The sequence below is a fragment of the Mauremys mutica genome, chromosome 9, assembly GCF_020497125.1.
Source record: "Mauremys mutica isolate MM-2020 ecotype Southern chromosome 9, ASM2049712v1, whole genome shotgun sequence".
NCBI lineage: Eukaryota > Metazoa > Chordata > Testudines > Geoemydidae > Mauremys > Mauremys mutica.
Window position 1 is genome coordinate 459,862 of NC_059080.1, and position 122,879 is coordinate 582,740.

The window sequence follows — 122,879 nt, forward strand, 5'->3', positions numbered from 1 at the left end:
TGAGGGGGGAAAATGCCAAAGAAGCCCACCATGGTAGCATTTAACTTCAGAGAGGGGAGCTACACAAAAATGAGGAAGTTAATTAAATGGAAATTGAAAGGAACAGTCACAAGAGTGAAATGTCTGCAAGCTGCATGGAAACTTTTTAAAAACACCATCACATCGGTGTACTTCCAAATAATAAAAAAGTAAGAGGACTAAAAAAAATACAACCATGACTAAACAGAGTAAAGATGCATTAGAGGCAAAAAGGCATCCTTTAAAAATTGGAAGTCAAATCCTACTAAAGAAAATAGAAAGGAGCATAAACTCCAGCAAGTCAAGTATAATTAGGCAGGCCAAAAAAGAATTTGAAGAGCAACTAGCAAAAGACTCAAAAACTAATAGCAAAAAAAAATGTTTAAGTACATCAGAAGCAGGAAGCCTGCCAAACAATTAATGGGACCACTAGATGACCAAGGTGCTAAAGGAGCACTCAAGGAAGACAAGATGATTGCAAAGAAGCTAAATTAATTCTTTGCATCAGTCTTTACAGGTGAGGATGTGAGGGAGATTCCCACACCTGAGCCATTCTTTTTAGGTGACAAATCTGAGGAACTGTCCCAGATTGAGGTGTCACTAGAGGAGGTTTTGGAACAAATTCATAAATTAAACAGTAATAAGACACCATGTCCAGATGGTATGCATATAAGAGTTCTGAAGGAACTCAAATATGAAATTGCAGAACTGTGGTATGTAACTTATCACTAAAATTAGCTTCTGCACGAGATGACTGGAGGATAGCTAACATGATGCCAATGTTTTAAAAAAGCTGCAGAGGTGATCCTGGCAAATACAGCCCAGTAAGCTTAACTTCAATACTAGGCAAATGGGTTGAAACTATAGAAAAGAGCAGAAATATTAGACACATAGCTGAACACAATATGTTGGGGAAGAGTCAACTCGGCTTTTGTAAAGGGAAATCATGCCTCACCCATCTATTAGAATTCGTTGAGGGGGTCAACAAGCATGTGCACAAGGTTGATCCAGTGGATATAGTCTACTTCGATTTTCAGAAAGGCTGGAACAAGGTCCCTCACCAAAGGCTCTTAAACAAAGTAAGCAGTCATGGGATAAGAAGGAAGGTCCTCTCATAGATCATAACTCGTTAAAAGACAAGAAACAAAAGGTAGGAATGAATGGTCAGTTTTATAATGGAGGAAGGTAAATAGCAGTGTCCCCGAGGGGTCTGTACTGGGCCCAGTGCTATTCAACATATTCATAAGTGATCTGGAATAGGGGGTAAACAGTGAGGTGGCAAAGTTTGCAGACAATACAAAATTACTCAAGAAAGTTAAGTCCAAAGCAGATTGCGAAGAGTTACAAAGGGCTCTCACAGCACTGGGTGACTGGGAAACAAAACGGCAGATCAAATTCAATGTTGATAAATATAATCCCAACTATAGAAGGACTTGGACATGTGTATGAGTATCAAGAATATTCAGCATTAGAATAGTTAAACAGTAGAACCTCAGAGTTACTCGGGAATGCATGTTGTTCGTAACTCTGAACAAAACATTATGGTAGTTCTTTGTCAATGTTCAGTTGTAAACTTTTGAAAGTTTCAAAACTGTATTACTATGCAGAAGAAAAATGCTGCTTTCCTTTTTTTTTTTTTTTAAAGTAGTTTATGGTTAACACAGTACTGTACTGTATTTGTTTTTTCCCCCTTAGTCTCTACTGCTGCCTGATTGCTTACTTCTGGTTCCAAATGAGGTGTGTAGTTGACTGGTCAGTTCATAACTCTGGTGTTCATAACTCCAAGGTTCTACTGTACTAACAAATTTAGGAAGGGATACTAAACCTCATGCTTCAGGGCTTAAGCCAATCTCTAACAAGGGGGAACAAACAAGTCAGAATAAGCAACAAACACATTAAAGAATATTTAGATAAGTTAGATGTACTATTTAGGATTATCTCTGAGAATTCATGGAGAAAGGGTGAGGTCCCAGAGGACTGGAGAAGGGCAAACATAGAACCTATCTTTAAAAATGGGGACAAAGAGAACCCAGGGAATTATAGTTCAGTCAATCTAACTTCAGTACCTGGAAGGATACTGGAACAAATTATTAAACAATCAATTTGTCAGAGGATAACAGTGCTAAGGAATAGCCAACATGGATTTGTTGAGAACAAATTATGCCAAACCAACCTAATTTCCTTTTTTGACAGAGTTACTGGCTTAGTGGATAGAGGGGAAGCAGTACACATGATATATCTTGATTTTAACAAGGCTATTGTTACAGTCCCAAATGACATTCTCATAAGAAAACTAAGGAAATATAGATGAAATTACAATAAAGTAGGAGCATAGTTAATTAAAAAAACATATTCAAAGAGTAGTTATCAATGGTTCACTGTCAAATTGAGATGATGTATATAATAGGGCCCCAGTACTATTCAGTATTTTCATGAATAACTTGGATAATGGAATGGAGAGTATACTGTGATGGAGCAAGGCCGGATGGCTACAGGAAAGTACTGAGGAACAGGTATGTTAGCCCCAGGCTAAGCAAATCCCTAGTACCATGGGAACCAAAATGGCAGTTGCTCCAGGATAATCAAGGCACCTGGGGCCAATTAAGAACTTTCTAGAAGGCACAGGAGAGAGCTACAGTGATTGGAGCACCTGCAGCCAATCAGGGCAGGCTAATCAAGGCACCTGGGAACAATTAAGAACTTTCTAGAAGGCACCGGAGAGAGCTACATTGATTGGAGCACCTGCAGCCAATCAGGGCAGGCTAATCAGGGCACCTGGTATAAAAAGAGGAGCTCACTCCAGTCAAGGGGGAGGAGCCAGAGGAAGGAAGTGTGAATGAGGAGCTGGGAGTCAGAGACACAAGGAACTAAGAACTGAGAGGGTGTACTACTGGAGGATTGAGGAAACACCATACAATCAAGCCGTATCAGACACCAGGAGGATCCTATGGTGAGGATAAAGAAGGTATTTGAAGGAGGTTATGGGGAAGTAGCCCAGGGAGCTGTAGCAGTCAATCAGCGGTTACAAGTAGCACTTTAGAGACTGCTACAATTCACAGAGCCCTGGGCTGGAACCCGGAGTAGAGGGCGGGCCCGGGTTCCCCCCAAGCCTCGCTACTCCTAATCAGACATAGGAGGAGTTGATCCAGACTGTGGGTTTCATCCAAGGGGAAGACCACTGAGGGGAGGAAATCCGCCAATAAGCGCAGGACCTACTAGAGGAGAGGAGGAACTTTGCCACAATACTTATAAAATATGTGGATGACATCAAGCTGAGAAGGATTGCAAGCACTTTGGAGAACAGATTTAGAATTCAAAATGACCGTGACAAATTAGAGAATTGGTTTGAAATCAACAAGATGAAATTCAGTAAAGACAAATGCAAACTACTGAGCTTTAGGAAGGAAAAAAAATAAAATGCACAAATACAAAATGGGGAATAACGGGGTAGGAAGTAGTACTGCTGAAAGGATCTGGGGGTTACAGCAGATCACAAACTGAATGGACCAAAACTGTGATTGTGACAGGTATGGCAATTTCCTGCAGTATCTTTGGGAGATCTTACTATATTAAGATTATGTATTATTGTGGGCCAGGAACCGTACGTAATTCCATTAGAGAAGATGGCCACAGCTCCTCCAGGAACTACCACCACTAGGGGTGGTTTAGGGCAAATTCACTTAGTTCGTAACACATCCAGAGAAGTATCACCACCTGGAGAGGCTTGCATATCCTGGTTCAAATTGGATTCTCCAGAGACCAGACAAAGAAAGGACTTTTAGATAAAAAGCCTGAGTTTAAACTGACTCAAGCAAATGGACAGGATCATCTGTTCAAGGGGGATCCTAATCCTTCCTGGGAAGGGTTGGAAGGACTTTGGCCTAGTGAGGTGAGGCCCCATAAGACTGATGGGTGACCTCTGGTAAGGTTTTAGCATGCATACAGGAACTTTAATTGTTTTATGTTTTAGTCATGAGAAAAGAAGACTGAGGGTATGTCTACACTACGGAATTATTCTGATTGTACAGAAACCGGTATTTGGAAACAGATTGTATAAAGTTGAGTGCACGTGGCCACACTAAGCACATTATTTCAGCGTTGTGCGTCCATGTACCAAGGCTAGCGTCGATTTCCAGAGCGTTGCACTGTGGGTAGCTAGCCCATAGTTCCCACAGTCTCCCCTGCCCATTGGAATTCTGGGTTGAGATCCCAATGCATGATGGGGCAAAAACATTGTTGCGGGTGATTCTGGGTAAATGTCGTCAGTCAATTCTCCCTCCGTGAAAGCAACGGCAGACAATCATTTCGCGCCCTTTTCCCTGGATTGCCCTGGCAGACGCCATAGCATGGCAACCATAGAGCCCATTTAGCCTTTTTTCATTGTCACCGTATGCCTACTGGATGCTGCTGACAGACGCGGTACTGCAATGCTACACAGCAGCATTCACTTGCCTTTACAAGTTAGCAGAGACGGTTACCAGCCCTATTGTACCATCTGCTGCTTTGGAAACTGGCAATGACGGTTACCAGTCCTATTGTACTGTCTGCTGCTGTCATGGGTGCTCCTGGCTGGCCTCGGTGAGATCGGCTGGGGGCGCATGGACAAAAATGGGAATGACTCCCCAGGTCATTCCCTTCTTTACGTTTTGTCTAAAGGTAGAGTCAGTCCTGCCTGGAATATCAGGCAAGCCTACTAAAGAACCAGAGAGGACAGCCGTTCCGGGTCAGAGCTCCACACATCCCGCAGAAATGATGAGCTGCATGCCATTCTAGGGGGTGCCCCTGCAACAACCCCACCCATTGCTTCCCTCCTCCCACACCTCTCCTGGCTACCGTGGCAGTTATCCCCCCCAGTTGTGTGATGAATTAATAAAGAATGCATGAATAAGAAACACTGACTTTATTGAGATAAAACGGGGGGGAGGCAGCCTCCAGCTGCTATGATATTCCAGGCAGGACTGAATCTCCATTAGACATTAAAGGGGGGGCAGGGAGAGGAGCGCAGCCTCCAGCTGCTATGATATTCCAGGCAGGACTGAATCTCCAGGAGACAAAGCTTAAAGAAGGGAATGACTGAGTCATTTCCATTTTTGCCCAGGCACCCCTGGCCGACCTCACCGAGGCCGGCCAGGAGCACTCATGGGATGATGAAGAGGGCTACCAGTTCTATTGCACCGTCTGCCATCAGGAAGAGAAGGGGAGGGGATGCTGCTGTTTAGCACTGCAGCACCGCATCTACCAGCAGCATCCAGTAGACATACGGTGACACTGAAAAAAGGCGAGAAACGATTTTTTTCCCTTTTCTTTCATGTGGGGGGGGGGGGGGGGAGAGATTGACGACATATACCCTGAACCACCTGGAACAATGTTTTTGACCCTTCAGGCACTGGGAGCTCAGCCAAGAATGCAAATGGTTTTCGGAGGCTGCGGGAACCGTGGGATAGCTCGAGTCCTCAGTCCCCACTCCCTCCATGAGCGTCCATTTGATTCTTTGGCTTTCTGTTACGCTTGTCACGCAGCACTGTGTTAAGTCCCTGCTGTGGCCTCTGTCTATCATAGCCTTGGAGTTTTTTTCAAATGCTTTGGCATTTAGTCTTTTGGAACGGAGTTCTAATAGAACAGATTCATCTCCACATACAGAGATCAGATTCAGTATCTCCCGTACGGTCCATGCTGGAGCTCTTTTTGGATTCTGGGACTGCATGGTCACCTATGCTGATCAGCGCTCCACGCTGGGCAAACAGGAAATTAAATTCAAAAGTTCGTGGGGCTTTTCCTGTCTACCTGGCCAGTGCATCTGAGTTCAGATTGCTGTCCAGAGCAGTCACAATGGTGCACTGTGGGATAGGCCAATACCATCAAATTGCGGCCACACTAACCTTAATCTGAAATGGCAATACCGATTTCAGCGCTACTCCCCTCGTCGGGGAGGATTACAGATACCAGTATTAAAAGCCCTTTATATTGATATAAAGGGCTTCGTTGTGTGGATGGGTGCAGGATTAATGTGGTTTAACGCTGCTAAATTCGATATAAACTCGTAGTGTCGACCAGGCCTGAGGGAGAACCTGGTAAGAGTCTTCAAATATGTTAAGGGCTGTTAGAAAGAGGACGCAGATCCATTGTTCTCCACGTCCTCTGAAGGTACGACAAGAAGTAATCAGCATATCACAGCCAGGCATATTTAGTTTAGATATTAGGAAAATCTTTCTAACTATAAGGGTAATTAATCTCTGGACCAGGCTTCTATGGGAGGCCGTGGCATCCACACACCACTGGAGGTTTTGAGAACAGGTTGGACAAACGCCTGCCAGGAATGGTCTCAGTATCCTTGGTCCTGCCTCAGTGCAGAGGGAGGGACTTGAAGATCTCTCAAGGTCCTTGCCAGCCTGCATTTATAGTGTTAGAGACCAGGAAAAAACCTGATGTGTGTGTCCTACATCTCACTACTGAGGGATTTTTCCACCTTCCCCTCAAGCATCTGCCATTGGCCAATGTTGAAGAGAGGATACTGGACCAGCTCAGTTCTCCAACTGTGGGTCAGGACCCCAAAGTGGGTCATAACCCCATTTGAATGGGGTTGCCAGGGCTAGTGTTAGACTTGCTAGAGGCTGGGGCCAAAGCCCAAGGACTTCAGCTCTGGGTGGTGGGGCTCAGGCTTCAGCCCTGGGCAGTGGGGCTCGGACTACAGGGCCTCCGCCTCAGGCGGCAGGGCTTGGGTAGGTTCAGGCTTTGTTCCCCCCTCCTGGGGTTGTGTAGTGATTTTTGTTGTCAGAAGGGGGTCAGGGTGCAATGAAGTTTGAAAACTCTGGGACTAGCTGGACCTTTGGTCTGATTTAATATGGCAAGTCACATGGTAAAAGGCAGACAGCAGAGGGAGAGGCCTCAAGTTTGCAGCTGTAGCTTCTGACAGTTCGTTATGGCATTGCTGGCACTAATAAGATCCTCACACTGCATCAGAGCTTTGAGGAGCTAATGCTGCTTGGAATGGGGAAGGCTAGCAGCCATCTCCTGTACCACACTGGGAAACAAGGTTAAGCTTTAGGACTCACAGTCATCGTAGTCAGCATTCTATACCAAGAACAAGAGTGGGCTTACGCTCCTGCTGCACAATAAGACCTCCTTCAAGACTAATTTCCTGCCTGTTTTTCTCCCCACACTGGAAAAGGCACTAAGGGATTGAGGCACCTAACTCCCATTGAAATAATTAGAGAATTGGGCATCTATCTTTGAGGATCTGGGCCTAAGTCTGACACACTCTCTAGTACCTTCTTAGCAGAGGGCTACTCTTGGCTTCAAGCCAGCTACTCCTGCTGACTATCTGGCTGACAGAGAGGTAGAGGTTGCACCCAGCTAGGCCCAAGTCCAAATCCATCCCCTACTGCCAGTAGCCATAATTTCTCCTTGGCAGAGTGGCGCCAGGAAAATTCAAGATAAGTTTTAATATAAGTGGCCCACCTCCTCCAGCCAGAAAGCAGGGGGCTTTCAAAATAAAACAGGAGATCATGCTGCATGGGAAAAGTATGATTACCTGTGACCAACACCTGTGGCAGAGCCTGCTGTGAACCTGACTGCTTGGGAATTACAGCAGAAACAGTGTCATTAGCCCCATTTGCCTCAATTATAATCAGATTCTCTTGTGAACAAAGACACCAAAAACAGAGCAGTTTGTCTGGGTGGGAATTGTATGGGTGGGAAACAAGGGCAATGGTGTTTATTGCTTAACAGGCAGGAATTAATGCAGACGGTGAGTGCAGATGTTTTACTGAGAAACAGGTTACTGCATAATTAAGTTTAGTATCAGAAGAGAGGGTAACACACCTCACAAGGTACTGAAAGTTAACAGCCCAATGCCCCAAGCCTGCACACTAAGTGCAGCAGTGTTGAAAATACTAACACTTATAAAAGGGGTGGCAGTGATGGCAGCAATATTTGCAGATGACAAAGTTATTTAGGTTAGTCAAGTCCAGAGATGGAGGAACGTCACAGGTTCTAACCTAGGTTAGTGGGCAACGCAAGGACAGATGAAGTTCAACATTGATAAATATGAATTAGTGCACATTGTGTGTGTGTAAGTAAAATGAACTACTCATAACTCAAACTAACAACTCTAGTATCAACTCAGGAAAAGGACCTGGGCATCCCTGGGGCCAGCTCAATGAAGACAACTGCCTTTCTGAATCAGACCCATAGTCCACCCCATCCAATATCTTGTCCCTGGCTGGGGCCAGCACCAGGTGCTTCCAAGGAAGCTGCAAGAAACACCACATTAGGCAGATCTGAAATGATCAGCCCCCCTCCTTAAATCTTCTAATCTCTTTTCTCAGAGATATGTTTCAGGCCTTAAGCCAAAGGTTTAATATCTTTCAAGATTGTTAACTATTGTAATGATAGGAGTACTTGTGGCACCTTAGAGACTAACACATTTATTTGAGCATAAGCTTTCGTGGACTACAGCCCACTTCTTCGGATGCATAGAATGGAACATATATTGAGGAGATATATATACACATACAGAGAGAATGAAAAGGTGAGAGTTGTCTTACCAACTCTGAGAGGCCAATTAAGTAAGAAAAAAACTTTTGAAGTAATAATCAAGATAGCCCACTACAGACAGTTTGATAAGAAGTGTGAGAATACTTACAAGGGGAGATAGATTCAATGTTTGTAATGGCTCAGCCATTCCCAGTCCCTATTCAAACCTAAGTTGTATCTAGTTTGCATATCAATTCCAGCTCAGCAGTTTCTCATTGGAGCCTGTTTTTGAAGCTTTTCTGTTGCAAAATTGCCACCTGCAGGTCTGTCAGGTCTGTCATTGCCTCCTAAATTTAGGGGAAGCAAGGCTGCACATGTGCCTACAAGTACCCCCATAAACCAGAGAATGTACTGTAGCAGAGAAAATAAGCGAACTTACTGTAGAAGCCAACAGGGAAATGCTTATTCCAAAACAACTTTTCATGAGAAATCAGACTTTTTTTTTAATAGCTGAACAATTTTCTGAATCAAGGGGCACAATCACCAAGAACATCTAGTACTGAACCCAAGATTCTGAAGAAGATAAAATGTAAAATAGCTGTACTAGTAAGAGATGCAATATCGTTAAACAGTAGCTGTCTTAGGAGACCGGAAAGATGACGAGACACGGTTTGTACATAGTACAGAGACAAGGGAAAATTGGCATCAGCTGGGCAAATCTCAGCTCAGTTCTAACAGCTGAATGAAGGCTACAAGAGCACAATGTGTGGATAACATGAGTGGGTCAAACCAGCACACTTGTAGGAGTTCTTTGAAAAATTAATCAATGAGCAGATAAAGGTAACATGGGACAGGTTAACTTACATGACTTTAAAAAAGCTGGTAAGTCTTTTATGAGATGCACTTTAAGGGGAAAATAACCACAACATAATGGGAAATATAGTATCAGATTTAAGTCATAGGAAATGCTGTCACTGTGAATGGCTGCCCCTCAGTTTCTTCCCAGAAGAGAGGGGGTGGGTCCTGGAGTTCAGTACTAGGTTTCCTGCCTACCTACTCAAGCAGGGGAACAGGGTGCCTGGATTCTTGGCTCACCTTTCCTCCCTACCCACTCTTAAAAGTCAAGTCTGCTGCAGTACTGATCAGGGCTCATCTCTGTGCAGGAAAGAGCTGATCACCAGGGGACCATGCCCATGACATCCTCCTGTAAGCATAAAATAGCTCAACTTGGTCTTGATACTGGACCCAGATGGAACCATTTCCTTATCCCTTTCCACGCTGGAGGACATAAAAGAAACTGATTTTCAGTCAGATCTGTAAGCACAACACGGGTCTAACTGGAGTGATGTTGATGGACAATGAGAAGCATTTTGAGGAGCTGGTGAACTCTGACCACTTGCTCAAATGATGGCAAATACCAGTGCTTCACAAATTTTACTGGCAATCTTACCAGACTTCATCATTGTTCTTAGAGTCCCAGGTAGCAGCAGAGTAAAGAAATATATCTTTACCTTGTTAGTGGCCAAAAGACACTATTTTCCCTCTCAATTCAGTCATCTTTGTCACCTCTCTAGGCTACACTGCTGCAATATGGTCTTGGTAGGGGCTAATGCTGATGGACACACAGAAATGAAGATTACTTACCAGTTGCTGAAGTTCTTCACACAGCCTTTGCAAATCACACTTGTGGGATTAAGGTGCCTGAATTGTGAGCTTCTGGAGAGCAGTGTCCAACCCAGAGCCACTCTCTCCTCCCTCCCAGTGTGGCTCTGAGGGTGTAAGGAGGAGTGGCCAGTTTTATCTAGTAATTAAGGAATTCTTGCCCTCAGAACATGGTGAAAGTGAGCAGGTAGTGCTAATGTGCAGAGTTCATTTAAAGGAACTGCCTGAATGAAAAATCAGCTCTGGATGCCAGGTCTAAAACGACCTTCCTCTTCCCCAGACCAAGCCTCTATGAGGGGGAAAAAAAAGCTACATCACTTCCTAAACTTTCTGGCTGCCTCACCCAGAAGGTGAATGTGCACTGCCCAGGTGGTTTATGTAACACTTGACAATTGCATTGCCCTTAGAATCTGAAAGCTTCCTTCCGCAGAGGCAGGAATTCCTTGCAGGCTAGACCCACTCTAGATAATTATGTGATGACTGGTCTCCTCCTGCTGAGGTCCAGAGATTATGAACTAATGCAGGTGAGGCCTCCATACTAGATGATCAGCAAAGAACAAAAAGAATCCTGACAATGGTGTTGGTCCATTACTAGATAGAAATGGCAGAATTACCAACAGTAATGCAGAAAAGGCAGAGGTGTTCAATAAATATTTGTTCTGTATTTGGGAAAATCTGATGACTGTAGTCATACCATATAACACTAATTCTGTTCACTAGTATCTCTGGAGATTGTAAACAGAAAGTACTAAGGTTAGACATTTTTAAATCAGCAGGTCCAGATAACTTGCATCCAAGAGTTTTTAAAAGAGCCGAGAGGCTTGCTGGACTGTTAAAGTTCCAGAAGACTGGAAGAAAGCAAGTGTTATACCAATATACCTCTACCTCAATATAACGCTGTCTTCGGGAGCAAAAAAAACTTACCATATTATATCGAACTTGCTTTGATCCACCGGAGCGCGCGCACCCGAGCACTGCTTTACCACATTATATCTGAATTTGTGTTATATCAGGTCATGTTATATCGAGGTAGAGGTGTATTTAAAAAGGATAAACTGAATGACCTAGGTAATTACAGATCTGTCAGCCTGACATCAAGATAATGGAACAGCTGATGCAGTACTCAATTAATAAAGAAAGGAGGGTAAAATAATTAATGCAAATCAACATGGGTGTATGGAAAATAGATTCTGCCAAGCTAACTGGATTTTTTTTTAATGAGATTATAAATTTGGTTGATAAGTAGTAGTGTTGACATCATACATTTAAGACTTCTGTAGGGTGTTTAACTAGGTAACATTTTGACCAAAAAAGTAGAATGATATAAAATTAACACAGCACACACTAAATGGATTTAAAACTGGCTAACTGATAGGTCTCAAAATATAATTGGAAATGGGGAATCCTCATGAAGTGGGTGCTTCTAGGGGGGATCTTGCCAGAATTGGTTCTTGGCCCAACACTATTTAACATTTTTTATTAATGACCTAGAAAAAAACAAAACCATCACCCATTTTGTAGATGACAAAAAACTGGGGGGGAAATGATAATTAATGAAGAGGACAAGTCACTGATTCACAGCAATTTGGATCACTTGGTAAACTGGGCACAAGCAAACAATATGCTTTTTAATATGGCTAAATGCAACTGCATAGACCTAGGAACAAAGAATGTAACCCATACTTATAAAATGGGGAACTCTATCCTGGGAAGTAGTGATTGAAAACATTTTTGGGGTCATGGTGGATAACCAGCTGGACATGAGCTCACAGTGCAACCCTGTGGCCAAAAGAGCTAATGCCATCCTGGGATGCATACACAGAGTAATCTAGAGTAGAAGTTATTTTACTTCTGTATTTGAAACTGGTACAACTGCACATGCCTATCAAACATGTGGTAAATCTGATCCAGTGAACTGTCCCAACTATGTGGGTGAAACCAGACAGCCACCACGCTCTGGAATGAACTCTCACAGGAAATTGAAAAAAAAGACAAAAACCATCACCACCTGCAGGTGAACACTTTTCACAAAGGTATCATTCTATATCTGACGTATCAGTCCTCATCCTGAAAGGAAACCTACATAGCACTTTCAAAAGACAAGCCTGGGAGCTTAAATTTATTATTTAGCTAGACACTAAAAATCATGGATTGAACAGAGACACTGGATTTATGGCTTCTTACAACTTTCTGTAACTCATTAACCCACCCTCCTGCCCCTTTTGGTCCTATGACTGTAGAGGTGTTAATGGTCCAGTCTACCTTCAATGTTCCCTTACAATATGTGCTAACTACTTACGCTAAACAATCTCTTCCACCTTGCATTTCGTTGCTATGCTGGAAATACCTTTCTAAGACCTGAAGAACAGCTCTGTGTGGCTCAAAAGATTGTCTCTCACACAGAAGGTAGTCCAATAAAAGATATTGCTTCACCCAATTTGTCTAATCTCTCTCTACAACTGCATTGCATACTGGAATACTGTGTACAGTTCTGGTGTTCACAATTCAAGAAAGATATTGATAAACTGGAGAGGGTTTAGAGAATAGCCATGAGAATGATTAAAAAGGATTAGAAAACATGCATTATAGTAATAGACTCAGGGAGCTCAGTCTACTTAGCTAAACAAAGAGAAGGTTAAGGAGTGACTTGATTACAGTCTGTAAGTATCTGCATGGGGAACAAATATTTGATAATGGGCTTGTCAGTCTAGAAAGGAAAGATCTAACACAACCCAATAGCTGGAAGTTGAAGCCAGGCAAATTCAGACTGGAAATAAGGTGTACATTTTTTACAATGTCAGTAATTAATCAGCAAAGAATCCTGTGGCTATTAAGTAATTAATCACTGGAACAATTTACCAAGGGTGACAGTGGCTTCTCTATCATTAACAATTTTTAAATCAAGGTTGGATGTTTTTCTATAAGCTCTGGTCTTTGAATTATTTTGGGGAAGTTCTATGGCCTGTCTTATACAGGAAGTCAGACTAGATCATATTGGTCTCTTCTGGCCTTGGAATCTATGAATCTGCAAAGTCTGCAATTATGTATCTGCTAGTAATCTTGAAAAGTATGCTGTGTTCTTATGCACACAGGTTGAGTTTGGCTTGTCAGAAGCAAAAAAATCCTTCTCTAAAGTCCTGCTCCTTGGATGGCCTCTTAATAAAAGCCATTTCTTTCAGCATAAGTTAACAATGTAAGCCCAGCTGCAGCATCTCCAGCCACCATTCTTATTTTGAGCTGTCAGGAGCAGAGAGACCCCTAATGAAACAAAACTTCATCAGCATCCAGCATGAGCTCTGAAGTCATCCTGTCCTTAACATTCCACCTAATGCACAGCACCCTTGGAAATTATCCCACAACTGGTCTCTGCTGCTGTTTCTTCTCAGTGAAGTGCATAACAATCCCCCGTTACTGATTTTCCTGACAGTTCCCATGTCTGCTCCCCACCTTGCTTTAAAAGGAATTCAAATGAGAATAAAGCTATCTCAGAAAGAAACATACCACAGAGGAATTTTGGCCTCTAGTTGAGTAGCTGCCACTGGATGTATCCTTCTAATCTCCACGACAGGGCTGGCTTGTGAGTAAGATGAACTTTGAGCAGTGCTACGTCCCCCTTTCCCTGCCATCCTCTCACACCCTGTTTTTGTTCCTGTACTCTTAGAAAAAGGTTAGCCAGTCTAGCCCTTATCTTACATTATTACTGTGGTGAAGGGAAAGGTCACAACAGCTGACTCCACTGCTTGAGCAGTCCATTTTCCTAAGACATCTTTCTCCTGCTTCTGCAGTTCAGTAACAGGCAAACAAGCAGAGAAGCAGCATGGCACAAGTTATCAGATTACCTAGGCATTTGATCTTGCCTTTGCCACACACACTGTGAAGTTAGAAACTCTAGGTATTGATCACACCACACGGTACCTGTTTCAGCCCTATGCAGAGAGGTGGGACAGATCAGCTGTAACTAAGACACACGACCCTATTGTCCCATCAATAGGGTGCAGAGGAAAGATTAGGCAGCTTTCCAGTCAATTCAACTACACAGCATTGCAGGACCTCAAATACCTACCAAGCCCAGGTAACCCAAGAGAAATCAGTGACAAAACTACTGCATCAGTTCAAATAAAAACATCTTAGCAGCACATGATGTAGCTGCAGAACCCACTCTCTCTACTATGGTTAGAAACTGGAATTGTCATATTACATCTAGTCCAGTACCAGGTGTTTTGGAGAAAGGTGCAAGAAGCACTGCAATAATGGTTATGGAATAGCCTGAACCAGGAAAGGCTTCTTGATAGCCACCCCATTAATGGAAGTTGGTTTATACCCTGAAACAATATACCCTGGGAATTCTGTGATTAGTTAAGTAGGTTTATCATAATTTCAAGCTTCTACTTACTGAAGCAAAATCATTGCAAACAGTGTACTAGCACTCGAGACAATAACAGTTTCAATCTCCTACCCACATTAGGGCTAGGCATTTGGAACTGTCCTGATTCAATCTCCTTTCTTATTTAACAACTCTGGCAAGTTACACATGGTCTCATGTTGCCCACTCACCTTCTCCCCCGCAAAAAGTATCCCTTGCTGAAGCAACCTGTTTGCTTCCCAGACAGCAAAACGGAGCAAAGAGTTTGAGACTTCAGGATACAGCATCTCAGAATACTCATATTTCTAGTTTCCACCACATCTTAACAAGAGAAAAAGCTTCTACTAGCTCTGTGTTGGAAGCAGGAATAGCAGTTCTGCTCTTCCTATTTCCACCTTACCAGAAGAGTCTGAAGAGATCAGAAAGGCACAAACTTCAGTGAATTCCCCGAGCATAGCCCCTGAAGTTGAGATTGGAAGGCTCCAACCAACTCAAAGTTCTACAAATAAAATGCCAACTATGCCAAGGATAATGCTGTTGGAGAACTCTCAAGGGTTAGACATTTTCTGCACGTTGTGGATGAAGACAGCAATGCAATTTTGCTCCAGTAACTGCTCATGTGCCTCAGTCTGAATGTACCCAGAAGCTTTATTCAGGAACAGAAGAGACTGCACACAAGATAAAAAAAGGCTTAAAATCCACTTTAATAATGCATTCCTGTAACATTCCTCAGACAAACTCAAACTTGTTAGTGGGACGATTACAGCTCGTGTTCAAACAGTTTACACTAAACGAAAATCTTGTAGTTCTACACAATAGACAAGCAAGATTAAGGTTATACAAACAATAGTTTCAGTTAAGTCTTCAGCATGAGATACAGTATCTTTGTCCAATAGATTGTACTTTACTACCAGTAAAAATAAACAGCGGTACAACACATATCAAAGATCCATTCAATCAATAGCCTTCCAGCCATTCAGGCTGCATATGACGGTCCACTACTTTAAAGAAATAAATGGTCCAGGGAAAAAGTAAAAACTACAAGTTAAAAAAAACATAAAACCCTCCTGGTTTCACTACATGATGGGTCATTTGGAGCTATATAAATTTACAGAGCCGCTGAGGGCTGCAAAAGATCCAAGTGCTGCCTCAGTTCTCCAGAGACTTGCCTGTGATCTCAAAGGACGAATGCTAATACTCCGATTGTATCTAAGTTAGTCTCAGGACTGCAGCTGCATGTAGGAAACATGGAATAGTAAAGGCATCAGGGTTCTATCAGGTCTTACTTTTACTGCACAGCTACTGAAGCCTCCCAGAATCCACTTTTCACATTGAAATTATAGGAATGCACCATATTAAATTTACTAAAACCTTTACCAGTCAGTCAGACTGCACTCCCCTTTTCCTAGAGTGGCTTTGCCAAAGCAGGCCCTAATTAAAACTACCATGAAGAGTCAGCCCCAAGTAGAACCCTATGCGGCCTGCCAAGATTCCTTTCCTCTTTGGGGGGTTGGTAGGGGGTAGCTTAATCCTGTTAGTATCGACGACGTTTGTTAGGGCCAAAGTCCCCCCCAGGATTTCCTCTGTTGAAGCCAGGCGGGTTTCCTCCCATAGCTCCAAGTCCTTCCATTGCGCTGCCCTGGCCAAAGCGATCAGTTGGCGGTGGTGGTGTCTTGTACAGGGCGAGAGCGCAGAAGAGGCAGAAAGGAGAAAAGACTTAAGTTAGAAGCAATTCCAGTCCACCTGGGTCTGATCAGGACTCCGCAGAACCAAGTGACTACCAACTCAAGTCATTAAGTAACTGGAAAGCAGCGAGTTCAGAATCTTCCCTACTCCATGAATATAGAGCAAACTCTTAATTCCAGATTTACTGAGGGGAGTGCCCCAAGCCAAGACTGGACTGACAGGGAGGTGATCTCAGATAACTAAGTACCACAGGAACAAAGTCAGTTTCCCCACAGAATTCAGGGCCAAGCATACTGGAAAATAGTCGCACAAACCTGTACACTAATGCCCTGCAGTGGACTGCCTGAGTAATGCAGTCTGGGATCCTGAGAATTTCACAATTCCACCATACTCCCCCAAACTGAACACCATTCCTGGACACCCAGCCCCAATCATCTAACTACAAATGAGGGTGATCAAGGGTTTGGAACCCTGACACATGCTGCCAGTGTTGCTGAGGATTTTACACAACTAGGGGTAGTAAAATGGCAGCCCCTTGTACTCTCCACGCAGAAGAGAAAGGGTCGAACAGCCTTGGTCTTGTCTTGCAGGCCATGTTCTCACAGGCCCTACTTGAGGGAAGGATTGGAACCACTGTCAGTGCCAGGAATGGGTGAATGCAGGACCTGCTCCTTATCAGACCAAGGAGCTGCTATGGGACACAGGGCTCCATTAAGTCCCAGCACCAACATGGAGCCATAATAAGCAGGGTTGGCTTCCAAAGCAGCTTATAAAAGCCTCCTGGCCCCTAGAAGTCACTCCCTCCCCCCCCGCCCACCAGAGACAATATTTGTCCTCCTTTTCAACAGTGTGCCTAGACTCCCCTCCTTTCACTCTCTTGCCTATCCCTTTCACATTTCCCCCCTCATTGAATCCATTGTCTCCCCATCCTCCAATCCACCAATCTCCCTGCCTCTTTACCCACACAAACTTGAAACACTAATGTTATCACAAGAGAACTGAAGAAGTCTCAGATAATATATGCTACATTGGCAACTAGAGCAACTGCATGACCTTATTTTGGTAACCTTTGTCCTCTCTCTCCCATCCCCTGGCCTGCCTCTCCCAATGGTCACTAGTCTATAGCTTAGAATGTAAACTTTCTGAAGCAGTCTCTCTTATTTGGTATGCAAAATCCCTAGAACACTTTAGACACCAAATATTTACTCAGCTGCTATGCTCATGCTGCAGATGTGATACTGTGCCTCAGGCAAGAGCAGAGCTCTGTGGAGCAGATGGGAGAGAAATATGGAGGGAAGGGTCTCATCAAAACCAGATTCTTTACAAACTAATCTAGTTCAGCCCTCTTAAGAGTCATCACCATTCCCACTCCATTACCTTCCTAAGACTAAAAGCAGCAAAGAGTCCTGTGGCACCTCATAGACTAACAGTCGTATTGGAGCATGAGCTTTTGTGGGTGAATACCCACTTTGTTGGATGCATGTAGTGGCACTGATACTTCCTAAGCCTAAATTACTCACACAAACTTTGTTAAAGAAACCCCAAACATTTGAAAGCTTAGAATTGAAGTGAAGACATGCAACAACCTTAACTTTGCTTCTACAGCAATCTAGCTTTCATTTCTTTGTTCCTTGCATTATTTTTATAAGGGCTTTAAGTAGTCCACATACATTGGCGGTGACTATCTTATTAGGCAAATATATTGCCTTGATACAACTTGCAGACATAGTATCAAAAATATGCACCAACAAGCACTGGTTTTATATATGCTTTCAAACATGCATGTTTGATAGTAAATAGGATGCTTTTTCACTACACTAAATCACATTCTTTTCACAAAAGTACTGTAATTTCATAATCTGGCCTAGGTGGTATATGCATATGTAGATATATTAGCTCCAATCTTATACTCGCCTACTTGGTGGTCCAGTGAATCTTAAAGAGTGGAGGAATAGCTATATTTAGTACGCTATTTGTTCAGTTAGCATTCAAAAAGTGAATATATGGACTGGTTTCATTATGTGTGGACATAACGGCAAAAGTTGGTATAGCCACTGCATGATTCAGAGTAAAGCATTCAAGTTTGTGGTGACTGCTGAGGTAAAGCGTGTGGATGGATGACTGCCTTATTTGCTTTTCTTGTGGCCTTGTTGCTGGAGCACAGTTCAGCTACGGGTTTCTTTTAAGCAGAGCCTTAATTCTGGATTTCTAATTGATGAATTTGTTAACTTTCTGGTACTGATAGATATTCAACGTTAAGAGTTTTTATCTGACATTTCCTTTGGGTTTTTGCATTTTTAAACTGTTTAAAATGATACTGATGGAAAGCAAGGAGCAGGATACCCGAAGAGCTCCTAAACTTTATAGAGCATTTAGGGAGAGGCGGGGAGGAGAAAAGGCAAAAGAATTATGAGGGGCTATGAAGCCCCAATGATCCCTCCATTTATTCCCACTTACAGGGAAGTGCAGGGAAGAGAATGAAAATTCCCCAGCATCCACTGCAGAGGAAAAAGACACCAGTGGAAAGGACAAAAGGAGATACTGCCATAGGCAAGATAGTACATTCACAAAATTGACTGCTGGTGATGGGGAGTTCTCGTTTTTCTCCCAATTCTTCCTCCCCATCTCAAAATAGTCACAATGAAAAGCCTCCATGAACCATGGTTTCTCATTTGGAAGGCTCTTTGCAAGGAAACGCTACCATTTAGGCAGGGAAAAATAAGCAAGCCTAGGTCTCCTCCAGTCATTCTGGTCATTTAATGGCCAGACTTTCAGAAGAGCTCAGCAATGCACACTGTTCTCACTTTAGGGGGATTCTCCATTGTTCTCAATGGGAACTGCTAGGTAGAAAGTTCTTGAAAATTTGAATTGTATAGTCTGCTAGAACCCAGATTCCCAGTTCAATGAAATTTCCCAAATATACCCTTCCCCATGTAAAAGATCTGTCATGTGCAAAAACTGTTACTGAGATCTTTCAAATACATTTTAGGGTAAGTTATTTTTGAGGTACAATATGACAGAAAAGTGTTAGGAATTCTGACTGAGTCACTTCAGATTGGGGCAACAAGTTCCATGCTGGCCACATATCATATGTTAACACTGACCCCTGAGGATTGGAGAGGGGGCCAAATAGCAGGTCTTTGATGTAAAGCAAGTCTCAGCCTTAACAACAGAAACTACTAACTGAGTCTCCACAGCTGGCCCCACACTGCTCTTTAAAAGGGTTCAAAAGAGAGTAGCTAGAAAAATAATGCTGCAGATACATTACCATTCCCATGGCTCCATCAGGCATCATAGCTCCAGGACCAGCTGCTGGAGGTGCACCGGCTGGGACAGTGGTGGCACCCATAGCCCCTCTATTGTTCATACCTATGGCACCTGAAAGAGAGATCTGAAGAATATTCCTGGCAGAGACATAAGGGAATTGGGGGACATGTCTTACAGCAGCGAGACAAGACCTACGCAAGTTTCCTGCTGTGTTCTATCCCAGAGAGGGAGTCCTAACAAGTCAGGCTGCCATGCATTTATCAGATACAATGGTGAACCAAGCCTAACTTCCTTTGCACTCAAAACTCAAATCAACCCAAAAAGCACAGATAACTGACGGCCATAAAGATCACATTTCAGCATCTATTAACCATCCAATACACGTTTTGTCACCGATTTCTGCCCAAGTAGCCTAAAACTGAAGATTGTGAACTAGAAATATGGAAATGCAATCAATGGGTCATACTTATTACCCATCTGACCTTTTTGTTTGCTGAGCTCAGTATCTCTCTGCATGTTTTACCTATTTCTAAAGTAGACACAAGTCTCCTTGGGAAATCTTAATTCCATTTGGGCTCTACCTACAATTTCACCTGAAATTTCTGCTTACTGATCTAAGCCCTCTGCAAACATACCTTTCCACCTAAAGTAATTTTATTACTGTATCCCAACAAATATTTCTCACTTTGATTGCTGTAACTGTCACGTGCTTTAAAGACTACTCTATATAAATTTAAGAGAACAGACATCATTGGAAAGTTATTTACAATAAGTTTTAAGTGTACTAAATATGGAATTAGCAAAATGAAACCCTCCAAGAGCAGGTCCAGTGTCTGCAGACAGGGGAACTGAACACGCATAGAAACAGCAGACAGATAACCACAGGCAGCTCTTACCTCCCATGCCCATCTGTCCCATGCGCATATCCGGTGGCTCCCTCTGAAAGAGAGGGACTTATTTCACACCACATAGTTTAAGACATTGTCTAATATAACTTAAACCCAGAGAGTTTCAATAGACTTTATCATTGAAGACTGGATAGAAAAGTCACTCTCTAGGAAAAGCTGCAAAGGAAAATGAACCATCCACCCCACTATTCACTGCTGAACAAATAAGATCTCAATTTAAAGGTATAATTCTGCAGGATAGTTAGCCACCTGCACTGTGAAACATCCAACAGAAGCAAACCACTGTGCAATTTTAACGCCCAAGTGTTGGTATACAGAGATGTCTGATGCCTAGGTAGAGAGATCTGACATTGTTGGCTGCTCAGACTACTGCTAACACTAGGTGAAATTCGCTCTACCACCTCACCAAGGTCAGGAAACAGCATACTTTTAAAAAGGAATGCAGATGCTTTTGCTATCAGCATAGGCTAGTGAGCCAAAAAACTTCAAAAGCTTCTGCTTCAAAGCCAACAGTGCCCCCTTACCCCGAGAGCAGTCCCGCTTCTTCACAAGAACAAGCAGAGCCAGTTTCATTTTCCTCCATTTGTATGCCCAGGACCACTATTTATTATTTGAATTGCAGTAGCACTTATAGGCCCTGATCAGGGCTCTGTTATACTGGGTACTAGGCACATAGTTTAGGCCTGATCTACACAGTTTCTGTACAGGATTTAACTATTTCAGTTAGGAGATGATTTTGTACAGATAAACCAGGATACCCTCTAGTGTTGATACAGTTATGCCACCTTTATAAGTGAATCCATATTAGAGGGCTGTCTTTTTTTTTTTTTTTTTTAAGAAACTGAGTTAAAGGAGCTCAAAAACGGAGCAGATCATCCCACAGAGACCATCTCTACTCCAAGGAGTTTACATCTAATGATATAAAACAACAGGGGGAGATAAATGTGGGAGAACATAGGAGTGTAATCATTGGGCTTCAGAGTCAACATTAACAAGATCAACGTGGATCAAGGAAATTCACAGTCACTGTTTCCAACTGTCTGAAGCCTCAGGATGATAGCACTGCATCAGCCATACTGTTTACATTTGAAAAGTTTTCTTCACAACCATGAAGAATAGAAACATCAAAAAAAACCTGGATGCCATGTAGGCCACATAAATTCTTCAACCTGTATGCATACAGTCCACTTGCCATATATGACACCACTGCTTTCCACCCTGTGAAAGCAGATTCCAAGCTATTAGTATAAGACACTGTTTACAATTTCTAGGTCCCATGGTTCGAGGTGGCAGCTATTACAGCATCAGAAATAAAATAGATTAAAAGCAAGGTGGTTTCTGAAATGAGATTTTAAGAGCCGATCTTGCAAACTGCCAGAGCTATAAATCAGTGAGTTCCCAATAGTGTTGTTTTTAGCCCTATTGATCTGTGAAATATGTGGCCTTAAAACTAGTGCTACTGGTATCAAGGAATCAGTTATTAGAGACGTTTGCCATTCTAACGGTTGGGGAACTGCAGTACCCAATATCATTGTGAGGTAACTTGACAAGTACTGATTTTTAATGGCAACCACACTGTCATGCCAACAATGGTCCCTAAACTCAGCAATGTTTAGACAAACTGCCAAGACGGGATGCAGCAGTTTTCAGGCCAATGTTATTGTGGCCAGGCACGTGACTCCTTGTGGGGCTCTGCAGAGATCTTCATGAAGGAAATTTTCAATCACTGCTCCAAGAATAGGACCTGTTAGCATGTGCTCTGCTGAAAAGCAAGACTGACACACTCTGGGTGCTACATGGACAGCAGCAGGAAAGTGAGTTCCCACGAACAGTTGGATTTCCATACGTAGAGTCCCAGACCAGGGGCTGGCAACCTTTCAGAAGTGGTGTGATGAGTCTTCATGTATTCACTCTAATTTAAGGTTTTGCGTGCCAGTAATACATTTTAATGTTTTTAGAAGGTCTCTCTCTATAAGTCTATAACAAATAACTAAGCTATTGTTGTACGTAAAGTAAATAAGGTTTTTAAAACGTTTAAGAAGCTTAATTTAAAATTAAATTAAAATGCAGAGCCCCCCAGACCGGTGGCCAGGACCCGGGCAGTGAGATTGCCACTGAAAATCAGCTCGTGTGCCACCTTCGGCACTCGTGCCATAGGTTGCCTACCCCCGTCCCAGACAAAACTGCATTTGGGTGAAGTTATGACAGTGTATATACCAGAAATGTAGGGTAAATTACATTAGAGATGTTGTAATTATCCCAAAGCCAATCATTAAAAACACCCCCAAACCCTCCTGAAATTAAAGATTGAACAAAAAAATGGAAACACAGTTAAGGCACTCAAAATCTTATTCTGCCTTTAGTGAGACCATGCAATAACCATGGAGTATGGTTAATTTTAGTGTTTGTGATCCTCAACAAGATCAAACTGATTTGTAAAAAAACAATCCCATCCCCATTTTTTTGTGTTACTTGTACTCTTCTATAGAAAATATATGCCCAGTCATATTCTTATCAACAGAAATCCTGCCCTATGTCTGGACAACTATCCTTCTGACAGAAGCCATGTGTGAATCAAAAGGTAGGAGAACTCATACCGCATCAGCAAAATTCCCTTTAAAGCCCTCTTGCTGGCGTCTCATCATCTCCTCCTGCTGCCGCCTCATCTCCTCCTCACGGCGCCTGCGTTCTTCCTCCTGCCTGCAAGGAAAGGATTCTAGAGTCACTCAGCACAACATAAGCAGATTCTGTATCACAGGGGCGAAGTGCTACACGGTAGGCATTTGTCAGCAGTAAAGATGACACTGTTCCTTCCAGACAAGTACAGCATTAAGCCTTTCAATACGATAAATTTCTAGAACTCATGAAAACCACAATTATTTCTCATCCCTTTCAATTAAAGTGAGTTTATCAGAAAAAAATCCCAGTCAGAGCCTACGCTATGCTTCTAAACAAATGCTATCCATACATAATCAGGAAACATTAGCCAAGTGGTTCTCAAGCTGTGCTCCACAAAGAACGGTCTGAAGATCTTCCTGGTGGCCTACAGAATTACCTTGAGAATCAAGCATAAGACCATAAAGGAGTTGAGAGAGGAGAGAGATTCTCCTAGATCCTTAGGGGACAGGAAGAATGAAAAAGTTGAGGCTAGGGCAAGAGTTTCCCCACCTACAGTGCTAGAGCAATCAGGGTTGCTGCAAAGACACCTGGCTTTTGTATATACATCTGAAAGCCAAGCAGTAAGAATCCAAACCTGAGTCTATCAGTGAAAGAACAAGTACTAGTCAGTGTCCTTCAAGGTCACTGGCATACACCCTAAACAATCCTGCACCCTAAACCTACTTAAACTTTGCTTATGGATGAAGATGACCCAACAATGTTTGGAATTGATATTGGTAAATTGTGTGTCCAACTGCTCTGGATAATGCTCTAGCCCCAGTCTAAGGGGATGCATTTAATTCACAGCAATATGAGTGTCCAGCACCTCCCTTTACCTGAGCTCCAGCTGTTTACGTTTCTGCACTTCTTGGTTATGCAGTTCCTCCATTCTCCTTAGTTCTTCCTGGCGTCTCATTAAGTCTGGAAGAGGTGACAGTAGAAGCCAATCACTGGGCCAATTGTCATTCCCTCTGCAGGCTGCTAGGTGACCAGACTAACATTACCTCCCCCAACTTCCGTGAATCTCTACCTGAACCTAACTTACCAGTTAGTTTCCATACCAGGGGTAACACATTAGTAGATTTCTAGCCTAAGCTGATTCTGCACAACAGGGGCTCCTCGCATTCCTCCACTCTCCCCCACAAGGTCCCTGGGTGCTACCGTTACATTCCCCTTTATTTTAGTGACTCCATGCAACTCCCTGAACTCCTTCCTTCATGACTGGGGTTCTGTGTGGGCCCCCCCATTCCTTCCTTCCCCCATACCAGGGTCCCATATTCCTTTCCTGCATTCCTGAAGTTCTGTATGCTCCCCGTTTCCTCTCTTTACACTGCAGGGGCACCCAATTCTCCTCCTATGCCAGCAGCTGTGTGTGCATGCCATTTCCACTTCCCTCCATGTCCTCGGTTTTCCCCAGGACAGGGGTTCTGTGTGCCCCCATACTATGGTCCCCAAATCTCTCTACGGTGGGGATCCTGTGTGCCCCTAGTTTCCCTATGCCAGGGGCTGTCTGCCTCATTCTTTTCCCCCCATGCCGGGTCTGTGTTCCCACCTGCCCCGTAGCAGGATCCTACAATTTTCCCTGCACTGCCAGGGTTCTGTACACCCCTCATTCCATGGGCTGTGTGCATGCTCCAATTCTCTCTCTCCCCCCTTCTCCCCCCCTCCCCCTTTATTATCTGTCTGGGAGATAAGTCATTCAGGCTGTCAACATGTTAAACTCTACTGGGAGGGCACACAGAGATGAGACAAATATTTGGTTATACTGGAAAGTGTGAACGAGTGCCATTCAATCTAATCTATGAACAATTGCAGAAGTGCTTGAAGCTGTGGCTGTGCTAAACACACAGTAGGGGCTCTGTGTGTCCCTCATTTCACTTTTCAGATTTCCAATTTCCCCAAAAAACAGGAGGGTTCTCACCACTGATATACAGGACATTCCCTGGGATTTTGAAATTGATCAGATACAACATTCATAACTTACTGCATTACAGACATACACAAAGAAATGCCATCAAGTTAAGTCAGGGGTTCTCAAACTGGAGGTCGGGACCCCTCAGGGGGTCATGAGGTTATTACGTGGGGGGTCGCGAGCTGTCAGCCTCCACCCTAAACACAGATTCACCTCCTGCATTTATAATAATGTTAAATATATATATATATATAAAAAAAGTGTTTTTAATTTATAAGGGGGGGGTGTCGTACTCAGAGCCTTGCTGTGTGAAAGGGGGCACCAGTACAAAAGTTTGAGAACCACTGAGTTAAGAGTATGGCCTCACAAGCGTAGCCAACTAGGACTCTATAGCTGCCATCCTACAGAAGATAGCAGAACAGAAGTCTGTTATGCTGTATAGCAGATCCATTTAGCCTGCCAGACAGTCACTGTCTATCAGTCCGACATCCATTCCCAGGCCATCTTCAGCCAACACTGGTTACTGTGCTAGACACTTCTGGCTTTAAGAAGAAATCCTAAGAAGAAGAAATCTTGGGCCAATGTTTTATTCGTCTTTGATGATCTTGGCTCTCACCTTGCCTCATGAGCATAACTTGGTGCTCATGGCGAGCTGCTTCCATCTCCATTTCCAGCTTCTCACGTGCTTCCTTGATGTTGCGGTCCACCTGTTCTTGCTGCTGCTTTTCCATTTCTATTAGAGCCTTCCAGCGCATGGCATACTCATACTCAAAAGAACCAGGCTGTGCAAACCTAGGAGGCTGTTCACGCTCCCTGCAGGAGAACGGGAGAAGGGGAAGGAAACTTGAGCAAAGCCAATGAGGAAAATAAAGATTCATACACATGAAATATGAGACATTCTAATTAACAGCTACAAAAGGGAGCGATCAGTAACACACTTAGAATATCTTATCCAAGGAGCTGCCATCTTGTCAGCCTGACACAGAAATAGAATTCTCACTGCAATGAATGGGAAGCTACTCTTTCTGCATCTTGCTATTTTCCAGCAGAGGATCCTATCTGAAGCATTGGCATGTCATCTCCCCATCACTGAAGGAAGAAACTAAAAGGTAGTCCTAATTACTCTCTGCCCTTCACCCACCGCCCTAGTGTAGGGGCAACTACTCATGAAAACTTTGGCTGCCTGAACAGAGATGGTGCTTTCTAGAGGCATGCATAAGTTAGTAAAGAAACACATATTTAGGATTAGGAGAAGAGAGAAATGTACTAAGGCAATAAAAAGAGCCTTTTACTAGCTTGTGAGGATGCATTCTCGCAAAGATTAAGACACCAATTGCTTGAATGGTCCACCACTAACCCCTCTTCTTTCCTTAGTGGACACATACTTGTGAAACTGCTGGTTTTTGATGACCAATTTCTCCGGCAGTCCCTCCTCATCATCATACTGATCCATTGGCTCCACAGTGACAGGCCGAGGAAATCTGGAAAGAAAAGAGACCACATGATTTCAGTGTTATCTAGACAATGGCTGCACTGCAGGCCAGCCTCTGTGTGTTTTTTAATCCTAGCTGGAGCTATAAAATACTGTTCTCTCTCTACCAATGAAATTTCAGAACAACAGGGCCTAAGAAAACCATCTAAGACAACGACAGCCAGAATACAAGTGAAAGCCATCTTCACACCCAAGTTATACATTGGTACTGTCTGGGTTTTGAGTGTGACTTGTTTGAAATTGCTTCCACGATCCCTTAAGAACATAAGAACGGCCATACTGGATCACACCAAAGTCCCATCTAGCCTAGTATCCTGTCTTCCAACAGTGGCCACTGCCAGGTGCCCCAGAGGGAATGAACAGAACAAGTGATCCATCCCCTGTCGTTCATTCCCAGCTTCTGGCAAACAGAGACTAGGGACACCATCCCTGCCCATCCTGGCTAACAGCCATTCCCCAAAATAGCGACCCAGCCTAACCAAAAGCACTGGGGTGATGGGCCTTGTACCATACATAAAAGGTCCAACTCATTGGCTGTTGGGACCAATGGGGCGAAGCACATTCCAGATTTAGTTCCACTTCTAAGAATGCACCACCACTCCCAGAAGGACATTAAAATCTGCAGACCTGCTGGGTGCCCCTGGAACACTCAAGCATGGAGGCTAGTGTGCTGCAGCCAGAACAAATGCATGCATGCAACTTAGCTATTTAAACAGCTGAAACTGAATCTATGCCTGCTGACAGGATTGGGTGCAACATTCTATCACAGAAGTACCCACTGAGAAACAAAAGCCCATTTCCATAATCAATTCTGGTATGATCCAGACTACACAGTTAACATACACAAGCTTTATTCACTTGTCAGCCATACTTTAAGAGGGGAGTAATAGCTTCTGCTTCTTCAGGACTACTTGAACTGCCCAAAGAAGGCTTTGTCTATGAGGAACCTTAACAGCAGCAGCTCCCAGATTAGCATACTCAATCCCATGGGCAGCCTCCAGGAAGCAAGGTGGTTTTGAACATAAGCCTGTGCACAGATTTATTCTAACATGGTCCAGATATGAGACAGGAAGTTTGTCCTTATAGAACTTAAGTTTTAAGTACATACTGCCTTCTGCCTGCCCCATACCACACATAGCCCCACTCTAGTGTTAATGCATCAGTGTTTCACAAGCCAGCACACGCCTGGCCAAGCTGTGCACTTTCCAGAACAGCACTTCTCACCCGCCTCACTTACGTGGTTAGCAGGAAAGACCCTTCACTACATCGGTCCAGAGCTTTCCTAGCAGCAGGTTTCCCTGAAAACTCCACAATGCCTTTCCCAGACGATCTTCCTCTATCATCCACAATAACCACAGCCCTTTCCACCTGGCCGAACACAGAGAAGGCCTCCTCCAGGAGCTCATTTGACACAAATTGAGGCAGGTTTCTGACAGTCAGTGATGCGCTGTGGCATGCGAAGCGCACTCTTAGCTGCTTCCCACGAAGAGGCATGTTGTCTAGTTCTACCTTTGCAATCTCGGCTAGAGTGCGAGTTTCCTGAAGACAAGAAAGTTATCATTAAAACTTGCAGTTCAGTAATGAAACATGTTTCCTGCCACAGAAGCAGAGGACAGGGTCATTAGCCTGTCTTTCCCTGGACAAGCACTACAGTGAGAAGAACAAAACTCTTTATACCACAAAGCATGCCTTAGTAATGTTTGTAATAAAATAAAGTCTTTTGACCATTATCCAAGGTGCCCGTTAAACTAGTTCAGGGAGCACGTGTGAAGTTTGGGAAGAGAAAATAAAAAGAAAGCATATAACATCAGGTACAAAACTTAAAAGGAATGTTGCAAGGATTACAGACAGTAGCTAGGAGTTAATATTAGTTAAGCACACATCTATGAATAGTGCTAGAATCACAGTGAGAACTGCTACTTTCCTGATTCTTCCCAGTAGTCTAGTCTGATGATTGACAAAGGAACTGCTCAGTATATGAAAGTACAAGAAAGGCAGGAGTCTTTCAAAATCTTAAGATCTGTTACCTGACTAATGACTTATTGGAAAATATGCAAACTTGCATTATATACTCATCTCCATAGTACTTTAAAAAGCTTCCAGCTTCTCACCATGCTGCCCATCTTGTGTTTCAAGACAAGTAAGTGTCAAGATGGTTCCTTCCTGTTCTTTATGTTCAATATAAGCAAAACACTTGTACGGGACTCAAAATATAGGTTTTGTCACAAGCTCAGCTGTTACCCCAGTTTTACATCTTCCTTTCCTAAATGGGATGCTAAGACACTAGTTTGGAGGATGGGCAAGACCTTATTCCCATGTCTGGAGCAGCTGTCTTGAAATAAATTAAGTATTCTTGTTTAATCCATATAACTGCAAAGCAGCTAACCTGCTGTATAATTCAAAATATTAAAAATCTAAGAACCAACCACAGACAGGTACAAGACAAAACAGAGATCAATTTTCAACTAATAAGTGAATGGGGGGGTGAGAACAGGACAGGGGTTGTCTCAGCTGCTATTTCAGTTAGTACCAAGCAATTTTGCTCTAAGCTACTTCCCTCAATCTGATCAACTAGAGACCCACCAGGCTCAAGAATGTCCATCACTAGCAGTAATTACAGATGCTGGTCTTTGTACACAAACAGCTTCCTCACATCCATCAAGAAAGAGGATGAAGTCAATGACTTCCACCTAAAGGTACCCTGCTTTTTGCCAGATTCACCTGTAACAGCAAACTTGTATCTTCTTTCTCTCCAGCCACAATGAGACCTTAGAGGCACTTGCATATTATGAATGGCTGGAATTGCAGAGAAGCTGATTGGCACCCATACTCTCCCTCTGAACAGGCTCCCATCCACACTAGCTGCTTAAATTGGTTCCAATGTATCCCATACTTCAGATCATCAGAATTAATTTTAAACATCTATGTGAAGATACCAGCTTGATTAGCAAAATATGTGAACATGGTTACTATTTCCAATGAGCACCACTCTCCTAATGTCACAGGACACCCCAAAGATAGCAATAACGACTCACCAGCCTGATAAATCCAAAGCCTTTATCCTTGTGTATGAAGACTTCACCTGCCTTCCCATACTTTTCAAACAACTTTCTCATCTCCTCCTCAGTAATATCTGGGGGCAGGTTCCCCACAAAGAGGCGGCTTCTCTGGGTGAATGTCTTTTCACCAGGTTTCCGGAAATTCTTCAGGTCAATAGTGAGGCCTTCATCTGAGGGGAATAAGGTACACAGTCGCTCTACAATTGGGGGGATAAATTCCACTATGTTACATCACAGCCAGCATAAAGACATACAACAATAGCTAACTCCACCCACTCACCCAGGTCTCAAAACATCGCCAACCAACTCCATAGCAACAAGGAGACAGTATTTCAGCATGGGCCAACATTCTGATGAAAGACGAAGTTTGCAGGAACTGCACTGCTTCGTAACAAGGCATCGGCCACTATGTGAGGCAGAGCCCAAAGCAGGAATTAGGGACCTTGGAAGAATGTAGCAGCCTTCCTAACTTGACTACTGCATCAAAAGATGCTTAGTCCACAGTAAGAGTTGCTATGTTCAGCACGTGGACTTCAAGACCACATCTTAAGCTATCTACAGAAAAACTGCAGTTTCATAGGCTGCTAGAGGATTATCATCCTGGAATGAATTCAGAACTCACCAGTGATTCAGAAAAACAAACATTCAAAAGATACTTACATTAATAAGTACAACAGATGCAAAAGGGGGAAAAAGCAGATAACATTTCAGCCACCTACAGCCTGGGAATGCACTAGAAAGAGTCTGGAACCCAGACCCTATCTCCAAGCTGGAGAGAAAGCAGCTGGAAGCTATAAAAGCAGCAGTATGGATGGGACCTCAGAAAAGTCAGCAAAGTTAGTCAAAGTCTATATTCAAGTAACACTCAGTGGCTAAAACAGAACCAAAAAGCCAGCAAATTAATGATAAATCATAAAATATAGTGAGGCAGGGAATATGAAAGTGCACAGATACTACAATGGTGGGAAAAAATATGGGAAATGCTCTGGCTTATGATCTCAGGCAATAATTACAAAAATGGTATTTTGAAATAACCTGAAAGACACATGAATAGGGACTTGACCTCCCATTGTCACTCTATTCAGCTTTTAAAGGGTGAGATTAGAATGCAAGGGTAAAACTATCCCACTCTAGTAGGGAGAAGACTGGCCAACCACTTTATCTCACACTCAATTTAAGAAGCTCTATTTTTTAACAAACACTTATGTTGTGCTTTGAATGTGGAATCTACTACATAACTATCAAATTAACTGATTCATCACTGTAATCAGACACCCTCCCAGTCATCCATAAATGGCAGCTTCAGACCCTCACCACTACATATTTCTGAACCATTAAGTTAGATCTGTTAAGGCCCCAAAGGTCATTAAACCCCCCCAAGATCACCATCACCAAACCCCAACAATCCCATAGAGCTCCAGCCCATATTGAACAAGGGTAAACTTCAGTGGATTGGATTTACTGGCACAACAACCCTGACTGGTACTATTGGCGCTTTGATGCTGGAGTCTCAAGCAGCCAAGTCAGGAGACCACCTCGCACAGAAGTTTCGATTTGATGTGTGATTGGGGAACACTTCAACAACCTTCCTACTAGGACTGCATCTATACTGACAGCAACTCTATCCCACCAGTACCTAGGGAAGGACTGTGCTAGGTGGTCCTCTGGTACAGCGTTGGGAAGAAGGGTGAGGGCGAGAGAAAAGGAGGAAAGAGTGCCAGTCACAGACAAGCCACCTCTTTCTTCTAAAATCCACAGTGATGACACTGAAGGATTGGAGAGATCTGCAGTCCTCCGGGTAATTTGATTTACTGGAAGATCCTATAAGCAGCAAGGAAGGAATCTTTGAACATGCACATTAATGGTCTGATTCAGAAGCACTAAGTGCCAAAAATCTCAGTGAAGCCCTTGGGAACTGCCAGCATTCAACACATCTGAAAGTCAGGCCATAAGACAGCAGTGGCCAACCTGTGGCTCCTGAGCCGCATGCAACTCTTCAGAGGTTAATATGCGGCTCCTTGCATTAGCACTGACTCCAGCACTGGAGCTACAGATGCTAACTTTCCAGTGTGCCAGGGGGTGCTCTCTGCTCAACCCCCTGCTCTGCCCCAGGCCCTGCCCCCACTCCACCCCTTCCTCCAAGGCCCTTGCCCCTTCCCCTGAGCCTGCCATTCCCTCACTCCTTTCCCACAGAGCCTCCTTTGCATGCGAAACAGCAGCCAGGTGGGAGGTGCTGACTGGGGGGAGGCGCTGGGGGTTGGGAGCTGATGGGGGGCTGACAACGGATTACTGCGGCTCTTTGGCAATGTACATTGATAAATTCTGGCTCCTTCTCAGGCTCAGGTTGTCCACCTCTACCATAAGAGCAGAACTGAACTGACTGAAAGTGTAATCCTGAATGCAATCTCCTCTGTTTTAGTAAAAAGCTCTGCTAGCATACCAAAAAGAACAAATACAAGTGGGTTTATTCACAGGGCAAGGATTGGCAATAAAAAGTCCAGAGGAACTTGACAGCAGAAGAGGATCCAAACTAATCCTTTCTCATGGGATATCAGAGCATCTCAAATAGGGAAAGAACCTGTGACAGTTTAAAGTGAAATTTAAGTCAGGGCCTATGCTGATGGCACTTCAGCAGCCCAGCGGGCTACAACAACCAAGACTGACTTGTGTAATCTACTCACTCTGGCTGTTGGCCTGCTGTCCATTAGCAGGAATAGGTGGTTGTTGATGCTGTTGCTGATGCTGTTTTCTTGGAGCATGGTTTTGCTTCTCCATGTTAAAGCCTTTATTTCCTTGCATTTTTCCAACCTGAGAGCAAATACATCATTGGTTATATATCCTCAAAGTACAAACCAGAAACCTCCAATGCACACAACACTACAGCTACTTTCCTGGGCACAACCACAGACATAATTATCAGAACAGAAGCATTTCCAGTCTCTGCAACCCCAGACACCTGGGGAAACAGACAATATGAGGGAAAATACATACAATTTGAACATAGTACATCTGATTTAAATTAACCTGTGTAGCCAATGATATTACCAACTAAAGTGCTCTTTCTGACCTACTAGCCACATAAATACCGCAAAACCAAGAAGAGATCTGCCTTTAAGGGAAAAGTTGACTTAAAATCTAATTGGTTTTCAGTCCCGCATCCGAGTCCTAATGCCAACCTCTGCAGTTATATTTTCCTATTTTTTAAGATCATTTCTCTCATGTTGCTATGTGAAAGAACCACATACACTGGGGAAAATGAAATACATGTGAAGCACTCAAATGCAAAAAGAAAACTGAACAAACTCTGTAAGCATTCAATTCTAAGAAGATATATCCCTTGTAACAGTAGCAAGTAAAAATTCAGGCAAGGGTGATTTTATGTTACCCATGTCCCTTTTTAAAGTACATCAGACGCAGGAAGCATGCTAAACAACCAGTGGAGCCACTGGACAATAGAGATGCTAAAGGAGCACACAAGGATGATAAGGCCATTGTGGAGAAACTAAGGGCACATCTTCACTGGTAGCGTTTTAACGTGGCTTGTGTGGTTGCGGCAGAGCACTAGGAGAGAGCTCTCCCAGCACTCTTAAAAACAAAACAAACAAACAAAAAAAACCCACCTCCACGAGGGGAATAGCAACCAGCATTGGTGCACTGTCTACACTGGCACTTTACAGTGCTGCAATGTACTCACTCAGGGGTGTGAAAAACAAACCCCTGAGCGCTGCAAGTTTCAGCGCTGTAAAGTGCCAGTACCCTAAATGAATTCTTTGCATCAGTCTTCACGGCTGAGGATGTGAGGGAGATTCCTAACCTGAGCCATTCTTTTTAGGTGACAAATCTGAGGAACTGTCCCAGACTGAGGTGTCATTAGAGGTGGTTTTGGAACAAATTGATAAAGTAACTGTAATAAGTCACCACGATCAGATGGTATTCATCCAAGAGTTCTGAATGTACTCAAATGTGAAATTGCAGAACTGCTAATTGTGGTATGTAACCTATCATTTAAATCAGCTTCTGTACCAGATGACTGGAGATTAGATAACATGACATCAATTTTTAAAAAGGGCTCCAGAGGCGATCCTGGCAATTACTTCAGTACTGGGCAAACTGGCTGAAACTATAGTAAAGAACAGGATTGTCAGACACGTAGATGAACATCATTTGTTGGGGAAGAGTCAACATGATTTTTGAAAAAGGAAGTCACGTCTCACCAATCCACTACAATTCTTTGAGGGGGTCAACAAGCATGTGCACAAGGGGGATCCAGTGGACAGAGTGTACTTAGAGTTTCAGAAAGACTTTGACAAGGTCCTTCACCAAAGGCTCTTAAGCAAAGTAAGCTGTCATGGAATAAGAGAGAAGGTCCTTTCATGGATCAGTAGCTGGTTAACAAATAGGAAACAAAGGGTAGGAATAAATAGTTTTCAGAATGGAGGGAAGTAAATAGTAATGTCCCCCAGGGGTCTGTACTGGGATCAGTCCTATTCAATACATTCATAAATTATCTAGAAAAAATGGTAAACAGTGGTAAACAGTGAGGTGGCAAAATATGCAGATAAAACAAAACTAGTTAAGTCCAAAGCAGACTGCAAAGAGTTACAAAGGGATCTCACAAAACCGGGTGACTGGGCCACAAAATGGCAGATGAAATTAAATGTTGATAAATACAACCTAATGCACATTGGAAAACAATCCCAACCAAACACATAAAATGATGGGGTCTAAATTAGCTATTACCACTCAAGAAGGAGATCTTGAGAGTCATTGTGGATAGGTCTCTGAAAACATCCACTCAATGTGCATTGGCAGTCAAAAAAGCTAACAAATGTTGGGAATCATTAAAAAAGGGATAGATAAGACGACAAAAAATATCATATTGCCTCTATATAAATCCATGGTACGCCCACATCTTGAATACTGCATAAAGGTGTGGTCAGGCCATCTCAAACAAGATATATTGGAATTAGAAAGATTTGAAAAAGGGCAACAAAAATGATTAGGGATAATGGAAGCTGTTCCATAGGAGGAGAGATTAAAAAGACTGGGACTTTTCAGCTTGGAAAAGAGACAACTAAGGGAGGATATGATAGAGGTCTATAAATGATGGGTGTGGAGAAAGTAAATAAGGAAGTGTTATTTACTCCTTCTCATACCACACAAACTGCGAGTGATCAAATTAAATTAGGTTAATTAGGCAAAACAAAAGGAAGTATTTTTTCACACAATGTAGAGTCAACCTGTGGAACTCCTTGCCAGAGGATACTGTGAATGCCAAGACTATAACAGGTTTAAAAAAAGAACTAGATAAATTTATGGAGGATAGGTCCATCAACGGCTATTAACCAAAATGGTCAGATATGGTGTCCCTAGTCTGTCTGTCAGAAGCTGGGAATGGGCCACAGAGGAGGGATCACTAGATGAATACCTGTTCTGATTACTCCCTCTGAAGCACCTGGCATTGGCCACTGTTGGAAGACAGGATACTGGGATGGACAGACCTTTGGTCTGACTGAGTATGGCCATTCTTATTTTATATATATTATGTTTAGTGGCTGTTATTTTGATGGTTAATAAAACTTTTATAAGACAACCAGACTTCAAAAAAAAACAACAAAAAATCCCAGAAATATTTCCACTGATGATACTGTTTGCTGTAAGCATCTGTGCAATAAGTACTAGTGCTTTAATGCTTAAAAAGCTGCACCATAGTACTTGTTTAACTAAAAAGTTACCTTGGGCATCCACGTTCATTTGCCACTAATTACTTCCATACTAAGTTTGCTCCGTTTAGAAGTGTTGGAGAGGCCTAACATAAGAATGGCCATACTGGGTCAGACCAAAGGTCCATCCAGCCCAGTATCCTGTCTACCGGCAGAGACCAATGCCAGGTGCCCCAGAGGGAGTGAACCTAACAGGTAATGATCAAGTGCTCTCTCTCCTGCCATCCATCTCCACCCTCTGACGAACAGAGGCTAGGGACACCATTCCTTACCCATCCTGGCTAATAGCCATTAATAGACCTAACCTCCATGAATTTATCTAGTTCTCTTTTAAATCCTGTTATAGTCCTAGCCTTCACAACCTCCTCAGGCAAGGAGTTCCACAGGTTGATTGTGCGCTGCATGAAGAAGAACTTCCTTTTATTTGTTTTAAACCTGCTGCCCATTAATTTCATTTGGTGGCCCCTAGTTCTTATATTATGGGAACAAGTAAATAACTTTTCCTTATTCACTTTCTCCACATGACTCATGATTTTATATATCTCTATCATATCTCCCCTTAGTCTCCTCTTTTCCCAGCTGAAAAGTCCTAGCCTCTTTAATCTCGCCTCATATGGGACCCGTTCCAAATCCATAATCATTTTAGTTGCCCTTCTCTGAACCTTTTCTAATGCCAGTATGTCTCTTTTGAGATGAGGAGACCACATCTGTAAGCAGTATTCAAGATGTGGGTGTACCATGGATTTATATTAAGGGCAATAATATATTCTCAGTCTTATTCTCTATCCCCTTTTTAATGATTCCTAACATCCTGTTTGCTTTTTTGACCGCCTCTGCACACTGCGTGGACATCTTCAGAGAACTATCCACAATGACTCCAAGATCTCTTTCCTGATTAGTTGTAGCTAAATTAGCCCCCATCATATTGTATGTATAGTTGGGGTTATTTATCCATATTAAATTTCATTAGCCATTTTGTTGGCCAATCACTTAGTTTTGTGAGGTCTTTTTGAAGTTCTTCAGTCTGCTTTGGTCTTAACTATCTTGAGCAGTTTACTATCATCTGAAAACTTTGCCACCTCACTGTGTACCCCTTTCTCCAGATCATTTATGAATAAGTTGACTAGAATTTGTCCTAGGATTGACCCTTGGGGTACAACACTAGTTACCCCTCTCCACTCTGAAAATTTACCATTTATTTCTACCCTTTGTTCCCTGTCTTTTTAACCAGTTCTCAATCCATGAAAGGATCTTCCTTCTTATCCCATGACAACTTAATTTACGTAAGAGCCTTTAGTGAGGGACCTTGTCAAAGGCTTTCTGGAAATCTAAGTACACTATGTCCACTGGATCCCCCTTGTCCACATTTGTTGACCCCTTCAAAGAACTCTAATAGATTAGTAAGACATGATTTCCCTTTACAGAAGCCATGTTGACTTTTGCCCAACAATTTATGTTCTTCTATGTGTCTGACATTTTTCTTTACTATTATTTTAAGTAATTTGCCTAGTACTGATGTTAGACTTACGGGTCTGTAATTGTCGGGATCACCTCTAGAGCCCTTTTTAAATATTGGTGTTACATTAGCTATCTTCCAGTCATTGGGTACAGAAGCCGATTTAAAGGACAGGTTACAAACCATAGTTAATAGTTCCGCAACTTCACATTTGAGTTCTTTCAGAACCCTTGGGTGAATGCCATCTGGTCCCAGTGATTTGTTACTGTTAAGTTTATCAATTAATTCCAAAACCTCCTCTAGTGACACTTCAATCTGTGACAGGTTCCAAGTTGGTCAAAGTGCTTGTAAGGTAACCAGACAAGATAGCTGTAATCATTACACAGCATGCTCAAACTATGCACTCAGTCAAAAGAAGTTATTTTACTCATGAAGCACCATACACATTGTACCTAGGAGCTGCAGAGAGTTCAAATACACCTCTACCCCGATATAATGTGACCCGAAATAACACAAATTCGGATATAATGCGATAAAGCAGCGCTCTGGGGGGCAGGGCTGCACACTCCGTTGGATCAAAGCAAGTTTGATATAACGCGGTTTCACCTATAATGCGGTAAGATGTTTTGGCTCCCGAGGACAGCATTATATTGGAGTAGAGGTGTATATACCTATATATATATACATACACCAATATATATATATATAGAACTAAAACCTGGTTATCAGCTTTTAGAATGCATACGGCAGAATGAATTGCAACTTGGATAATTCTCCCGAGCTGGTGCATCTACGGAAAGTAAATGTGTGTGTGGTGGGGTCAACGGAGGTAGGAACATGAGGGGCAGAGGGCTATGCAAAGCGGTAAGTTTATATGCAATTACTCTCAGAAAGAATGACAAGCGGGGTACTGTGCCTACAAGAAGCACATGGGGAGGTAGTAAAAAAGCAACATGTAATCGGTGAAGCCACCAGGCAGCACTGGCGCATATAAATCGTTTACTTACAGTTAACTGAGGAGTCGCGCAAAAGCAACCGGGGAAATTGCGTGGGAGCCAAGGAGCAGAAAGCCAGGCGGGATGAGGGAAGGTTTGCGATGCACCCAGGGGGAGGAAAGGGGCACGCGTGTGCGAAAGCTAGCGAGGCTGGAGGGGTGGCCGGGCCGGGCCGGGCCGGGCGCCGCGCCAGCCAGGCGGAGGGCGGCACGCCAGGAAGTCGCACCAGTGTATCCTGAAGTGGGACTTTGAAATGAAGTTGAACCGGTGCCGCTTCGCGTGCAGCCAAGGCCGCCCGCCCGCCCGCGCGGCGCCGCTACAGGCCGCATCGGCCGGACACCACGGCCTCGCCGCGCGGGCCCAGCAGGGCGGCCAGCTGCCGGCAGCCGAACCCACGCGAGCCCGCTCCGCCCGGAGCCTCCGCCTCCCGCGCCGTGGGGGGAGGGGTCCGGAGCCCAGGGGGCTGCTCACGAGACGCCGCCACCCCCGGCCTCACCTGTTCCTGGGCCCTCGCTCCCACAACGGATTGCGGCCTTCTCGCCTCCTAGGAGCCTAGAAAAAAAGAGCGCGCGCGGCCGGAAATCGGACAGCCTAACCGGCCACCCAAGGCCCGCCCATGTTGCTGGCCCATTGGCCAACCTTCTCTTCTCACCTCCCGTTCAGTGGCTCACAGCAGTGCCAATCACAGAAGGAATGGAGCGCGGCGGGTCCAAAGACGAGATCGCGTCTCTATTCGGAGTTTATTGGCTGAGCAGTCTTCACAGCCCGCGAAACTAGCTGCCACTCATCCCTCAGGCACCAAGCTTAGGTGAGAGTCGAGGTAGGGACAAAGGAACGAAGAAGCCAACCCCTGAGTGTGCGCAGGCGCATTGAGACCGGCATATGCGCAGGCGTAGAGAGGGTGGCGATGCTTAAAGAGACAGTGCTGCAAGCCTTGCCCGGGCTGCTCTCAGTGCACTACAGCGAACGCGGGGGCCGGCGCCGCGGCTGAGCTGTGACCGTTCTTCCCGGCGCGAGCAGAGGGGGAGCGGGCCCCGTGGGGGCGGCTGGGGCTCCCTGTCCCTGAGCCCACAGGGCCCGGCCCCGCCCCGCCCCGCCCGTGTGCTGGGGCGGGAAGCCGCGTGGGGCGCGCTGGCCGCTGGGCTGGAGGGTCGGGGCTGTGCCCGCCACCGCCACGGTCCCCGGGGGGCCCCCGGCCCGGCCTGGCCCGGCCCGATCACAGAGCCTGGAGCAGCGTCAGCTGCCAGGCGGGGCTAAGCCTGGGGGCCCTGGGCTAGGGGCTCCCGGGCGGCCCCATCCCTCCGGCTCAGCGCGCTGGCTCTGCCGCTGCAGCGTATGGGAGCCCGGGCACCCAGCGCGGGGAGGGGCTGGATGCCGCTAGGTGGCCTCGGGTTTGCAATGTAGCGCCTGAGTCCTGTTTGTGGATCTAGCTCCCATTTATCCCACAGCCCGGCAGCCAGGGATGAAATACCAGCCTGCCTCAGAGAGCTCATAGTTGAGTGGTAGGCAGCAGGGACGTGAGATGCAGAGGATACTAAGGCCAAAAGGAGCCTTGTGTTCATCTAGCCTAACCCGAGTAACACAGGCCAGTCAATGTCACTCAGTATTTCCCACTAGAGTAGATCTTTTTAGAAAAATACCCAGTCTTGATTTAAAGACTCCATGTGATGGAGATTTTACTGCATCCCTTGGCAAAATTATTCTAATAGGTAACTAAATTTGCATCTTATTTTCAATTTGAACTTTACTGAGTTCAAGTTCCAGTTATTAGATCTTATTCTGTCTTTGCTAGATTCCCTCTATTATTCAGTATTTTCTCTTTTGTTGGTAATTATAGATCACAACCAAGTAGCTTCTTTGATAAACTAAATAGATTGATCTTAAGTCTCCCACTCATTCCACTCCTCAAATTGCTCTTGTGGCTCTTCTCTGAACCCTCTCCAATTTTTCAGCATTCTTTCTAAAGGATGCATCCACCAGTAGTTGACACAGTAGTCCAGTAACGATCTCCCCAATGTGGTATGCAGGGGTACTGTAATCTCCCTGCTCCTACTGTATATCCCCTTGTTTACACATCCAAGGTCTGTGTTAAGTCCTTTTTGCTACAGCTTTGCTCTGGGAGTTCATAATCAGCTGGTTACCTACAATGGCCCCCTACATTATTTTTGATGTCACTGTGTTCCAGGGTACAGTCCCTGACCCTGTAAGTGTGACCTAAATTCTGTGTTCTAGAGGTAAGACCCTGTGTTGGAAGTATTGGTAGAGGATTGCATGCTTTGTAGTTTCTGTAGGCCAAGTACATTGCACACATCAGGAGTTCCTACTAGCATCCTTCATTCTCCCTGTCCCCAAGATCTGTGGGTGGGTGTCATCCTCCTATCCCCCTCTATTTCAGGAACTTGCTGCAACTTCCCGCAATCTCTCTCCAACTAGGCATTCTGTGTGCCCTCCGTTCCAGGGCCTTGCATTCTCCTCCTCACGGAAGTGTCTCTGTGTGCTCCATTACTCTCGTTCCCCTATGCCCCCCATTTCTCCTATTCCAGGGTCTTTCAATCTTCCCCAGCCAGGGATGTTATGTGCCCTCATTCCCTTTTCCCCCACCATGCCAGGGGCTCTGTGTGGCCCCCTTTTCCCATTCCAGGGTCCCCCATTCTTCCCCCGCATCAGAGACTCTGTGTGAAATCTCATTAGCCTCTTCCCCCATCTCTCCCCTCTTCCTGCATGACAGGGTTTTTGTCTTTCCTGCATGCCATGGGCTCTGTGTGACTCCCTTCCCCACACCAAGTTTCCCCAATCTCCCCACGAGTGGCTTTTTATGCTCCATTTTCACCTTCCCCCATACCAGGATCCTCATTCTCTCCTCCCTCATGCCAGGGGCTGTGTTCACACACACCCCCCCAATTCCCTCATGGTTGTTCTTTCTGTCTGGGAGACTAACATTTTGACATCCTGAATTATTTAACTCTGTTGGGAAGATACACAGCAATGAAATAGGAGTATTGTTATGCTAGAAGGTATTAATGGGTGCCATCAACCAGTTGTTTGATCTATAGACCATTGCAGAGGTGCTTGCATTGGTTGGCTGTGCTAAAGAGCTGACAGGAGCTTTGTGTCCCCCCCCCATTTTTCTGATTTCCCTCCCCCCCCCAAATCAATACAGTTCTGGCCATTGATGCCTAGAGCATTCCCTGAAATTTTGGAATTGATTGTGTTACAGACAGAGAGATGCTGAGTGTGAGAACTTCACAAGCTCAGTCAGAAACGCATGTAGTTTGATTGCATCCAGTTTACAAATGATCCAGATTGTTCTGAAACAGTGATCTGTCCCCCTCATTTACTAATCCACCAACCTTAGTCTCATCTGTAAACTTTATCAATTATTTTATATTATAGATCACTGATTAAAAATATTAAATAGCATTGGGCCAAGAACCAAGGCTTGAGCGACCCCCAGTTGATAATAGTTAATGAACGGGTATGTTTTCATATTTATCTGTTAGGTCTGAATATATTTAATATGACCCATCTTGATTGTGTTTAGTGCTTGTTTTTAAGCAGAATGTTGTGCAGTACTTAGCTGCTTTACAATGGTGATATCAGTACTATTACCTTTATTAACCAGACTTGTAATCTTGCCTGGCTGCAGGTACAGGTTTTTTTGTTTGTTTGTTTGTTTTGGGGGGGGGGGGCGTAGAGTGTTCCATAGGGTGGCGGTGGGCACAGTTCATAGGGAAGGTGATGAGGTTACACAATCTGGCTGGGGACACAAGTTGTACAGTTAGTGGGGAGGAGAGCAAAGGTGACAGTAGTGGGAATACAGTTCAGCTCAGGGAAACCCTCCTAGGGCCTGCAGCAGCAGGACAGGAGATGGGTGGAGGGGAAGCAACTGGAAAACACAGGTAAGGAAATGTGTGTGTTTTCAACCAAAAATGTGTAAGACCTGGTCAACAGCTGAAATTTCTGCTGATGTACCTATTTTGGTTATGGATGTGACTTTTATAATTATTTTGCTAACAAGTAAAAGCCTACTGTATATTCAGTTAAACCACTATAAAGGTGACTTAAAGAAGTAGTTATTCCCCTTTGTGTACAGGAATAAAAGCACCTCCTCTACACTAATATAACTGCATCCACACTAGGGAGATGGTACTGCTTTAATCATACAGTTATAGTTAATGTGGTGCAAATTCTGTATGTAGATGTGCCCAAAGTTGACAGTGTCCCTCTGTGGGAAACAGACTCCTAGGAAATATATACACAGAGAAAGGGAAGGGATGTAACACAGGACAACCACTAGCTTAAGAAGGTATTATTGAAAATAATTAACAGAACCCCCCCAAATGAGGTGCCATTTAATATACTTTGGGTAAGCAGTGCCCCATGTTGGAGACACTTCCCATATGTTGTCACCAGTCCCTATTTTGCATGCTGAGAGGGCTACTGCTCACCCTGGCCTGGTAGTTTCAGGATGAGGAGTTGAGGAGGATGAAAATCCATCTTTGCTCCACTCCACAGCACTACAAGAGAACTTCTGCTTTCCCAGAACTCTGCCTCCTGGCCAGGAATGATAGCTCATCTGGGAGGCAGGATATTGGCTAACTTTTAACATTCCTGCCTGGTAGAAAACTCCAACTCACATATTTCAGACAGAGAGCTAAACTGAGGGCAGCTCTACACTACAAATTTACATTGGGGCAGCAGCATCAATGCAGCATGTCTGGTGAAGATGCTCCAAGCCAACAGAAGAGAGCTTTCCCATTGGCTTAATAATCCACCTCTGCGAAAGGCAGTAGTTACGTTGGTGGGAGCTCTCCCGCCAAAATAGCACTGTGTGTGTGTGTGTGTGTGTGTTAAGATCGGTTATACTATATCGCTCAGGGGTGTGGATTTTTCACACCCAGAGCAACATAGTTATACAGAAGTAAGTATGTAGTGTAGACCAAGCCTGACACAAGTAATTTTGGTCAGAGCTGCCTCAAGAGAAAAAGTGATTCACACACCACTTGTCTGATATCTAACTGGCATGTGGCATCATATAACTATGTGAACACCTCGTAGTTTACAATACACATTAGGCCTGGTAAGAGCAGTTTGTACTAAATTTTATACTCTATTAGTAAGACTTAGCTGTAACAAGAAAGGGAACGTTTCCCTTCCCTAATTCTTGTGCAGTTATGTTCACAGCCTTAATATTGCATTAATGGAGTTTTTTGCATTTAATTTCCTTGATTTTATTTTTTTTTGAGGTGGGGGGGTGGGGGAAGAATTATCTTCACCAGAATTCTCAGGAGATCAGCAGTCATTGCTGGTCTTACAGAAGCCCCATGTGTTCAGATGCACCTGCTACAATATAAGCAGCAGCAGCAGCTAGCATCAAAGGGAGAAGCTAGGAGGCACTGCATCCCCCAGCATGTAGGCTCCATCTCTGTAATACTAGCACTAGCAGCGTGAAGTGGAGGAGACATTCCTCTTGACCTCTGTGATGTCTCAGCATGTGTGGGGGTTTCATGAGAGCACCACTGATCAAATCCCAGGAGAATAGAAGATCTGAGAAATTGCCTGTGCTTAATGGCATTAACATTTAAAAGTTCTGAAGGTGGGCTGAGTTGCTCCTTTGTACTGCTATTGTTTGGCTGGGGACAGTTTTCTGTGGCGCTCAGTCAAAAGGGCAGGAGTGCTTTAGGCTGTGCTGACACAGTTGAACCGTCAGTACAGAACAAGAGCAACTTTCAGCTTGTCTGAACACAGAATTGTACCAGTTTCAGTCAGGCCATGTCTATACTATGCGTACTATACTGGCATAACCACATAGTGCAGACACAGCTTGCAGTGACAGAGGGGTTTTTCAGCAGGTGTAGGAACACCATCTCACCAAGCAATGGTAGCTAGGTTGACAGAAGCATGCTTTCATCAGCCTACGTGCATCTACACTGGAGGTTAACTCAGCAGTGTGGTTTTGTCACATCCCTGAGCAATATAGCTACGTCAAACTAAATTTTAAGTGTAGAATGGGCCTAAAGATGGGGTGTTACACTGATTTAGTGAAACTGGTGCAACTTTGGGTGTGGAAGAGCTTTGTTAGCAGGTGCCCAAAAGCAGGCTCAGAGCAGATTGTCATTTCTCTAAATTCTATTTTAAATTCTTCTCCAACCCTAGCTCACACTTGTAGGCCAGGGTTAGAACTTTCAGAATTAGAGTGGGATTTTTCCAAAGGGTATTGGCTTACCCATTCCCAGTGAAACAAATGGTAACATTCCCGTTCACTTAAATGGGAGCAGTTACGGCAATGTCCAGTGCTTTTGAAAATCCCATCTTTAGCCATCGTGGGGATTTTGTTGAGTGAAAGAAGTCTTAAGCTATGTCTACACTACAGACCTTACAGTGGTGCAGCTGCACTGCTGCAAGATCTCCTGTGTAGCTGCTCTATGCTGATGGGACAAAGCTCTCCCATCAGCATAATTAAACCACCCCCAATGAGCAGCAGTAGCTATGTCGGCAGCATCTCTCACCGACATAGCGCTATCCACACCTGTGCTTTTGTCTGTGAAACTTATGTTGGTTGGGGTGTTTTGTTTTTTTTCCACAACCCTATCCGACAAATTGCTAGTGTGGACATAGACTTAGACTCTGAAGAGTGACCGTAAATATAGCATTGTGGGTGTAATACCAGCCACTGGTATCAGTGGATAATGACTATTGCCATGTGACCACTGAAACACTGACCCAGATCAGGTGGGACTGGAAATAGAGTTCGATTTCTTCCCAGCATGCCTGGTGTTAGATTCTTATTCTATTATAGTGGGCTCAATTTTTATCAGCTCTCGGTGACTCCATCTTAAATCAGCTCAGAATGGAGTATGGTGCCTTCTCCCAAGTCTTACAAAACCAACACAACTAAAACATAGAATAAGCTTATGTGGTCCCCAAAGGCAGTAGCACTGATTTGGATGCACATATTTTGTTGACAATAACTGAACTTTAAATACTATTTAAATAGAAAAAATCTGTTTCTACTCAGATTAATAAAGGCTGGAGGCATTTCTCAGAAAGTTATGAGACTGTACAATGGGGGTTCCTAGCACATACCTGAGTGTTTGCTACCGTGAACTTTGTGTTCACCTGTGAGGTCTCCTAGCTTCTAACTGTCTCCAATCCTGGATCCCCACCTGTCTCCCCTTCTCACTCCTTCCATCACCATTATTCATTTTCTTTCTTCCACCTTCAAGAATGCTGCTACTTCACCTAATGTTTCATTACATGGAACCAACTTCTCATTAGAAAGATTGTCTAATGGACACTTCCCCCCCATTAGTGATTGCCAGGTCATAGCTCTACCATTGGATTAGCCCTACTTCCCTTCCCACTGGAGGCTGCCCAGCCTTACTTTCCTTCCTACTGGCCATTACCCATCCCCCCCATCTCTCTCCCACTGATGATCACTAGGCTTTAGCTCCCATCCCATGTGCACAGACCCATCTCCTCTGACACGATCAGTTTCCTTCCCAGCTGCCTGTACCTTCAAACCCCATAACATACCAGTGGTAACTACAACTATTATCTCCATCTGATTACATTTGTGTGTATGCGTCTGTATACACACAAACACTGTTCTAAGTCTAGAGCAGTGGTTCTCAAATATATTTGATCAGGGCCCCCTTTCTTTGTGTCTGTAGTCATTTATGCCCCTCCCTCCCAGTACATACACTGCCACCCAGCTCTGAAGGCAGAGCAGAGAGCAGTGGCTGCTGGCCGGGCACCCAGCTCTGAAGGCAGCACCCTAGAAGTAAGAGTGGCCATGTGAAAAGTGATATTTGTCAATATCACTTTTCACAACAGACTTAGTGCCCCATTGCCACCCTTACTTCTGTGCTGCTGCCGCCACCCCAGGACTGAGAGTCAGAGCCCCACCCCTCCAGAGGAGGGATATGTGTGGGAGGGCAAGGAGAGTCTGAGCCCCTGGGGGTGGGGCTCTGGCTCTCCCCGCCTCCTGGGTGGGCACAGCCCTTCTTCAGGAGCACAAGCTACAGGGGTGGGGTGGGTGGCTTGACAGCCAGAGCTATTTAAAAAAAAAAACAAAAAACCCACACAGCTCCTGCCTCCTTTGACACATTCTTTGGGAGACCAGCCCCATAGCTTTTGAACCACTGGCTAGAGTGTAAATAAGTAAAACACAAAGAGGTGAAAATCACTTCAGGGAAGTATTTATATATTTTAGCTCTCTTGAGAATGTAACAATTAAGTTATGCATAGATCATGGTTTGGGCACTGCTGCCCCTGAGGAAACTTCTCTGTGATCCCAATTCGCTTTCTAGCACCCCACTTCTTTCCTACATATTAAAGCTCCTTGAATGAGCATTGGCCTGCTAAACCCAGGGTTGTGAGTTCAATCCTTGAGGGGGCCATTTAGGGATCTGGGGCAAAAATCTGTCTGGGGATTAGTCCTGCTTTGAGCAGGAGGTTGGACTAGATGAGCTCCTGAAGTCCCTTCCAACCCTGATATTCTATGAATGAGTTCTCTATGCCCAGTGCATTGACCTCCTTTTCTCCAACTCCCTCCTTGATCCCCTCCTCCTGCTCTTCCTCTCCATGTCTAAAAGTCTCTTCTCCATTCTTATTCTCCTGAGTCTCACCATAGACCCCTCTCTTACTCTGAGGCCCTCTCTTTCTTGGGGTTTAATAGTACTATACACAAAGGACCAGTGTTAAGGATGCACAGGTGCTTCCTAGATTGAGTGTTTCACTTTGCAACCTTAATATTCTGACAGGTTTTTTTATATAATTTAATATTTACATTGCAATAGGCCTCAGAGGTCAAAATCAGGATCAGGGCCTCATTGTACTGCAAATGTAAGGAGAGAGTAATTTGCCTTATGAAGCTTACCATCTAAGACATATGTCATATGAAGGGTGGGGATAGAGGGATACACTGTTTATATACATACTATAAAGCAAGTATTTTTTCCTATCTTGCAAATTATTTCTTCCTTTCTCCCCCTCATCTCAGCTGACACTGACTGGCAGATTTCTTTTTGACTTGAGTGGAGATTTAAAGCAGGAGAGGGCAGTTACTGGCCATCCAGATCAGTTGAGGGAGGCGTTCAGTGAAAAAGGAGTGGCATGGAAGGTGTGAGAAGCTGATGGACAGGTAGGTGAGCTGGCATTGCTGGTGAAGCAGGTTATCTTGTGACTCTACCCATTGCTCCTGTCCAAGTTATCTTGTCTTTCTCTATCACATCTTTAAACATTTTCTTCCTCTTCATCTCTGCTTCCACAACCCAGAGTCATGCCTTGGTTCTCTTTGGCCTGGACTCCTGTAATCGCCTCTTCTTCAGCCTTCCTCTCCCTTCTTCCATCTAACACACTGCAGCTAAAATCCATTTCCTTCCCTGCAGCTTCAGCCAGCATCCTCCTCCCTGTATCCTATTACTGCCCTCTGCCTTTCTGACTCCAGTCCCAGCTCCTTGCCTCACTTTCTTGGTGCCTGCAGTGCAGCCATTTCTCACTGTGACTCCCTATTGGGTTACCCCCCTTGGGGGCATGAAATTGGAGGGGGAGATGTTAGGTGAGGGGATGGGGTTCCCCAGGGAAGGAGTGGGGAAGCAAGTGAGAGGATGGGGGGAAGTTGTGGGTTGGGAATTGAGGGGACAGGTGAGTGTCCTTGGGAGGGGATTAGAGTGAGGAGGGATGAGGGTGATTCCAAGGAGTAAATTGAGGGCACATGTGTGGATCTCAGCTGGAATCAAGGGGAAGAGGATGGACGGGATCTCAAAAGATGTGTGGAATTGTGGTGAAGGGTGTGTGTGAGAGGATAGGGAGGATCAGTGAGGGGTGGGGGATGGGTGAAGGGATGGGGGGTGTTCCAAGAAGTAAATTGAGGGGGTGCATGGGAATCTCGGGAGAATCAATAAGGAGGGCATGTGAAAAGTACTGGATTGTGTGGAATTGGGCAGATGGGTGAAGGGAGGTGGGTGTACCAGGAGGATGGATGAGTGTACAAGGGGAGGATGGGTGAATGGATGGGGGAAGATGGGGGTGTACCCATGAGAATAGGGGAGAGGAGGTGGGTACACCAAACGATGGGTAAGGAAGGGAATGGATGTGTGTGAGGGGTGGGGGTGACAGGAAATAATAGCATCCAGAGGGGATGGGTGTGTGAGAGAGTGGATGGGGGTTTTCATGTGTGGGAATGGGGGTATTCATGAGGAAGGACAGGAGTGGAGGATTCAGTGGAGGAGGGAGGACAAGAAACAATAGTGCTCAGAAAGGATTGTGTGTGTGTGAGAGAGAGAGAGGATAGGGGTGTACCAGGGAGGCGTGCAAGGCAATGGGGCCATCCCCAAGGCATGGTGGAGGAGAGGGTGGGGTCCAAGGTGGGGTGGGGGAGGGGAGTGTCTCTGAAGAGAGAGGTTGTGTAAGGGGACGGAAGGTGTCTGGGGAGAAATGATGTGTGAGAGGGGACAAAGGGATCCCCAGGAGATGGGGGGGGTCCAGGGGAAAGGGTATGTGTGGGGGAGGGAGGCGAGATGTGTCTGGGGGGCTGGAAGATGTGAGAAGGGATGATGGGATGTGTCCTGGGGGGAGACGGGTATGTGTGTGGGGGGGAATGGGGAGTGTTTCTGAGGGGGGTGTCCAGGTGAAGAGGGGTGTGTGTGTGTGAGGGGATGGAGAGGTCCACAGGAGATGGGGTGTGTGTGCATGAGTGGATGGGGGGGTGTCTCCAGGGGATAGGAGGATGTGTGAGGGAATGGTGTGTGGGGGGGTCCTCCAGGGATGGGGTGTCTGGTGGAGAGGGCTGTGTGTATGAGAGGGTATGGGACATGTCTGGGGAAGAGGGTGTGTTTGTGTGAGGGGATGGAGAATCCTTGTGGGGGAGTGGTGTGAGAAGGGATGGGGGTGTCCAGGGCAGTGTGTGTGGGGGGGTAGGGCATGGTGGGGGGTCCTCAGAGGCAGAGGGGAGTGTGTGTATGAAGTGGTGGGTAGTCCCTGGGAGGGTCCAGGAATGATGGGGCTATTCATAGAGAGAGGGGTGTGTGTGTGTGTGTGTGTATGTGTGAGAGGAGATGGAGGGGTGTCCCTGGGGGGAGTGAGGTGTTGTGTGTGTGTGTGTGAGAGTCCGATGGGGGCAGGATGTGTGAGGAGATGCGGGAGGGTGTCTGGGGGATGGGGTGTGTGAGAGGAGGGATGGGGTGTCTCGGAGGGTGTGAGGGGGGGATGGGGTGTTACTGGGGGGTCCCTAGGAGAATGGGGAGGATGAGGGGGTGTGAGGGAAGGGGTTGTCCCTGAGGGCAGGCTGTGAGGGAAAGGGACGTGGGATGGAGGGGACAGCTGAGAGAGAGTGAGTGTGGGGGTAGGGGGAAGAGGGTGTCTGGGAGTAGGCGGGTTCCTGGGGGATGGGGCAGAGTTAGGTTGTGGGGTCCAGGGGTATGTGTGAGGAGATGTGGGGTTGTTTCTGAGGGGAGGGGGACTGTGTAGAATGGGGTATAGGGGGATGGGGGTCCCCATGAGGGGGTGGGTCCCCCTCACAGGGATGTGTGAGAGGAGATGTGTCCCTGGAGGGCATTGGGGTGTCTGGGGGCGCTGGGGTAGAAGGGGGATGGGTCCCTGGGGGATAGGGGTCCAGGGTGTGGGTGAGGAATGGGGGGGTTCCAGGCAGGATGGGGGTTTACGAGGCTGAGAGAGAGGTGAGGGTATCCATGGTGGGAGGGGGACTATGGGTGAGGAGGGATGGGGAATACCAGGGAGGAGTGGGTGAGTCCCAGGGGTATAAGGAGAGGTGAGGGTACTGTGGGTTGAGAGGGCCCAGCAGGGTGGGGGTCTGGGGGTGTGAGGAGAGCTGGGGGTGTCTCTAGGGGGGAGTGGACCTGATGGGGGGTGCCAGAAGTGGCCAGGTCCCAGTGGAGCAGGGGTCCGAAGAGGTCCTGGGGGGGTCTCCATAAATGGGCAGGGCCCAGCAGGGATCTGGTGTGCATGAGGTGTCCCTGGGGGAGGGGACCCATGGGCATGGGGCAGAAGAGTCCCCAGTGTGTGTGTGTGTGTGTGTGCCCCAATGGAGGTGTGGCAGGGTCTGGCGCTGAGGAGAGATGGGGATGTCTGTAAGGGGGAGGGGTCCCTGGGAATGTGCGTGGTGGGGTGGGCGTGTCCCAATGGGGTGGGATCCGGGGGGTGTCAGTGGGGTGAGCTGGGCTGCCCAGAGGATTCAGGGGACCTGAGGCAAAGCAATTTCGGGGGCCCCTTCCACAAAAAACAAAATGCAATACTATAAAATACTATATTCTCATGGGGGCCCTCTAGGCAGCCCTGGGGGTGAGGAGTTGCATGGGAGGGTGCCCGGCAGTGGGCAGGACCCGGGTTACAAGAAGTGGGGGTGTCTGTAGGGAGGAGGGGTCTCTGGGAGTGTGCGGGGCCCAGTGGAGCAGGGAGGAGCGGTGGGGATGTCCATGGGGGGCAGGGGGTGAGGAGAGTTCAGGGTGTTAGTGAGTGGAGGGGGCCATGGGGGGGGTGCCCAGCAGTGGGCGGGGCCCGGTGGGTGAGGAGAAGTGGGGGTATCCATGGGGAGTGGGGGGTGAGGGGAGTCAGGGGTATTAGTGAGGGGACTATGGGGGGGTGCCCGGCGGGTCAGGAGTTGTGGGGGTGTTCGTGGGGGGCAGGGGGTGAGGAGAATCAGGGGTGTTAGTGAGTGGAGGGGGCCATGAGGGGGGTGCCTGGCAGTGGGTGGGGCCTGGTGGGTGAGGAGAAGTGGGGGTGTCAGTGAGAGGAGGCAGGCCATGGGGGGGTGCCCAGCAGTGGGCGGGGCCCAGTGCGTGAGGAGCAGTGGGGGTGTCCGTGGGGGGGCGGAGGGTGTTAGTGAGGGGAGGGGGTCATGGGGGGAGTGCTTGGCAGTGGGCGGGGCCCGGCACGTGAGGAGCAGTGGGGGTGTCCGTGGGTGGCGGGGGGGGTGTTAGTGAAGGGAGGGCGCCAATGGGGGGTGCCCGGTAGTGGGCGGGGCCTGGCACGGGAGGAGCAGTGGGGGTGTTAGTGAGGGGAGGTGGCGGGTGAGGAGCAGTGGGGGTGTCCGTGGGGGCGGGGGTGGGCGCATGAGGAGCAGTGGGGGTGTTAGTGAAGGGAGGGGGCCATGGGAGGGTGCCCGGCAGTGGGCGGGGCCCGGTGCGTGAGGAGCAGTGGGGGTGTTAGTGAAGGGAGGGGGGTGTTAGTGAAGGGAGGGGGCCATGGGGGGTGCCCGGCAGTGGGCGGGGCCTGGCGCGGGAGGAGCAGTGGGGGTGTTAGTGAGGGGAGGGGGGTGTTGGGGAGGGGGCCATGGGGGGGGCCGGCAGTGGGCGGGACCCGGCGCGGGAGGAGCAGTGGGGGTGTTAGTGAAGGGAGGGGGGTATTGGGGAGGGGGCCATGGGGGGGTGCCCGGCAGTGGGCGGGTCCCGGCGCAGGAGGAGCAGTGGGGGTGTTAGTGAAGGGAGGGGGGTATTGGGGAGGGGGGCCTGGGGGGGTGCCCGGCAGTGGGCGGGTCCCGGCGCGTGAGGAGCAGTGGGGGTGTTAGTGAAGGGAGGGGGCCATGGGGGGGTGCCCGGCAGTGGGCGGGGCCCGGCACGGGAGGAGCAGTGGGGGTGTTAGTGAGGGGAGGGGGGTATTGGGGAGGGGGCAGTGGGCGGGGCCCGGCGCGTGAGGAGCAGTGGGGGTGTTAGTGAAGGGAGGGGGCCATGGGGGGGTGCCCGGCAGTGGGCGGGGCCCGGCGCGGGAGGAGCAGTGGGGGTGTTAGTGAGGGGAGGGGGGTGTTGGGGAGGGGGCCATGGGGGGGGGGGCCCGGCAGTGGGCGGGGCCCGGCGCGGGAGGAGCAGTGGGGGTCTTAGTTAGGGGAGAGGGAATTTGGGGAGGGGGCCATGGGGGGTGCCTGGCAGTGGGCGGGGCCCAGCGCGTGAGGAGCAGTGGGGGTGTTAGTGAAGGGAGGGGGGTATTGGGGAGGGGGCCATGGGGGGGTGCCCGGCAGTGTGGGGGGCCCGGCGCGGGGGGAGCAGTGGGGGTGTTAGTGAGCGGAGGGGGGTGTTGGGGAGGGGGCCATGGGGGGGGTGCCCGGCAGTGGGCGGGGCCCGGCGCGGGAGGAGCAGTGGGGGTGTTAGTGAGGGGAGCGGGGTGTTGGGGAGGGGGCCATGGGGGGTGCCTGGCAGTGGGCGGGGCCCAGCGCGTGAGGAGCAGTGGGGGTGTTAGTGAAGGGAGGGGGGTATTGGGGAGGGGGCCATGGGGGGGTGCCCGGCAGTGGGCGGGTCCCGGCGCGTGAGGAGCAGTGGGGGTGTTAGTGAAGGGAGGGGGCCATGGGGGGGTGCCCGGCAGTGGGCGGGGCCCGGCGCAGGAGGAGCAGTGGGGGTGTTAGTGAAGGGAGGGGGGTATTGGGGAGGGGGCCATTGGGGGGTGCCCGGCAGTGGGCGGGGCCCGGCGCGGGAGGAGCAGTGGGGGTGTTAGTGAGGGGAGGGGGGTGTTGGGGAGGGGGCCATGGGGGTGCCCGGCAGTGGGGGGGGCCCGGCGCGGGAGGAGCGGAGGGGGTGTCGGTGGGGGGCGGGGGGGGTGGGAGGGGGCCATGGGGGGCGAAGGGAGGGGGCCATGGGGGGGTGCCCGGCAGTGGGCGGTTCCCGGCGCGGGAGGAGCAGTGGGGGTGTGAGTGTGGGGAGGGGGGTGTTGGGGAGGGGGCCATGGGGGGGCCCGGCAGTGGGTGGGGCCCGGCGCGGGAGGAGCAGTGGGGGTGTCCGTGGGGGTCGGGGGGTGTTGGAGGGGGCCATGGGGGGGTGCCCGGCAGTGGGCGGGGCCCGGCGCGGGAGGAGCAGTGGGGGTGTCCGTGGGGGGCGGGGGGTGTTAGTGAGGGGAGGGGGCCATGGAGTGGGCGGGTGCCCGGGAGCGGGCGGGGGTCCGGGCGCAGCCCAGCCCGGGGGCGGTGCCGTGTCCCGGGCCCCCGCCGAAGCCCCGCCCGGCCGCGCTGTCACTCACCGCCCGGGGGAGACGCTCCAGCTCCAGGGAGGCGGTGGCGGAGCCCGGAGCGGGCCGGGCGGCTCCCGAGTGGCGCAGGTAGGGGCCGGAGCGGGCCGGGGCCGGGAGCCGCCCCCCGCGCGCTCGCAGGGTAGGGCCGCGCGGGGCCGAGGCCAGACATCGCGGGGCCCGAGGCGGGGCCCACTCCGCAGCGGCCTCCCCCGGGCCCGAGAGGGTTAACGGGGCAGACGGCTCCGGGGGGGGCCGGTGCTCCCGCTCTGGCGGCAGATCCGTTCCGCATTTTGCGTACAGCCCCCAGGAGGGGACGATGCAGACGGTGCCGTTCCTGATCCCGGGTTCCGCGCCGGGATTTCACACCCCCAAGCGAGCATGGGGGGTAGCTGCGGAGGCAGCGTACCTCACCGGGCCCGGCTGCCCCGATTCTGGGCTATGCTCCAGCTTCTTTGGGCTTTAGCCTCCGTTCCGAAAATCCGCCCCGCGTTTTCGGGCCGTCCTGCAGATCCCAGGCTCTGCCTCCGATCCCGGACACTGGAATCTGCCCCGGGTTTTCGGGGCTGCCCACTGAAAAGGAGTCTCGCGAGCCCAAGCCCCGCCGCAGCCAATAGGGAACCGCCCCCCTGCCGCCGCAGCCAATGGGGAGTCGCCCCCGCCCCCCCTCGGGCTGCAGCGCGCTGAGGGCTCGGAGCGGCGCCTCCATTTAAAGGGGCCGCGACCCGAATCCGGGCTCCGGGCAGTGCGGGCGGCGCGGCGAGCCAGGTACGAGCCGCGGCCGAGCTGGGGGCGGGTCCTCATTGGTTGCGGTGGCTTAGCGCGGCCTGCGGGGCGGTGCGGTCCCCGATAGGGAAGGGGTGGCGGCTCCAGCCTTCGCCTGCAGGGCGCCTTCTGCCTCCGCTCTCGGGTGGGGGCGGGGCTGGGGTACCCGTGGGGAGAGGGGCCGGGCCCCTGGGGGGAGGGGCCCCTCCTGGGCACGGCGACTGGCGCGCGCCTACCCTTGTCCCCCTTTCCGCGCAGGGGGAGGGGGCGCGCGCACCGACCCTCCCCCCGCCCCCTTTTCCGCGCAGGGGGGAGGGGGCGCGCACCGACCCCGCCCCCTTTTCCGCGCAGGGGGGAGGGAGGGAGCATATATGTGCAGAGCCGCTATGGGGGAGGGGGAAGAGGGTTGGGAGCGCAGGGCGGGGGAGGGTACCCGTGTCACAGGGAAGTGGGAGAGAAGGTGGTAGGGGTCTATGGAGAGAGGGTGGAGCAGGTGAGGCGCTGTCTCTAGGAGTGTTTCTGTCTGTGCTGGTGGCAGGTGGCCGCAGCTGAGTGTTGATGCCTGTTGGCACATGGGGCAGTTCGGGTCCCCTGCCCCACTGGCCAGAATTTCAGACCAGGCTGTGCTGGCGTTGAGTGCTTGCTCTGGGTCTCCAGGAAATACAGTGTGTCTCTTCTACCCCCATGTCCTGACATAGTCATTAGAAGCCCTGCAAGCCTCTGGTTAGCCCAGCTAAGATGGCGCATTGCCCATGGGGTTGATTGTAGGTTGTGCTTTGGCCTTGGGGGCTTCTTGTTTCCCTCCGACACCAAATGGGATCGGAACATTTACACCTATTGAGCTTGTTTTCCCAATACCTTTTTCCACACCAGAGTCAAGCAGGGCTTTTTCCACAGCCCTTTCCCCTTCTCTTTGCCACCTGGTTTGCATGCCCTGCAGACACTGTATCTGCAGAGTGTCCCATGTGCTTGGCTCTCCACACATGAGAATAAAAAGTTTGCATTTGAAAGTGCCTAAAAATACTGTTGCTGATGCAGGAGTCACATTAGACTCCAGCTCCCTCTTCCTGAGCTATGTTGTGGGCCCTAGAGTGGGGAAAAAGGAGGAGATGCCTTTGTGCCCCTAAAGCAACAGCTCTACCAAGAGGGTGTGCCTGGGGGAGGGGGAATGGGGTGGGGCAGGGCAAAGCTCTGCCTGGAGGTTGCTGTTGGATTGGTTGTGGTGGGACATGTCTGCTGGTGGTGCCTGCAGAACATGCTTGCTTGGAGTGGGCTGTGGCTGTTGATGGGAGGAGGTATGGCTCTGTGGGGTGAAGATGGTGTTTTACCTGCCACGTGGGCTTGTTCAGGGTAAGGGTTGAGATGTGGCTCTGGGCTGCAGGGAGTGGTCTTGTGGGATGAGGTATGGTGCATGGCTTTGGGATGCAGAGTGGAGATGAGCCTCTTAAGTAAGGGAGAAGGAGCCATGCCCCAGTAGAAGCTTCCTCTCATTTCCTGATGTGTTGTGTTGTTCCAGCTCTGGTTCTAGCCTGCAGCTCGCTCACGTCTCATCACTCTGCTTCTTCCTTGTAAACCGTGCTGCCATTCCCTCAAACTACCTCTCAGATTCAAAGCTCCTGATTAGAGCATGACTTTGTCGTCAGCTCCATCCTAGCTTCATTTCTCATCTTGAAAGGGACACTAGCACATTTGCCCTCTGGGGTTGATGGAGCAAAAGCCAAACCAAGCTGCACCCCATTGCTCCAGCCATGCCTCTTGCCCATTCACAAGCCAGGCCCCATTCCAAGTTCCCTTTGCGCCTACAGTCATTTCTGCTTCCCCCCTCTCTCCCCCGGCTGCTGGGGGCAGGGATGCAGTGTAACAATCCCACCCAAACAGCTGGTCACTCCAGACTCCCAATAAAAATCTGGCATCTGGGACAAAGGACCAAAGTTAGGTCCTATAGCTTTAAATGGAGTGGGTGGGAGAGAAGCCTAAGATTGTGTCTAGGCTACAGACTTCTGCTGGAGCTATGAGTTTGGGCTGTGAAGTGGTGTGATCCCTGACTGATATAGCTGTACTGGCAGCAGCCTGTAGGGTAGGTACAGTGGCAAAACTGCACTTTTACTAGTCTAGCTTGTTTTTCTCAGGGTTAGAGGGTATAGCTGAGTTCACACTAGGAGCCCTTTGCTGGTATAGATCTGGCCTAAGACACACCATCCTCTACCTCTTCCTCCTTCCCCAATGAAAAGTGTTCTTGGTTGATGGGCATGGACCCTACCAGCAGATTCCTGTGGCTATCCCATGGCCACAGCTCATACTTGAAGTTCATCAACATAAAGGAAGAGAAACCTAGGATTTACCAAAGGGGTGGAAAACACTGGTCTATCCAAACCAGCATCCTGCTTCTGCCAATTCCTGATGCTCTTGGGAAAGGTTAAAATTCCCTGTAATGCCCGTGGCCAATTGTATACACCTGCATGTGGGGAGAAAATTCCTTTTCTAAGAACCCGATCTGTGCTGGATTCTCACTGATGGGTCTTTGGTTCCTAGCTCGAGACTGGTTAGAACCCTCTCCTAGCTCTTCAGGTTTTGGGGCCCTAGAAAACAGCATGGCATCAGTGCCAGGCTGCTTACTGGCAGTTTTGTCTGCTATCCCCACGGAGTATAAATGTCTCCAAATGTTCAACACCATGGCTAGTAAATGAGCTTGCTTCAGGGACTGCACCTCATCAAACCAGCACTCCAGCTCTTCCCCATGTCTCAGCTATACTTATCTGGTGGTGGTTTGTGTCGGAAACTGCTTTCCAGGCAGCTGTGGTCATCTGTGGGAAGTTTTGAGGCCATTGCCTGGACATGTTGGCATGGTGGTGCATGTTTTGGCAACTTCCTTGGCATTGAGGAGCCACTATTCTTTGGCCTTTTCCAGGGCTCCAATACCTGTTTTTATCTTTTGGCTGGTGTCTTGAAACTGAGCGTCATCCACCTCAGCGTGTCTCTCTGTTTGATGCTTGTTCTTCACTTAGTGCTCCCAGAGCCCTGTTTTTGTGTATGGTATTGTTTTGGCAGGTGTCTTTTGGTGGCAGGTTTTTGGTCTGCGAATAAATGCTTGTGATAGTGTTTGTTTTACAGGTGAGGTTCTGGGTAGAGGCAGTGGTTCTTGGAGAGGGAGCTGTGCAAGCTGCAGGAGAGTTTGCTTTCTGCCTTGGTCTCTGACTGGGGTCAATTCTTGACAGAATTTCTCTCTGGGAATCAGGCATTGGAGTTGGGCTGATATTCCTGAAAAAGGGGATTGCCTGCATTTCTGTTCCGGGGCTGGTGTATGTATGCAAAAAAAAAAAAAAAAATTACACTTAGAATACACCCAGATTCCATATTATTCACTTCTCTACTGGGAAGCTAATGGGCAAAGCCCTAATATCTGCCATCACTTGGCAAAGAGGTGACATAGGTATCAGCAGAGGCTGTTGGCGTCAGAAGAAGGGAAAACAAGGAGGCAGGAGGCTTCTCCTGTGCTCAAAAATCTGTCACAGGCTGCTGAGCATGCTGATATTGTCTGCCTCAGAGTTTACCGCTAGTGCCAAGGTGTTGGACACATCAGCAGATGTACCTGAGTGGTGAAGAGGTGTGAGAAGTGCCTTCAAGCCCTCTGAGGCATCCCAGAGTGGCCCTGTAAGTTGGGCTTTCTGACACCCCCTGTCAAAGCCCCAACTCTGGACAGCTCTGCCTTAAGGCTTCTGGATTTCACCCTCCTGCATTCACTTGACTGAAGCAGGGAGGAGGATAAAGTTTCTGGGTATATTCTGGGCAACCTAGCTTGATTACTCCTGCTCTTGTGAAACTATCCTGAAGCCTACAATGCTGACTTCAGGCCATCCTGTTGCTCTCTCTTGGCAGGTGTACGATCAGTTGATGAATCAGAGTAACAACTGCACCAAGACTGAGGCTTGAACCCCCAAGAGTTTGGTGCTCCAGGTGCAAGAAACTCTGGTCTTGGTGCTGGTGTCCCTGGCACTGATAGTTGTGGCAAAGCCCGTGATGGTGTTTTCCAGAGAACTTGGGATGACCCGCATTGTGTGGACAATTTCAGCTGCATATTTGGGGGGGCGGGGCACAGGCTTGAGGGATCATGGCATGGATGGCTGCTATTTAGACTCATATGAACTAGAAGATTGGTACAGATTCAAAGGCCAGGAGCGGACCATTGTGCTCGTCTAATCTGACCTCCTACATAACTCAGGCCAGAGAACCTCACCCAGTGATTCTTGCATTGAGTCCAATAACTTAAGACACTGAATGGGGATGTAAAGACTGCAAATGATGGAGAATCTCTGTTGGCCAATGGTTAGTTACCGGTGCTGTTAGAAATTTGTGCCTTACTTACGGTTTGAATTTGTCCAACTTCAGCTTCTAGCCATTGGATCTTGTTCTTCCTTGTCTGCCAGATGAAAGAGCCATCTGCTATCAGAAATTTCCCCATGTAAATATTTCTAGGCTGTGATAAAGTCCCTTCTTAACTTAATTTTCAATAAACTAAATAGATGGAGCTCCTTATGTCTCTCACTGGAAGGCAAGCTTTCCAAACATTGACTGCTTCTTATGGCTCTTCCTTGAATCCGCCTGTTTTTCAATGTCCTTTTAAAAGTGTAAACACTAGAATTGGACCCTATATTCCAGCAGTAATCTCACCAGTGCCGTATACATAGGGAATGCCACTCCCTCCTCCTGCTCTCCCTGTTTCTACATCTGTCAAAGGCTACATTTCCCCAGTTGCACCCTTGAAGTGGGGAAGGGCATTTCACTTACCTCCTACATCGTTACCTGGAATCCCCTTCTGGATGTTCCTTCATCTGTGCTGCTTAAGTCCACCCCCTTTGGTGGGTACAGAGCAGTCCAAATGAAAAAGAAAATACTTCCATCGCCCTCGGGGCTTCATGCCAATAAGAGGAAGCCAGTCATTCAGATCCCCAAAGGAAGTCTTGGCCCCTATAGCTAAAGCCAAGGCTTAGTCCCAGGGGTTCCAACAAAGGCTGGTTTTCTTTTCTGTCGTCTTTCTCCAAAGTCTAGGCCAGGCAGCGTGCTCAAGCCTTTCTTTCAGTAACCTAGTGCCCTGGGCTGGGCGCCCTGTGCTCCAGGTCTGCTTGTTTCAGAGTGTCCCCTCAACTGGCCTGGATTCCTCCCTTTTAAGGGCCAACCCCAAGACCTGACAAGCCTCAGAGGCTTGTCAAATTGGAGCTGGTTGTGACCAAAGGAGTTCTGTATCACCACCTTGCCTGATGGCCGTGGGGAGTCATTTACATCACCACAACAACCAATAATGGCATTATCCATCTTAGCTGCAGCATTGCAATGGGGGCTCATGTTCAGTTGATTATCTACAACATCCTTTGCAGAGGCTCAGCTTTCCCAGATACAGGCCCCACCCTGTAAGTATAACCTACACTTTTGTTCCTGTATGTTGGGCCTTGCATTTGGTTGTATTAAAATGCATGGAGTTTGATTTACCAAATTATGTGGATTTCTCTGTAACAGTGATCTTGTCCCCCTCATACCACTCCATCAACCTTAATGGCTTCTGCTAACTTTATCAGCAGTAATAATTGAGCTATAACTATTTAAACCAAGGGGATTAGCCCTGATCTGCAGGGCTGACCACACACACCACAGTTCCCTAATGCTCTTGGTGGCAGATAGGAAGGAACTAATGTGTTTGGGGGCTGTGCTCCCTTGATATGAGTTATGAAACTGAATGTCAATGTCAAAGGCCATGCAGCCGCAGTGGACAGCCCCTCAGACAAGGGGGTGCCAATCTTACAAGTGTGAAATCAGAGTTGACTCATGGAGAACAAGTTACTGGTAAGTAACCTTTTACTTTTTCCAGGTCCTTGATAAAAATATTGAGTATCATTGGGCTGAGAACCAGTTTCTCACAACACAGTCTTTCACTGATAGATCTCAAAATGTTAATAGAGTATCATTTGTTAGCCAGTTTTTAGTACACTTATTACGTGCTATGTTAATATTATATAGTGTTAATTTTTTAATCAGAATGTTGTGTGGTACTAAGTCAAATGCCTTTCAGAACTCTAGGGGTGTTGTGTCCCCCAATTACTCTTATCAATTAAACGTGTAATAGTCTCAAAAAATAATATCCAGTTTGTTTGACAGGGCATTAATTATATTCTCATCCTGTAATTCTTTATTGATTGAGTCACTTATCAGCTGTTCCATTATTTTGCTTGAGATCAGTGTCCTCCTTGCTCTTTTTAAATATTGCACAAGATAAGCTTTTTTCTAGTCCTCTGGAAATTTCCCATTATTTAAAGATTTACTCAAAATTAACATTACTGGTCCAGAGAGTTCCTTGGCCAATTCATTTAAAACTCTTGGGTGCAAGTTACCTGGTGTACCTGTTGGGTTTCGGGAAGTGGGCAGGCAGAAGCCCGCCCACTGTTTAAGGGTCCGTCCCCCCCCGCCCAAGGGGAGGATCTACAGGACCTCAAAACCCCACTGAGTTCAGGGGACAACTAATAAAAGAACAGGGACAGGAGTGCGGTCAGAGGGTCAAAAGAAGGGAGCCTGACGGGGACACCGAGCAGAGAACCCCGGACAGCACCCACTGCTCCTCGAAGGCGTCAAGGGAGCCGGTCGAAGCCGCCCAGAGGAACTCTGCCCGGATGCGTGAACGGACAGAGGATCGGAAACAAACCCCACAGTCACCGGAGTCTCCATTGGCCAACCTCCTCTCCCTGGTTGTGTAGATGGCCATTTGAGCCAGGGCGAGGAGGAGGTTGACCAGGAGGTCCCGTGACTTTGTGGGGCCACGGATAGGGAGTGCATAGAGAAGGAGGTGAGGGGAAAAGTGCAGCCAGAAACGCAACAGTATGTTCGTGAGGAGCTGGTGTGGGGGCTGCAACCTGGCGCACTCTAAGTAAACGTGCGCCAGGGTTTCCCTCGCACCGCAGAAGGGGCAGGTGTCTGGGACAGGGGTAAACCGTGCCAAATCTGCAGTCCGCCCCAGGGAGCGGGGGCTAGATAATGACTGGCAGTAGTCACTGAGGCAAGGTTGGGGTTCCCCTGGGAGGGGAGACCCAGAGACTGCGTGGGTACTGCAGAGGGCAGAACCCTGAGAGAAAGGTCACCGGGCTCTGGGAGGGTCACTGGGCCAGCAGCAGGCAAGACATCAGCCGGCAGAGGGCGCTCTGGAGCTGAAGAAAAAGCTAATTCCCTGGACAACTAGCAGGAGGCGTCGCGCTGGTGAGTCATCACCCCATCTCACCTGGACTTGCTGATTTTAAAATGTTGAACTTTAGTAGAAGTTGTTTAACACCTTCATTATTCTAGTGATCTCCCCACACAAAGCGTAGCAGCCCGGCCCCAGCCTGCTCCACTCCGCCAGCTCCCAGCCACATCGCTCCACTTCCCACCGCCGCCGGTGAGTGTGGGGAGATTGGGGAAAGGAGCCCCCCCTTTTCCCCTGGTGGTGGGAAGCGGAGCAATGCGGCCCCAGTCTGCTCCGCTTTCCTTGCCCCGGCCCCAGCCATGTCGCTGGGGAAAGGTCCTGCACTCACCTGCAGTGGGAAATGGAGCGCCGCAGCTGAGAGGTGGCGGAGTGGAGCGGGCTGGGGCCGCGTCGCTCCGCTTCCCGCCGCCAGTGAATGCGGAGGGCATCCTTTCCCCAACCTCCCCGCACTCACCGACGGTGGGAAGTGGAGTGCCATGGCTGGGAGCTGGAGTGGAGTGGACTGGGGCCAGGCTGCTCTGCTTCCCGCCTCAGGGATGTTTCTGTGGTAGACATCAGCAAAGCTGATCTGGGGTCCTCTCCCCATGCGTTTACGAGGTGTTTTTATTTGGACTGGCCTGCAGGAAGGAGTCCTGTTTCAGACTTGTGTTTCAGAACATGTTCACAAGACAGGGGAGTTCTTGTGGCATCTATATACTCAGTGCTGGCTCAGCGTTCAGGGAGTTAACAAAGCAACTGCCAGCATGCTCAGCCAGAGCTGATTTGGTAACTCCAAAGGATTAAAAAGGCTGCAAGGCAGGTAGATGCCTGGTCGACACCACAGAGGTAGGTCGACACAAGGCAGCTTATGTGGACCTAACTCTGTAAGAGTCTACACTAAAATGTCACTCCCACCGATGTGATTTGCTCTCTATGCCCACTTAATAACGCCACCTCTGCAAGAGGTATATCAGTTAAATCAATGCGGTGTCCGTGTAGACACTGCGTTACTTATGTTGACTTCAGTGGCCTCTAGGAGGTGTCCCACAATGCCCCACTGTGACCATTCTGGTCATCTTTTTTAATTCCACTGCCCAGAGGCCAGGTACACAGGTAGACACCGCTCCTCTTTTAAAGCTCCACACATTTTTGAAATTCCATTTCCTGTTTGCTTGGTATGGATAGCTCACCTAGCAGCTGACCATGCTGTCTCAACGCTGCAGAGACACTTCCTCCTGGCGTACACCAAAAGTGGTGGATGGCTGTGGGGGCATAGCTCTGATCCAACCACAGAAATGTGGAAACTTGGGACATGGGGCAGAAGGGCTATAAGAGGGACCTGCAGCAGTGCTGCATAAAAGTCAAGGAGCTGTGGCAGTGTACCAGAAGGCAAGGGATGCAAATAGTGTCTCTGGTGCAGAGAGGCTGGCATGCTGCTTTTACAAATTGTTGCATGCCATTCTCGGTGAAGGCCCCACCACCACTGCCAAGAGCCCTGTGGATACTTCAGGGGAGCTGGAGTAACAGGCCCCTGAAGTGAACAGTGAGGAAGAGGTGTTGGACAAGGAAAAGGAGGAGCATGGGGTACAGGCGACCAGGGTGGATCCAGTGGCATGGTGAGCAAGGACCTCTTTCTGATGCTTGAGCAGTCAACCCAGTCTCTGTTGTCCAGCACCAGCGAGCCTGATGCAGGGGAAGGAACCTCTGGTAAGTATGCAGTTAGCTTTGATATTGCTTTGGTATTGTCTATTCGTTTACTCTTTTTTGATCGTGCTAGAAGAGGTAGTGAAATAGCTAATAGAGGTAGAGGAACTGCCCCATGGTCTATGAATCCCAAGGAGAAGTGAGAATGTAGTGCCTGTAACTTGTGTGGATCAAAGGGAGTGAGTTCAGTATGCCAAGTTTCCATTTATCTTGTGAATACACTCACAATAGTACCTTTGTGCATTGCATCTTTTGCAGCTGGAAATGTGGCCTTGAGGGTCTCTTCATCCAGACCAGCAGAGCGGCTGTGCCACATGAGGAGGAGAAGGAAGAGGACATGGGATGATGTGTTCCAAAAGATCTTGCAAGCCTCTAGTGCTTCATATACCGAGCATGGGGCTTAGAGGATCACCCTCATGGATAGAATGGACAGGGATAAAGCAGAGAGGAGAAAAACACAGGAAAAGGAGAGAGACGTGCAGCAGGAGATGCTGGTGCTTCTCAAGTGTCAAACAGGCTGGAGACTCTTGTTGATCTTCAGCTTCAACAGACCCATGCTCGCCTCCCTCTGCAGCCCATAGAGAGCTGCATTCTGGCACCTCTCCACACTCCTGTCCTCCCACATGGTGTCCAGGGACGACGCATTACCCCTACCACTCCCCCCTGTGACAGAGGCAGTTAGTGTGTGTGAGAAGTGGAAATAACTGTTCTTTCTTCAAAGGTTCTTTTCCCTGTATTTATAAAGTTTCATTCAGTTACAAATGTATGTTTGCAGGGGTTTGGAATAAAAGTCTATTTATGGAAACTTAATTCATTTTTATTAGCTCACAACATATGATGACTAGGGCTGACATTCACAGATAATAGCAATAGGTGCATTTCCAATGTTATATTACTACACACAGCACTCATTACAAGGTTCATATGGGGCTGCGCATGCGCAAAAAAAAAAAAAAAAAAAAGCCAGGTAGAGCATGATACAGCAGCACACATCATTGCGGCTCTCTATTAAAATGGTCTTTCAAAGCCTCTCTGAGTCGCATAGCTCCCTGCTGAGATCTTACAGCTCTGGTGTCTGGCTGCTCAAAATCAGCAGCCAGCTGTTCCACCTCCACCCCAGTGGAAACTTCCCCCCTTTTGCTTCACAGATACTATGAAGCACGCAGCAGGCAGCTATACCCAGTGGGATATTTTTTTCACTGAGTAATCTCATGAGTAAATAGTGCCAATGTCCTCTCAAATGGCCAAAGGCACATTCAGCTGTTATGCTGCACCTGCTGAGTCTGTAATTCAAGCGCTCCTCGCTGCTGTCAAGGTGGCTGGTGTCCAGCTTTGTGAGCCACAGGGCTAAGGGGCAGGCTGGGTCTTCCAGGATCACTATCGTCATTTCAACATCCCCAGTGGTAACCCTCTGGTCTGGAAAGAGTCCCTGCTTGCAGCTTTCTGAACAGGCCTGTGTTAAAAATGTGTGTTCTACACCTTCCCTGACCATCTTGCGTTGATGTCAGTAAAGTATCCCTGGTGATCTATCAGCACTTGCAATACCCTAGAAAAGTAGCCCTTTCCGTTGATGTATTTGGGCAAGGTGGTCTGGTGCCAAAATAGGGATATATGTGCCATGTACCCCACCCTGTCTCAGTTTTGGAACCCCATTGCTACACAACCAGCCACTGTCCTGCACATTGCCCACAGTCACAAACCCTCATAGCAGGATGCGATTAATGGCCCTGAAAACTTGCATCACAGCAAGCCCCATGGTGGATTCCCCAACTCCAAATAGATTGCTACTGATCTGTCAGTAATCTCGCATTGCCATCTTCCACACAGTGATTGCCACTTGCTTCTCCACTGTCAGTGCAGCTCTCACTGTGGTGTCACTGCACTGGAGGGCTGGGGCAAGCTCTGCATGCACTTCCAGGAATGTGGCTTTGCCCATCTGAAAATTCTACAGCCACTGTGCCTCATCCCATACCTGAATAACAATACAATCCCACCAGTCAGTGCTTGTTTCTTGGGCCCAGAACTGGTGCTTCCCCATCTGCAGCTGCCCCGTGAAGGCTAGCAACAACCTTCAATTGTTTGTGTTCCACAACAAGCTAGCTCCATGGAATTGTGATTCTCCCTTCAGCTCCTCTGGTGGCTCTGCAAATGCTGCAGGATCAGGCGCCTTATGCTCATAAAATGGTGCAGACCTGTGCAGGAAGCATGCTTCTCACAGACACAGCGAATGTGTGGATTTGTGGGGCTTTTGAAAAGAGTCACAGACATCATAGGATGCAGATAAAATTATGGGATGGAGAAAACTGCATCATGGGATGTTGAAACCGTTTTCCCAGTTGCCTCTGAGTGACTCATTTGCCCCCATGAGGCATTGCAAACCCTTCCCAAACCATCTTGCACTAGATGGTGGCAAGTTGTACAGGGGGATAGCTCCCCGCGGTGTCTGCTGTCTGCATCAGTACAAGTGCTGGTAGCGAGGACGCACACCACTGACGCAAGGAGCATGGTGTGGATATGCAAAAGCAGTTTAATTACTGTGGCAGCTGTACATTGGTGTAACTTAGGCTCGACTTAATTTTGTAATGTAGACTTGCCCTGAGGGGGACTGCAGGGAGAGGAGTCCTTCAGCAGGCTGGTGTAAAGCTTCCAAACCAACCAGCCCACCCAGCAAAGGGAGGAGCAGGTCAAAGAAGCTGGGGAAGACTACAGAGGTAAAAGTAACAGCAAGGGATTGAGGAGGACTGGTTTCTGGCTGTCCCAAACAATGGCCCTGAGCTGCAACCCAGTGGAACCCTAGCCGGGGGCTTCCTAGAGAAGACGCTCCTTAACACAGGTGAACTAGGCCCGGTTAGCCCCTATTACAGGAGATCAAACTTTCCCACCACCAAATGAAGCTTTGTGGTGGTTTCACACAGTGGCTAATCTTGTCTGTGTGTTTGGCCTCTGTGGCTCATTCCGCAGGCTTGTACATGGCACCTAATTGTGGTTTTGAGAAGTGTCTTTCTCTGCTTTGTACATCAAATGAAACCCCTCCCTGTTCACTGGGCTGGTGTTGACCTTACTGCTGCTTGCTGCTGTGGTGTACTAACTTCTTACTCTCCAGAAGCGGGAATCCCAGTAGAGGGCATCTTTAGAAAAGGAGAAATTATTTAACTTATTCTACTTCTCCTCTCTGGAGCATTCTCACCTCCGCTAAGGCTCTGGACCTTTTCTTCATTGAGAGGCTTTTCTCTTGCACTCATTTTTTTTCTCTCTTTTCCTTTCTCTGAGGCACATCTTAGATTTTATGTTCTCCTCATTCTGGGAGCTTTGCCTCCTATCCAGCCAGCGGAACTGCCTGGAACAGACGGAGGGCAGCATTTATATTTGGCAGGAGGTAGCATACGACAGTAGTAGGGGGCATGGCTCTCTGTTACTGGTGCCTTAATGGGACAAGGGGAGCTATGCCAGTCTCATGCTGAAGAGATAGGGCTGTGTGAGATGATGTCTTCAGAGAAGTAGAGTACCAGGTGAATCATTTTCCTTTCCTGAGGGCAGCAGTGCTCAGCTGCCACCCTGAAGTAAGATATTTGGCTGTTCTTATTTTAGTTGATAACTGAAAATGTTTACAATGTCTGGCTGCAGAGTCAGACTCTTACCTCCTTCTAAAGACAGTTTCCTCAGATCTGTTTCTGCTCCACACATGTATTTCCTGTGTGTTAGTTCGAAGTAAACTGCCTCTTGAGTGATGCCTGGCTTTTCTGCTGTGGGCAGGAAGAGTAGAAGGAGCTGGTCAAGTCTCACTCTGCCCTTCATCATCTTGCACTGCAAACTTGTTTGAGAGAGAAAACTATTTGGAGGGTTCATCTTTGCTGCACCCTATTTATAGTCTATGCTCGACGGTGTGGGCTTGTGACTGGAGTGAAATACGCTCTCTCAAGAGGTGTCAGCTGCTTGATGGGGGTTACTTTCTCTTCATAGTAAGATCATCTTTGACCATATGAACTCCAAATGGGCTCCATTCACCCGAGCTGTGAGGTGACTTCTACACAGCCAACTGGTGTGGCAGGCCCCAGCTCCTCCAGAGAGGATGCTGGACTAAACACTGTAATAATTCCCTCCTCGTAGGTGCTAGAGCTATAGGGAGCATCCACCAAGTGGTATTATGGCGTAGGGTGAGAGGAAGAGTCTTGTGCTGGCCACAGGAACTTAGAGGACCCAGGGGCAAGAGACTCAGAGGTACTACGGATAGGAGCAAGCTGAGGAGGCGCACCTGCACTGTGCTAGCTATTTTGGGGCCAGTTTAGGACACTGTGATGAAGTGGGACTGGTTTTAATGTTTCCTCTGAATACTGTGTTGGTGCCTCAGCTCTGGCCGATCCGCAGTCGCCTGGCAACTAATGGCCTGGGCCCTGTCCCCCTGCAAGGGGATGCTAAAGGTGCTGGAGACAGAGAGGTCAGGTGACCTCCTGGCCCGGGAAAGGAATTGAGCAGAGGAGGCGGGGTTGGAGGGGGTTTCAGTCTGGAGCTGGCTAGGGACGAGGAGTGAAGTGCAGACGTGGGGGTCTGGCTCACTGCCCCCCAGAATGGACCCGGCCGAGGGGTCCCGTTCGCTGTACCTACAAGCTCTGTTTTACACCGTGTTCCTGTCATCTAATAAACCTCTGTGTCACTGGCTGGCTGAGAGTCACGTCTGACTGCAAAGTGGGGGTGCAGGACCCTGTGGCTTCCCCAGGACCCCGCTGGGGCGGACTCGCTGTGGGAAGCGCAGGGAGGGGCAGAGGATGCTGAATGCTCCTAGGAGAGACCCAGGAGGTGAAGACGTGTGAGCTTTTGGCTCTGAAAAAGTCTGCTCCGAGGGAGAGGAGGCTCCCCAAAGTCCTGCCTGGCTTTGTGGGGAGCAGTTCCAGAGCATTGCCTGGGGACTCCGTGACAGACACTCAAGTGATAGAGCTGCCACAGCTTCCCTGAAGAGAGATTGGAAAAAATAGGGATTGTTACCTTTAAAGAGGAGACGTGATAAAGGTCTGTAAAATAGTGACAGGTCAAGAGAAGGTAGATCAGGAGCTCCTGTTTTCCCTGTCTCATGACAGAAGAACAAAGGGACATTTTAATGACATTAAAAGGTGGCAGATTCAAAACTGAGAAAAGGAAATACATTTTTACGCAGTTTGTAATTAACCAGTGGGACTTGCTGCCACAGAGTGTCACTGAGACCACAAACTGACCATTTAAGAAGTGAGTGGACATTTACAGGCTTGAGAATGTCCAGGGTTAGAATAGTGACGGGTAACAAAAGTTGGAAGGCACATTAAACCTCCTGCCTCAGAGCTTAGACCCATTTCTAACTCTTAGGGATTAGAATGATGCTTTATCCTACATCTGCTCTTGTGGAGTTCTTGCTCCTTCCTCTGAAGTGTCCAGTTCTGGCCTCTGTCAGAAAAAGAATGCCGCACTGGCTAGACCATAGATTTGATCGAGCTGGGCACTTCCCAGGATCCCTCTCCCTCTGGCTTTTACACCTGTCATATAGTTGGTGGTAGTTTTCCTTGTTTAGCAAAGACATATGTATTTCACTCTCCGTTTCTCCTCATAATTCCAGCTTCTCCAGCCCTTGATCATGTTTGTGGCTGTCCTTTGACTTCAACTTCCAATCTCTCACATAATGAGGAGCCCAGAAGTGATCTCATTTCAGCAGGGGTAGCACAGATTGGTGCATCCTTGCTGCCTAGCTTGCTCGGGACCAGTTTCAGGGTAATTCCCCAAGATACTAGTTTATGATTTTCTGTTATGTTTTGTCAGTGGTTTTTAGCCTCTTGGGGTTATTTCTGTCTTCACTCATAACCCGCCTTACTCCCCAGCGGAAGGTTTCTTTCTGCAGAAACCAAACACTCCGCAACTCCTGCACCTATACAGCTGGGATCCCAGAGATATGTCCTTGTCTCCCTGTGTTTTTTGACTCCAAGCTCTTGGGGATAGTCTGTCTCCATGGCGAGGGCTACATAGATTGCAGGGGATTCCTACAGTGGGGGCAGGGGAGGGGTGGCTCCTGGTGGTGAGATGGACTGGCTGGGAGAAAAGGCATTTTAAATAGTAACACATGGGCAGCTGTGTGAGAACTGACCCATCCTGCCCCCTGGTCTGGCTCTGGTGAAGTACTGAGGGGGCAATAGCGCACCCGTCCCACTACGCATTACAGATTGCTGAATAGCTACACAGAGTCCTCTGAATTGAAACACAGTTCCTCTGTAGTAGCTCACCGTGTTTCTCTGCTGTAAACATACTCACTCACCCTTGTAGTTGAATCTTGGCTATGGTGGAGCATAGGCATGTGGTGGTAAATTCCCAGGCAGGCAGAGCTCAAGGCAGCTTTTTGGCTCCAGAAGTTTGTAACTCCCTCTTATACTGTGAGAAGTGGAGGTGGGTCGCTTGTCTCCTGGTCTGTGCTAGATTTCCACCAGGAATCTCCTGGTACAGCCTGGAAGAGTGTGTAATGCTGTATGTAGACACTGTAACATTGACTTTCTGGCTCTTTCTCATTTCCAGTTTGCTGCTTCTAAATGGATTCCAGTGAATTTCCTGGATCTTTGGACCCACTTTCTCTGCCTGATAAGCCACTGATTGGTGATCTCCCTGCTGACATGGAGTTTGGGGAAGATCTTCTGGGCTCCCAGACAGCTTCTACACAGCAAGCGTCAGGTCTTCAACCCCCTGTGATGGAATGGGATCAGACCAAGCAGGTCACAGCAGATGGGGACTTAGACCTTTTGGTGAAAGCGGACAGTTTGGCTGACCTAAGCAAATCAAACGATCTTGATCTAAATAAACCCAGTGTCTTGGACGTTCTGGAGAAACCTGGAGTCTTAGATGACTTAGATGACGCCACTGACTTGATGGTTCTAGATAAACCAGGGGATTTGGAGGGTCTGTACAAGGCACATTCTTCCCAGGACATGGCGGATGGGCATGGGGACTCCTCTGTGCTGGCTAGGGAAGACATTGTGCCAGAAGCTTGGAAAGAAGGGGAAGATAAACCAAAATATGACTCTGGGGACCTAAAAGCTGATTGTACTGCTGCGCATTGTGATGGCAACACCCTGGAGTCCCCCCAGCAGCCCATTCCTGTCGCAGGGGAGCTGAGCTGTGCGCCACCCACAGAGGAATTTACAACGCAGCTCTCAAGTTTGCCAGCGGTTTCGCCACAGCCCAGTCTTAAGCAGGCAAAGAAAACAAGGTTGAAGGCACCAAGGAAAAGCTCCCCTGTGCAAAAAGAGGAGGCAGCAGCAGCAGCAGAAGGGCTAGAACCGAGCCCTGCCCTGCCCCCTGAGCACACTGAGGAAGGCCAGGCTGAGGAGGGGGATGAGGATGGTGGCAATACCCTCAGACAAGAGAGCAGCATGCCGAAAGCACAGGAGACCACACTGTCATCATCCCCAGGTAGGTCTTCCAGTGCTGGGGCGAAGTTCTTGCATGACAAGTAGTGGGCAGCCTCTGCTCCAGTAAACTGGAGACTGATCAGCTCTCGACTTACCCTGGGGTCTCCTGCCAGAGTTCCCTCTAATTTTTCCCACCCATGTGCAGAATACATTTTATTATGTGCACCACTATGGAGGTGATGTGTGACACATGACCCTCATATTGGTGCAAATAACAAAATTCATGTGGTGGGGGTGGGGCCGAGGGGTTCAGAGAGTGGGAGGGGGCTCAGGGCTTCAGCAGAGGGTTGGGGTGCAGGCTCTGGCTGGGGGTGCGAGCTCTGAGGTGAGGCTGAAGGGTTCGGAGTGTGAGAGGGGGCTCAGGGCTGGGGCAGAGGGTTGGGTTGTGTGTGGGGGGTGAGGGCTCTGGGGTGGGCCCGGGGATGAGGGCTTTGGGGTGCAGGAGGGTCCTCCAGGGCTACGGCAAGGAGAGAGGATTCCCCCAGCTCTCCCCGCAGCAGCACCTGGGCTGGGGCTGCAGGATAGGCGCCCCTCCCCCTGTCCCCGCAGGTCTGGGCCAGAGCTGGGTTCGGGCTTGGGGAGGGGTGCCCTGGCTGCACCTGGGGCTGGGCCAGACCACTCCGGCCACAGCTGGGTCCACATCGCCCTGGCCACGGCAGGAGGGGCACCCCTTCCCCGGCTGGTCCCCAGCTGCGGCAGGTCTCCGGGCAAGTTCCCTGAGTGCCTGCACTGCTCTAAATAGGCTGCTGCACGGCTGCGCAGCTTACAGGAAACTTAGGTCTCTTCTGTGTGTGAACCAGCATTGCCGGCTAATTGGGTGGGCTGGGGAAGTGGCCCCAACAGGAGAGATTAATAGCTCTGGCAGTCAGGGCCCTGGGTGCAATTGAGCGCACTCATTGGCTGTCGTAGCTTGAAGTTTGGCCCTGTTGGCTACTGGTCCCCCTGCCAAAGCACTGGATTCAGCCCATGCTGGTGCGATTGGTGATGTCTGCGGCTACCTTGGCACTAGGGGTGGAGCAGCGTGGGCAGGGCATGTCTCCATTAGGCAGGGTTCATGCCTTGCTCTCCACACCAGGCTGAGGAAGGCCTGGGCCTACCCACACCCTTCCCAGGCTGAGTCTGTTCTGTGTTTACAGAGAGGATTCGGTCGCCAGGTTGGCAGGCTGGCTCTGAAAATGTAGAAGTGACAGCTGCAGCTGCCCAGTGTCTCTCTCCCACTCTGCATGCAGGCCTGCTACCCATGGCATGCTCCCGGGTGTGGATACCACACCTTGTATGTGGTTCTTCCTCCATGTGGCTCTGTGATATCAAGCCTTGCTGTGCATACGTAGGCAGGTGCAAATGCAGGTCGTCTTCCCTGTGATTTCTAGCCCCTCCTGTTAATGCAGAGGGCTGCTGTCTCTGAGCAGGAAGCTTTTCCCCTGCTCTGGAGAGAATCAGGGTCTGGGATTCAGGTGTCATCTGTATTTCCGTTGCAGGAGAAGACCTGGCCGGGAAGGGAAGCGAACAGCCAACTGAGAAGGTGAGGAGAGTTCAGACAAGTGCCTCTGTCTGCAACAGTACTTGAAGGCCACCCCTCTGAGTGAGCATGGGAAGGAGTGTGCATGTCTTCTGGGACAGACACCTTCTCTGTGCTGTGCAGGTGACTTCAATCTTAGCTCCCTGCCACCTGCCAGGCTACAGCCCCTTTCTCTTAAGCCAGTTCGGTCTCCCTGCCCTTCTAAACCCAGTCAGGATTTTGGCTGGGGTTCAGCAAAGCTTGAACCATCTGCAGTTAGTTTGAAAGAAGAGCCCTGTAGCTGGGCCCTGGGAGTGGCCGAGGCTCTCTGTCCATGGCCACCCCAGAAGATGGTTGGTCTGAATATTCTCTGGGTATCTTCCAGGAGCAGAAGAGAAGCGAACGAGCCAGGAGATCAGAGGCAGCCAGGCCTGAAACTGTGAATTCCTCCGAGAGCAGTAAGTAACCTAGGCTGGCCACTCAGCCCATGTCTAAGTGAGGGGAAGGAGAGGGGGCGGTTTGAGGAGTCATCTGAGAGGCCCCTTCCCAGCCAGGAGCACAATCCCCTGGGCAACACTGTCCCTTTCTCCCCACCCCACCTGGGGATCAGGAGGTGGGCTTCATTGTAGGGGCTTTCCTGGGGGAAAACATCCAGTGTCTGCCTCTGAGATGCAGAGTCTAAAAGTGCTTGTGGCATCTGCTGCTCCTTCCTCTAGGAGTGGGGAGGAGTTGTGCCCCTCGCACCCTGGCTGTGCCACCTGCTCCTTCTCTCTTGTGGGAAGGGGCTGGGGGGAGCTGCCTTGGTCTCTGTAATGCACAGTGGAACGGACAGAGACTTCTGCAGTCTGCTCTAAGTGTTTGCACTGGAACTTGCTGCTTGGCCCCAGAGAATCATGCCTTTCGTGTGGAGACAGCAGTGCCCAAGGCTCAGTGAGCCTGGGGGTTTCCTGCTTCATCCCCTGCCAGCACATTACAGCTTTCCAAGGTCCCTTACTCCTCCCCGCTGAGGAAATTCCAGGTTCTGCACCCTGAAATGGACTCCAGAAAGCCCCGTCCCCAGTCTGGACATAGGGTTATGCCGCGGTCCCTAACAGGGAATCTGTCTCTCCCTTTCCCTGCTCACAGTCCCGGTCTCTGACGAGGACTCGGATGCTATGGTGGATGATCCCAATGACGAGGACTTTGTTCCCTTCCGTACCCGGCGCTCGACCCGCATGTCCTTGCGCACACAGATGGCTCAGCGGGCTGCCCGCTCCACCGTCACCAAGATGACTTGTGCCAACTGCCGGACCCCACTGCAGAAGGGCCAGACCGCTTACCAGCGCAAAGGGCTCCCTCAGCTCTTCTGCTCCAGTTCCTGTCTCACCACCTTCTCCAAGAAACCACCTGGCAAGAAGATCTGCACCTTCTGTAAAAAGTGTGTGCCCTCCCTGCTTTATCCGCCCTCTCGCCCCCCTCCCCCCGCCTTCCATCTGACTAGCCACCCTTGCCCTCATCTCACCCACCTACCCATGTGCCCTGCTTTCACAGTATTGCTTACCCCTACCTACCTTTCCTCGCGCCCACCCTCACACTCTCCCCAACCCACTACCCTTCCTGCTGAATCCCTTGTCTACTCTCCCACCCATGTCACCCCATCCTGCTCCCTTGCCCCCCTTCATACTCCTGGCCTCCCTCCCAATACCCTGTCATTCCCCACCACAGGACTCCACTCCCTCTAGCTGCACTTTCTGCTCCCCCTCACATCCCCCTGTCCTGGAGCTCCTTGCATTACGGCCCACCCTCCCTCTTTGTCCTGGAGTGGGGGTGTCCCCTGCGCTAACCAGTCCCTTCCTGCCCTGCAGAGAGATCTGGAACACCAAGGATTCTGTTGTGGCCCAGATTGGCTCAGGTGGCTCTTTCCATGAGTTCTGCACCTCTGTGTGCCTCTCCCTCTACGAAGCGCAGCAGCAGAGACCAGCCCCTCAGCCTGCAGAGGCCTCGGACACCAGCCGCTGCAGTGTCTGTCACAAGCCTGGGGAGGTAAGCAGAGCCCAGGTCTCTCCATTGTTTGGCCCAAGAAGCTTTGAAGCCATCTGCTGGAGCTGGAGTTAATGCAACTGCCCACACCTTCCAGGTGCTTGTGAGCTGCCTAATCTAGTTATAGGGGCTTGGTTGAGCCTATCAGTATCTGGGTTGGCTTGGGGAACCTGCCAGGGACTCCTGTGGCCTCAGGCTGTGGCCTGTGTGCAGATTTGGGCTTGTTTTCAGATTCTTCCTTTTCCATTGTTTTCTACCCATCAGCCCCAGAGGCGCAGCGTCTGCTCTCTTCTCCCCACGCTGCCCCTTGCAGCTCCCCGTGCCGCTCATTCCATTGTCCTGTTGGGATGGGAGCCAGCCTGCATGGGTTTCCTAGAGTAATGGCCCTTCCTGCCCAGAGGCACAGGCCAGCTCGAGGGCCAGGCCCCTGCGGAATGGCAGGGGTGGGCCTGTGCTTGCATCTGAGGCAGTGCCTGGTGCTGGTGTGTGTACAGATCCAGCACGAGGTCAGCAATGGGAACGTGGTGCACCGGCTCTGCAGTGACGCCTGCTTCACCAAATTCCGAGCCACCAAGGGGCTGAAAACCAACTGCTGCGATAACTGCGGCCTCTACATCTACAACAAGGGGCTGCCGCTGGAGTACCTCTTCCATGAGGGCCAGCAGAAACGCTTCTGCAATTCCACCTGTCTCAATAGCTACAAGAAGGTGAGGTGTTCCTGGAGACAGGGAGGGGCTCTGGGGGCACCCATCTCCCTTTCCCGAGGCTTTACCAGCCTTCTCCTGGCTCAGTGCAGGGCGCTTCCTCTGCAGTAGCAGCAGCGCCGAGCAGTCTCGCTCTCATCTCCTCCAATGCTCAGGAAGCTTCTTAATAAAAGAGAGCCAGGCTCTCTTCAAAGCAGACCAGTGGAGGTGCACTGAGCTTACTCTTGCTGCTGGGGCTGCAGCTCCCCAGGCCTGGCCCTGGGACCCGTGGGCTGGCTGGATAAGTCGGCCTGGCCCTGGGACCTGTGAGCTGGTGCTCCTGGTCACTTGCCTAGTGAGGCTGATTGTCAAAGGCACAGAGCTGGCTCCTTACGGTGGAGCTGGTCAAAGGCACAGAGCTGGTTCTATCCTGTCAAGTATCAGAGGGGTAGCCGTGTTAGTCTGGATCTGTAAAAGCAGCAAAGAGTCCTGTGGCACCTTATAGACTAACAGAAGTTTTGGAGCATGAGCTTTCATGGGTGAATACCCACTTCGTCGGATGCATCCAACGAAGTGGGTATTCACACACGAAAGCTCATGGTCCAAAACTTCTGTTAGTCTATAAGGTGCCACAGGACTCTTTGCTGGTTCTATCCTCCTGTGCTGTGCAGGATTCCGTGAGCTAGACAATATCCCCACTGAGGGGCCTCTCTTGCATCCAGCCATGGGGTCCCTACAAAGCAGCTGTGTGCCCCAGGCTAGCCTGAGATCTAGGTGGGTTCTCAGATGGTAGAGAGGAGCATGACCTGCTCTTGGGCATTGCCAACAGCTGCCAGGGCCTGTGACCCAAGGGGGGAACAGAGTGCAATCTTGTCGTCCATGTTGTGTGTTCATGTCAGCCTGCTGTAGAACTGCCTTGTGGAGCCATTGAAGGGGATGGGAGGAGGGAGAGTGGGTAAGATGGGATGAGGATGGGCTAGGACATGGGATGGAGGAAAGCAGGGGCCTGAGCTCTCCAGTAGCCACCCTCTGCTTTATGCTTGCAGAAGAATACCCGCGTGTACCCCTGCATGTGGTGCAAAACGCTGTGTAAGAACTTTGACATGCTGCCCAACGTGGATCGGAGCGGCAAGATGGGCCTGTTCTGCTCCATCTGCTGCACCACCTCTCACAAAGTGAAGCAGTCGGGTCTGACCGGTAAGAGAACGTCAGCCCCAAAGGGCGGGCCCTGTGTCGCTGACCTCTGACCTGTCGGAGTGAGGCTTAGGGGGATCCCGCAGAGAGAGAGGTGTCACACGTTTGGGGATCTCCAACATTGCCCTAGGTAAGCCCGGGTTGGTCACCAAGCTGGAGTGAGGCTGCGACCTCCCTGTCCCCTGAGGCAGCATTTCTGCCCTGGCAAAGCCCAGCATCCCCGTTCTCCTGCGATTGTTGCACCAGGATGTCTGAGTACCAGGCCCACTATAACAGACCTGGAGAGAATGGGATAGGAACGTGCAGCCCATTTTCTCCCTCCAGTCCCACCTTCCACACTGCTGCCATCACTGTCTCTGTCTTGCTAGGTCCCGCTAGGCCCTGCAGCTTCTGCAGAAAGAGCCTGTCTGAGCCCTGCTATTACAACAAGACTGACCGGGTTGTGTACCAGTTCTGCAGCCCCAGCTGCTGGACCAAATTCCAGGTACTGAAACATGCTTCCTGTCAGGGAGGGGTCCCCCTCCCCTCTCCTCTCCCAGCAGAGGCTGCTGCTTCCTGGGACTCCAACAGGGTGGGCACACTGGAAAGTCTCAGCTGGGGCATAGGAGTAAATTACAACCAGCTACATCTTGCAGCCAGCCTAAGAGCAGAGGGTGGGACCAGCACCAGGGTTACTTACGAGCACAGTCCCTGCAACTCCTATGCCCCAGCTGGGACTTTCCAGTGTGCCCTCCCTGTAGGAGTCCCAGCAAGCAGCAGCCCCAGATAATGTGGACCAAGAGTCCTAAGAGAATTGGAGATCTTTGGCCCACTGACATGCATTTTTAGTGGATCTTGGAATACTGAGGAAATTCCAGAAGACTTGGAAGAGAGCTAATGTCATGCAATGGTTCAAAAACGATAAGCAGGATGACCTGTATAGTCCAGTTAGCCTGCCATCAATCCCTGGCAAAGTAATGAAAAAGCAAATACCGGAATCAATCAATAAAGAATTAAAGGATGGGAATGTAAGTCATGTCAGTCATCATGGCTTTATGGGAAATAGGTCTTGTCAAACAAACCTGGTTTGGCTGATGAAAGAGAACTGTGTAGATGTAATACAGTTAGACTTTAGTAAGGGGTTTGTCATAGTGACACGCAACGTGTTGATTAAAAAATTACCACTCTATGATATCCGTCAAGCACATGTTAAATGGATTAAGAATGGTTAATGGACAGATCTCAAAAATCAGAGGGGTAGCCGTGTTAGTCTGGATCTGTAAAAGTAGCAAAGAGTCTTGTGGCACCTTGTAGACTAACAGACGTTTTGGAGCATGAGCTTTCATGGGTGAATACCCACTTCTTCGGATGTATCATGCTCCAAAGCTCATGCTCCAAAGCTCGAAAGCTCATGCTCCAAAACGTCTGTTAGCCTATAAAGTGCCACAAGACTCTTTGCTACTTTTACAGATCTCAAAAAATAACTGTCAATAGGGAATTACTGAATGGGGATGTTTCTAGTGGGGTCCCACAGGGATTGGTCTCCTAGGCCCAGTGGTCACCATTTTCATCAATGATCTGGAAGGAAATACAAATTTTTGCTGATACGCTTTGTGGATGACACAAAGCTTGGCAGTGGTAAATGATGTGAGGACAGGCAGGCATACAGAGCTATCTGGTTTGATTGGTAAGTTGGTCCCATTCAAACAACATGTGTTTTAATAAAGCCAAATGCAAGTTCATGCATCTAGGAACAACGAATGCCAACCACTGGGGAAGGGGACTGTATCCTGGAAAGTAGGGACTCTGAAGGGTTTAGGGGTCATAGCAGACAAGCAGCTGAGTGGGAGCTCCCAGTGCGATGCTCTGGCAAAGGGCTAATGTGACTCTTGGCTGTGTAAACGGACATAGTGAGTGCTAGGGAGCTAGGAGGGGACCTCACCTCTGAATAAGGCGTTGGTGAGGCTGATCCTGAACTGCATCCAGCTCTGGTGTCCACACCTTAAAAAGTGTTGAAACATTGGAGAGGGTGCAGAACAGAGCCACAACAAGGATTTGAGGGCTGGAGAAAACGTGTGCTTAGAGGCCAATGTGTTTAGCTTGTCAGAAAGACACTTGAGAGCTGAGTTGATCACAGTGTCTGAACATCTTTGTGGGGAGAAAATACGGGGCACTCTGTGGCTCTTTAATTTAGCAGAGAAAGGCAGAGCGAGAACCAGTGGCTGGCAGCCAAAGCTAGATGCGTTCAGATTAGAAATAAAGCATCAACGTTTCAGGGAGGGTGATTAGCCATTGGCACAAACTCCCCAGGAAGTGGTGGATTCTCCATCTCTTGAGGACTGCACATGAGGTCTTGGATCTAGACTGTTCTCAGTGGTAGAAGATGACAGAACAAGGAGCAATGGTCTCAAGTTGCAGAGGAGGAGGTTTAGGTTGGATATTAGGAAAAACTTTTTCACTCAGAGAGTGGTGAAGCAGTGGAATGGGTTCCCTAGGGAGGTGGTGGAATCTCCTTCGTTAGAGGTTTTTAAGGTCAGGCTTGACAAAGCCCTGGCTGGGATGATTTAGTTGGGTTTGATCCTGCTTTGAGCAGGGGGTTGGACTAGATACCTCCTGAGGTCCCTTCCAACCCTGAGATTCTATGATTCTATGAGGGCTGGATGCCTATCTGGAAGATCTGCTTTTAACATAACCCCATGTTCTAGAGCTCAATACAAGGGGAACTGAGTAGAATGTAATGGCCTGTCACCATCAGGAGGTCAGACTAGATGCTCTAATGGTCCCCTTCTGGCCTTAAGCTCAGTGACCTTAGAATGTGCTGGCAGGCAGAGGTGGGTGGGGATACGTTGGCCAGTGAGTGTGGTGGGGCTGGGCAGGAATGCTCCAGCTGGTGGGCACGGTGGGTACATCTGTCCCCTACGTGCCCTTTCTCCTTTAACTTTCTCCCTTTCTCCCTGCAGCGCACCAGCCCCGAGGGGGGGATCCACCTGAATTGTCATTACTGTCACAATCTCTTCAGTGGGAAGCCAGAGATTCTGGACTGGCAGGTGAGAAGGGACAGCAGGGTCTTGGGCCCTGGGTACATGGATTTGCGGAGCCTCCTCAGGTTCCTTTCCCTGCTCTGAAGAGGGAGCAGGAGGGGCAAGAGTGGAGCCACCCTTGGACATTGACGGAGCCCAGGTCAGCCTGCTCTCAACCAGATTAGCTGGCAGCCATAGCCCTGTGGGGGTGTCTATGAAAGACATTCTCCTGGTGTTCAGGGTACAGGCTGGGCTGGGTACGGGGTGATTCCCCCTTGCCCTAGTTCCTACACTGGGGACATTGTGACTCTGTCTACCCAGCGCTGTGATTCTGCTCCTGCTTTCCTAGCCAGCCTAGGTTTGTCCCGCCAGGCTGACCCAGGCAGCGGTCTCTTTGGCAGGACAAAGTGTACCAGTTCTGCTGTAAGGACTGCTGCGAGGACTTCAAGCGGCTGCGTGGGGTGGTGTCCCAGTGTGAGCACTGCAAGCAGGAGAAGCTGCTGCACGAGAAGATCCGCTTCTCTGGGGTGGAGAAGAACTTCTGCAGCGAAGGTATATGGAGGAAGCATGGGAGAGGAAGGTGCCTGCTGCCGACCCGGTGGCTTGGGGAAAGGAGAGACCTTGTAGTGGAATGGAGGGAGATCTGTCATGCCATGGCAAAGGCCTTGCCTTGTAGTGCAAGGAGGCTGATTCAGGGGTGGAGTATTGGCTGCCAGCACCTGGGAAGAAGCGTTGCCATCCAGTGTCAGCTTGGGGAGGGCTGTCTCATTGCTTTTCTCTGCCTGAGGGTTGGGGGAGACAGCAGGTGGCAGCTCCGCACCTCCTGTCATCACACATCTGCACTCCTGCACCTGGGCTGGCCTGGCCTGACCTTGTCCTGGCTGGCAAGTTCCTGCACACAGGAGGCTGGAGGCGTTTGTTTGGAGTCATGCTCTGCCTAGGAGCAAAGAGGTGAGAGATGGCAAATCCGCGGAGGTCCCATGTCGTCCCAGCCCCGGGGCCAGTGCAGGATTGTTCCCGACAACGTTGTGCTCTGTTGTGTCTCCACACACCTGGCTTCTGGTCTTGTTCAGGTCAGGGAGTCCCCCAGTGCATCCTGGGAAGGTTTCACTCCTATTGTTTCTCCGCAGGGTGTGTGCTTCTTTACAAACAGGATTTTACCAAGAACCTGGGTCTGTGCTGCATCACCTGCACCTACTGTTCCCAGACCTGCCAGCGAGCGGTCACCGAGCAGCTGGAGGGCAGCACCTGGGACTTCTGTAGTGAAGACTGCAAGAGCAAATACTTGCTATGGTACTTCAAGGTCAGTATCGGCATTGGCAGCCTTGCACTGAATTGCTGGTGTGGGCACTGATCCAGAGAACTGGATCCTACTCTGGGGAGCTGGCCCTGCTGGAGTCCCCAGCTAGCAATGATGGGACACTGCTATGGGGAAGCTCACAGCTGATCCTGCCAGAGCACTGCTCTGAGGAAGTTTGTACTGTGGGAGTCCACAGCTAGTGGTGGTGTGGAGAAGCTTGCACTGCTGTTGCTGACAGGGCACTTCTGTGGGGAAGTTCACAGCATCTTACCAAGTGTTCCTCTTTCTCTGCATGCAGAGTGCGTGTGGTTAGTTACTTGGTTGTTTGTGTCTCCTACCACTCGGGGCTTTAGGCAGCTCGGTGCCATGCCTGCAAGCGTCAGGGGAAGCTGCTGGAAACCATCCACTGGCGGGGGCAAATCAAACACTTCTGCAACCAGCAGTGTCTGCTGAGGTTTTACAATCAACAGAACCAGCCCAACCTGGACACGCAGAAGGGGCCCGAGAGCCTGCTGAACAGTGAGTAGGAAGGAGGGAGGGAGCCCAGCAGAGCTCAGCCCGAGAGAGACAGGGAGAACTGGAAGCTCCAGTGCTGGGACTGGACGAGACATTAGGGAACAATCCTGCACTGGCCCCTGGGGGGATGGACTGAGTGGGACCTACTGGGGCTTCTCCATCTCTAACATCTATGGTTCTATGACACACAGGGCCCAGATGGGAGGAGCCGGCGCCAGCATGCTGCCTGTAGCTCTCACTCTTAGCGAGGATGCTCAGGTTTTTAACGGGCGACTCCAGCCTCTTTCCTCAAGTTGCCAGCTGGGAGCTTGATTTAAAGGGTTAGGGGACAGCGTGGATTGACTTGATAATCCACCTCCAGCCCCACACCACCTCTGAGCTGTGACCTCCTCAGATCTCATAAACTAAGCAGGATTGGGCCAGGTCAGTGCTTGGATGGGAGACCTTCAAGGAACACCCAGGGTGCTGCAGGAAGTGGTGCTGGTGATGCTGTCGGTGGGGCTTTTCCCTCAGTCAGAACTGAGCCAGTAACGGAGCAGGACAGTAGAGGGTGCTGTGCTGCTCTTTTAATGAGACATAACATGGAAGTCTTTCTGCTTGTCTGCAGTCCCAGGCAGTTGTGGGTAGTGCTGGGGTTGCTAACCCCAGTGTCCTGGACAATCCTGTGCTGTGTTCCAGGAGTTCCAGTTGGAGGTTGAATTCTCTCTGCCTGTTGCCCTGTTTCCTGTAGTTAACTTGTGTAAATCAGTGGTAGGACGTTGCAAAGTGCCTTGGGATCTCCCTGGATGGCAGGTGGCGATTGGTACCGTGAGGGGACACAGCTAACCCCGTCCTGGGCACACAGACGTAGCCTTGCTCTGCTTGGCTGTTGTTGGGGCCAGGACCTCCCCCTTGTTACTCACTTGATTTGGTTTAGGCTTGCATGCTGCCCAGGACATGTGGTGCTTTGTAATACTGGGAGATCAAATGACTTGAACTTCAGATGGACCCAGCACCAACTTTTGCCAAACCCTGAGCCTGCTGCCACAAGCACTACACCCTTAGAAGAGCAAATATTCCTCACTGAGAAAATCCCTGGCTCACCTGCACCAAGGTGAGGGAATACATTCCAGAGACCAGGGCTCTGCCCCCAGTCTCCAGGCTCTGTTGCCAGGAGAAGGGGACAGGAATGGACCGGCACCATAATCCAGATGGATGGCAGGGCAGCTAACAGCAGAGCTGTTCCATGTACTCCCGGTGAGAAGCAGCACTCAATAAGTGGCAGCCTTTTCTGTAGCCAGTGAAGCCCCTGATCGCTGTTTAGGGGTCACTCCACCTAAAGTATGTTGGAGCAGCAAAGGCCAGGAGCAAGGGCAAGGCCCTGCACATCGGAAGGGGGCAGGAGGGCCTGCGTGCTGGAATGACCCACCCTGGCGGCCCCAGGGGCCCGGAACTTGTGGCTACCTGGATAAAGCACTGTTGGCCCCTCGTGGTATTGAGACATCTGGGAGCTGAGAATCCAGCCAGGCAAGATGTGTCAGGCTCCCCCGACAGAGGGTGAGTGTTACGCCTGCCATTTCCCAGTTCAGCAGCGTTGTCCCTGCCATCTCGCCTAGCCACAGGGGAAGCCGATAGCTGCACTGTCCATAGCTGATAACCTGGACTCCTCCACAGCTGAAGGCACTACTACCTCACCACCTCCTTCCTTGCCCTTGAGGTAGTGCATACTTTTGAGGGGCCTCTAACGCTGCCCTCTGGAGCACTCACACAAGAGCGAACCTGTTTCACACGCCGTGGCCATTGCTTCTGCAGCGCAGGCTGCAGGGGTTTTGTAAGACTCCCCTTCTCCCCCCAAGCCCAGTAGTCAGCCAGCCCATCTATCCGTGTTGCTGATCTTCTTTATCCCCTTTGAAAGTGATGAACAGGTGGCTCATCTGAAATACACCCAGTGCTGCCCACCTTTGATGGCAGTGCCATTTGTGTGTGAGCCCAAGAACAGGCATGGAGCCTCCTGAAGGGAGGCTGGGACTTTACAAGGATGTTTTCTCAGCACAGAGCAGTACATACATGGGAAGTGAAAGGCTTGAAGGATCTTACTGCTGCATGCCACCCCTGATCCCCAAGATGAGCTGGGTAGGTGCTAGGTCTCAGGAAATGGGTAGGTCAGAAGCCACCTGTGTGTAGTAACTAACTAGATTCCGATCGACAGCCCACGGAGTTCAGGTCTGCAGCAGGGTTCCCCCCGGAGATCCCAGGTTTGGAGGGTGATATGCCTGTCCCAGAACTCATGGGTTCGAGTGACCTGCCAGAGCACAGAGAGACAGCAGGAAAGAGCTCCTCTTGCAGGGATGTGTATTCTGGTTGGGCCCTGTACAGGTTCAGCTCCAGCAGCCCAAACCAGGAAAGGCATTTCCTATCAGCAGTGCTCCGGGTGGTTCAGGTGACAGCACAAAGGAGCACGTTGGGACCAACACCCTCTTCCCCAGCACTGTGGAGATGGCACCATCTCTCCAGAAGCAGCCGCAGGGTCAAAGAGATGAAGAACTCTGGAGGGCCACGAGTAGTAAGAAACCAGTGACTGTGCCTGGGACAGACCTGGAGCCTTATGCAGTTCTGATTCCGTCCCAAGCACAGCCGCTGGCTGCTCATTCTTCAGGCTCTTGTGCCTCGTGGCTTTCCAGAGCTCTGCATCCCTGTGGCTGCTTCTGGAAAGATGGTGCCGCTGGAACTGCTTAGCGAATTGCAGGTTGCCACTGCCCTTCTTCAGACTAAGTCTCTGTGTGTGAGCACCAGAGCCTCGGGCTGGTTTTGGGGAGACCTGTGTCCCAGAGCTGTGGACAGTCTCTCACTGGGAAGGATTGGCTCTCCAACAGGCCCTACTGCACTTCATCCCTCTCAGGCTGGCCAGACATTCCTATGCAGAATGGCAATCTTCCCAGATGGGGGCTTTGAGAGCTCCTGACCTGATGGCAGGAAGAACCCAAGAACCAGGCAGGGTGCCTCAGAGGAGCACCTGACCCAGAAGATGGGGGATTGGTCACTTAGCTTGTGGGGCTCTGTGAGGGACTTTCTAGGCTCCCATCCCCTCATGCAGAGGGTCCTTTCTCCTTGGCCAGGCGGGGTGCTGCTCTAGGCCTCTGATTGCTCCGCTGCAGAGATGCCTGTCACCCAGCCTAGCTCATGCCCCCCAGCCCTGGCCTTCCCCGCTGACAGCCATGCTCTCTTGGAGACAGGCACGTTATGGGCTCCATTCTGTCTGGGCTGGCTGCCTGCCTGCTGAGAGGTGGGAGGTCCCCCAAGAGATCTGCAGATTCTGCAGCTGGGGACCCTTGCCAGCCCTGCAGCAGGATTCTCGGGAAAGGACTTGCTGCAGCCCCCCAGCTGGAATCGTCAAGTGGGCTGTGCTTGGATTTCCCCAACAGCTCTCTGTTTTTCCTACAGAGACAGAAGATCTGTGTGGATCAAGCACCCAAGAAGAGCTGGTCCCATGACCCCTTCTGTTGCCTGACAGGGCTGGGCCATTGGCAGCTCCTTGCTCTGCTCAGGGAGAAGTGCACTGTGGGGGACAGGTGCCTCTGTGACTCCTGCTCCTTAGCATGTTGAGGCTCTGCCGAAGCCTGCACGGAGAGCTGAGCATCCATTGCTGCTCCGTTTTCGTTAGTACTGTGTACGGCCATCCCTGCCCACCGGTGCTCACAGTCTAATGCCTGCTGGGTAATTCTGGACACGCTGGCAGACGTGGGTGAAGGAGCTAACAATAAACTACTCCTGAGAGGGTCTTGGGTAGACCATTCATCTCTATGCTTAGTAGCTGATTGGCTTGTTTCCTGACCTGGTCTGCTATTACCTCTGCCAGACAGAATCCCTGAGTTAGGCCATCTGTCTCCAGAGTGCACTTGGCTATGCCATCCTCACTCCTGGGGGACATGGCGGGGCAGATTTTGGCAGTATTGTTAATCATTTGACCTTCTCTGCTACCTTCCTCCTGAAGATCCCAAAGCACTTTGCAAAGGGGTACCCTGGTTTACAGTGGGGAGACTGAGGCACAGGGAGGGGAAGTGGTTCAGCTAAGGCTATGCAGCAGGTCAGTGGTCAAGCGGGGAATAAAAGTCTGGAATCTGCTGCCCACTGCCGTGATGGGGATGGGTAGGTGCCAGGCCAGTGCTGACAGCTGGGATGGAGTGCTGGGGAGAGCGAGATAACAGTGGAGACGATGATGTGATTTTTAAGGTCCAGTATCTTGTGATGTCATTGGGCTAGAAACATTGGCAAGTATGGTACAGGACTGGCCCTGAGCTAGTGAGAAGAGAGCATGTCAGTCCCTGCTCTTCTGGCCAGTGGCTGCTGCCATGCCCAGGCCCACCAGTGGGACCCGCCAGCCTGAGAGTGCAGGCGAGCAAGAATGCAGCACGTGCTCATGGTTCTTCTCTTTCCCTTGCAGGTCAGACTCCCGAGCCCAAACCTCCTGGCTCTTCCCCACAGAAAGCAGAGACTAATATGGTGAGGCCTGAGGGGGAACACATTGGGAGAGGCCCTTGGGCTGCCCTTGCCCCAAAGGGGGACTTCCTGAGTGGTAACAAATTCTAGGACCTGGCCAGTGTTTCCAGGGTGACACTGGCCCCATCTGAGGCTGGGGCAGCATCTCTGTGCGTGGGCAGAGGAGCCTGAGGTGTGCTGCTGGGACCCAGCCTGTGGGAGGGCAGCACGGCTGCGTGGGCAAGTGGCAGTGGCTGACTGGCCCTAGGAGAGCAGATAAACGCCATGGGAAGGCACGTCAGTGCAGAGCTAGGAGTGGTTCCCAGCGCTGACTGACGCATGCCCTCACCCTGTTTTCCCCCCGGCCTGTGGCTGTTCATTTCACTTGCAAAAGCCTGGGACCCTGAAAAGATCAAATTCCTTCCCTGCTCCTTAGGGTGGGACTGATGGGTGCTACGCTCCCTGCTGATTGGGGCTCGTCGGTCACCGACTCTGAGCTCGCTGCTCCTTTGGCCAGGTCTGCACCCCTGGGCAGTGCAGCCCATTCAGGGCTTGGCTCCCTGGCATGGGGTGTGTCCGTAGGTACAAGCACCTGCTGAGTGTTTGGCTTGAGAGCAGTGAATGGTGCTGGGGTGGGTACCTGGGGGTCTGCAGGTACTGCCTGAGATGGTGGCAGCAGGAGGCACCACCAGCAGCAGCTTCAGGGAGAAGGGCCCTGGCCATGGGGACTGGGCCTTTGCCATGTGGGTTGTTGGGGGAGAGGGGTGTTTACCAGCACAGGACACAGACTTGTCCCTTTCTGGATTTCGACAGGTGTCTGCAAAGGCCTCCTCAGCCCAGATGTCCCCAGCGCCCCCACCGCCACCAGTTCCAGCCACGCCTCGGAAGAACAAGGCTGCTATGTGCAAACCATTGATGCAGAACCGGGGTGTGTCCTGCAAGATAGAAGTGAAGTCCAAGGGATGTCAGACAGGTAAGAGCATGTGCTGTGTCTTCCTGGGGCTGCAGGGACCACTGGGACAAGTTCCTGACTGAGTGTGTGTAAACTCACTGAACGCCCAGCACCAAATTGAGAGGGGAGTGGGAGTGGTTGTAACTTCTGTGCTGAAAGCCTGGAGGGGGAGGGAAGCAACTCACCAGTAGGTGCCAGCCAAAGAGAAGTGGTTTGCCCCTGCTGAGAGCAGAGCAAGTTGGCCCAGTCTTCATTCTAGCTTACTCTTTGAATAGCACCTGTGCCACCTGTCCCTGCAACCTCCCCACCCCTTCCTTTGGAAAGCCAGGAAATTCTGCACCTCTTGCTTGCTAATTGGCCACCTCCCCAGCAGTCCCCACTGCTTAGCCCCTGCTGGTGCTGCATCCATCCCAACAGTAGGCATGAGGGGACTGTGCCTTCTCCCTAGGGCCAAGTGGGATTTTCAACTCTGACGGATTCTTGCATGTCACTCCAGAGAGCCAGTCTCATTTGGGGGCGGGGCGGGCAAGCTGACTCCGTGCAGGCTCTGGGCAGCAGCAGCATCCAAGCCAGCCTGCCAACGGGCTCCACACAGACTGCCGAAGAGGTCTGTGCTTGTGGCATTCCCTTCTTGGGGGAGTCCGCAATCTAAATGCCATTAGCACTGTAAGATGTGTCCTGGCCGTCGGCTCTCTAGGAGAGGAGGGTTTGCAGCAATAGCCCATCACACAGGATTTGCCTGTGAGTTCAGGGAGCTCATGTCTGGGTGTGCATGCAGGACCCGGTAGCGCTGCAGTGGGTGTCAGCATATGAAGGAGAGTCAGAGACTTACAGCCAGCAGGGGGTGCTGTAAGGAATAGAACCAAGGTGGGGTGCAAGAGAGAGACTGGTCCCCATCCCAGCCAGCAGAAGGCGCTGACATGCCCTTTGTTCTGTGCCAGAGGCAGACTGGAAGCCACAGGTGATTGTCTTGCCGATCCCCGTCCCGATCTTCGTGCCTGTGCCTATGCATATGTACTGCCAGAAAGTACCCGTGCCTTTCTCCATGCCTGTCCCGGTAAGCAACACACCCATTTGCTCATGCTCCCCTTCCCCTGAATTTCCTCTTCTGCACGGGCCTCTCTGAGCCCCCCTTCCTTCCTCCCTCCTGACTTTGGGTGCACTTGGCAGAGCCAGAGTTTGCTGTTGGGTGCAGGCCCCAAAGCGGAGGCTGTGTTTGGCTCTGACCTCTGCCTGCTGTCCTGCTGACTGATAGGTGCCTGTGCCAATGTTCCTGCCCACCACACTGGAGAGCACGGATAAGATAGTGGAGACCATTGAGGAGTTGAAGGTGAAGATCCCTTCCAACCCCCTGGAGGCTGACATCCTGGCCATGGCCGAGATGATCGCAGAGGCTGAGGAGCTGGACAAGGCATCTTCAGACCTGTGTGGTAGGTTTCACTGCCATTCCCTGTGCTGGAGCCCCTCTCAGGAGCTGGCCTGGGCTCAGCTGCTACAAAAGCCAGCCCTTCTGTCCGTGCTCCAACTTCTGCACAGCCTGGGGGTGAGGGTTGCTAACTGTAGGGAGCACCACCACTAAGATGGATGCCACTGAGAAGGCACCTGAAGAGCTGTGTTTCTGGCAGAGAACTGTGCCTGCAGCCCTGTCTGGTGGGGATGGGAGTACTACACATGTGCCTTAACCACCCTGGCTTCACTTCCAAATGATTTATTTTAAAATGGAGCTCCTGGCAGGAGTGCGAGTCCCTGTCCCTCGTGGGCTGTGGGTGTGCAGCACTGCACACAGAGTAAGCATTTCCCAAGCAGTCACCTGAGAGGTTTCTTGAGTCCTACTTTGCAGCCTCTGACTTGGTCTCCCGGAGAGGCCATAGGGCCACTCCAAGCACTGGAGAAGGCTCCACAGTGTGGCTTTAGGGAGGTCAGCTGCACTTCAGCACAGAGCCTCAGCCTAAGAGTGTGTTTAATTCTGCAAGTGTCATTTGACCCATTATGTCTGTTTCCAATTGGAGGGGGTGGGGGAGGCTAATTTGGAGCGTGAGTATCCTGAGCTGCTCTTGTGTCCGCAGACCTGGTGAGTAACCAGAGCGCGGAGGGTCTCCTGGAGGACTGTGACCTGTTTGGGCCAGCGAGAGATGATGTGTTAGCCATGGCTGTCAAGATGGCAAATGTCTTGGATGAGCCTGGCCAGGACCTGGAGGCTGACTTCCCCAAAAGTAAGAGCAGGCTGCAGGCGGCACAGACTGTCCTGGGGACCCTGCTGCTCAGGCAGCATTGACAGAGAAACTGTTCCTTGTCAGAGAACAAATGGCCAGCTGGGCACATGGGGCCAGTGACAGCTGGAGGCAGAAGGGGCTGATACGTTTGGGGGGTGAAGCTGGTCCCTCCAATATGAGTATGAGGAGAAACCAAGAGGGCAGGGAACGTGCTGAAGTGGCTCTGCACAATTGCAGGGAAGCCAGTGAGGCTCAGCAGTGACCCTGAGCCCTGACAAGTCAGGGTCACTGGTGCAGCCTGTAAAGGGCAGAGTGTGGGAGGGCCACGCTGCGTGGCATAAGGAGTAATGCCAGGGAGACGCAGATGAGGTTAGCAGCAAAACCTGCAGAAAGGTGAGGCCAGGAACGAAGTGGGGTGGGGCTGTGCCAGATCCCTTGAAGATTCCTGCCTCAGCTGTGGTGTGTCTCAAAGTGAGCTTGGCTGCTCTGCGTTGTGGCAGTGTCCCCTAAATAGGGCTTGGCTGAAGGCTAGTGCCAAGTGACCGCTGAGCTGGGCGACGCGTCCATCAGGGAATGGGTTAGGTCTGTCCTTCGCTAAATCTGCTCCAGGGATCTGGCTGAATAAACAGCAGAGTGATCCAATGTGCTGAGGCCAGAAGCATGGGCAGGAAATAGAGCAGACAACTCCACAGGGGGTTCTAACCCAGCTCCCAGATGCCCAGGGGGACAGGAAAGCCTTGGAAGCAGTAACTCCTCTGCAAAGCCGAGGGGTGCGGGATGGACGGCTAGAGCCTGCCTCTTGGCATGTCCCATTGCAAACCAGCAGCCAGGCAGCTGTGGTGATGCTCCCCGCCCCCAGGGCACCTTCCCTCAGTCAGGAAGAACGCAGCATGGCAGCCAAGGTGGCCCCTTCTGGGGTGACCTGGGACTGTGACCTACTGGAAGGAGCAGCAGAGATGGAGGCTGTTCTCAGGCATCCGCTCGTTCCTGGCTTATCGGCTCGTAGGTGTGGGTCAGAGATCCCTGGAGTACTTAGCGGGCCCCTCACCGTCAAGGAGTGGGAGACTCCAAAGAGCCAAGTGCCATGGGACTGAAGGAGCTGCTTACAAGCCCTGTGTACAGCAGGGCACGGCCTGGCCGCAGCGTTGGAAGAGGGAGACCATTTGGGACCATGGCACAGCAGGGGCTCGAGAGGTTTCTTTGGGGAACCCCCCTCAAGAGGCTAGTTTGCTGAATACTTTCAGAGGCCCAGATGTTATCATGCACTATGGCAGGGGTCAGCAACCTTTCAGAAGTGCTGTGCCGAGTCTTCATGTATTCACTCTAATTTAAGGTTTTGCGTGCCAGTCATACATTTTAACCTTTTTAGAAGGTCTCTTTCTATAGGTCTATAATATATAACTAAACTATTGTTGTATGTAAAGTAAATAAGGTTTTTAAAATGTTTAAGAAACTTCATTTAAAATTAAATTAAAATGCAGAGCTCCCCAGACCGGTGGCCAGGACCTGGGCAGTGTGAGTGCCACTGAAAATCAGCTCGTGTGCCACTTTTGGCACACATACCATAGGTTGCCTACCCCTGCACTATGGCTTGGTACTGTCAGTGCTGCTGCCAGCCATTGGCTGTGGCTAGGAGATCTCCCTGGGGGGATCCCTGGGTAATGCCCACATTAGCCCAGCTGGCTCTGTCCCACATTAGCCTGGCTGGCGAAATCCCATACCCCTGAACCCTCCTGTGCTGCCTTGTTTCCCGTCAGACCCTTTGGACATTAACCCCAGTGTGGATTTCCTCTTTGACTGTGGCCTGGTGGGGCCCGAAGATGTATCCACAGATCCAGACCTCCCTCGCACCATCCGGAAGGTGAGTGCTGCATGTGCGTAGACGGGGCTGCAGTGGCCCAGGGCAGCTGGTGGACATTGCCTGCTGAACCCTGTGGGGTTCTGGTCTCAGTTCGGGCCGTGTGGGGGGCAGGCGGTGGGCTGTGCAAGGGAGCTTTGTCACTGAGTGGACTGCAGCCTGGATGCCAGGTTCTCTCCTTGGATACAACTTAGATGGAGCAACTATAAGGTGGGTGCAGAACTGGTTGGAAAAGAGTTCCCAGAGAGTAGTTATTAGTGATTCACAAAAATGCTCGAAGGGCATAACGAGTGGGGTCCCGCAGGGATCAGTTCTGGGTCCGGCTCTGTTCAATATCTTCATCAGTGATTTAGATAACAGTATAGAGATTACACTAACAAAGTTTGCGGACGATACCAAGATGGGAGGGGTTGCAAGTGCTTTGGAGGACAGGATTAACATTCAAAATGATCTGGACAAACTGGAGCAATGGTCTGAAGTAAATAGGATGAAATTCAATAAGGACAAATGCAAAGAACTCCACGTAGGAAGGAACAGTCAGTTGCACACATACAAAATGGGAAATGACTGCCTAGGAAGGAGCACTACGGAAAGGGGTCTGGGGGTCATGGTGGATCACAAGCTAAATATGAGTCAGTAGTGTAACATTGTTGCAAAAAAAGTGAACATTCTGGGATGTTTTAGCAGAAGCGTTGTAAACAAGACACCAGAAATAATCCTTCCACTCTACTCCGCGCTGATTAGGCCTCAACTGGAGTATTGTGTCCAGTTCTGGGCGCCACATTTCAGGAAAGATGTGGACAAATTGGAGAAAGTCCAGAGTAGAGCAACAAAAATGATTAAATGCCTAGAAAATATGACCTATGAGGGAAGATTGAAAAAACAGAGTTTATTTAGTCTGGAAAAGAGAAGACTGAGAGGGTAACAGTTTTCAAGTACATAAAAGGTTGTTACAAGGAGGAGGGAGGTAAATTGTTCTTAACCTCGGAGGATAGCACAAGAAGCAATGGGCTTAAATTGCAGCAAGGGAGGTTTAGGTTGGACATTAGGAAAAACTTGCTAACTGTCAGGGTGGTTAAGCACTGGAATAAATTGCCTAGGGAAGTTGTGGAATCTCCATCATTGGAGATTTTTAAGAGCAGGCTAGACAAACACCTGTCAGGGATGGTCTGGATAATACTTAGTCCTGCCATGAGTGCAGGGGACTGGACTAGATGTCCTCTCGAGGTCCCTTCCAGTCCTTTGATTCTATGATTCTGTGTCCAGCTAGGCGCCCTCTTGATGTAGATTTTCCTTCTGAAGGAGCCAGGCTACTCGGCTCTAATTGTAGAGGGACCCTGAGTTCAATTGAACATAATAGTCAGCCTGTCCGTCGCTGTGTCTGTACTGCTCCCAGAGCTTTGTGGGCACTAAACAAACCTTGGGAATGTCATATGAAGATCAAATGCTCAGCTGAGCATATCACTGATATCCCTGACCCGGAGAGCTTTGGCCCTCAGAGCTTCTAGGCTTTGTTGGCTTTGCTATGGGAGTTCACAACCTCTGTTAACATGTTGAATTAGTGCCATTATTGCAACTCCTGCTGTGTGGGAGAGGGCTGGTCTGATGGTTGGCCCTCTCCTTTTGGTGAGAGCTCTGTGGCTGCCCCCGGTCTGCCCTCATTGGTAGCAGGTTTTGATCCTTTGCCCCAGCAGTGCCTGCACCTGTCTGTTGGGACACCCTGTGATGATGGGGTGCTCCTGCATGCCAAACATGCTAACAAGGCATCTGAGCCTGGTCTCACAGCTGATTCCCCAACCATTACTGTTGTGGGTGTCCTGGAGAGGCCTTCCAGTCCTACATTTCTATGAGTCTGTAGGCGTTCTGGGATCCTTTGGGACTATAAGTAACACCTGCCTCTGCACCCATGTGCTCTGGCATTCCCAGCCTTATAGTGAACTTCTCTGCAGGGTCAGAAGCGTCTGATGCTCTCCGAAAGCTGCTCCCGGGACTCCATGAGCAGCCAGCCGAGCTGCACAGGACTGAATTATTCGTATGGGGTGAATGCCTGGAAATGCTGGGTGCAGACAAAGTACGCTGGCGGGGAGTCCAGCAAGGGAGAGGAGCTGCGCTTCGGGCGTAAGTGTTACCTCTGCCCCAGGGATTGCTGGGGAGGGGTTGCAGCATCAGTGGGCCTGGGAAGCCTGTCCAAAGAGCTCCGGAGTCCAGCGAGCCCCAGGGACCTGTCCCCGACGCCAGCAGCCAGGCTCCCTTCTCAGCGCTGAGCACTCCAACCCCCCAAGAGCTCTTGCCTGAGGTTGATCTGCTTCCGTCTCTGCAGCTAAGCCCATGCGTATCAAAGAGGATATCCTGGCCTGCACGGCTGCCGAGCTCAACTATGGTCTTGCCCAGTTCGTCAAGGAGATAACACGGCCCAACGGCGAGCGCTATGAGCCAGACAGCATCTATTACCTCTGCCTCGGCATCCAGCAGGTAGGGAGGCTCCCTTGGCCTCGTGTGCTCCACCCCGACGCCAGGCAATGGGAGAGCGTGGGCATGCCTTGCACCCCTCCCTCACCCCAGTACCAGTAGGCTCTTTCCTGGGCCTCACATCCTCCTAACCAAACCCGTACCCAGGGGCAGGGGGCTCCCCTGGCCTGCTCCCCCCATGACCCCTAGTAACTAGCAGCTCTTTGTGTTCTAGCTGTGTGAGGATCGCGCTGGGGGCTTTCTCTTCAGGTCTTTTTTTCCAGGCCTCTAACTCTCCTCACCTTTCTCTGAACTCCCTCTAATTCTGCAATGTGCATTCTGACCAGTACTAAGAACGGCCAGGCTGGGTCAGACTAAAGGTCCATCTAGCCCTGTATCCTGTCTTTGACAGTGACCAGTGCCAGGTGCTTCAGAGGGAATGAACAGAACAGGGCAATTATCATGTGATCCATTCCCTGTCCAAACCCAGCTTCTGGCAGGCAGAGGGACAGCCAGATCATGGGGTTGCATCCCCGACCATCTTGGCTAATAGCCACTGATGGACCTGTCCTCCATGAACTTAGCTAATTCTTTTATGAACCCAGTTATGCTCTTGGCCTTCACAACATCCCCTGGCAATGAGTTCCACAGGGTGGCTGTGCTTTGACTGAAGAAGTGATTCCTTATGTTTGTTTTAAACCTGCTGCCTATTAATTTTGCTGTATAAGAATGGCCATACTGGGTCAGACCAAAGGTCCGTCTTGCCCAATATAGTGTCTTCCAACAGTGGCCATGCCAGGTGCCCCAGAGGGAACGAACAGAGCAGGTAATCATGAAGTGATCCATCCCCTGCCGCCCATTCCCAGCTTCTGGCAAACAGAGGCTAGGGATACCATCCTTGCCCATCCTGGCTAATAGCCAGTGTTGGACCTATCCTCCAGGAACGTATCTAGTTCTTATTTGAATTCTGTTATAATCTTGGTCTTTACAACATCCTCTGGCAAGGAGTTCCACAGGTTGACTGTACATTGTGTGAAAAAATACTTTCTTTTGTTTGTTTTAAACCTGCTGCCTATTAATTTCATTTGGTGACCCCTAGTTTGTGTGTTATGAGAAGGAGTAAACAGCACTTCCTTATTTACTTTCTCCACACCACTCATGATTTTATACAACTCTATCATATCCCCCCTTTGTCGTCTCTTTTCCAAGCTGAAAAGTCCCAGTCTTATTAATCTCTCCTCATATGGAAGCCATTCCATACCCCTAATCATTTTTGTTGCCCTTTTCTGAACCGTTTCCAATTCCAGTATATCTTTTGTGAGATGGGACAACCACATCTGAATGCAGTATTCAAGATGTGGGCGTACCATGGATTTATATAGAGGCAATATGATACCCTGTGGAAGAGTCTCTGCAGCAGTCTTCCTTGGTCAGATGCATCCATGTATTCCACATAGGTGTGTGCACGTGCAGTGCACCGGAGCTGGAGAATTTAGCCTAGCAGTACCTGTCGGAGACAGCACTCGTGCTTCATGCTGATAGTCCCTCCCCTGGCTATTGCAGGCAGCGCTGCCTCTACCCCCTCAGTTCCTTCTTCCTGTCCAGAGCTCTGTGTGGCTCCTAACCTCACTATGTCTTAGTGCCTTTCTCCAGTTGGGTCTAGTTAATTAGTGCACTTAGTCTGATGTGTGTTAGCATTAGTTTCAGTATTTCCCTTGTGATGCAATCGCCAGGGATTAAACATTGTCCGTCACAACGATCCCCACATGCAGAGCTTGCTGTGCTTAGACAAAGCCCATGGCAGGGGGTTGTGTTCAGTTCACAAATCATTCACCAAACTGACTTAGGTAGAGAGAGATCTTGGTCTGAAGCAGCCCCTGCTTCAACAGGCCACATGGCCTGTTTCGGCACCAAGGCCTACATAGGATTGGAAGTTGCCCTCAGGTTCTGAGAGTGCTGCTGTTTCGCACTCTGGAGCTGGCGCCTCTCTGAAGAGATGGAGGAGTCGCTCCCTGCTGAGTGTGCCAAACAAGAGGTCTCGTAAGACTCATCGTGGCTGCTCCAGGTTGTGTGTGGACTCGTCTGCCTCCTCCAGAAGGAGTGTGGACCGAAATGATGCGATGGAGCAGTTTCCTTCAACCTCTCCCGGGTACTGCACAGGAAAGGCAGAGACCCTGTACTGTTGTCTCCAATTTTGGCCCCGTGGCATCTAAGTCCGGTACCGATGAGGGTGATGCCGGCACTGGCTGTTTCTGCGACAGTGGCATAGCAAGTAGCAATGGACCTCTGCTTTTCTTTCCCGACTTCTCCCTTGGTCCAGGACTTTGCCAAGGCTGCATCGTTTATAGCCCATTGCCTGGGCAGGCTGCTGCACTGAACATAAGAATGGCCATAATGGGTCAGACCAAAGGTCAGTCTAGCCCAGTATCCTGTTGTGACGAGTTCAGTCACAAAGACCCCCTTGGGACTGTCACCTGATGTGCTGGAATTACCTCTGAGCCCGTTTTCCACTGCCAGCTTGAGACTCCAGAACCCTGCCTTGTTGAGCCAGACACACTAGTCTGCTGCAACACAGACCCAGGGTTTGGTCCACGCCCCCAAAGCTGCAGACTTTAACCAAAAACTGCTCAGCAAGTCACCTATTTCCAGCACCCAGACACCCAGTTCCCAAATAAATCTGTTTTACTCTGTATAAAGCTTATACAGGGTAAACTCATAAATTGTCCACCCTCTATAACATTGATAGAGAGAGATGCACAGCTGTTTGCCCCTCCGGTATTAATCACTTACTCTGGGTTTACTAAGAAACAAAAGTGATTTTATTAAGTATAAAAATTAGGATTTAAGTGGTGTCAAGTGATAACAGACAGAACAAAGTAAGTTACCAAGCAAAATAAAACAAAACACATAAGTCTGAGCCTAACACATTTAGAAACTGATTACGGGTAAATCTCACCCTCAGATACGTTCCAATAAGCTTCATTCACAGACTAGATTCCTTTCTAGTCTGGGCACAATCCTTTCCCCGGTACAGTTCTTATTAGTTCCAGCTCAGGTGGTAACTAGGGGATTTCTCATGATTGCAGCCCCCTTTGTTCTGTTCCACCCCCTTGTATGGCGGGAATCTTTTGTCTCTCTGGGTCCTTACCCCACCTAAATGGAAAAGCACCAGGTTTAAGATGGATTCCAGTACCAGGTGACATGGTCACATGTCCTGTGAGACCCCAAGCCTCCATTCTTTCTGGCCTGACTCACATGAACACAGGAAGGCTTACAAGTAAACAGAGCCATTTACAACTAATTGTCCAGGTCAATGGGAGCCATCAAGATTCTAAACTACCATTAATGGCCCACACTTTGCATAGTTACAGTAGGACTTCAGAGTAATACTTCATATTTCTAGCTTCAGATACAAGAATGATACATTCATACAAATAGGATGAACACACTCAGTAGATTATAAGCTTTGTAATGATACCTTACAAGAGACCTTTTGCATAAAGCATATTCCAGTTACATTATATTCACATTTACAAACATATTTCCATAAAACATATGGAGTGCAACGTCACACCTGCCTTCTGACGGTGGCCAATGCCAGGTGCCCCAGAGGGAATGGACAGAACAGGGAATCATCAAGTGATCTATCCCCTGACGCCCATTCCCAGCTTCTGGCAAACACAGGCTCGGGACACCATCCCTGCCCCTTCTGGCTAACAGCCTCTTGATGGACCTGGGCGTCTGTCAGCACCACACACCGATGTTTCCCTTCCACAGTCAGTGGAAGTGGGGCTGGGGCTGGGACCAGGCTCATCACAAGGGATCTCCTTGGTGCCAGGAACAACTTTGGCCTCCTTGTTGTCAGCACGCACTCGTTGCTCTCCACTTTGGCACCGTCAGTCACCTCGGTACTACTGCTGGTTTTGAGGTTGACACCACTTCCAGCACCAGAAATTATGGAGGCGTACTCAGTGCCGGTGATTCTGTTTCCGCTGTCGGCCCCAGTTCCCTCTCCATTCTGGGCTATAGGTGAGTCAGACTGGTTGCTCACACGCTCAGGGCAGGTGCCACCTTGATCCCTTGAAGCCCGGGACTCCTTGGCGTCCAGGTCAGGATCTTCCTCTCACTGTCCATCACCTGACCTGCATCAGGGGCCGTTCATGGAGCCATATCGGTACCAGGATTGTCTTGCAGTTGGGATGGGGTCCCCTGGCCTGACACCTACTGGCAACCAATGCCCTATCCATACCAATGGCCTCAATGGAATCTGTGGGATGATCCTCGATCCAGAGGTCCCTCTCCTCATCTTGCTCTAAGGTGAGATCACTGGGCAGGTCCGTGGTGGTGACTGTTGATTCACCATAGCCCCAGGTACATGTGAGCCTTCCCATTGCAGAGCGTCCAGAGTTGTCCCGTCCAGGCCCATCAGTCCTGGAACACGATCCAGCATGGTCACAGTTAACCACTCCATCTTTGTCTCGGACGATTCCATGGTGCCTGGATCTTCCTCTCTTTCAATACCAGAGGATTTCAAGGCATAGCAGGACCTCTTGCAGTGTGGTCTGGCTTCTTCCCTGGGTGTTCAAGCGGAGTTCCTGCAGGAAAATACCTATACGTTGTTGGATATTAGCTATCTGCCCCTGGAAGAGTCGTCCTCCCTAGGAACAGTACGCTCTGGAGAATGCCAGCTTCGGTACTGCCTACTAGAAAGTGTTGGAGAAACGCTACTTCATTCAGGTGCAGGGATTTGACCGTTTCCATTCCTCTCCAGCCCTATATTCCCTGGTCGTAATCAAGGTGAACAATAGGAACCGGTAGGGCAGATTTAAGTCCATTCCGAAGGATAAGGACTGTGAACGGGTAGATGTGATGGGAAGAAAGATATACACCTCCTCCGTGCAGATATGGATTGCTAACCAGCAGGCACTGCTGTCCAAATATGACTTTGTGAACTAAATAGCTATCTCTAAGTTTGCAGACCAGCTGCCCAAAGCCTCCACTGAGAAATTCCGGGCACTTCTCTCCGAAGGCTGCTTGGTAGCTTAAGACTTAATTGCAGTCCACGCTGGATGTCGTGGATGCTTTTGACCTTGCCAGTGACCATGAGAAGGGCGTCCTGGCTGCAGAATTTGGGCATTGCTCCCCATGTGCAACAAGTCATAGAGCAGTGACTCTCAAACTTTTTTTACTGGTGACCCCTTTCACATAGCAAGCCTCTGTGACCCCCCCCCCCCATAAATTAAAAACACTTTTTTATATATTTAACACCATTATAAATTCTGGAGGCAAAGCAGGGTTTGGGGTGGAGGTTGACAGCTCATGACCCCCCATGTAATAACCTCGTGACCCCCTGAGGGGTCCCGACCCCCAGTTTGAGAACCCCTGCTATAGAGGATTTGCCCTTCAATGGCCAAGTGCTTTTCTTGAACAAGATAGCCAAGACTCTGCGCTCCATCAAGGACTCTACGGCTTCCCTGTGGTCTTTGGGGGTGTATATGCCAGCAGTGCAGAGATGCCACTAGAGTGGTCGTCAGGAGCAGCAGCATCTGCAGCGCACATTTGGGCAGCCTTTCCCTCCCCAGAAACAGAGGGACTACCCCAGAAAGGTGCAGAGGTCCCAGAGGAGGAGGCATTTGGGTCTGGGGTTTGGCCAATCAACACGCTTTCCCTCAGTGCCACCCAAGCACCCATTTTGACTCCTTGGTCTGGAGCAGTGTTCATGTCATTGCTTCCTTCTCCCCATCCCCTCCATTTGGGGACAGGCTGCTTCACTTTCTCAGTGCTTGCAGGTTGATCACCAACATCTGGGTCCTAAGGACCATCAGATCGGGCTATGCCATCCAGTTCCTCTCCATCCCTCTTACCACCCTCCCTCTCCAGGGACCCCTCTCACAGGATACTGCTCCTCGTGCAGGTTCTCTCTCTACTGGCTGCTGGAACGCCGGAGTCCGGGCCTCTATTCCCAGTACTTTCTGGTGCCCAAATCCAAGGGGAGGAGAGGTAAAACCCATTCTCGACCTTCACTGCCTCAACAAATATATTAGGTACATGAGGTTCTGAATGGTCACTCTATCAACTATTCTCCGCATGGTGTCTCAGAATGACTGGTTTGCTGCTGTGGACCTTCATGATGCTGATTTCCATGCAGCAACTTGTCATAGGGAAGCGCCATTTTCCAGATATAGTGCTTCCCTTTGGCCTCTCTTCTGACCCTCGGGTTTTTACTAAATGCATGGTCATGGTGACTGCATGGCACCTCAGGAGGAAAGGAATCCACATCTTCCCAGACCTGGATGACTGGTTACTGAGGGGCAGGTCCAGAGAGGAAGTCCTTTTTCACGTCAGCACTACACTGTGCATTTTTGACCATCTGGGTCTCATCCTAAACATGGGGAAGTCAACTTTGGTTCCCACTCGGAAAATTGAGTTCCTTGGGGCCCTAATAGACTCTACAAGTTCGGGAGCATTTTTGTCAACTGGCCATTTTCAGGCAATTTGCCACCATTACTGCAGTCTCAGCCCTCCACGACAACTGGGTTGTGCATTGAGGCTCTTGGGCCACATATCCACTTCCATGCAGTTGTTACAGTTTGTAAGGTTGCATCTTTCCCCCCTTTAAATGTTTCTCAGGACAGTTTACTATCGAACTCTTCACTCTTTGGACAGATTGGTCCGTCTCCCTCCACTGGTCCTGGATTCCTTGCAGTGGTGGACACTTCCAGAGAATAGTATCAGAGGGGTAGCCATGTTAGTCTGGTTCTGTAGAAGCAGCAAAGAATCCTGTGGCACCTTATAGACTAACAGACATTTTGCAGCATGAGCTTTCGTGGGTGAATACCCACTTCTTCGGATGCAAGTGGGTGTTTGTCTTCCAGAGAATTCTCTTCCAGAGAATGTTTGTCAGGGCATTCCCTTCACCTGGCCCTTACAACCCAGGTCTGTTGTCACAGATGCTTCCCTGATGGGCTGGGGAGCGCATCTGGGGTTGCTGAAAGTTCAAAGTCTGTAGTGGGAACAGGGGCCTCACTGCATATCAATGTGCTGGAGCTTCCGGCCATCTACGATGCCTGTCACACTTTTCGGGACCGTATCAGGGCTCAGTGGTTCACATACTAACAATACCACCGTGTTGTATTATGTGAACAGGCAAGGGGGAACATACTCCAAGGTATTCTGCCAAGAGGCAATCAGGCAGTAGCAGTTTTCCACTGAGGAGAGGATCACTCTGATAGATGATCACTTGCTCAGGGTGTAGAATCATCTTGCAGACCACCTCAGCAGGAATTTTTCCCTGAGTCATGAGTGGTTCCTGAAGACATGTGTCCTCTGGTTTATCTTTGCAGCTTGGGGCATTCTGGCGACCGACCTGTGCTAATGCCATCTGTTCTGTTCTAGAGGGGGCCTCAGTCCAGCTCCCTGTCCGACACTTTCCACCTTAGCTGACAGTCTCTTTTACCTGATCCCGATCCTCTCACAGGTCATCCTCAAGCTGAAGATGGATCAGGCCAAACTCATTCTCATGGTCCCAGCATGACTGAGGCAGTGCTGGTTCTCTGGCCTTCTCACACTGTCAGACCCCTTCCTCTCCATCCCAACCTACTCACTCAGAATCATGGCTGCACCTTGCATCCCAGGATTAGCTCCCTGCATGCCATAGCATGGCTGAACCAGGAGAAAGTGCGGTGTTCAGCCACTCTTCAACAGGTCCTGTTCAACAATAGTGGGGAGGGATAGCTCAGTGGTTTGAGCATTGGCCTGCTAAATCCAGGGTTGTGAGTTCAATCCTTGAGGGGGCCACTTAGGGATCTGGGGCAAAAAAAATTGGTCCTGCTAGTGAAGGCAGGGGGCTGGACTTGATGACCTTTCAAGGTCCCTTCCAGTTCTAGGAGATTGGTATATCTCCAATTATTACCTTTTTATTTTATTATAGAAGGCCCTCTACCAGAATGGCATATTCGGTGAAATGGAATGGTTTTCAGTGTGGTGGCTGAATTTCGCAGCCCAGTCTAGGACATCTTGGAGTACTTGCTGCACCATCAGTCACTGGGTCTTGTGCTTAGCTCATTGAGAGTGCGTCTCGCAGCGATATCAGCATTTCATCCCCCCATTCAGGGAACATTAGTCTTCTCCCGTGCCATGGGGGCAAAATTCTTATAAGGGCTTCTTTGTCTCCATGCTCTGGTCTGAGAGCCAGTTCTTCTTGGGACCATAATGCGGTCCTAGCAGCTTTGATGGTACCTCCATTCAAACCCCTGGCATCTTGTTCCTTTCTGCTTTTGTGTCAGTAGACTGAGTTCCTGGTAGTGATAATATCCACACGGAGAGTCTGTGAGTGGCAGGCTCTGATGGCAGAGCCTCCTTATATGCAGTTCTCCGTGGACAAAGTGACTTTACGATCACACCCAGCGTTTTTGTCTGAAGTGGTTTCTCAGTTTTATTTGAAACAGGCAGGATATTTGCCTGTGTTCTTCCCGAACCTGCATTCACTTCTGGAGGAGCAGCATCTTCATCCATTAGATGTCAGACAATGTCTAGCCTTCTGTCTGGACACAACTAAACCGTTTTGTGCCTCGCCTCACCTGTTTGTGTCATATGCAGATCACATTAAGGGTCAGGTGCTCTCGTCACAGATGATTTCTAAATGGATAATGTCCTGTCTCAAGACTGCATATGAAATAGCTTTGGCTCTGCCTCCTCAGTGGGTGCGAGTGCATTCCATGAGAGCACAAGCAACATCAATAGCGTTCCTCAGTGACATCTGTGTTGGATATTGCAGAGCTGCTCCGTGGTTGTTGATACGTACCTTTAAAAACCATTATGCCATTACCATATCTTCCAGGGCAGATGCAAGTTTTGGTAGATGGTCCTGAGATCCTTGTGTACTTAGACTCCAAGCCCTGCCTCCCTGGGGCGGGGCGGGGGTGTGTGTTACTGCTTGGGAGCCTGCTAAGTGGAATACACAGCTGCATGTACTCAAAGAAAAAGAAATGGTTCCTTCCTGTCACTGGCTTTTCGAGATGTGATGCAGACATGTATTCTACAAGCCACCCTCCGTCCCCTCTGCATCAGAGTCCAGTCTCTGGGTGTTCAGTGCGAAGGAACTGAGGCAGGGTAGGGCGCGGCCACCTTTGATAGCCGGGGCGGGAGTTTTGAGCATGAGGCACGAGTGCTGCCTTCTATGGGTAATGCTAGGCAAAATTCTCCAGGGCACGCACCAAGTGAAATACACGTCTGCATCACACTTCCAGTACAGAACAATTTCATCCTGTGCCCAACACTGCTGTCTCCCTTCACTGACCATGTGTTCTCTCCCTTCTAGTACCTGCTAGAGAACAACCGGATGGTGAATATCTTCACAGACCTTTACTACCTGACCTTCGTGCAGGAGCTGAACAAGTCCCTGAGTGGCTGGCAGCCCACACTCTTACCAAACAGTACGTGTCCCAGGGCCGCATGCTCCTTTATTAGCAGCCACTAAGGTCAAACTCTCAGGCCTGGCTGGAGTTGGCCAAGCAGGGGCCACCTTTGCTGCCCCCCTCCCCCTCCCCCCCCGGATGCTTCCTGGGGAAGTTTGCCATGGGAGGCAAGTGGATTCTTGAATCCTCCTGAGGACACAGAGCCAGGCCTGCCCACTGTTCTTCCTGGAGGGGGGAGGCCACTGCCCCTGCTGCATCTTGGAGCCTCATGTAACCCCCTCCCAGGACACCACACCAGAGCTGGGCCAGGGATTGTCGGCAGTTGGGATTCAGCATCTCAGGCTGACTGAGGGTTGAGTCCAGGCTAGCGGGTGCCCGTGGAAACCACATTCTCTGTCCAGATACAACAGGGGACTCTCCATCCAGCCCCTTTGGACCAGGCTGCTGCTTTCCATAGCAGGGGAAGGCCCTGCCCCAGCCTTTGGGAAGCACTGTGTCAGACCAGGGGGCTTATGAACCTTTGTCTGCTTCCCAACTCCCAGGCCAGGGGGTTTGTGACCTCCCTGGCTTCCTGGCATAATCCAAGCAGTAACAGAGCCATTCCAGGGCGCTCGGCCCCCAGTTAGACACCTACATAAGGGCCGTGCTTTCCCTAGTGCTCAGCAGCCAGAGGGCGCCCCCATTTGGGCCCCAGGCTGGGTGCCCTTGTCTCCATGTACCCTGATAGCAGTCGAGCTAACTGACCCAGCCTCTTGCCTGCTAGGGGAGGGCTCTTGGGCTGGAGCAGTTTGCCTTGGTTTTGCATGGGAGTTGCCTGATCCTGTCCTGCCTGCTGCTCTTTCTTTCCTTCTGATTGTACTAGCACATGCAGCTGTGCGTGACACTCAGTACCGGGGCGGGGGGCCCTTGGTTTGGTCTGCGGCTGGCTTGCACCAGTTTTGGTGTGGTGGGTTAACCTAGGTTGGGTCATGGCTGGGGAGGGTACAGTGGGACAGCTCCCATCCTGGTGTCAGCCGGTGCTGCAAGCATGGCTTCTCTGGCTATTCCATCTGTACCTGGGCACTCCACAGGGCAAGGTGTTGTCCTGCCACTGAGCCAAGCTCCCTCTGCCCAAGGCAGGGAGAGAGATCCAAGGGAGGACTCCAGTGCCCTGGCTGATGTTCCCCTGACACACCTGGCTGAAGCTGGGCCGGTGATGGCAGCCACATCCCCTCCAGTCTCCCTGCCAAGCCAGACCTTGCCAGGGAACCCGCAGCATGCCAGATGCGTGTGACCCAGCTTCTTCCGCTGTGTGCTTGCAGACACGATCTTCTCCCGTGTGGAGGAGGAGCATCTCTGGGAGTGTAAGCAGCTGGGGGTGTACTCCCCCTTTGTCCTCCTCAACACCCTCATGTTCTTCAACACCAAGTTCTTCGGCCTGCAGACTGCGGAGGAGCACATGCAGCTGTCCTTCACCAATGTGGTACGCCAGTCCCGCAAGTGCACTACAGCCCGGGGCACCACCAAGGTGGTGAGCATCCGCTACTACGCCCCCGTCCGGCAGAAAAAAGGGCGAGGTAGGGGCCTGCGCGTGTCTGTCTCCCCGCCCCCGCCCCGCATGTGCACTGCTCTGACTTGGCCTCTCTCTGCAGACAGCAGTTCTGGGAAGCGGAAGCGAGAGGAGGAGCTGCCGATCCTGGAGCAGCGGGAGAACAGGATGAACCCACTCCGGTGTCCAGTCAAGTTCTATGAATTCTATCTCTCCAAATGGTGAGTCTCCCGGGGAGAGGGAGCCACCGCCCATCTTCTGGGGCGTCCCCTGTTCTCCTGCAGCCCTGTGTGCCTAGTCTGGTCCCTCGCCTGGCTGGAAGGACATTGCGGAGCGGCCCGAGGCTGCCCCTGACATGTGCTGCCTTTGCAAAGAGCTGTGTAGAGCACTGACTGCCAGGGTCCTGCCAGTGAAGCAGGAGGCCTGGAGAGCGCGTCTCCAGGGGTTGGTTTCTCACATCCCCAAGACCCAGAGTGCTGTGATCACAGCCCCAGGGCTGAGTAACTTGCCTCAGTGGGCGCCGTCCCTCTCTCCCCTTGGATTGGCAGGAGGAGGTGGCTGTGGTGCTTCGGGACCCCCCACTCCTGCCTGCTATGAGCATGGTCCCAGGTCACCTTGGGAGAGGAGCTCCAAGCCCGGCTCATGGGCCCTTCCCCGCAGGAGGACGAGCAGTGCCCTAAGTGCTAGTGCCTCCTTTACAGACCCTCAGACCAGTGGGCTCTAGGACTCTCTGTCTCCTGGGTGAATGGGGTGGCACCGGGGCTCGCTGAGCCCCTGGGGGGCTTGCTGGGTTCCAGGTCAAGAGGGAAGGACCCTATGGGCTCGGTGGCTGAGGAGGCCAGGGCTTTCTGGCCTCTAGGGTGAGGTTCACTCTGCCCCTCTCTTGCCACAGTCCAGAGAGCCTGCGGAACCGGAACGACGTCTTCTACCTGCAGCCAGAGCGGTCGTGCATTGCAGAGTCGCCTCTCTGGTACTCAGTCATCCCCATGGACAGGAGCATGCTGGAGAGCATGCTGAATCGCATCCTGGCCGTCCGGGAGATCTACGAGGAGCACAGCCGGGGCAGCGGCCTGGAGGAGGACATGGACTGAGTGCAGACCAAGGCTGGAGCATGGGCAGGCGGCACCCAGAGCCCGCTGGGCTGGGTCTGCTCTGGCCTGGGAAGGCGTCTCCCCTGCTCCTCCTATCTGGCCAGGGTTGCGGCATGTGAGTGTGGCATGGCATGGCATGGCATGGGGGTGTAATGCCGCTCCCAGCCCTGCAGACGTGGTAGCACTGTCCAGCTCAGTGCGTGTAGGACTCTGAACATCCCTGCCTGATGCTAGTAACATGCCGTCCCCCTCCCCCACCAGCCCCCTGGCACCCAGGCCCTACCTGTGCTCTGCCTGACTGGGGCAGTGTCCCACTTCCCCCACCTGTCTTCCCATGGGTGGAAATAGGGAGCCAGTCCCTCTCCCAGCCAGGAGCCCCAAAGGGCACTGGCCTGATGAGCCCTGCCTGTCCCCTCTCCCCAGGGCTGTTCTCAGTCTCCCCCTCCCTGGTGTAACATGAACGCCAGGCTGTGGGGCCATGGGGACAGGCTGGGCCCAGCAGCCCCTGAACCTACAGTCAGCTCCATGCCCAAGCAGCAGGAGTGGGGAAATGAGCCATGCTCAGCACGCAGGGCCCTGGGAGGAGCTGTGCCAGCCAGGGTAGCAGGACCATTCCCGGACGCTCACTCTGTGGGCTGGAGGGGGCTGTGTTCCCAGAGGGGCCTGGCTGTACTGTCTCTGGCTCCTCATCATTCTCCTCCTCAGCAGCGCAGAGCTCACTGCCCAGGGGGCTCCTGGGATCTCCCTTCCCCAGCTCTGCATTAGCTGTGGCTTCACCCTGCATTGTGCACTCACAACAGCCACTGGGGGCCGTTGAAGGTCGGAATTCTGCATCAGGCATGGGAGCCCAGAGCTGCCGAGCATGGGTCCCTCCCTTCCTCCCTGCCCCCCAAGCTGCAGCGGAATGGACGGTGCCCCCGTTGCTAGCCTGACACTATCAGATGGAGGAGGTAGCCTCTGTGCCTGGACTCATTGCTGCTGGGCCTGTCTCCTCCAAGCCGGCATTAGACTGAGAATCCTGCTGGGCCACGCCAGGCCAGAACTTGCAAGCAGTGGAGGGGGGCCGCAGGCCGACGGGGGAGTGGAGCCCGCCTGGGTCTCTCCGCTCGCCTAGCCCCTGCCCCAGCTTTGCTGTCCCTTCTGGCTCCCTCCCCTTGGTGTTTTGATTTTTTTTATCAGCTGTCAATGGGACTCGGCACTGTCTGTTGAGTCTGTATATATTGTTCTGGGACCTGGCCCGGGGCCCTCTGTCTCCATGTCAAGAGTGAGCCAGTCACCGGTCTTGTTGTAGTGCTAACGGGGCATTAGGCTAACCTTGTGTCTCTAGAAACCATTCATTTCAAATAAAGACGCAAAAACCTGCCGGCAGCTGCTGTCCTTAATCCACTGAAGGGCAGAGCAGGGGCTGCCTCTGCTCCAGGGAGGAGGCTAGGGCCGCTGCCCCCTTGCCAGTCTCAAGGGCTCAGTCATCAGGGAGTTATGCTTGATCCCTGCCTCCTTGCCCCCGCCATCCATTCCAGGGTCTGTGACAGGTGTAGGACCAGGTCTGGCAGCTCACCTTACCCAGCAGCTGGGAGCTGTAATTCCCAGCATGGGTTGACGTGCTAGCTCTGCCTGAGCTAGGGCTTAAACCTGTGTGGCCATGGTGGCCTGTCAGTTCTGGCATTAGAATCTATGAACCGTGGTGGGAGCAGCCCTGGCCTGCATTGGGGGATGGGGGAGGATGGCCTTCCTGCCTCCATCTCCTATGAGCTAAGCAGGAAGTGGCCAGGCTGTGCCCTTGAGGGCGTGAGGGGCACCCTGTGTGCAACACAGCCTTCTCCAACCTGGCCAGTCCTGCGTGGGACCAGAGGAGAGTGTGGACAGGAGACAGCCAAGCAGCCCTAGATCCAGGTTCACGAAGCCTCCCTGCAATGAGATGGACTTGATCTAGTGCTGGGGGGCTGAAATGAATGGTGGGCCCTGCAGGCGCCGTCTCTCCAGCTGCTGTCGGCCTTGGAAGAAGCTTCCTGGGCTAGCCCTGGTTCCAGCTGCAGTGGTGGTCCCTTCCCTGTGTCACTAAGGCAATCATGGTAAAACCTGCAATGATCTCCCCGCCCATGTGCCCATCCCAAGGCTAAGGCAAGTGACCAGAGAGGATGAGACAGAACTGCAATCCAGAGGTCGCTTCCTTGTAATGTAGCCCAAGCCTGGATCCTTCTCTCCTTGTCCCCACAGCAAAGCCCAGGAATCCTGATGGCTGCAGGGAGGGGCCTCTCCCATTCAGTGCAGAGCAAGGGCCTGGATCCTTCTCAGGGAGAGCACAAAGACTCTGTCCAGCAGGAAGTTCCCTTCCTGCCCCTGCGCTGTAGTCCTGCACGCAGATACCCTGGGCAGGGGCAGAGAGAGGCACCTTAGGACTGAATTCCCCTCTCCTGTGCCTTGGCTATGCACAATGTGCCTGCCCTTTACAGAGCTCACGTCATCTTGTTCCACTTTTCACAAGAGAGAGAATTCAGTCACATCACAGCAAGGGGTGCCCAAATACAGGGTCCAGTGCAGCCTTGCCAGGAGCCCAACAGCTGTAGCTGCTGCTGAAACCTCAACATCACCTGAACATCACAGCTGCAGTCTTTGCTTTCCCACATGCCTTGATGGCTTGAGAGTCGCCCTGGCTGGGGAGGGAGCCATGTGGCTAGGATGCAGCAGCAGTGGGGCCTAGGGCTTCCTGCTCGAAGCAGCACCATCTTCCCTGACAGGCTGTTACAGCAGCAGCCTGCAAAGAACATCCAACTGGGCCCCAGGTGCGTGGCAAAGGCTATGTCCACTCCCATTCTCCTTGCTAGGGCCTGGAAGATCTCTTGGCCCTGAGCAGCCACCTACTATGAGTCTGCTGGGGCCTTCCTAAGCTCTGTTACTGCCCAGGAGCGGAGGTCAGGCTGCGGGGAGGGCAGAGGCGGCTCTCCACCCAGAAAAGGGGAAACACCAGTGTCACCTGCGACCTATCAAGTATAGAGCATTTACCCCCGTTGGCTCCCGGCCCATGCCCTGCCTCCTGCCCCTGACAGCCACAAGGCTGCTGCAGAGCCACTGAGGGGAGAGGGCTTGAGTTGTGCACGTCTGGCCCAGGCTTCAGACTCCTGGACACGTGTCTGTATTATGGGCCCAGTATTTCCATGGTGGGGACAACAAGGCATCCATGGAAACACAACAGGCTCCTGAGCTGAGCTGTGCTTCCCGTGATGCAGCCTCGTGGTAATAGTGCTTGTCTGGTACAAGAGCCCCCTTCCCCTGCCCGTCAGCCCTGGGCCAGTGCAGGGCTGGGCCGCCTCATTAAACAGCCAAGTCACTGGGTCTCAGCTTAGTGCTGGACTTACTGGACCTGCTACCCTGCTGCAACGGTTCTTCCATGACCAGGCCCTGGTTGCCTGTCTCGCGGCTGCTCCGTGCTGCACGGCTGTCCCCGCCCGCTGAGGGAGCAGCTTGGCTGGCGTAAGGCTGCAATGGAAGGCTGGGGTCAGCGGCATGGGGAAGGCTGTAGGGTGCAGGACCGTGGGGAATGTGGTGGTCGCTTGTTTCTCTGGGAGCGTTGGAGCTGGCCTTGGGGTTGGGTGCCCGACAGTGGTCGGCTGCCAGCCTCTGCCTGCACTTGGTGAAGCTCAGGTGGTACATTTCTATCAGGTTGAGGAGCAGAGACAGGCAGGCCACCCCCGTCATGAAGAGGATAAAGATGGTCTTCTCAGTGGGCCGGGCTATGTAACAGTTGACCGTGTTGGGGCAGGGCCAGCGTTTGCACGTGTAGAGGGGCTTTAGTTCGAACCCATACAGTGCGTACTGGCCCACAATGAAGCTCACCTCAAAGAGCATCTTAAAGACAATGTTGCAAATATACGTTCTCAGAATGGCCCCCCGCAGGCGGATTTTGCCACGAACATCTTTGATGGAAGGTTTATGCTGCACCAGGGGTTCCTGCTGGGCCCCCCAAATCTCCTCTCGCTGCTGCTCCTTCTCCGCCATACGCACCAGATGCAGGATGTGGCCCAGGTAGACAAGGCTGGGGGTGGAGACGAAGATGATCTGCAGCACCCAGAAGCGGATGTGGGAGATGGGGAAGGTTTCGTCATAACAGACGTTCTGGCAGCCTGGCTGCTTGGTGTCGCAGGAGAAGCCCGACTCTTCATCCCCCCAGACTTTCTCGGCAGCTGCCCCCAAGACAAGGATACGGAAAATGAACAGGACAGTGAGCCAGACCTTCCCCACCACCGTGGAGTGCTCCTGAGCACTCTCCAGAAGCCTCCCCAGCAGGTTCCAGTCACCCATGAGTGCAAATACCGGCTCATCCTAAAAGAGAGGAACACGCCCAGATGTCGGCATCCCAGAGACTCCGGCACCCTGCACTGCTCCAGACCTGTGAGAAGCTGGCATGGGGGCACCCTGCACTGGGCACGTCCCTACGGCAGAGCCCTCCACAGTTCCCACTGCACACACCGGCATCTGGAGCTTCCTCCCTGGGGTCCCAGAACAGCAATGCCTGAATAGCCAGATACAGCTCACAGCCGTGCTTGTCGTTTGCTGCCAGGGATGTGTTTGTAAAAGCCATGTGCCTGACTTGAGAGCAAAGCCAGGGCAGGGAGCGGGTTAACCCCTGGCTACCTGAGCCCATCAGCTGCCTGTGGCTGCAAAATCCCGCCAGGATTAACCCGTTTGGCCCCAGTATCCCGCTTTAAGAGCACTGATTGCTGGGGACTGGCTGCACTGACAGCACTGGGCTGCAGCCCTTTCACTGCTGGAGACTGGCTCTGAGGTGGCCCCAGGTTCAGCATGGCTCAGCTCTGTTCCTAGCTCTGCAGCAGCCTCTCAGGGCAGCTGGAAATCAGTGGCCTCTTGAACAGAACAGCTGAGCAGGTGGCTGGGCAGTATGGGGGAGTCTACACTGCGCTTCCTCTTCTAGGGGTTAACTCAGGTTGAAAGCTCCAAGGCTAGAGTTCAAGGCAAAGCCATTTTGCTCAAGCCCTTTACCTGGGGCTCGCAAAACGCTGCACCAGGAGCTTGTCCTGCACCACAGGCAGCTGAGGCAGACGTCCAGCCCAAAGCTGCTCCCCAGGCGGCCAGGGCCACATGGGGGCGAGGCTGGGGCGAAGGGCCGGGGTTTCTCCCACAGACCAATGGAGGGCAGGGTCGGGGCCCATCTGTGCACATTGGAGCAGACACCAGTGCCTAGTGCATTTGGCAGCTGCCATGAAACCACAGGCCGGGCAAAAGGCAAAGAAAGCCCCTCACCGTTTGCAGATCCTGTGGCTGTGGAGGCAACTCAGCTGCCCTGTGCCTCTTGGGTAGTAGATCCCCGCAGCCGCAGCAGGAGGTGTCCCAGCACCTCTTCCGGGGGCAGAGGTGTCCGGCTGGTCTCTGGCAAGGGGCAGGCATGCGAGTCTGTCTGTCTGCCCAGCATGTTGGAGCAGGCGCTTCGTGGCTGTCACTGTGACTGACAGTGGAAACAACCGCTGGGAAATCTTTTTACCTCTTTATTTTTGGCTTGAGCACGTTTCTAAATATAATCCCTACTGCGGGGAAGGGTGTAGGGGGAGAGCTCTCTGTGACTGAGCCCAAGCAATTCACTGGCTCTGGACGCCTCAATGCCATTGAAGGGTCGTTTTCCTGACCGACCTGTTCCATGCGCTGCTGGGCCTGGGGGCGTCTGCAAACGCCCTGGCTCTGACGCCGTCCTCACATGGTGCCTTGGGCTCCTCCATGTGGCTGCCCGGTGCCCAAGGATGGAAGACTCTGCCTGAATTTGGGGGGAGCATGCCCCAGCGTGCGGGGGCAGCCAGTGCAGCCCCTGGCACATCCCCGCTCACCTGGCCAGCTGGGGTGCACTCCGGTCAGAGCCCTGTGCTGCAGCTGCACGACAAAGCTCAGCGGACCAGGGCCTCCTGAGATCCTGCACAGGGAGGGGTGGAAGCTTGCAAAGCCCTCGCTGCAGTGGGGACAGGCCCCCTTGTTAATATTTATAGTGTAGAGGTGGAGTTAGCTGCCACTCCCCCACAGTTTGTAGAAGCTCAGAGGGCAGGGGACTGGGCGGATGGGTTTCCACGGCTCAGCCTACCCAGTGAGATCTATGAAACGCCAGACTTGTCCCCAGCACAAACCCTGTCCTGGGCCAGCTGTGGGATGGCCCCCTCTGCCTGTCCCAGGGCACAGCCTGCCCAGTGAGATCTATGAGATCAGCTGTCCTGGGCCAGCTGTGGGATGGCCCCCTCTGCTGTCCCAGGGTACAGCCTGGCTACGTGCCCACACGTTGCACCTCCAGCAGCAGGGACACCAAGTCCAGGCACCAGGGACACCTCCTGCAGTGACTGTTCTGACCCAGGGCAGAGCAGGTCCCTGACCACTGGCTAATAGCCATTGATGGACCTGTCCTCCAGGAACGTCTCTCATTTCTTTTGTGAACCAGTTATAGTTTTGGCCTGCTCAATATCCCCTGGCAACAAGTTCCTACATTGACTGTGTATTGTGTGAAGAAATACTTCCTTGTGTAGTTTTAAGCCTGCTGCCTAGTAATTTCATTGGGTGCCCCCTGGTTCTTGTGTTATGAGAAGGGGTAAATAACACTTCCTCATTCACTTTCTCCACACCAGTCATGATTTTATAGACATCTATCAGCTCGACCCTTAGTCGTCTCTTTTCTGAGAGACAGTCCCAGGCTTTTTAATCTCTCCTCATACGGAAGCTGTTCCATACCCCTAATCATTTTTGTTGCTCTTCTCTGTACCTTTTCTAATTTTAATATATATATTTTTAGATGGGGCGACCAGATGTGGGTGTACCATGGATTTATATAGTGGCAATATGATTTTTACTGTCTTACTAGCTTTACTGTCTTACTAGCTTTACTGTCTTACTAGCTATCCCTTTCCATTGGTTCCTAACATTCTGTTCACTTTTTTGATTGCCGATGTGCATTGAATGGATGTTTTCAGAGAACTATCCACAACGACTCCAAGATCTCTTTCTTGAGCGGTAACAGCTTATTTAGACCTCATAATTTTGTATGGATAGTTAGGGTTATGTTTTTCACTCTACATCACTTTGCACTTATCAACATTGAATTTCATCTGCCATTTTGTTGCCCAGTCAACCAGTTTTGTGAGATCCCTTGGTAACTCTTTGCAATCTGCTTTGGACTTAACTATCTCGAGTAAGAAGGAATTTCCCCCAGGTCAGGCTGGCAGGGACCTTGGGTTGTTTGCCTTCCTCTGCAGCCTCGGGGGAGGTTTCTCTGGGTCTGTGTCACTGACTCATTTCCCTGCCATTGCTGGGGCCTCAGGCACTTCCCCCCACCACCACCTCCTCGATCCCTGCCTGTGGGCTGACTGCAGCTGCTGGGTGGGGCCGGTGTAACTGCAAAAACTGCAGCAGGTGTAGTGTATTAAACTGCTCTCCATAGGAATGTGCTACTAGTAGCAGTTACTGAAGGCCTAGGTTGCATTTCCCTCCTTTGTTTATGAGACAGTCATGGGAGACGGTATTAAAAACTTTACTAAAGGCAAGATAGCCCACATCTACCACTTCCCCCCATCCACAAGGCTTGTTATCCTGTCAAAGAAAGCTACCAGGTTGGCTTGACACAATTTGTTCTTGACAAATTCATGCTGACTGTTACTTGTCACCTTATTTTCTTCTAGAAGTTTGCAAATTGATTGCTTAATTATTTGCTCCATTATCCTTCCGGGTACAGAAGTTAAGCTGACTGGTCTGTAATTCCCTGGGTTGTCCTTATTTCCCTTTTTATAGATGGGCACTAGATTTGCCCTTTTCCGGTCATCTGGAATCTCTCCTGTCGTCCATGACTTTTCAAAGATAATTGCTAATGGCTCAGATATCTCCTCAGTCAGCTCCTTGAGTATTCTAGGACACATTTCATCAGGCCTTGGTGACTTGAAGACATCTAATTTGTCTAAGTAATTTTTAACTCGTTCTTTTCCTATTTTTGCCTCTAGTCCTACCTCATTTTCACTGACATTCACTATGTTAGGCGTCCTGTTGCCACCAACCTTGGAGAAAACCGAAACAAAGAAGTCATTAAGCACCTCTGCCATTTCCACATTTTCTGTTATTGTTTTTCCCCTTGTTGAATAATGGGCCTACCCTGTCCTTGGTCTTCCTCTTGCTTCTAATGTATTTGCAGAATGTTTTCTTGTTTACCCTCCAGCCTGGGTGGAAATGGGGGGGGCACACACAGGGTGTTAAGGGGCACCTTACGTGGGCCAGGGCCAACTGCTCCGCCTCTCCGTGGAGTTCTGCTGCAGCCTTCACCACAACCAGCTCCACTCCACCAGCTGTGCCGCTCCTCCAGCTGACCCGTGAGCCGCTCCAGCTGTCCCCGCAAACCGCTCCACTCCGCTCACTGTTCCATGGGCTGCTCCAACATGCTGCAAACTGCTCCGCTCTGCCAGCCGCTTAGCGATAGAGCTTCAGGCTCCCCCACTAGTTAACACCGCACTCAGTGATCTCAGCTCAGTAAGCTCAGCTCTTTTAGTGATTTCAGCTTGTAGTAGGGCAGCCCCAGTGCTGGTGCATCATTGGCCCAATGTGAATTCAGCTCAGCAGCCTCTAGATGGACTCCTAATGGAATCAAAATTAGCTCTACTCTTCAACAGTGGAGAGAGGAAGATGTGCAACTGGTGTTCCAGACCCTCAAAAGGGGCCCATACTATCAGGTACACACACCAGTCCCCAACCTCTTTCAATTCACTGGGTTTTGGCACCCATGTCCCTTGTCTAGCAAGTGCTACTTAATTGATGTTGAGACATCTCTGTCATAAAGCAGTCTCATAGTTCCTCATTCACATAATCAGGGTGACAACACTTTATTTCTCCTGCCCCAATAATAAAGAAATTGGGGATCCCAGAGCTGTCAAAATAACCATCCCAGGCTGCCGTGGGCTATCCTAGGTGGGGTGGGTGTGCCAATGCAAATACCTGAAATTCCTTTCCACACTCCCCATAATTCACCACCAGATGTCAGGGTAGAGCTCATCCTGACTCTACTTACATCCTCCCCCCAGCCAAGAATTTGTCGTCCCGACAAATCACATTCCCCACTATACCAACTCACTGGTCCCCTCCAAAGGGCCTCAGATAGCCCACTTTAGCTTCCACAAACCTGTGTGCTAAATTTATTGGCTCCTCACTAGTCACCTCAGGTGCATCGTAAGTTAACCGTTTCACTGGTCTTATTACCCTGTCTCACCTATTGAGAATCTCTGTTGCTGTGGTAGGGGGAACATCCTCTTGAGTGACGGATGGAGAGGTTTCCTGTGAGTTCCCCTCGGATACTGGCATAGGCTCCTGCATTTCTAGTTCTAACAGTGGAGGGTCGAAGGTGCTCAGGACATCCTCCATCTGTATGTCGCCACTGTCCAATAACCTGTGTATGTCATCACACGGGGGTCCCACCAGTGGCTCAGAAGTGTCAGGAATGGGCCTAAATACTTCTGCCATGGGGTTTAGGGTGGAAGAGGAGGTGCACTCTTTTGATTCAGCTGATCGAGACTGAAATCTTGTCTTCATCCCAGGATACACCATGGTTGTGTCTTCCTCCTCAGACTCACTCTCAGATGTGCTGAGTAGGGGTAGGTTAGCTGCAGGGGGCCGGCTGTCCACATTGGAAGGCGGCTTTGGTACAGCACCTTCATTCTGCCCAGTTGCCCTGTTGTGGCCCATCTCATAAGGGGTGCCTACCAATTCCCCCACAGGGAGCAAAAGGTTTCTATGCACGATCTTTGCCTGCCCTGGACCCTCTTCAGGTTTGATCCTGTAGACTGGCAGGTCTCCTAGCTTTTCCATCACCAAGTAAGGTATTGCCTTCCATCTGTCAGCTATCTTGTGTTTGCCAGCAATACCCAAATTTCGCAGCAGGACTCTGTCCCCTGGCTGGAGCTCTTGCAGACGTACCCTAGCATCATATCGATGTTTGTTGCGGTCTGCGTTCTTCTGAGCTGCAGATGTAGCTAAGTGATAAGCATCCCGCAGCTTTTCTCGTAGTCGGGATACATATTTATGTCTCTAGCTAGATTGATCTCGTTTGGCACCTTGGCCTTTCTAATTTTGCCCCCACAGACTTGTGTTATTTGTTTATATTCATCCTTTGTAATTTGACCGAGTTCACTGCTCTATAGCCAAAATGCTTCTGAAATAAATGTAGTCAAACTTTACTAATTCTGGGTCACTGAGAACGAAAATGATGCTTAAAATTGTTGATTGGCTCTAGTTTTCAAGTTATGCTATTGGGTCAGTATATACGACCCTTGACTTGGGAATAGCGGAGGATAAGTGAGTTATAAAGGGAAGGGATCTCAATTTAAACCAGAAATGACTAAAATACATCTATGACTGGGTTTGGACAGTACTTGCTTTTTAGGCAAAACAATGAATGATGCAATCTGAAGCTGGTATTGCATCATACATGATATGAATTGCATCATGTTATTCCTAGAAGTCATGGATGATGTAATCATAACGAAGCTTACATCACTCTGCTGAACAAATTGCCCTATATCAGCTCTAGAAATCATACAGTGTCGTGCTCTCTTATTTGTCAGTGTTTGATTTTGCAAAGGGACACATTTCTGTTTAGCCAAAGTGAGCAGAGATGCCTCGTACTTGTGTGAACAGTGCAGATAACTTCTGCTATGTTTGTGGTGAAGTGACTTTTGCATCACAAAAGCGCAGTATAACCACTATGGTTAAGAAGGCAGAGCTGTTGGGCTCCAGACTACAGCAGTGGAATCTCCTGGCAGGTGATGTTAGGGTTTCCATGTTCCGAGACTGTCAAAAGGATCTTGTCCCATTCTTCTTCATGGAAGGTGATCTTGTAGCCTGCAACAACATCGATGGTGTGATGGCAGCCCTCAACATCGTTCACGATCCAGATGAGTGGAGACTGTTCATTGATTCATCGAAGACGAGTCTTAAAGCTGTTTTACTGCATAATGGCAATGTTTTGCCATCAATTCCAGTTGGTCATGCAGTCCATATGAAGGAAACCTATGACAACATGAAACAACTTTTGAGGTGCATAAACTATGACCAACATCAGTGGCAGCTTTGTGGCGATTTGAAGGTTGTTGCTCTCTTGCTTGGTCTGCAGACTGGATACACAAAGTACTGCTGTTTTCTCTGCGAATGGGATAGTCGTGCAAGAGATTCCCACTACATCAAGAAAGATTGGCCACTCCGACAGTCATTGGAGCCTGGGAGGAAAAGTGTTCAGCATCCACCACTTGTTGAATCAAGGAAGATTTTGTTACCACCCTTACACATCAAGCTGGGGCTGATGAAGAACTTTGTCAAGGCCATTGACAAAACACAAGTAGCTTTCAAGTACCTCCGTGGAAAATTTCCAAGGTTAAGTGAAGCTAAGATAAAGGCAGGTGTCTTTGTCGTGAACTTCTTCGAGATGATGCATTTGACCATGCACTGCGTGGCAAGGAAAAGACGGCATGGAAAGCCTTCCAGTTAGTGGCAATAAATTTTCTCGGAAACAACAAGGCAGACAACTACAGGTTGTTGGTGGAAAACCTCCTCAAGGCATACAAAAGCCTTGGTTGCAACGTGTCACTAAAGATACATTTTTTGCACTCTCATCTAGATTTTTTTCCACCGAACTGCGGAGCAGTGAGCGACGAGCACGGCGAGCGATTTCACCAGGACAGTGCAACAATGGAGAAACGCTTTCAGGGCAAATGGAGCCCATCAATGCTTGCAGACTATTGCTGGACAGTGACAAGAGATGCTCCATTTAATGAATACAAGAGACAAGCCAAGAAGCGCCGAGTAGACACTGAATAGGACTAAACTATGTACATAATAGTTTTTTGCCTTTTGTTTCATAATAAATTTTATTTATATAACCCTTTTGCTGATTTTTAAAGTGTTACATAAACAGGACAGGTGAAATATTATCATGTAAAGCAACCATAAACACATGAAAAGACCTAGGTTTACAATTTACGATTAAAACTCTACTATCTACACAATATACATAGACATAAAATGTAAAAACTTACATAAATTAGAAACAGTAGCCAATCAGTTGTTTTAATTGTCATATTTGAATTCAGCACATCAAAATACATAATAAATAGCACATTTTATCTCTGAAGCAGACGACCTCTCAAAAATTGTAGACCAGTGGTTTCCACTTTTTGTAGAACTCTTTTGATTTTTAGATCATTGAAGATCTGGTTAATCCAGGGTGGTCTCTTGCCATACTTCCTGTCTTTCCTATGCAGTGGGATAGTTTGTTCTTGTGCCCTTAATAATGTCTCTGAAAAACTGCCAATGGTCTTCAATTGTTTTTCCCCTTAGACTTGCTTCCCTGGGATCTTACCTACCAACTCCTTGCGTTTGCTAAAGGCACCTTCTTGAAATCCATTGTCTTTATTGTGCTGTTCTCCCTCCTACCATTCCCTCGAACAGTGGTTCCCAAACTGGGGTTTGCGAAATGTTACAGGGGGTTCTCAGGAAAAAATTCCCTAATGGCGGCCAGAGCTGTCCCTAGGTACCCCGGGCAGCATGGGGCCAGCAGCCCAGAGCCCCTGGACTTCCAAGAGCTAAGCAGATCAAAGCAAGCTAGGGTGACCAGATGTCCTGATTTTATAGGGACAGTCCCGATTTTGGGTTTTTTTCCTTATATAGGCTCCTATTCCCCCCCTCCCAATTTTTCACATTTGCTGTCTGGTCACCCTAAAGCAAGTATATCTATCACACTGTGGAGATTTAAACTTCAAGAATCCTTATAAGAAATGAAAAGGGAGGTGGATGTTTTTTGCTGTTTTTTTAAATTAACTAGGCAGCTAGTATTGTTTTAAAAATTATTATGAAGAACAAGTTTAAGTTTTATTGTAATCTGCATTGTTTCCCTGGACTGCTCAAAACCTGAATGCTTGTGTAGGAGGAACTCTTTTTGGTTTCTTAAATACCTTCATGCTGTTTCACATTTGATACTCCTTGATTAAACCTAGGAGCCTTGTCTTGTAACAGGCTTATTCAAAGTGACACAAGCTACGAAAGTGAGAGATTGGAATTGTGTTGCCATTTTCATAATGAAATAAAAATACTGTAATGATACACACTATTATTATTTATTTAATAAGCGTATCATAAAAACAAATTTTGTATTTCCAAGATCACTGCTTTTATCATTTATACTCAGGTAAAGGAGAAAATCCCTGGAAATATTCATTTTTAGGAGGGGTTCGTGAGACTTGACATTTTAGTGAAAAGGGGTTCACAGGTTGTTAAAGTTTGGGAACCACTGCCCTAGAATCATGAACTCCACCATTTCATGATCACTTTCACCCAAGCTGCCTTCCACCTTCAAATTCTCAATCTGTGCCCTGCTGTGTTATTTTCTCAACAGATGTCTGGGTAGTTGAAGTCCCCCATCACCACCAAGAACATAAGGTTGTTCTTATTTGCTGACTCCTCCTAATTTGCTAAAAACTGCTATCTGAGGTAGCTAATTCCTGCAGAGAGCAGTTTCTTACATCATAGGCTGTGTGAAACTGCTATCTGTAGGAATTTGCTACCTGGAGCAGCGACAGGTCCAGCCTTGCCAGAAACCTTGATATAGCTAATTCCTACACATAGCAGTTTCTCACAGTCTATGGTGTGTGAAACTGCTACCTGTAGGAATTTACTACCTGTAGCAGGGAGAGGCAGTGAATTGTTACCAGTAGCAGTTACTGATATCTCAGATTGTTCTTATTTGCTGACTTGTCCTAATTTGCTAAAACTTGACAGTGGTGTGGGACAGAAGCATAAAGTGTTCAGCTTCCAAATGACCATGCCTGGATTCATTGTAGTGGGACATGGGACAGGTGAAGGATAATTTAAAATCTTAATTTTGTTAAGGTTTGCCTTCAATATACGTCAATGCTGGTGCGATCTCTGACCATTACAGTTCATCTCTCGGCAGGTGGGCACAGTACAGTGAGATGCAGCAAATGGAGGTTTGTATTCACAATTCCAGGCTATGTGCAATTAAACATGTCTTAGCGCATATTCATCTGATAGTCTGAGTACCGATATAATTGCTATTTCCATGCACCATCACAATAAGTGGCCTACCTTTCCACTTGCTCGCTCAACCATACAACTCAAATATGCATCAATAACCTACAACAGATGTTGAAAGAATAGTTATAATTTGAAAAACATCTGAGGAATCAATGCAGTCACCTTCCATGTTTACAGCTATTTCAACTTACATCATTAGTCAGCCATCTTTCCAGCATCAGGTTACAAAGTGTGGTGTCATACACACTGATTTTTCTAACTTTGGCCTCCATTCTGTTTGTAATCTTGTGGATCATTACAAATTTTACTAGAAAAAAACCCACATATTACATGCATGGTAACACATTTACTTTTTCCTCTATTCAACCATCATGAATGTGGCCATTCTTATATGGAAACTATTGACATGCTTCATAAATGGAAGTGTGTTAACAAATTCTGTAAAAACAAATGTGTGGTAAGCAATACCTTTGAGAAACCATTATTTGTCTTCAGCATCCTCCATGACCATGTCATCAACATTGATTGGATCACTGCTTGCTACTTCTGCCAAAAAAACACTGCTCTTCATCCATGTCGATGACCTCCACCTTTATCACGTCACCGTTGTCAGGCTTGTGAGATACATCGCCTCCCATTTCTCCTACCTCTTCTGAGGTGACTTTTTTTCATAGTGTCATCTACAGCAGTTTCCATTTCCATGTTTTCCTGTAATCTGTTTTCAGCAGCTAATGTTGGAGGCTCTTTAAATAGTTTTAAGTGGGAGATACTGTACATAGATCCTAAAAGTTTCCCTGAGATGGTTTCTAATTTAACTCTTTTACCCTCTACAGCTGTGACTTTGTATGGTCCACGGTAGGGAGGTTGCAGTGGCCCTCCCTTTCTTGTTTTCCTTCTCGCATTCAGTAACATGACACTGTCCCCAACATCAAATGTTATTTTCCCATGTTTACAAGTCTTAGTTTTGGCATAAAGCATCTGTTGCTTTTCTTGTGCTTTAGAAATATTACTAGTAGCCAGTTCAATGTCAGCAGCACGTCTAGATTCCATATTTATGATGTGCCCTTTGTAGAATTATTGGAGCATGAGCTTTTGTGGGTGAATACCCACTTCGTCAGACGCCTGATGCATCCGACAAAGTGGGTATTCACGCACGAAAGCTCATGCTCCAATACGTTTGTTAGTCTATAAGGTGCCACAGGACTCTTTGTTGCTTTTTACAGATCCAGACTAACACGGCTACCCCTCTGATCTTTGTAGAATTGTTCGAGTTCCTCAAAATCTATTGGCTTTGAAAACAAATAGAGAAGGAGTTGTGTTTGTAAAATGAACAATCACAGAATAACATATGCACCTAAAAGCTGAAGGTTCTTAAAGACACCTACCATGTAATTTTCTGAGAATGTTGCTTCAAAGCCATACAGTAGTCGAAAGAGTGATGTTTTGGTTGCTGTGTTTGGTTTTGATTGCAAAGAAAATAAAATGTCACCAAGAAATTTGTCCCAATTACTCCCAGGGTCATCAACCAACTTCCGCAATGCTCTGTAACAAATGATGATGGATTATTTGGGGAGGGAGGAGAAAGGACTGTCTTTACTGAGAGAAATCATACGCAATCTAAAAGGCGTAAAGAGGCCATCCTAGTTTATTGGTACGATTACTTTTTCTTGAAATAAAAGACAAGTGGACTTGCAATGTACTAAAATTCTGAAGCAGTTTGTATCTCCTGTCATAGTGCATTCTCCTTGCTATTAATACTGTACTTTTCCCAGCCGTAAAATTACCTTTTGATGGATTTGTTTGTGTTTTCAGCCAATCCATTGGTTTGTGGGTGGTATGGGCTGGTGAAGCTATGCTGTAGTCCCAATTTTTTGCACTGTCTAGGTTCTATTGAAAGAAAAAAATGTTATGCCATAAACTTTCCTTTGGACAGGTTTGGTGGGTAAAAAGAGATCAAAGAATAAAATTTCATAGCAACCCTGATGGGGTGACCAGTAGTAATCCTTGCCAAAGTTGAGTGAGAGTTCATAGAAACTTGTCAGTTAAAATGCCCATAAAGAAAAACTTCCCAGGGCAATGAAGCCCATGTTTACTGTCAGCTATCTGTGATCTGAAAGTGTGGTTGAAGACATAATGAAAAACAACCTCAGAAAAAAGTATTTACCTCATTATTGAATTCTGGCCCAGGATCTGTCAGTAAAGGCTGTGGATATCCAAGTTGCTGTATAATTTCCTACTTTTTTTTTTTTTGACAACTCAGATGCCAACTTATTTTGAAGTGGAAATGCTTCAACCCATCTTGTAAGATAGTCTGTGGCTGTCAGTATATACCAGTATCCCTCCTTTGTTGCCGGTAATGGCCCTGTTAAATCCATTTCCACCAATTCAAAGGGCTGACTGACCTGTATTGGAGTCATACTTTGGATTTCTCTTATTTCATATTCTCAATAAGCCCAGGAAAAGTATGAGGGTGGCCTAAGATTCATTCAGGTGTTTAGGCTCCAGCTTTGGTGGAACTGGCCATACCACACCCTAAAGGCTCAGGAACAAAGAGGCGCATAAGAACAAGATATCATTTATTTATTAAAATGTCTTAACTTCAGGGTGTATAACTCATGTTTTTAGAATTCTTGTGGTTGTCAGGGTATCTTGGGATTGTAGATGTGTGTTCATTATGTTCTGAAGGCCAAAACGATGAATGGGTTCAATAAAGAATTAAATCAGTCCCTCAGGATAGGTGCATCAGCTATTAGCCAAGATAATCAGGGATACAGCTCCATGCTCTGCGTGTCCCTAACCCATCCTCTGACTGCCAGATGCTGGGAGTGGACAATGGGATGGCTCACTCAGTGATTGCCTGTTCTGTTCATTCTCTTAGAAGCACCTGGCACTGGCTGCTGTCAGAAGACAGGACACTGGGCTAGATGGACTGTTTGTCTGACCCACTCCGGCAGTTCTAATGTTCAGCAAAAATTACAATCGATTTTTGCCTTTGAGAACGATGTTATAGGAGAGAGTGTATGGCCTTTATTGAATATTTGAGACTCAAGTTGTACACACAAGCAATGTCATGCGGAAAAACACTAAGGGCTGAACTGAGAGGCAAAATAACAGTTGCAAAATGCAATCACCTTTGCTGGACTGAATGAAAACAAAGTTTGGAGACCAGTCCATAAATTTAGTGAGACAGGAACTCTCATGACCCAACAGAATCAACTTCTGCTCTAAAAATAGGAAAAAAAAAGTTAGAATTAAAAATTCCAAATTAGAAATCCCAGTAAAAAACAGCAAGTGCAATACTAGAAACACAGCTGTCATTGCTAAAACTACTAGTGTGAATGTACTTCTATATATTTTCAATGAGTATTTGCTGTTAAAATATAAATTAAATAGCACAGTGACATGCATCTGCACAATAACAAAGCTAAAGGATGAAATCCTAAGAGCACTTCAGGCAATCGCAGCAGCGGATACGACAAACTGGTGAACTGCTCTGAGACTCACTCTGTGCAGCCAGATACACCGATTAGCGATTCTTTGTTTCTGAGGAGGGTATATGTAAAATATTTCACTGAATTAAGGCTCCTGCAGCATCTCAGTAGGTGACATCAGACAGAGAGGAGCAGCAGTGACTAGGCATTGGGGTGTCTGTGCCTTTAAGAACCCACCCGGGGAAACCCATGCTGAGAGGTGCTGTCTGTGGGAGGGGTAGGGTGATATCGGGATGCAGGGGGAGGGGTGCCGGTGCAGCAAAACAAACAAACAAACAAACCCAAGAGCCAGCTGCAGAGGAAAAATTGGTGGGGGCTGAGCACTCACTGGCAGCTCCATGCCCTGCCCCCCCGCACCAGCTCACCTTGGCTCTGCCTCCACCTCCCCTGAGCGGGCTGCCACGTCCTGCTTTTCCCCGCTCCCTCCAGCACTTGTGCTGACCTACAGCTGATGGCGCAAGCCTGGAGGGGTGGGGAGGGGTGGGGAGGAGGAAAGCAGGGTGCTTGGGGAAGAGGCGGGGCCAGGGCGGAGATTTGGGGAGGGATCCAATGGGGGAGGGAGGGGCGGAGTCGGGGCAGGGCGGGGTATTGGGGTAGGGGGGTGCAAGCCCCTTCCACCTGTGCGCCGGAGGGCAAAATATCAGGACAATTCGCATCCTGGCCAAACATCGGTCGGGACGCGGGACAAACAAGTAAATATTGGGACAGTCCCGATAAAATCAGGACGTCTGGTCACCCTAGGGAGGGGAAATAAAAACAATCCCTATTTTTGCAAATACTGGTGTCTCAGCCCACCGGGGTAACTGTTACCCTTCTGCCCCTGCCTGGGCCGGGGTTTGCCCTCTGGCCGCGCCTCACCCCTGGGCTTAACCCTGGCTCCTTCCCCCCCCAGCCCCTCTCCTAACCCTGCCTCCAGCTGCTTGACCCCCTGCCCAGTCGATTTTCGCCCCCTGGTCCAATTTGCCTGCTTTGCCCTTTTTGGACCCCTGTAAAAGCAGTCAGCAGAGGCCGACGGCTCATAAGGGCAGGCTGAAGGGCAGTGGCTTCAGCAGAGGTTACTGGGCATGCTCAGTTCGTGTAAGCAGCTCTGGGCACCCTAAATAGGACCAGGGCCGGCTCTAGGCTTTTTGTTGCCCCAAGCAAAAAAAAATTTTGGCTGCCTCCACCCCAGCCCTGGGCTCCCCCCTGCACCCCGTTGCTGCCCCAGCCCTGGGCTCTCCCACACACACACCCTGTGCTGCCCCAGCTCTGGGCTCCCCGCTTTCCCCCCCACCAGTGCCCCTCCACCCATAACCCCTGCTGCCCCAGCCCTGGGCTCTCCCTCCCCCCCCCCCGCCCCGCCCACTCCTTCCACCCCAGCTCTGGGTCACTGGTAACTTGCTCCCAGGGCGGGTCATTCAGCAGGAATTTTGGATGTGTACAGAACAGACAGGATTGGTTCCCATA

At 49.7% G+C, this 122,879-nt stretch overlaps 3 protein-coding genes across 11 annotated transcripts; 1 reads left to right on the forward strand and 2 right to left on the reverse strand.

Moving 5' to 3' along the window:
• Positions 1–15,200: 15,200 nt before the first annotated feature.
• NONO (non-POU domain containing octamer binding) lies at positions 15,201–38,509 on the reverse strand. 3 transcript variants are annotated; one of them, XM_045031439.1, is made up of 11 exons: positions 38,327–38,509; positions 32,182–32,308; positions 29,477–29,697; positions 27,679–27,980; positions 26,335–26,430; positions 25,566–25,762; positions 23,874–23,958; positions 22,977–23,079; positions 20,368–20,410; positions 19,473–19,582; positions 15,201–16,190 (listed from the first exon to the last, which is right to left on the reverse strand). In XM_045031439.1, the coding sequence occupies exons 2-11, from the start codon at positions 32,297–32,299 to the stop codon at positions 16,053–16,055; spliced, it is 1,413 nt and encodes a 470-aa protein (XP_044887374.1). In that variant the 5' UTR covers positions 32,300–32,308; positions 38,327–38,509; the 3' UTR covers positions 15,201–16,052. The 3 variants fall into 3 exon arrangements, with proteins under 3 accessions (XP_044887374.1, XP_044887375.1, XP_044887373.1); XM_045031440.1 differs by lacking the exon at positions 38,327–38,509 and adding an exon at positions 38,171–38,320 and having other exon boundaries at positions 29,477–29,670; XM_045031438.1 differs by lacking the exon at positions 38,327–38,509 and adding an exon at positions 38,171–38,320.
• Positions 38,361–105,240, forward strand: ZMYM3 (zinc finger MYM-type containing 3). Of its 7 annotated transcripts, XM_045031430.1 has the most exons (27): positions 38,904–39,383; positions 41,068–41,149; positions 46,679–46,819; positions 68,822–69,712; positions 71,190–71,233; positions 71,595–71,667; positions 72,335–72,626; positions 73,054–73,231; positions 73,723–73,935; positions 74,958–75,108; positions 75,474–75,589; positions 78,045–78,131; positions 78,506–78,656; positions 79,235–79,407; positions 79,758–79,923; positions 84,341–84,399; positions 85,189–85,348; positions 86,269–86,384; positions 86,583–86,757; positions 87,394–87,540; positions 89,298–89,401; positions 91,348–91,516; positions 91,719–91,870; positions 101,166–101,280; positions 102,564–102,818; positions 102,894–103,011; positions 103,683–105,240. In XM_045031430.1, the coding sequence occupies exons 4-27, from the start codon at positions 68,836–68,838 to the stop codon at positions 103,879–103,881; spliced, it is 4,290 nt and encodes a 1,429-aa protein (XP_044887365.1). In that variant the 5' UTR covers positions 38,904–39,383; positions 41,068–41,149; positions 46,679–46,819; positions 68,822–68,835; the 3' UTR covers positions 103,882–105,240. The 7 variants fall into 7 exon arrangements, with proteins under 7 accessions (XP_044887368.1, XP_044887365.1, XP_044887367.1 ...); XM_045031433.1 differs by lacking the exons at positions 38,904–39,383; positions 41,068–41,149 and adding an exon at positions 38,361–38,482; XM_045031432.1 differs by lacking the exon at positions 41,068–41,149.
• A 1,953-nt stretch (positions 105,241–107,193) lies between these two features.
• LOC123377720 (gap junction alpha-3 protein-like) lies at positions 107,194–108,180 on the reverse strand. Its single transcript, XM_045030942.1, has one exon. It carries the CDS (start codon positions 108,178–108,180, stop codon positions 107,194–107,196), a length of 987 nt encoding a protein of 328 aa, XP_044886877.1.
• Positions 108,181–122,879: the final 14,699 nt, after the last annotated feature.

Excerpts from the sequence above, each read along its gene's own strand:
- NONO (XM_045031439.1), bottom strand. The coding sequence starts at position 32,299 with ATGCAAGGAAATAAAGGCTTTAACATGGAGAAGCAAAACCATGCTCCA. Across the intron at positions 26,431-27,678 it reads GGGTCTTTCCTGCTAACCAC|ATTTCCTCGGCCTGTCACTG; the intron begins GTAAGTGAGGCG and ends TTTTCTTTCCAG. Across the intron at positions 23,959-25,565 it reads AGTTATGCTCATGAGGCAAG|ACTTAATGAGACGCCAGGAA; the intron begins GTGAGAGCCAAG and ends CACCTCTTCCAG.
- ZMYM3 (XM_045031433.1), top strand. The coding sequence starts at position 68,836 with ATGGATTCCAGTGAATTTCCTGGATCTTTGGACCCACTTTCTCTGCCT. Across the intron at positions 89,402-91,347 it reads TCCCTCGCACCATCCGGAAG|GGTCAGAAGCGTCTGATGCT; the intron begins GTGAGTGCTGCA and ends ACTTCTCTGCAG. Across the intron at positions 91,517-91,718 it reads AGAGGAGCTGCGCTTCGGGC|CTAAGCCCATGCGTATCAAA; the intron begins GTAAGTGTTACC and ends CCGTCTCTGCAG.
- LOC123377720 (XM_045030942.1), bottom strand. The coding sequence starts at position 108,180 with ATGGGTGACTGGAACCTGCTGGGGAGGCTTCTGGAGAGTGCTCAGGAG.